The sequence below is a fragment of the Balaenoptera musculus genome, chromosome 13, assembly GCF_009873245.2.
Source record: "Balaenoptera musculus isolate JJ_BM4_2016_0621 chromosome 13, mBalMus1.pri.v3, whole genome shotgun sequence".
Lineage (NCBI taxonomy): Eukaryota > Metazoa > Chordata > Mammalia > Artiodactyla > Balaenopteridae > Balaenoptera > Balaenoptera musculus.
In genome coordinates this window covers 6637455-6781633 of record NC_045797.1, presented here as the reverse complement: position 1 = coordinate 6781633, position 144179 = coordinate 6637455, and the positions used below count along the sequence as shown (strand labels likewise).

General features: G+C 44.4%; 1 protein-coding gene across 1 annotated transcript; it reads right to left on the bottom strand.

The window, feature by feature from the left end:
- Positions 1–98845: 98845 nt before the first annotated feature.
- Positions 98846–132398, bottom strand: LONRF2 (LON peptidase N-terminal domain and ring finger 2). The gene is made up of 12 exons (XM_036872387.1): positions 131585–132398; positions 121228–121346; positions 114704–114826; positions 112114–112275; positions 111397–111598; positions 110292–110391; positions 109925–110039; positions 108744–108865; positions 107418–107576; positions 104012–104174; positions 102621–102770; positions 98846–100130 (listed from the first exon to the last, which is right to left on the bottom strand). The coding sequence occupies exons 1-12, from the start codon at positions 132258–132260 to the stop codon at positions 99933–99935; spliced, it is 2289 nt and encodes a 762-aa protein (XP_036728282.1). The 5' UTR covers positions 132261–132398; the 3' UTR covers positions 98846–99932.
- Between the last annotated feature and the right edge of the window lie 11781 nt (positions 132399–144179).

Below are 144179 nucleotides of genomic sequence, written 5' to 3'. Positions count from 1 at the left end.
GGGCATCACATTCATGCTTACTTCATGAGTTATTTACTATAAAGACCAAATAAGATCATGCATGTGCTTTATCAACTATAAAACTTTATCCAAGGATAAGGCATCTTCCTCTACTTTTGCTTCATTAGTAGAAGGGGGAAAGTCAACACTGAGAATCAAGAAAAGTTCTTTTTGGGACTTCCCTGGTGGTCCAGTGGTTAAGACCTTGCCTTCAATGCAGGGGTGCGGGTTCAATCCCTGGTCACGGAGCTAAGATCCCACATGTGCGCGGCCAAAAAAACAAAACATAAAACAGAAGCAATATTGTAACAAATTCAATGACGACTTAAAAAAAAAAAAAAGTAAAGTTCTTTTTTTTTTAATTTATTTTTTTATTATGATTGGCTTTCCAGTTTATCTTCTGGTCCTGAGAGGTATCCAATCTCTGTTTTTATCTCCACATATGGCATGAAATGGATTTTAATTCATTCATACTAAAGTGTAAATGTCTCTTGCAGGAACCAAGACTTTAATCTGAATGGCAAAGTTCTATGAGTGAGGAAGTGAGGGGCTGATTTGGGGATAGGGAGGTATATTGGATTCCCCAAATTCCACCAACAGGGAATCCTATTTGTCATTGGAAATACTGGCTTTGGGGACTCCACAACCTGTCTGCTTGCGGATAGTTAAGGACACCCCATGTGTGGCAGGGGTGTGCTCTAAAAGGAGTCGTTTTCCACAAGAACCCAAGGTAACTTTCACCAATCTCTGAACCTGCCCCTCCACAAACCTGTCAGGAATAATCACCTTCCTGGGCTCACTTGCAGCCATAGTCCTGACTCAGGCTCTTCACCTTGATGTTAATACCCAAACGCTGAGAATATGGTAGGAGGCTCTTCTTTCAGATGCTATTGTAAATGGTATTGTTTTCTGAATTTTGTTTTCCGGTTGTTCATTGCAAGTGTATAGAAATAACTGCTTTTTACATCTTGATCTTTTATCTGCAATCTTGCAGAACTCCTCCATTGGCTTTCCTGGGTCTTTGAGTGGATTCCTTAGGGTTTTCTATATACACCATCACGTCATCTGCAAAGAGACATGTTTTACTTCTTCCTTTCCAGTCTGATGCCTCTTATTTCTTTCTCTTGCCTAACTGCCCTGGCTAGAACCTCCAGGACAATGCTGAATAGAAGTGGTGAAAGTGACAGACTCGTCTTGTTCCCATCTTAGGGTGAGAGCATCCAGTCTTACTTGTAAGTGTGGTGTTCACTGAAGGTTTCTCGTGGACGCCCTTTACCAGGTTGAGGACGTTTCCTTCTAATTCTGGTTGAATGTTTTTATAATAGATGTGTTGAATTTTGTCAAATGTATTCCTCACATCTATTGACATGATCACGTGGGTTTTGTCTTTTATTCTATTAATACGGTGTATTACATTGATCACATTTTGGATGATAAGTCAACCTTGCATTCCTAGGTTGAGCCCCACTTGGTCATGGTGTGTAATCCATTTTATATGTTCCTGGATTTGATTTGCTAGTATTTTGTTGAGGATTTTTACGTCTGTATTCATAAGACATATTGGTCTATAGCTTTCTTTTCTTGTGATGTCTTTGATTTGTGGATTAGGGTTATACTGTCCTCATAGGATGAGTTGAGAAGTGTTCCCTCCTTTTCTGCTTTTTAAAAGAGCTTGTAATTCTTCAAATGTTTGGTAGAATTCACCAGTGAAGCCATTTGGGACTGGGCTTTTCCCAGTGTTTATTATTATTATTACTAATTCAATCTTTCTACTTGTTATAGGTCTATTCAGATTTTCTATTTTTTTTTTTCTCTCTCTCTCAACTGGGGAATGTGGTGTTCCAAGAACAAAGAACAAGATAAACTCAAAGGGCCAACATTGCCGGAACAAAGAGTTACAGGACTTCTATCACTCTGCGACCATTACAATGTCCCAGAGCCCTCCCAAGCAGCATGCCCTGTCCCTTTCCCGTCCCATACAAAGAAAGGTATTTGTCCCGTTCTTCTCACGCTCTGCACATTGCAAGTATACATACCCTGCCCAATCAGCAGATGACTCGCAGCTTCCTTTGTTCCCTGGCTATAAAAACAGACCAGTAACCCTTGCTCAGGGTCGACTCTCCCTGGCTATCAGGAAGTCGGCCCGCTGTTCTGGCAGCGACCCTTCCCTTTAATAAATTCTATCTTCTTTTCATTCTGCCTTGTGTCTGGAAATTCTTTTCCAACCCGCGTTCAGATCACGACAGGGAGCTCTTAACAGAATCAAGTCACCATAAAGTGAACAATCTCAGAAACGTTACAGAGTTGACACTTGTAGCTGAGTCCTTTTTCTTCTTCCAAGCAAGGAGATTGTGGCCGCAGCATCTAGAAACTTTTCTTGAGCCAGTTTAATTTCCGGAGCCATTTGGTCCAAAATGCAGGCTTGTGAGTGAGCAAAAGCATGATGGAAGTAAATCTCCATCATTCTGCGGTCCAGCACAAAATGTGGCAGGTGTTAACTGAGATGCCTGTAGCTCTAAAGCTAGAGAAGGCTGGCTGACATTACACGGCTTCTTAGAGTCCTCCCCCAGGAAATGCATCCAAAAAAAAAGAACCAACCGCTCTTGTTTTCTCTTCCTCTATCTCTTGGATAGCTCAGAGGCCTCTGGAGAGTTATTATCAACAACAACCTCCCTCACCCCATAGGACCAGAGTCCTTCAGAGTTGCCACTATGGACCCAGTTTCCTGTGATTTCTTTTCCACTTCCGCCTGGCTACAAGGAAGTTAGTTTCCCAGACTTCATTTCTTGCTGTATCTGAGAGGCATTTTCATTGTTATTGATGACCATTACCTAGAAATGGAATTAATGTGCAAAAGTAATACATATGGAGAACTGGATAGGCTCAAGAAATCCAACCGAGTTCTCACAGTCATTCTTGGACCACAGTTATTGGCTTCCTTCCTGCATGGAACCCATAGGCTCTTATTTTTCATTCGTTCTCTTATTCCTGAGAGGAGAGCTTGTCAAACTGCTCCCATTAATCAGACTCCCCTTGTCTCTAAGGTATATTCGAGGTCGCCTCCTCCACGGAGTCTGCAAGGGTTGAATGAGAACCCCACAAGGGGAGTGAACGGCTGTGGAGCTTCCTTCCTGGACCAGGCCACCATCACCTCGTGCCTAGGTGGCTCCAGGACCTCCAGCTGCTCTCCCAGCTTCCACCTCACCCACCATGGTCTACCCTCACCCCAGGGCCACAGTGCTCTTGTTAAAACATGAGTCAGATCATGTCACTCCTCTGCTAAAATTAGTCCAACAGCTTCCATTCTCACTCAGAATAGAAGCCAGTCTCTACTGTGACCTATAACGCCCTCCCTGATGTGGCTTCTCACCTGTCTTTCTGCTCTCATATCTGTACTCTGTCTGTCTGTCCACCTGCTTCTGTGTCAGTAGTCTCCTTAAACACACCTGTGCATTTGCTCTTCCCTCTGCCTGGAACAGTCTTCCCCTAGAGAGTCACAGGTTCACCCCTTTACTGTCTCCAGGTATTCACCCAAACATCACATTCAAAGTGAGGTTGCTTTTCAGCCTTGTGGTTGCCAAGGGGGAGGGTGGGTGGGGGAGGGATGGACGGGGAGTCTGGGATTAGCAGATGCAAACTAGTATATATGGGATGGATAAACAACAAGGTCCTACCGTAGAGCGCAGGGAACTCTATTCAATATCCTGTGATAAACCATAATGGAAAAGAATATGAAAAAGAATGTGTATATGTATAAGTGAATCACTTAGCTGTACAGCAGAAATTAACACATTATAAATCAACTACACTTCAGTTTAAAAAAAAGGAAAAAAAAACAAGCAGTGAGGTTGTTCTTGACTACTCTTTAAAATTTAATCTCCATCCTTACCCCCTAAAACCTCTATTTTCTTTGCATTTTATGTATGAATTCCGTTAGGGTCTTTCTCTCTGCTAGACTGTAAGCTACACAAAGGCAGAAGTTTTCTATTTGTTCACTGAAGGGATTGGGGTTGAGTAAGGACACCTTTCACACTGCTTGACATCCCATCACCCAAGCAGCTACCACTTGTACCTAAAGACCTGGTTGACCCTGTAACAGAGTTTCTTCTGGATCAATTTAACTGGCTGAGTGAAGCCAAGGCCACCATGTTGATTAGGCAGCTTCAAGGGAAACTTTTTCTCCTTCTTTTCCCCAGTAGAGAAATAAACAAAATTCAACGTCCGGAGAATGATTACCTTTCCTTTTAAAAAGATCAGTTCACTCCATCCTCAACTTCATTCTAACCACGCCACTGAGAGCTCTAGTTAAGGTCTCTGCTGACGTCCCCACACCAAACCCAGCTCTCAGTTCCCAGCCCTCATCTTACTCGCCTTGTCTTCCTTGAAACTCTTTCTTTACCTGGTTTCCAGGAACCATCCTCTCTCCTCCTACCTCAAGGCGCCTCTTCAGATTCTTTGGCTGGTTCCTCTTTACCAATCCAACCTGGAGTGCCCAGAGCTCAGTTCTCAGATCTCTGGCCCTCTCTCTCTCCACCCACTCCCTATGAGGTTTCACTACTCCTAATTGCTCATGACCGTGGAATTCACACCTCCAGCCCAGGCCTCTCCCAGGAGAGGCAGATTCATAGTCAACTGCCCACGTGACATCCACCTGCAGACTAAGCATCATCTCAAACTCACTACATCCAAACAGAACCCTGGGGCAGACAGACATTTTTCTATTCTAAATGAATGGTACTTTAAGCCAAACAACCTTTGAGTCATCCTTGGCTTCCTTTCTCTCACGTGCACACTCAACCCACCACCCAATTCTTCAGACTATGTCTAAAATCCAACCTTTTTTTTTTTTTTTACCACCTACACTATCACCTTACCAGGAATATTTCAATGGCCCAACTGGTCTCTCCCTGTTTCCCTTTGTGCCCCTCTATAATCTATTCTCTATGCAGTAGCCAGAGTGGTCCTTTAAAATATATATAAGCCATAATCATCTGTATCCTTCCACTTACATGCCCCAAGTCTTGCACTAACTTTCCATCTCACGTACAGTAATATCTGGTTGCTGGCAATCACTATGACCTCATATCCCCTCATTTCCTCCTAACTCGCTGCATATCAGCCATGCTGGCCTCCAGGTCCTTTCTCTAATACATGCCTCGGGGCCTTTGCACTTGCTCTACCCTCTGCCCAGAATACTTTCTGCCAGATATCTGCCTGGCTTGCTCCCTTACTTCTTCCTGGCCTTTTATTGGTCAGACCCTCTCTGAACACTCTCTGTCAAATAGCATAGACTCCAGCGACCCACCCCCTCTACTCCCCTCACCCTTCCCAGCACTTCAGTCCTACTGACATATCATATGCTTATCTGTTTAGAGTCTGTCTCCCCTACCTACAGGGGAAAGCAAATCCCTTTGGAAGCAAATTCCTTTGTCTGACTGGTTCACTGCTACATAAACAGTAATTGACACAAAGAACACATTTTAACATCTTCTATGTGAATAAAAGAATTAGTTTATAATAGTAGAATTCAGAAACAATGTGTCCAATAGCAAAAAAATGATTAAGTAAATTACAGTTTCACTTCTCAATGGAATTTGACATAGTCAGTAAAATTGATGGAATCACTCACAGGTATTACTCAAAGGACATGAACAATTTTCAAAAAGGACTTCAAATTGTTAACAGACCCACAGGGGAAAAGTATTACCACCTAGCAACCAAGAAAAAGCAATTTAAAAGAACTACGGGATACCATTTTCCCGTTATTAAATTAGCACATGTTTCTCTTTAAATGTACATCACCAGATTCTAGAAAGGCTTTCTGGTGGTGAACTCTCTTCTAGGGGATGTAAATTTACACAACACCTTTGGAAAAAAATTTTTTTGGACCAAAATGCATCATATTACATCAAGATGTTCATTCTTTTTCATCTGGTAATTCTGCTGGGAATATCACATAAGACAATAATAAATACCATGGAGATATGTGTATATATATATGTACCATGATGTGTGTGTGTATATATATATATCAGATAATTTACATGTCTCATGGTTAAGAAAATGATGATATATCTACCCCACTGAATATTATAAAGCTACTAAAATGATGTTAAGGGTTTTACTGTCTTGGAGAAATGTTTATAACATAACATGATACTAATTTTTTAAAAAAATCAGCCCTGGGGAAGACACCAGGTTATCTACATAAAGAGTGCAAGAGGTCCACAGAGTTCCTTTGGGAACTGGGAGAACTTTGACTTCTGCACAGAATTACTGTCTTGATATTTTCTATTTGTATTTCCAAAGGTTTAATTAAGCTTCTCATCAGGTAACGCTTTGGCTGAGCTCTTCTAAGTTACAAATAACAATACAGTAAGTCCCCTACATACAAATGAGTTCCGTTCCGAGAGCGCATCTGTAAGTCCTATTTGTTCCTAAGTCCAACAAAGTTAGCCTAGGTACCCAACTAACACAATCAGCTATGTAGTACTGTACTGTAATAGGTTTATAATACTTTTCACACAAATAATACATAAAAAGCAAACAAACACAAAAAATAAAGAAAACATCTTTAATCTGACAGTACAGCACCTTGAAAAGTACAGTAGTACCAGCTACCTCACTGCTGTTTTTATAGTTGCTTCTGGACATCCTGGGCTTGAAATAAAGATACTGTACTACTGTACTCTATACAGTACTGTACAGTAAAGTACACAAAAGCACAACCACTTGTAGAGGATGCACGCATGTGACAATGTACGCCAGACACGTGAACTAACTTACGTCGTGATTAGACACGCGAATGCACGTTCACATCTTTGAAAGCTCACAACTTGAAGGTTCGTATGTAGGGGACTTACCATAAAGATTTCACTATGCCTTCTCTACTGCTAACCTCCATTAGTACTACACACAATTATTCAAGTTTATCATGTTAGAGGTTTTATGCTTAATTTTTAACCATAAAGAATTGTTAGCATTTTTAATAAGTCCTAACATTTCATATCTATTAATGAATATTAATATATAAACTATTTTTTACCACAATGCATCTGTTTTTCTCATCAAAACAAACAACAACAGGGAAGTATTACCTATAGGAAAACCTCACCTTTAACAAGTTCTCTCTTTTTGGGAAAGTCTCACTAGCACCATAGCTGTGTGTGCGGAGATTTGGAATCAGTGGTACTTGGAGGAGGAGGAGTGACCAAGAGGGGCTGCATCTAGTGTGCTCACCACCTACCGCTCGGAACCCAGGAGGATTCAAGAGGGACAGCAGAGTTGCCGGTTAGGTGCATGGAACTCCCAAATCATAAACCCTAAACCAGAGGCTTTATCCTCTGTTGCGCACATGGGCTCCTGCACACGCAGAGCTGAGTTTCAGTTCATCCAAAGAAGTGAATGGCTCCCTGGCTTTTTTTAAAAACAATTTGAAACTTCTGAAATAGCTGTAGATTCAGAATAACTCAGAGAGACAGCTTCACCCAGTGTCCCCCGGCGGTAACGTTTTGCAGTACTATAGTACAACTCCACAACCGGCATAGCGACCGAGGTTGACACAATCCACTGATCTTATTCACATCACCCCAGTTTTACTTGCACTCGTGTGTGTGGGTGTGTGTGTTGAGTTCTATGCAATTTTATTGCCTGGGTAGGTTCATGCTTTCACCACTGCAATCAAGACACAGAAAGTTTCCCTCACCACAAGGATCCCTCTGTTCACCTTTTAGAGACACCCACTTCCTTCTCCTGACCCCGTCTGTCCCTAACCTCTAGCAACCACTAACCTGTTTTCCATTTCTATATTTTTTCATGTCAACAAAATTATATAAATGGAATTATATAGTGTGTAAGCTTTGGGGATTGGCTTTTTTTTCCACTCAGCATAATTCCCTCTAGACCCATCCACCCAAGGGATTCATCCAAATAGCTGCATGTGTCAATTCTTGGATCCTATTTATTGCTCGCTAGTATTCCAATGCCGTGGATGCACCACAGTTTGTTTAACCATTGAAGGACATTTGGGTTGTTTCCAGTTCTTGGCTATTACAAATAAAGCTGCTACAAACATCTATGCAGTTTCTTCTATGAACTTCAGTTTTCATTTATCTGGGACAAATGCCCAAGAGCACAACTGCTTGGTCGTATGGTAACTGCATGTTGAGTTTTATAAGAAACTGCCAAACGATGTTCCAGAATGGCTGGACCATTTTACATCCTCACCAGCAATGTGTGAGTGATCTAGTTTCTCCACATCCATACCAGCACTGGGTACTGTCACTATGTTTTCATTTTAGCGATTCTGATCAGTTTGTAATCATTTTAATTCGCATTTTCCTTAAAGTCAATAATGCTAAACATCTTTTCATGTGTTTATTTGCCATTTGTATACCTTTTGGTGAAATGTCTGTTTGTGTCTTTCACCCATTTTCTGATTGAGTTGTTGCTATTGTTTTACTGTCGAGGTTTTTCTCAAAATAGGCTTTATTTTCAGAGCAGTTTTAGGTTCACAGCAAAACTGAGCAGAAAGTACATGTCCCCACATATGCACAGCCTCCCCACTATCAACACGCCCCGCCACGGTGGTACATTTACTACCACCCATGAACCTACACTGATGCATCACCAGCCAAAGCCCATAGTTCACATTAGGGTTCACTCTCGGTGTTGTATATTCTATAGGTTTGGGCACATGTATAATGACATGTACCCACCATTGTAGTATAATAGAGAATAATTTTACTGCCCTAAAAATTCTCTGTGTTCTGTTTATTCATCCTTATCTCCCCCTTAACCCCTGGCAACCACTAATCATTTTAGTGTCTCCACAGTTTTACCTTTTCCAGAATGTCATGTAATTGGAATCATACATGTAGCCTTTTCAGATTGGTTTCTTTCACTTAGTAATATGCATTAAGGATCCTTCATGTCTTTTCATGACTTGGTAGCTCATTTCTTTTTTGCACTGAATAACATTCCATTGTCTGGCTGTATCAGAGTTTATTTATCCATTCACCTATTGAAGTATATCTTGGTTGCTTCCAAGTCTGTGTGATTATGAATAAAGCTGCTGTAAACATCCACGTGCAGGTTTTTGTACAGATGTAAGTTTCCAATTCATTTGAGTAAATCCCAAGGAGCAAGATTGCTGGAATATAGAGTAAAATTATGTTTAGTTTTTTCAAACTGTCTTCCAAGGTGCCTGTACCATTTGCATTCCCACCAGCAATGAATGAATTCTGTCATCCCACCTTTTCACCAGAATTTGGTGTTGACAACGATTTGGATTTTGGCCATTCTAATAGGTATGTAGTGGTGTCTCATTGGTGTTTTAATTTGCAATTCCCAAATGACATACGATGTGGAGCATCTCTTAGTATGCTTTTGTGCCATCTGTATGTGTTCTTTGGTGAAGTGTCTGTTCAGGTCTTTGCCAATTTTTATTTGGGTTGTTTGTTGAGTTTTAAGAGTTATTTGTATATTTTGAATAACAGTCCTTTCTCAGATGTGACTTTTGCAAATGCTTTCTCCCAGGTTGTGGCTTGTCTTCTCACAATGTTGATACTATTGAGTTTTGAGATACTATTGCTTCATCAGATATGTGGTTTAGAATCTTACTTTTCTTACAGTCTGTAGCTTGCCTTTTCATCCTCTTCACAGGGTCTTTCATAGAACAAAAGCTTTTAATTTTGTTGAGGCCCGAATTACCAACTGGATTGTGTTTTTGGTGTCAAGTCTAAGAACTCTTTGTCTGGTACTAAGTCCCAAATATTTTTGCTTTAATGTAAGAGGCAACCAAGGAGAGCTCTGAGAGGTGGAAAGAGGAAAACAAAGAGGCTGAAACTGGAGAAACAACTAGGCATCATGGCTGTGTTGTTTTTTTCCAACCCTCCACCACGAGATGAAAGTGACACAGTCCCCTTATTTTCCAACCCCCAACTTTGCAATAGAAAATAGCCCAGGTAGGGCTTCCTGTGGCACAGTGGTTAAGAATCTGCCTGTCAATGAAGGGGACACGGGTTCGAGCCCTGGTTCCGGAAGGTCCCACATGCCATGGAGCAGCTAAGCCCGTGCGCCACAACTACTGAGCCTGCGCTCTAGAGCCCGCAAGCCACAACTACTGAAGCCTGCGTGCCTAGAGCCCGTGCTCCGCAACAAGAGAAGCCACCACAATGAGAGGCCCGCGCACCACAATGAAGAGCAGCCCCCGCTCGCCACAACTAGAGAAAACCTGCGTGCAGCAATGAAGACCCAATGCAGCCAAAAATAAATAAAATAAAATAAAAAATTTAAAAAATAGCCCAGGTAGGCTCATTCCTCCCCTGGATAGAACAGGAGTCCTGCCCCCAAAAGGGATGGATCAGGAACCCTGCCGAAAAAACATGGCAAAGGGAAGTGTTCTCCTTTCCTACTGGCTTGAGACCCTCCTCCCCCACTGAGAGACACCAGGAGACTGGACAGTCCAGGCAAGGGGGATCTTGCCATAGGAAGTCCCGAGCTCAGGAAGCCTCTTGTCTCCTGACAAAGGCTTAAGAGACAGCAGGTGGCAGGGTGGAATCAGCAAGAGGGAACCTGCCACAAAAAGCACCTGTCCCAGGAAGTGCTCTCTGCCCCCAAAGGCACGGGGGATCCTGCCCAAGAATCACTCTTTACTTCCAGGCCCTGCAGCGTCCCTTCCCTCATCTAGAGGCAGCAGCCTAGAGGAATTCCCTCCACCCGCTGTTGCAGCATGAGGAAGGACCGGTGGGAGCCTCAGCACCAGATAAAACAAGCAAATCAAAATAGCACCGTGAAGTCTGCGAAATGTAATTGTTTTTGTAACCATAGCTCACAAAAGTAGCCTGGGTGCTAAACCTAAAAAGACAGCCTGCTAACATTATAGCTAAAATGTCCAGGATACAATAAAAAATCACCAGTCATACCAAGAAGCAGAAAAACCACAACTCAAGTGAAAAAAGGCAATCCACTAATGCCAATACTGAAATGAATCAGACATAGGGATTATTTGACAAGGATTTTAAAGCAGTCATTATAGAAATGCTTCAACAATCAATTACAAATTCTGTTGACACAAATGAAAAAAAAATGTTAAATCTCAGCAAAGAAATACAAGTTATATATATATATATATATATATATATATATATATATATTAAAAAAAAGAACCAATGGGAAGCTGTAGAACTGAAAAACCCAATACCTGGAATTTTTTTAAAAAGTATTGGATGGGCTCAATAGTAGAGTGGAGATGGAAGAGGACAGAATTTGTAAACTTGAGGAATTATTAATAGATTTTACCCAGTCTGAAGAAGAGAAAGAAAATAAACTGAAGTAAAACAAAAGAAAACAAAAAATAGAGCTTCAAGGACCTGTGTGACAATAACAAAAGATCCAACATTTGTTATATCAGAGTCCCAGAGGACACAGAAAGAGACTGTGGCTGAAAGATGATTCAAAGAAATAATAGCTGAAAACTTCCCAAATGTGGCAAAGGACATGAACCTGCAAATTCAAGAAGCTTAATGAATCTCAAACATGATAAATCCAAAGAAATCCATGCCAAGACACATCATAATTAACTTCTGAAAATAAAGGAAAAGAACAAAATCTTGAAAGCAGTCAGAGGGAAATGATACATTACCTATAGGAGGACACCGATTTGTATGACAGTGGGTTTCTCATCACCTATAACCATAGATATCAGAAGGAAGTGGCATATTCTTCAAGAGCTGAAGGAAAAGAACTGCTAATCCACAAATTCTATATCTGGCAAAACTGTCCTTCAGGAATAAAGGGGAAATAAACATACTGTCAGACAACAAACACAAAATCTGCGGTTAGCAGACCTACCCTTAGCAAATGGCTAAAACAAGTTCTTCAGACAGAAAGGTAATAATGAAAGAAAGAATTTTGGAGCATCAGGAAGGAAGAAACAATGGAAAGAGAACATTTATGGGTACATACAATAGACTATCCTTTTCCTTATGAGTTTCATAAATCATATTTAACTACGGAAACAAAAATTACACCATCCGATACTTAAGTCAATGTGGGGAGATGAAGGGACTTCAGTGGAAGTAAGGTCCTTCAAGTGGTAAAATGCTGATAAGAGTAGACTGTGGTGAGTCACATCTACCAGAGCAATCACTAAAAAGGTTATTCAAAGAGATACACTCAAAAACACTAAAAGCAAATAAAAATTGCATTCTAAAATTTGGGTCTTTCCTGTAGGAAGACAAGGAAAAAGAAACAGACAAATGAGAAACACAGGAAAGAAATAAATAATAAAATGGCAGACTTAGCTCTAACATATCAATGTTTAAATATAAATAGTATAATTACATTAAATTTAAAAGGTTTTGTGCAGCAAAGGAAATTATCAACAAAACAAAACAAACAAACAAAAAAACTACTGAATGGGAGAAAATACTTGCAAATGATAGGATCAATAAGGGGCTAATACCCAAAACACGTAAACAGCTCATATAACTCAATATTAAAAAAAAAAATTAAAAAATGGGCAGAATCATTGACAGACAAATGGATAAAGAAGATGTGGCACATATATACGATGGAATATTACTCAGCCATAAAAAGGAACAAAACTGGGTCGTTTGTAGAGACGTGGCTGGACCTAGAGACTGTCATACAGAGTGAAATAAGTCAGAAAGAGAAAAACAAATATCATATATTAACGCATATATGTGGAATCTAGAAAAATGGTACAGACAAACCGGTCTGCACGGCAGAAAGAGAGACACAGATGTAGAGAACAAATGTATGGACACCAAGGGGGGAAAGTGGGGGTGGTGGGGTGGTGGTGGGATGAACTGGGAGAGATTGGGATGGACATACATACGCTAATATGTATAAAATAGATAACTAATAAGAACCTGCTGTATAAAAAAAAAAAATAGGGCTTCCCTGGTGGCGCAGTGGTTGGGAATCCACCTGCTAATGCAGGGGACACGGGTTCGATCCCTGGTCTGGGAAGATCCCACATGCCGCGGAGCAACTAAGCCCGTGCGCCACAACGACTAAGCTTGTGCTCTAGAGCCTGTGAGCCACAACTACTGAGCCCACGTGCCACAACTACTGAGCCCATGTGCCTAGAGCCCATGCTCCACTACAAGAGAAGCCACCACAAGGAGAAGCCCGTGCACTGCAACGAAGAGTAGTCCCCGCTTGTTGCAACGAGAGAAAGCCTGCACGCAGCAACGAAGATGTAGCACAGCCAAACATAAATAAATAAAATTAATTAATTAAAAAAATAAATAAAACCAAGGTTTTAAAAAATAAGTAAAAATAAATAAATAAAAATGTTCCCTGTTTAAAAAAAAAAAATGGGCAGAAGAGCTGAATAATTATTTTTCCAAATAAGACATACGGATGGCCAATAGGCACAGGAAAAGATGTTCAGCATCGCTAATCATCAGAGAAATGCAAATCAAAACCACAATGAGATATCACCTCACACCTGTCAGAATTGCTATCATCAAAAAGTCTGCAAATAACAAACGTTAGTGAGGATATGGAGAAAAAGAAACCCTAGTACACTGTTGGTGTGAATGGAAATTGGTACAACCGCTATTCTATTCCAAAAACAGTACTAAGTTTCCTCAAAAAACTAAAAATAGAACTATCATATGATCCAGCAATACCACCTCTGGGTACATATCTGAAGAAAACGAAAACACTAATTGAAAAAGATACATGGACTCCAATGTTCTTAGCAGCACTATTTACAACAGGCAAGATATAGAAGCAACCTAAGTGTCCATCAACAGACGAATGGATAAAAAAGATTGTGTGTGTGTGTGTGTGTATACACACACACACAGAATGGAATATTACTCAGCCATGAAAAAGAATTAAATTCTGCTATTTGCAACAACATGGATGGACCTAGAGGGTATTATGCTTAGTGAAATGTCAGAGAAAGACAAATACTGTATGTTATCACTTATATGTGGAATCTAAAAAGTAAAACAAATGAATGAATATAACAAAACAGAAACAGACAAAGAGAACACACTAACTAGTGGTCATCAGTGGGGAGAGGGAAGGGGGGATGGGCAGGACAGGGGTAGAGGATTAAGAGGTAAAAACTACTGTGTATAAAATAAATAAGCTACAAAGATATATTGTACAGCATAGGGAGTATAGCCAATATTTTATAATAACTTTAAATGGAGTATAATGTATGAAAATACTTAATCACTATGTTGTACACCTAAAATCTAACATTGTAAGTCAAATATACTTCAATTTTTAAAAAGGCAGAGATTGCTTTAGGGGATTAAAAAAAGTTTCAACTCACAGGCAACTATATTTAATATCTTGTGATAAACCATAATGGAAAAGAATTTTTAAAAAAATCAATGTATGTATACATAACTGAATCACTTTGCTGTACAGCAGAAATTAACAGAACACTGTAAATCAACCATACTTCAATTTTAAAAAAATTTCAACTATATGCTACTTACAAGAAACTCACTAAATTCAGTGACATAGGTAGGTTGGAAGCAAAAGTATTGAGAGAGATATAACATGCAAACATTAATAATACATAAGCAGAAGTAGCTATATTAATATCTGATAAAGTAGATTTTAGAGCAAAGAAATTCACCAGGGGTCAAGAGGGAATTACATAATAATAAAAGGATCAATCCACCAGGAAAAAATAATGTTCCTAAGTAGGTACACACCAAATAACAGCCTAAAAATCCATGAAACAAAACAATAGAGTTGGAAGGGAAAATAGACAAATCCACAGTTATAGCTGGGGACTTCAACAACCTCCTCTCAGCACCTGAGATAATTTCTAGAAAAAAAATCAGCAAGAATAGATAAGATCTAAACAATGCAGTCCACCAACAGGATCTAATTGACACATACAGATTACTTCACCCCACAAGGGCAGAATACATTTTTTTGTAAGTGCTCATGACACATTCATCAAGACCTACCATATCCTAGGCCATAAAACAATCTCAAAAAATGTAAAGGCATTGAAATCATAAAGATTATGTTCTCTGACCATAATGGAATCAATTTTTAGACCTCAGTAAGATGAAGAATGCAGGAGGGACTTCCCTGGTGGTGCTGTGGTTGAGAGTCCGCCTGCCAAAGCAGGGGACACAGGTTAGATCCCTGGTCTGGGAAGATCCCACATGCCGCGGAGCAACTAAGCCTGCGCACCACAACTACTGAACCGGCGCTCTAGAGCCCGCGAGCCACAACTACTGAGCCCACGTGCCACAACTACTGAAGCCCGCGTGCCTAGAGTCCGTGCTCCACAACAAGAGCAGCTACCGCAATGAGAAGCCCGCACACCGTAACTAGAGAAAGCCCGTGCGCAGCAACGAAGACCCAACGCAGCAAAAATAAATAAATTTTTTTAAATGGTTAACTTTATAAAAAAAAAAAAGAATGCAGGAAAATCTCTAAACACTTGGAAATTAAACAATATATTTCTAAAAAATCCATTGGTCAAAAAGGAAGTTTCAAAGGGAAATTTAAAATATACATAGAACTGCATGGAAATGCTCACCGATTTTTGAAAGTTTGAAAGGTTTACAATGAGGAGAACTTAGCTCTCTTTTTCTAAGTCACTCATCAGTGTCTTTCTTTCCCAGGCTGAGTTATTCCAGCGTGCCTGACCATTCCATTTCCTGACCCCTCAATCATTTTTTGGTCCTTTGTAACGCAATCTCTCCTCCCAGATCACAGCCCTCTGCAAGTTTTCATTCATATTATATCCACCATATTCTTCTGCAGGTAGGAAAATTTAAGGAAAGGAATTCTTCCTTTCATAGAAGGTGTCAGAGAGCAAATGTGTCCAAAAGTGTTAATAAAGTCTAGATTTTAGGAATGGCTCCTAAAGAGAGCTGAAAAGGCTCTAATGGGGTATAAAATCTGGCAATTAATTCCTGAAAGAATGCCTGAGAACCTCTAATGAGCTTTGCATGTTTCCTCTTTTTATAAGTGGGGTTGAATGAGTTATATTATTCACACTTGGGAGGTGTGAAGCTTACCTAAAGCAAGCTTGATTACGTTTAGGCCAAGTACTGTGAAAGCAACATGGTACTCAAACACTAATCTTCAGAAATTAAAGAAATACACATAGTGCTGCAAATGGAAGTATTTTTCTCTTTTAAAAAATCAGCTATGGGTACACGAGTAGGTATAGTTTTGCCTTCCATCAGTCAGGGACCCTGTTGAGGATGGTGGTGACAAGTTAATTGCAGAAGCGTGTGTCTGAGAGGAGAAACATAGCACATGTTTTATGAGAAGTTTCACTTGGGGACAGAGGTCCAGGCTGGCTTTGGGGGTGGTCTGAGGGCCACCTGGACAAGTCAGGTTTCTGGCTACTTCTGGAACTGGCTCATTTCCAGGCCTCATTAGGTGAGGTTAAATTGGAGCCAGGGCGGGGAGGAGGGGTAAGGGGCGTGGTCAAACCCCCTGGGGAATCTGGACAGTGCTCACCGGAGCCCTTCAAACCCAGGGCAGCACCAGACACATCCACGCCCACCACGGGTGAGTGTTGTTGGAGTTGGGTGGGCAGCAAAGGAGGATAAGATCTGGTCTCTGTCCCCAAGAATTTTACAATCTTAGTGGGGAGGTAAGCGACAAAGGAAACAATCAACCAGCACATGCCTTGTGCTGAGATGAGAAATCGCTGGAAACAGGGGAAACAGATTGGAAAGGATGGAGGTGGCAGCAGGTAGCAGGGCTGAGACTCCATGGCCACACCTTTGTCCCCAAAAGCTGACTTTCAGTGGGACATCACCCTCTGAAAGCTTGTCGAGAAGGTTGCCAGACTGGCTGGAGAAAAGCCACCTTCCTATGAAACAGAACCACCCTTGAGTGCTGGCATCCCCCTTGCCATCATTCTGTTATATCAAGACAGCCAGAAAGTGTCTTGGTGATGAGATTTGACAACGGTGCACTGACTCTTTGCTGGAATCGTGTGCTGGTACCTCAGGTCTAAACGTCACAATCTCTGCTCTGAACTTAGGGCATGAATTTTTTTTTTTAACATCTTTATTGGAGTATAATTGCTTTACAATGGTGTGTTAGTTTCTGCTTTATAACAAAGTGAATCAGTTATACATATACATATGTTCCCATATCTCTTCCCTCTTGCATCTCCCTCCCTCCCACCCTCCCTATCCCACCCCTCTAGGTGGTCACAAAGCACCGAGCTGATCTCCCTCTGCTATGCAGCTGCTTCCCACTAGCTATCTGTTTTACGTTTGGTAGTGTATATATGCCCATGCCACTTTGAAGCTGGTTTGTCTTTCTGGTTAGGCTCTGCTGAGGTGCCCACTAAAATTCGTGGGCATTTCCCAATCACATAAACGTGAAGGGGTGAGAAAAGAGTCGAGAAGCAGACTGGCCAGGAGGAGGAACCAGCCCAAGTCTGGGAAGCCACTGGCACAGCTTTCCTCAGGAGATAAAACATGCACGTTAAACTACAATGATATATTGTTTCATTGATCAGATTGGTGAAGCCAAAAATGGGCCACTGAGAATCAGCATTGGTGAGGGTGTAAGAAATAAACGGATGCTCAGGTCCGTGGCTGGTGAGCATGTAAATCAGTACACCTTTTTGACTTGCAATATCTACTGAAATGTTTCAAGGTCATACCTTTTGAGCTGGTGTTTCTACTTTTAAGATTTAAGGCTCCAAAACCCTTCTATAAGTGCTCAAAGACTCAAGAATGTTCCCTGTGGCTCTGTAACATAGAAGTAACCCAGATGAACTCTGAGGAAGATTAAATAAACGTTGGGACCTTCACACGGTGGAATACTATACATGTCTTAAGAATGAGTTAGACCTCTTTGTCCTGATGTGGAAAGTGAAAAATGCAAGCTCAGAGCAGCTTTGATGGTATGAGTCCACATCCAAAATAATCAATAGCAACAATAGTAGAGTTAATATCAGTGCAAAAAAAGAAGGTGGAGAATTAGGCACCAATATTTGGCCGTGCATCTCTAGAAGTGAAATGATGTACATTCCTGGAAAGTTTGGAATTTTAAGTAACTTTGTATCATTTAATCAGAAAAAAAAAAAGATAAACAACAAGGTCCTACTGTATAGCACAGGGAACTATATTCGATATCCTGTGATAAACCATAATGGAAAAGAATATGAAGAAGAATATATATGTATAATTGACATGCTTTGCTGTACAGCAGAAATTAACACAACACTGTAGTAAATCAACTATACTTCAATAAAATTTTTTAAAAAAGAAAAGAAAACAAAGGTAGGACCCATCCTAGTGTAGTTCTGAAACACATTTCCATCCAGTGAATATTCGCAGGAGTTATTCATGACATTCGTAAACACCTGAGCGTATGAAGAGATACTTCACAGAGGCGTCAGGATACGGATCTCCTGTGTGAATAAACAAGGGGAGGTACGGCCAAGGCCACGTGGCAGGTTCATTTCGAGCCTCACATCGCATCAAGAGTTGCAGTTGGCTGTGGGTTTCGAGCGAGGAATTTTTAAGTCTCTTGAAGTCTCGGTTTTCTTATCTGTAACTTGCAGTTGGGTGAGGTGTCCTTTTTAAGGACTGGTTGAGTTGGGCTCAGCGGGCAGGTAAGCGGAGTACAGGTGAGTGATTTCTGCTGGCCATGGCAGGTACCATCACATCTGCTGGGACCGGGGCAGTGAGAGCTAGCCACCCAACACTGAGTTAGCCTAGAATAACCTAGGTAGCCTTTCCCACTCCAGTAATTTCATTCATCCCAGGCCTCCGCTTCCCCATCTATACTTGACTGAAGAAGATCAGAAAAAGAGAGAGAGACAGACAGACAGGGAGAAATGTATTAGGAAGAAAACACAGTGGTGACGGGGATTGTCAGGAGGGAGGGCAGTTACAGATGAGTTACTGGAGGTGCAGATCACATGAACAAGTGTTTGAAAAACAAACCAGGGCCCCAACAGGCGATGACGGACACCCAGCCCCAGAGCCCCGGGGGGCCTGCTCCACAACGTGGCCATTGACCCAGCCCAGGTGTGCGCAGCTGTGGCCACCCTCATTTCCCCTTCCTGCCCGAGGCCTCCCCGCTGCTCAGGAAGCTGCGCCGTCCCGGCTGTGCGTGCAGAACTCAGCAGCTGGTCAGGAGCCCAGGGAGCAAAGGGGGGGCAGGTGGGGGACAGTTGCAGGCCCATTCTCACCCTGAGAGCAGCTTTTGTGGCAAAGACGAGCCATCGCGTTAACTTGAGACAGTCTTTCAGGGCTTATGCCTTTCCTGCCGGGCAGGGCTGGGCCCAGGGAGAAAGATGAAGTCACCAACGATACCGGAGCCATTACAATGCATTCTGTGGGCACCCTGACCCTCATGAGAGCTCCCCGAGGCAGGCACTGTGATGTACATTGAACAGATGAGGGGTCAGCAGGTGGTCAGAAAGGTCAGACAGCTTGTTCAAAGTCACCCAGCCAGAAAGAGACGGGGGCAGGGTTCAAACCCAGCTCTGCCCAACTCCCCTCCCTCTGATATATTGCTGCCTTTCATTTTTGCCTTTGGTTCTTTCCAGGGATGTCTCCTGCCCCTTCCAGATAGAAAGCATGACATGCCAAAAGCAGGCTGTCTTCTGTCTCTGTTTGTGATGCCCTTTTGAATACATTAGAAGGTTAACCTCAAAAGATATTCCAAAATCAATAAGAAACCTCAGCGATAATTGCAAAGCCATCACGCCTACAATGTCACGTTGCCTAAAAGAGCATCTGCGGTCATTCAGGTCTCGGCCCTGCATCCCCTGTGTGAGTGGGACCGTCCCTGCTCCAAGCTCCGACTGTTGTTGTCACGCGCTCGGCAGTGGAGCGTGCCAGCCTGGCCCGACACCCTGCCTCGTGTCTCTGACTCGCTGCAAGGTACACCAGCTCTCACCCCATCTGTGGTCCCACATGTCCAACGTCTCTGAGCACGGGAGGGTGACAGGCTGAAGGCCTGTAACAATTCATGCACTGATCGGAATTTGGCAGAGCAGATTTGTGGCGCACAGGTGGAGGTCCACGGTGCTAGAGAGTTAACTGAAATCGGTATGTCACTACCCCTCCTGGGCATGACTGCAATCAGCTGAGACCCCTGAAGACCAAGTCATCTCCGAGATGCAAAAGGACAGGTCTCTAAGGGTGTTTCAGTCCCCCTTGGGGACAGGCTTGGGAAGAGGCAGAGGGGGGAACAGGGAGAAGGAGGATGGGGGGGGCAGACCCCTCCATAGCTGTTACAGGTTGAAGTGTGTCCCCCTCAAATTTACAGGTGAAAGTCCTAACCACCAGTACCCCAGAGTATGAGCTCATTTGGAAATATGATCATTGCTGATGTAATTCATTAAGATGTCATAGCAGAATAGAGTGTGCCTTAATCCAAGATGACTGGTGTCCTTATAAAAAGGGGAAATTTGGACACAGACACAGGTACAAGGGGAAGGCCATGTGAACATGAAGATGGCCATCTTCAAGCCAAGTAGAGAGGCCTGGAGCAGACCCTTCCCTCACACCCTCCAGAAGGAAGCAACCCTGCCAACACCTTGATCTCGGACCTCCAGCCTCCAGACTGGGAGATAACACATTTCTGTTGTTTAAGCCACCCTGTTTGTGGTACTCTGTTCCGGCAGTCCTAGCAAACAAACACAACAGCTCATTTTCAACATTCTACAAAGAGAAACCTGGACTGTTTACCACAGTTCTCAGTGTAAGGCTACACATTAAAATACAGCAAAGTCAGAGTTACATGCTTTCAGCCTAAAATAGGATGACGGACTTTCCGTGATATTTCCCTCACTTCTCAGGAAACCTTCCAAGACCCATCTACATATCGAGGGCAGTGTTGTGTCACCTGCAGGAGATATTTGTGTCTTAATTGACAGATTGTAAATATGCACACACACAAAAAAACAGAGAGCGGATACCCTAAGCACAAAGTCCTAAATATTAGATGAGAATTGGATTATATGCATGTTGATTACGTGTTTTAGTCCTCTGTATAATTGTCGACTGGAAATCTGTGCATCTGAAAAATGATCTAAGTTTTCACTTACTATCCTTAGATATTTATAACACACTGAAGAAAAAATCCGTACAATATGGGCTTCAAAACAAATGGAATCAAACCAAGATGTTCTTTGTTTAAGGAACGTGTTCTGAATTAGGGCCATTAGAACATTCACAATTTTGTGGCAATTTTGCAAAATAGGATTTACCTTGATGACTTTATAAAACTTTGCACTGTAATTTTACCTACAGACATTCTGATTTTTCTGTCATCTGATATGCATTTTGCTGGGTGAAAGCATAAACATGAATTCCATTTTGGGTTTTTTTCTCATCACTGGTAACTGTCACCCAACACCCACAGACAGTCAGGACACGAGCTCACCAGAGGGAGAGGTGGTTTTCAATTTGCCTCATGCAACATGGCACAGTGTCACACGCATGGACTCTGCATATTCATTCATTCATTCAACAAACACACACACTTCCCCCGTTACTGTGTCCAGCATCCTGGAGGGTGAGGAATCCCGCAGGATAGGATAACACATCCTAGAAGGAAAGCAGTGCAGAGCTATTTTTTTCTATCTACACAGACGTAGTCTATACACATGTAGATTCACCACCTTGTTTAAGATTATTTGGGTCAAACCCAGCAGGCCAGTTTTCTATTTGTTCTCTGAGGGCCCTGGAAGGTCTGGGTTGGTGGCAACAGGACATAGGTCTCGTTGGCTCTTTCCTAAGGATCCTAGCCCTAGGACGGGGAGGAAAGCTGTAATACAGAATGTCTTCTCTAGTTTACCGCTTTTGACTAAAATAACAACATTCACTCTGACATAATGACTGCACCAATTAGACTTAAGCAAAGAAAAAACTCTGATGGAATAAATTTAGCTGTGGCAATGGAAACCTCTCCAGCAACTATCTGTGTCCTCCCAGGGGTTGGGTGACAGGCATGGTGCAGGCTGGACGTCCACAGGGAGGCCCGAGCTTCTGAGTTGGGGACAGGGCGACCTACCCGCTACCAGCTCCTCACTGGGCATTGCACCTTCTCTCCTGCCTTGCATCCCCAGCACAACCTGGAGTGGGGGTTGCAGAGGCAACAGGGAGGGCTGAACAGCGGGGTCTGGGCAGCAGGAACGACGCAAACAATCCTTGGGCTGAAGCTTCCAGACTCTTGCCTTGGATGGAAGCCCCCAAGGGCAGGACCTCAGTCCACCCAACCGTGCACAGAGCAAGTAAATACCGAATGAAAGAATGGCTGGATCCAATTTCAAGAACATTAAAAGAAAACCATTCTTATGACAGCCCACGTCCTTTCTCTGGGTGCCTGCACACGTAGGGGGCTCATCCAACGCAACCCCATTTGCGTATAGAAGACTCGAGTGGGGTATAGGGCTGTGGTCATGATTTCTTGGGGGTACCGAATGGCAAATCAAGAGACTTGAAACATTTAGACTTTAAAAACAAACAAAATAAAATGGAGGTTCCATTAGAAAGTACTTTGGAGTAATTGTTTGAAAGTACAAACGTCACTCTACCGTGGCCAACAGAAACAAGTGTTTACTCTATTTTGCTTTTTAAATGAAACCGTCAGCCAAGCTGAAAAATCCTTTTCATCCCCGGCTGCCGCCTATGAGGGCGCGTGCGGCTGTGCGTCGCTGCAGACGCTCACTCGGCAAGGCTGCGGCCCCTCCCCGCGGAGGCTGTTAGTGTCCTGGCTTCTCGGAAAGACAGGGAGACACGAGAAGCTGATTACTATTCAGATCGGCAACCAGGCCCAGGCTGTCTGGAACTGGCATCGCCAGGTAAATATAAGGGCATTCACTACAGACGGAGCACGTTGTCACATCCCGCTGTGGAAAGGGGACACACCTGCACCCATGGCATTTGTGGCCCCTGTGTGGAAATGCCTCCAGCCCCCCCAAATGCAGGGACCGTGCATTGTGCACAATGTAATTTCTTATTCGGTGTCGCTTAGCACTCCGTCATCCCCGACATCCTTAGCCGGCAAGTACCTGGACCACTGGGACGTAGCATCAGGTGGGAATGGATCACAGCCCGGGGTCTGATTCTCGGTCCCTCCACTCATTTCCTGGGTGGTGGCCTCTCTGCAGGGGACACTGGCCACTCGTCAATTATGCCCTGTATCAAACAACAACAGCAAAGCCGTTGGCTCCGTGGCTTAAATGGATTAAGGAAATGACCTCGTGATAATAGCTAACCTGTATTGACCTCTTTCTCTGTGCCCGGGACTGTGCTTCATAATCATTATCTCACAACAACCCTGTGAGGCTGTTGTCACCCTCCTTTTCCAGGTAAGGAAGCTGTGCACAGAGAGGCTAAGTAACCGGCCCCAAGTCACACAGCCAGCAAAGGAGGTAGCCCGGACTCCAATCTGGTTTGTTTCTGACTCCAAGCCCATGCCTGCCCCTGCACACAGCCTGGGGGTAGACAAAGCACCCCTCTCCCCGCTCCTCTCCCTCGAAAGGGTTAGCACAATCCATCGAGTTGTGGAAGGTGGTTTCTCAATCACATGCAAATTCGATTTGCCTTAAGTATCAATCCCACTTTATCTAAAAACCCATCTTAACGTGAACTTGCAGGGAGCTGAATGGGGCCGTCGTGATGCAGGAGCTCAGGGCCTCTCCTGGGAATGTCTGTGGTAAGACTACACTCTGCCTTATAAATCTTGTCCAGGAAAAGAAAAGAAGCTGGATTGTGCAGGGGTAGAGTTACTCCAGCTGCCGGGACCCCCGCCTCCCAGACTTGGGGAGGTCAGGGGGGAGCCAAGCCCATCTGATGCCTGGCCCAGAGGGCCACGTTTGAAGCAAACGTTCTCAGGTTTCCAAGGAGCGAAGGTTCGCTGGGGAGCTGGGACTGAAGGATGAATCCGTGCTGTGTGTTTCCTTAGATAAGTTGAGGGTGGCAGACAGCATAATGAGCCTGACTCCTTTCGGGCTCAGATAAGATTGAGGCCCGTCTCTGAACGTGTTATTAATACTCAGTTTGGTCTGCTGCCTGCCCGGGCGGAAAGGAGAGAGAGCTGTTCTTTTCCTGCAGAGTCAGAAGACGCAGGGGCTTCCCCAAGGCAGGGTGACCCCGAGGTTACAAACCCAAGAGGGCAACTATTGACAGAGCCAGGCCAACCACATTGGGTCCCATCCTTGCATCTTGGACACTCAGCTCCAGCTTGGTCACTGAGGCTGCGGCCACGACCTCTCTCTTCCTTGCAATGTAACCACGTTTACTAAAACATGGATATGGTACAATAAATACTGCGTTTTCATAAATCTGTTTGTGAGATCAAGCGGTATGCCAGAAACTATGAAATATGCATCAAAATCTATGACAGCCTCCTCTGAGCATTTTAGACAAATCTTTACCTGCGAGAACATTGCAGGGCTATCATCTAGACTCCAGGAAACACTCAAAGCTTCTTCTCCATTGCAGTGAGATATTAGCAACACACTTTTTTTTTTTTAATGCAAGTTCGTTCACCTTTGGGATCCCCATGTCCTGCACCTTCACCCTAGGAAACACGTGCTTCCGTTTGCATGAACCGTACCTACCCGTGCCCCCCGCCATCCCCACTCCGTGCTGGTTCCATCTGCCAGGCAGCTACCCAGCCCTCCTGGGTGCACGGCATCCCCTAGTGCAGTGCCGCAGCTGGTTCCCTCATGCTGCCCTGCTTCCTGCTGAGAAGACGGTCAGTATAAGGCACGTGCCTCCCCCCACTCCCGGCCTCCCGCCATGGTCCTTCTGTCTTCAAGTATCCAATACAGAAAGTCCCCTACATACGAACCTTCAAGTTGTGAGCTTTCAAAGATGCGAACATGCGTTCGCATGTCCAGTCACATAAGTTAGTTCACGTGTCTGGTGTACGCTGTCACGTGCATGCATCTTCTACAGGTGGTTGTGCTTTTGTGTACTTTACTGTACAGTACTGTATAGAGTACAGTAGTACAGTATCTTTATTTCAAGCCCAGGATGTCTGGAAGCAAGCGTGAAAGCAGCGGTGATGTAGCTGGTACTGTACTGTACTTTTCAAGGTACTGTACTGTAAGATTAAAAATGTTTTCTTTATTTTCTGTTTGTTTTTTATGTATTATTTGTGTGAAAAGTATTATCAACCTATTACAGTACAGTACTATATAGCCGATTGTGTTAGTTTGGTACCTAGGCTAACTTTGTTGGACTTAACGAACAAATTAGACTTACAAACGTGCTCTCGGAACAGAACTTGTTTGTATGCCGGGCACTTATGGTAAACATTTACGTGTAGAGAACGAGTTAATTCCACTAGAGACACTCTCTCTCACACGCCCACCCATATTCTCTCTAACCTCTTCCTCTTCCTTATTCTCTTGAAACTCATTGGAGTTTCTCCAGGAAACTCTGTACACACCTCCTAACCCTCTTTCCCTTCCATTTGGGAGCCAAATGTGAACCAGAATTAGGGATGAATGATGTAAAAGTGGTGCTGGGGGGCTTCCCTCATGGCGCAGTGGCTAAGAATCCACCTGCCAATGCAGGGGACACGGGTTCGAGCCCTGGTCCAGGAAGATCCCACATGCCGCGGAGCAACTAAGCCCATGCGCCACAACTACTGAGCCCACGCTCTAGAGCCCACAAGGCACAACTACTGAGCCCAGGTGCCGCAACTACTGAAGCCCACGTGACTAGAGCCCATGCTCCGCAACAAGAGAAGCCACCGCAATGAGAAGCCCGCGCACCACAACGAAGAATAGCCCCCGCTCGCCGCAACTAGAGAAAGCCCGTGCGCAGCAACAAAGACCCAACGCAGCCAAAAATAAGTAAATTAATTAATTAAAGAAAAAAAGTGGTGCTGGGGATGCAGGTCCACCTGGGAAGAGACATGCCCGCCTTTGCCGTGGAGATAGGTGCAATGACACTCCAATGCTCTATGTTTCGAAAGCTCTGGAAAGTACCCAGAAGTGCCCTTCAATCTCCATGAACCTCTAACTACTCATCCAATTTCTCCAAGGAAACCCGCTTTCCTCAAGCACTAGCTTTCAAGATGAACTTCCCAAACACGATTTTCCTCAATGTGATGGTTTTTCTGTCGTCCTCCGCGGAGAGCGCCTTGATGGTGTGGTTGTTTTCCCCTGAGCAGTGCATCCAGATGCGGCTTGAGTTGTTTGTGGACTGGTCTACAGGGTCATCTAGTTCCATTTACGTGCAACACGCTCTCTACGGAGAAGCGTGGTCTGAGTACCAACCATTGACCCCACGCTGCTTGGGCCCACGTCTGGGTGGGGGGCACCTTTGGTGCATCACCTCAGCTCCTGTCGGCCTCACCTCTTGTTTCAGCCACTGTCCTGGGGACCAGGTCCCTGCAGGCTGCAACCAGCTTCACACAGGTGTGAACAGCTGGATTCCTGTCTCACCACACCCGTTTCGGGTCTTCTGATGGTGAGATGCGATGCCCGGGGGAAATGTCTCACACACGCATCACCCGCAAGTGCAGAGTTAACACCTGTGAGGATGGCAGGGGAGTCAATGCTCCCCACTTCAATGCTCAGGTAGAGGGTTCTGCGTCTTTACTCCAGAAGATTCTTCAGAGCTCCAAGGAGCAACATCCAGTGACCCTCTGCGGTGTCCAGCTGGATAACACGTCTCTCCCCTGTCTGCTCCCTGGGACCACCCAGTTTATTTATTTATCTGTTTGTTTGTTTATTTATCCCTGAATAAACCAGTCACATCAGACCTTGTCTCAGGATGTCCTTTGTGAGGAAACCAATGGAGACAGGCTGTTTCTCAACGCTTCCAACTACACATGTGGATTAGCTGGAGAACCAGACAGGAAGGCAACTTCTTAACACAACTTCTGTAAGCATGACTGTGGCTCATTTTGGTGCTCTGGGCACCCGAACCAGAAATATATTTATGACAAACCCCAGAAGACCTTCCATGAACATGAAGGTCCATAAAGACAATCAAAGGAAGAGCTGGTCCTTGCTGTAGAATGAGGACAAAAGGCAATTTATCATACAGTTAACTTGAGCATAAACGCATCAAACTATCTCCAGGTAATAGAAACAGATTCTGACATTAATTTCAATTCTCCGCACCGCCAAAAGTGAGACCGTTTTTAATGGCACGTGGAGAAGAGACGGTCTCTGCTCTGTGCTGAGCCAGATCCCTCGGCTTCTATATTTTCTCTTCTCTGCATTTTGTCTGTTCTGCAAAGTTTGCACCTGGACATCATTTCTAGGATCGGGTTCAGAGCTGAGCCCCGGAGGTTTTATTGGGGGGACTGCAGAGAAGGCTTGGTTCCCCCCGGGACTCTGCAAAGTGCCTCCCCCCATGTGGAGTGCCCCGCAGTGGTGCCCCTGTAGCCTGCACAGCCTGGGCCACTGGGTCTCCTGGTCTCAGACCCCTTGCTCCCCAGCTGATCTGTTGCCAAGACTCCAGATTCATCCTCTGCCTCTTTGCAGAGAAGAGTGGCTTCCCAGCTGGGGTCTGAGCTAAGAGGGATTCCCCTCAGGGAGCAGGGACAATCTGTCCTCTCTCCTCTTGTCCTCAGATCACCCCCCTCCAGGCAGCACTGTGGACTCACTGTCTCAGTACTTCCTGCCCAAAGTCCTGTGAGCTACAAAGAGACAGAGGTAGCCCTCCTGGTGGCACGTGGGCCTCTGGGCCCCAGGAGAATGTGACCTGTTGGAAACAACTTGAGGTGGGATAAAAGGGAATCCAAAAGCTGGGGATCCGCCAGGCGGTCGGCCACTCCCCTCTGGCTCTGGAGACAGCCTTGTGCAGGTGTTAGAATATGGGACGGGCGGGGAGTGGAAAGCAAAGCTGGACAGGCCTGACACTTCTATAAATATTCTAGTTCTGTTGGCTAGGAAGAGCATAAGATGTGAATTATTTTACTTCAATAAGAGAAAAACCCAGTCAGGGACCTGGCCTGAAGGAGGCGGGATGCTTTCCTACCCCTGTCTCCCTCTCACTTCTAGAAAGCTCCACGTGGAGCTTCCTAACTGCCTGGCGAGGGAGGGTCGGCGGAGGGTGTCTCTGTAGGGGCTGACTCTCTGAAGGCCTGGGGGGTGGAGGGGACGGTCACCAGGCTCTTTCCAAGGTAGAAGAGGATGGTGGCTATAGAGCGCCAGCTGGAGACCAAGGGGGCTGAGTACTCAGAGGGCCTCAGTCCAAAACCCACCTTCATTCATTTGCTCCAGGGAGGCTTGGGGGCCTCAACCTCACCCCCCAGGCCCCGGACAGGCTCATGCACAGCCAGGGCCTTTTAATGCACTCTGGACCCAGGGAGAGGCCAGCGACCCCAGAGTTCTCTCAGCTTCCTCTGGATTTGGGGGTTGGTTGGTTGGTTTGTTTTTTTGGCCACACCATGCGGCCACTTGCAGGATCTTAGTTCCCCAACCAGGGAATGAACCTGTGCCCCCTGCAGTGGAAGGACAGAGTCCTAACCACTGGACTGCCAGGGAATTCCTAGGTGTTGGTTTTTATTTCACATTTAGTCTTACCAAATGCATTTCAACCCTACAGACTCTTAGAACTCAAGCGGGAGATGCTTATTTTTACAAACTAAGTCAACATAGAAGAAGGGGAAAATCCACACTTCTTAAACCAAATGCTATTGTTTCCCTTGATTCTTTTAAAGAATCTACTTTATACCCAACTAGGGGTGTGTCTTTTTAGTTCTCAGCATAATTATGGTCGGCTTAGAAAACACCATTTCAAAAATCTAAAACACTACCCCAGTTCTTAGAAAGAGTTCTCAGACTCCTTTTAAATCCCAGGAGAAATGTAATGCACCCAAACCCAAGCTAACTTAGCTACAGTCTCAAGGGGTGTATGAATCACCCCTCTCCCCAGTCCGTTCATGGATGGATTCAATATCCCTCTATATCTGTCCAGTGTGTGAGGCCAAGTACTACACCTGATCCAAAGGGCTGGTTCTAAGCTGTTTCTAGAAGCCTCATTCTCTAAAGAAAGTCTAAGGAAACAGTCTTGGACTTTGCACATGCTGTTCCTCTGCCTGGAACTCTCTGCCACTCCCTGTACCCAGTTATTTTTCAGAATTCTGTGGGCTGACTGGGCTCATACAGGTGGGTCTCACTTAGAGTTTCTCATTCAGTTACAGTCAGATAGTGGCTGGAGCTGGAACCATCAGGAGGAGTCTTTAATCACATGTCTGCAATCTGCTGGGCTGGCCAGAACAGCGGGGGGCTGACTGCAACTCTAATCCACGAGGCTCGCTTGGGCTTCCTCACAGCATGGTGGTCTTGGGGAGGCTGGACTTCTTACTTGGCATCTGTCCTCCTCCTGAACAAGTGTTCTGGAAGGTCTGGGCGAAAATTCAAGGCTTCTGAGGACCTAGGCTCAGAAGACCCAGAGAGTCACTTCTGCCACATTCTATAGGTCAAATGAGGCCAGCTCAGATTCAAGGGGAGAAGAATTAAATTCCATATTTCAGTGGAAGAGCAAAGAATGTGTGGCCCAGGATCCCACCTATGACACCATGTTATCTTTAGTCATCATGTCTCCTTAGGTTTCTCTAGACTGCCACAGTTTCTCAGACTTTCCTTGTTTTTGCTGACTTTGGCAGGTCTGAGGATTACTGTTCAGGTATTTTTTGGACTGTCTTTCAATTTGGGTTTGTTTGATATTTTTCTCGTGGTTAAACTGGGGTAATGGGTTTTGGGGAGGAAGACCCCAGAAGTGGTTACCAATCAAGGGTACATGACTTATTACTGTTGCTATTGACCTCGACCACCTGGCTGAGGCTGGATTTGTCAGCTTTCTCCACTGTAAAGTTACTCTTTTCCCCCTCTTTTCATACCATACTCTTTGGAAGTCATTATGTGTAGCCCACACTTAAGGACTGGGGAGTTATGTTCTGCCTCCTTGAGAGAGAAGTATCCACATAAATTATTTGGAATTCTTCTGTATGAGACACTTGTCTGTAATCCCCCATTTATTTATTTATCATTTATTCATGTCAGAATGGACTCATGGATATTTATTTTATACACTGCTTATAGTCCAATATTTTATTGCTCAAATTGTTCCAGCTTTGGCCACCAGAAAGTGCTTGCATTTGGCTTCTCTGTCCCTTTGACCTGCCCCCATCACTGTGTTCTTTGAGCACTCCCTTATTCTCTGACACTGTAAGATGCTCCAGTCTCACCTTGTACCTTTCCTGCCCCAGCCCTGGAATCAACCACTTCTTCAACAAGCCCTGGTTCCTTTTAGTTGAGGTTGGTATTAGAACCCAAGATCTGGGTGCCTGGTTGGGCAGCAGGATCTGTAATTCTGGATCTAAACTCACAGTGGTTTCCAACACTGAGCGCACACGAGAAGCACCTTGTACACTGACGGCAGCAGGGCATGTGGTTCCTCACAGGTTTCTGAGGCTCCACACCGCACAGCACCCTCTGCACATCACACATTATTTACCGGATAAGATATGCATTCACTTGACATTTTTTTCTTTGCAGTCATTTGCAAGTACTGTTTCCACCAACATTTACTGAAGTTGAAGTATCTTAGCAGAATTTACTAAGCCAGGCACTGCTAACGTTCTCTCTGTCGCCCCCTGGAGGTTGGTCCTCCTCTCAAAGCCCAGAGAACGTGGAGGGTGAGGACTTTCTTCTCTCAAGGTAATAAGGGGGGTCAGGATCTAAGCCAAGGCCATCTGAGCCCAAGACACTAACGTGACTACCTTCTTTCTGGAACCAAGAAGAGAGCTCTAATTGGGATTAAAGTGCATTTGTGCGTGTTTGTGTGTGTGTTGTGTGTGTATACAGGAGTGTGTGTGAACATGTGAGAGCTGTGTGTGTGTGGATTGTGAGAGTGTGCGTGAGACCAGGCGTATGTGTGTCATTGAGAGTGAGTGTGTGTCTGTGAATGTGGTGTGTAAACTTGGTATTATGTATGGGTGTGTGCACGAGGATAATATGTGAGCATGAGTGTGTGTGCGAGTGTGTGTGTGTACATCTGCAAGTGTGTGAGAGTGTGTGAGCTTGGGGTGGGAACAGGCAACACCCAGTCCCTGGGGCAGTCGGCCCGGTGACACGAGCCCCCACGGCCGTCCTGGGTCCTCACGCCGCCTTGAACTTGCCAGCCCACCCCGCACTCGCAGGAGGGAGCAGCGTCCCGGGTCCGGGGCTCGAAGCCTGGCTCAGGGCCAAGCCTCACCTCCCATCTCCTCCAGAGAACCTGAGTGCAGCACCAAACAGCCAAATATTTGCCTTCTCTGCCATCACTAACTATAGCTCCACAAGTTCCCACATGGCTACATTCGCCATCGCCATAACTCGCAATTCTCTGATATCATACGAACACTAGTTAATTATTCCCTTGGAGGCAAAGCAAATTCGTGGGACGCCACTGGTAAGTGGGTAGTTTCTGCTCCGGAGAGAAGCTTGGCACTTGTCCGTTAGCCACACCGCAGCGTGGTCCCCGCAAGGCCTGGGTGACACGGGGTGGAGCCGGGGGCGAGGACGCAGGGGGAGGCCTGGGTCGTCACTGCAGGGTCCCTGGTCTTGCTCCTCCTCCACCTCGCAAACCCTGCAGCTGTGGGACGCTGCCCGCCTGCAGTCCTTCGCCGAGGCAGCGGCCGGTTCCACAGCCTCCCTGGCCAGGGCCCCGGCGGGGAGTGGGGACGTTCGTCCTCATTCCCCTTGTTGCCCCTCCCGAGCTGCCTGTGCAGCCTGGCAGCAACCCCTCCCTGTGTTCCAGCCCAATTAACCTGTCTTCACCCCGTATCCTTAGGGCCCTGCTTTGTGTCTGCTTCTCCCCTCAGGGACCAGGTGAGTCGTAATCCCCTCCTGCAGGCAGGGCCTCCCGCAGGGGCGGGACAAGGAGGGGGGGGGGTCTGGGCATGGGCCCCCATCTCCCCCCAGGGCCCCTCCGCTCCCCGGGGAGAATAAGAAGGGGGACTGAGAGTTCTAGGACACGTGGTTACGTGGGACACACCACAAACCTTCTCAAAGGCTGGCTTGGGGAAAAGAAGAAAAACCACCCTCGAGGCTATTTTTGCCCGGGTAATTCTAGTGACTGGAGCAGACGCTGTGTTTTCTTGCCCAAGTTACTCAAATAACAACCCCAGTGGTGTCTTCCTTTCATGAGCGAGAAAGTCCCTTCTGGGTGGGAAGTTTAAGCTTCTTCTCTGTTCCCAGAATGCAGCGGGGGCTGCAGGGTGTGTGGTCCAGGTGCGTCCAGGCAAGTGAGATGTTTCCGTCTCTAGCTGGCTCCTCCCCCCCCCATCCCCCTTCCCCCCGGGGCTTCGAGAGATGGTCCTGCCTTTCACGTTCTGTTTGGTCAGGACGCCTTTACCTGAGCCCTACCACCCAAACCCGCCCTGAACGCCGTCAGGGACCGTGTTGGGCTGGTTGCATGTGTCCTGAAGGCCCAGGCAGCTGGCTGCTCAGTGACAGCGTGACTGCATGACCCAGTTTGCTGGGACAGCCCTGGCTGACACCTCCTGTCCTGGATGAATGGTTAACAACACCCTAGAGTGTAACGATTTGGACCAGAACTACTGTCACCCTACCTGGGGAAGAAGACTCGAAGGTCAGCAGCGTTTCCTCGGCCCCTGAAGTCCGGCCAGCCTGCAGCGTCTCCGCCCCTGCTGGAGAGGGGCCGGCTGCCCTTCCCGAAGCTCTGGACGAGCCGCTGTGAGGTGAGGAGAGCAGGCCGCCCCCCTGGGCAGACACCTGAGAAGCCCACGTCTGTTCAAATCCAGCGCAACCCTTTCAGTACCACCGGCGTCCTGGAGCCCTTCTGCGTGTTTCCAGCCGTAGGTGCCCTCTCTCTGAACCTGCAAATCCACCCTGAACTCCTTTCCCTTGCCTTGGTACATCCCTTCTGAAAATCTGGGGAGGCAGCATCAAGGCTCTGGAAGATTCTCACCCCAGCAAACCCCAGCTCTGGCGTGGAGGGCTCTGCGACCTCGGGCAGGTCATTCCCCTGCACTAAACCTCCCTTTGCCCATCTGCGAAATGAGAGTGGTAACAGCGCATGCCCCGTAGGGTCGTTAAGAAGATGAAATGAGTAAATACACGTGAGGCGCTTGGAGCCGGGTCTCACACACGTGTTAGCTGTTACTTTAAGTTCTGTGTCTCCCCTTCCTTTACTAGATTGTAAGCACCTTTCCTTTAAAAGGCAAAGCTCAAAGTTATGTGTTGAGTAGGAACCACGTGCCAGGTGCTTTCACAACCAACTTTTCGCCAATCCTCAAGCCAGCTCTGAGCGCTGGGGGTCATCGACCCATTTCATAGGTGGAGAAGAAGAGTTTCAGAGAGGTTAGCTAAGTGGCCCAGGTCACACAGCTTAATAGTTAAAAGATCAGGGATTATTTCGAACACAGCCCCTTCCTCCAGCTTGTCACACACCCGCCCCATCTCCCTCCACAAAAACCTCACAATGACAAATAAACCTTTGTTCTGAAGTATACTGCAGGTTAGCCAGGGAGGCTTGCAGCAGGCGACATTTAAGATCAGTTGTGCTCCTTAAGAAAAATCATATGGAGTCCAGGCGTCAATGTAAGAAAAGGACAGTCATTTACGCAAGCCAAGAAGCATTAAGAGCTTCAGCCAAAATCAAAAGGTTACTGCTACCTATATTCTGCCCTGAATAAGTACCATTGAGTCTGCTCATGGCCATGACTTCTGGATTGAAGAGAAGACATTCAAACAAGGTTTGCTGTTTGCAGAAAGGGTGAGGGGATGTTGTCTCTAGGTACAAGGATTTGTGTCTGAGGAGAGGAAGTCTCGCCAGTCTATCTTGGGCTTTGCCACTTCCCCTCTGGGCCTCAGTATTCTCCTCTGTGCAATGGGCCTGGATGAGGTCTGCTCCAGGACCCCTAGGGACCTTCCTCTGCAGGGGTCTCTGAGCCACACATCTTAGATGCTCAAGGTTTCATGTGCTTTCTAGAAGGTTTGCCTGAGCAAGTAGTAGAGTGCCCCCCCCCACCGCCAAGGATATGTCCACATTGTAATCCCCAGAACCTGTGAATGTGACCTTATTTAGAAAAAGGTTCTTTGCAGATAAATTAATTTCAGGACCTTAAGATGAGATCATCCTGGTTTACCTAAGGGGGCCCTAAATCCAATGTCAAGTGTCTTATAAGAGACACACAGAGGAGAAGGCCCCGTGAAGATGGAGGTACAGCCACGGATCAAGAAACTCCGACAACCCCACCAGAAGCTGGAAGAGGCAAAGAAGAGATTTCCTCCTACGGCCTCCAGCTGGACCCCGGCCCCGTGACACCTTAGTTTTGGACTTCTGGTTTCCAGAATTATGAGAGAATAAATTCCCATTGTTTCAGGCCACCCATTTCAGGGTGATTGGTTATGGGAGCCATTCAGGAAATGAATACCAGGAATTTGATATGAACACAAACTGAGGATATACCTTTTCACTTTCAAAACACAACTATTCAGTGGAATTACTGTGACTAAAATCAAGATTAGCCATGGCCTGTTAGAACACCTGAAGATGATTTCCAGTAAAAGGACTGGGTGACTGAACAAATCCCTCTGGCTACTGAGTTAGTTCACACCTTCACCGAAGGTTCCCTTTGCTGGGGTCATTCTGCCAGTGAGACGTTGCCACTTGAAGATTCTTGAACATCTCTAGACCATGTCAGGGGCGGAGATGCACCTCAGAGCCTAAAACCACCCCACCCAGGTGGTGGTCACATCCTCGGCTGTTCTGTGTCAGAGCCAGTAGCCCCCGGATCAACCACCCCCATCCAGGGCAGCTGGCACGTGCTCCAGGAGTGCTCGACGGCCAAGGGCTGGTCCAGGCAAACCCTCCACAGGCCCTTCAAAGCCACCTGATGGGTCTCTTACACGGTCTGGTTACTTGTTCCCCAGAGCGTCGTTCTCCAGGCCCACGGCCTCCCTCACGTGCCTGCCACCACCCCAATGGGGAAAACAAAGGCCCTGCGGCATGAGCTTCCTCGACATTCCATCAGCCGCCTCTACCTGATGAATGGTCAGTCCTTCTTCCCTTCCTGTCAGGGGACCTGTCCCCTCTCCAATCTGAGACTAATCATCCCTGTGTCTGGGTCCCATCCCCTCTTGCTTCCCCAGGTCCTTTGCATCACCCTCAGCCAGTGTCTTTAATCTCTCCTTCCCAGTGGTGGGAATATAAACATGGTCCACAGACACTGTCTCACATGAAGAAACGACCCTATCAAGAAAGCAGAAAGACCAATGACATAAGAAAGATCCTCAGCCTCGCCAGAAGCAGGGGATGCAAATTAAAACCACAACGAGGCATATATGTATATATACATGTATAACTGAATCGCTTTACCGTAAACCTGAAACTAACAACATTGTAAATCAACTATATTTCAATAAAAATTTTTAAAAACTCCAGGATCGATGGCCAAAAAGCCCTCGAAAAGATGGCTCAACATCACTAATCATTAGAGAAATGCAAATCAAAACTACAGTGAGGTATCACCTCACACCTGTCAGATGGCCATCATCAAAAAATCTACAAACAATAAATGCTGGAGAGGGTGTGGAGAAAAGGGAACCCTCTTGCACTGTTGGTGGGAATGTAAATTGGTGCAGCCACTATGGAGAACACTATGCAGGTTCCTTAAAAAACTAAAAACAGAGCTACCATATAATCCAGCAATCCCACTCCTGGGCATACATCCAGAGAAAACTCTAATTCAAAAAGATACATACACCCCAATGTTCATAGCAACACTATTTACAATAGCCAAGACATGGAAGCAACCTAAATGTCCATCAACAGAGGAATGGATAAAGAAGATGTGGTATGTGTATATATATATATATATATATATATATATATATATATATATATACAATGGAATATTACTCAGCCATAAAAAAGAATGAAATAATGCCATTTGCAGCAACATGGATGGACCTAGAGGTTGTCATGCTGAGTGAAGTAAGTCAGAGAAGGACAAACGTCGTATGATACAGCTTACGTGTGGAATCTAAAAAAATGATACAAATGAACTTATTTACAAAACAGAAACAGAGTCACAGATGTAGAAAACAATCTATGGTTACCAGGGGAGAAAAGGGGGCGAGTGATAAACTGGGAGACTGGGTTTGACATATACACACTACTATATATAAAATAGATAATAATGACCTACTGTATAGTACAGGGAACTCTACTCAGTACTCTGTAATGACCTATATGGGAAAAGAATCTAAAAAAGAGTGAGTATATGTATATGTATAACTGGTTCACCTTGCTGTACACCTGAAACTAACACAACATTGTAAATCAACTGTGCTCCAATAAAAATTTTTAAAAATAAAGTAACATAAGTTAAAATGAAAAAACTCCAGGACAGAGTTGAAAAAAACCCACAATGAGGCACCATATTTCAATCAATTTCAACTGATGTGTTTCAATCACATCCAACTGCCTGACATGGAAAATGTCCCACAACGCCCAGTGCTGGTAAACGATGTGAACTGGAGCTTTCATTTAGGAAAGAACCTAAATGGACATCAGAGGGGGACAGATCTGTAGACCAAGGCACAGTCACGCAATACAGAGCATCTGTAGAGTGAGCACAGCAGCTCAGCATGGACAGGACAGTGGGAAGGGTGGCCCGGGTAAGATGACTTTGATGACTCGGTTAAGATGACTTTGTTTTACTGAGATGACTTTGTTTTACTGAGGAACAGGAAACAGTGCAAAGGATGTTCCCAAGTTCAAGGATGAAGTGAGTGACTGAGATTCTTTTTTAGTTGTTTAGTTCCTCCAAGGAGCCCCGCATTCAATGGTCCTGGGAGCCTGCACGGTGGGGATTCTGCCAGGCGAGAGGAGTTGAGATCCCAGCGCTCGCTGTCTTGTGTGTGTGTGCGTGTGCGTGTGCATCTGTGTTTGTATGCACGTGTGCACACACAGGCTTTGGAGGGAGGATATACCAGCACTTAAAAGTCTACTCTATCTCTTACCACTTCCCATTTCTTAAAAATAAATATGAAAAAAAAAGAAAAGAAAAAAGAATTAAAAAAAAAAGATAAATAAATATGAATCACACATGGAAACCTGTTAGAATTTGAGACAGTTGCCAGTGGGGTCAATGGTGTGGAATATATTCTAGATACTTTTCTGTGTTGTGCAACATTTCATTTCAAAAGCCTGGCCCTAGGTCCTGTCACCTTTCCACCTGCCATCCCCAGAAGCAGTTAGGAACTACAAGAACCTGCAAAAATTAGGAATCTTTGCAAAGTGCCCACGTTTGTGCTTTCTGTAACCCTGACTCTTGTCACAGGGATTCTCACAGCAGTTTCGGAAGCAGAAGAGACCTGCATACATGTTTTGGGGTCAGCAGAAGGGAGAGAGTGCCCGGGGGCCCACACCCCACTCCGCAGCCAGGCCTGGAGAAGACAGATCCCCGAGGTGATGGAGGAAAACTGAGTCCCCAAGACCTGCAGAAAGGGGAGACCCACACCCATCGTAGCCGGGGAGCCGGGCCCCAGGCTCACCTCCGATGGATGCACGGTGATGGAACCAGCCTCTGCCTTGCCTCTCCCGCCTTCACGGCTGGCCTGTGCAACGTCCACCCGCTGACCCCCTCCGCATCCTCGGTCCAGCTTCCATCCGCCGCAGCCGGCCCGCCCACCACTCCACAAAGGCTGCTCTGACCCAGGTCTTCAGTGACCTTCTGAGGGCGAGAGCCCAGGGTCCTCTGCAGCCCTGCCTGACCCAGGTTCCCTGACACAGCTGAGCCTCCCTCCTTTCTGAACCCCCCAAGGTTCTGAGGATGCGACCCTTCCCTGGCTTTCAGCTGGCCTGTCCTCAAACTCCTTCCCGGTTTCTATCTTCCCTGCTCCCGGCGTGGTCCTCTCAGGCCTGCCCGGCCTCAGCCCACCTCACCTGGGGTAGGTGAGGGATGATTTTATGCCAGCCTGCCTGGGCCATGGGGTGTCCAGACATTTAGTCAAAATTCCTGATACAGGAGAACCCTGATACAGGGAGTCATTACAATGCAGATTCCCGGGCCCTGCCCCAGACCTAGTGAATCTAAGCTTTTGGAGGTGCCCTGGAATCTGCATCTTGCAGGCACCACAGCAGGTTCTTACTCTCCTGTGAATGAAAACACCTGCTCTTCTCTCTGAGCTTCGTGGCCAGCAGAGAGCTTTCAGGGATTGGCAGCCTCTCTTTTTCTCAGTCAGCAGGTTCAAAAGTCCCCTGTTCCCCCTGCCTTCCTTCACCCAAAGAGAGCAGGATGGGGTCTCCAGGAAAGCAGCTTCCGGGTCTAGTCCGGGCGGGGCAGCCCCAGCCTGGGGTCTGCAGGGTTGGCTCTCCATTCAAGCGGGGCCTCCCAGTGGAAGGTAATAGACGGCTTATCTCTGAAAATAAGGTATCGCGGCAACTTTCAGAAGGATTGCTTCCTTCCTATCGACTAGAGTCTGCAGTAATCAAAACCAGCCTTCCAGGAACGCTTGACCAAGTGGGAACACCTCCAAACATGAAGACCCTCCTTCCCTGTTGGCTCTTAGCGTCTGGTTCACTGAAGCCAAATGCTGTCATCCCGCTGACTGATTTCACAGGCACACAGGTGAGACCACCACCCACAGGTTTATGACGTCCACACCTGGACCAACAGGCCAGGTTCCCCCCTAATGTCCAGGACCATGTTTCTTTTTCTTAAAATTTATTTTATTGAAGCATAGTTGATTGGAAACAATATTGTGTTAGTTTCTAGTGTACGGCAAAGTGATTCAGTTATACATATATATATTCTGTTTCATATTCTTTCCCATTATGGTTTATCCCAGGATATTGAAGAGTTCCCTGTGCTCTACGGTAGGACCTTGTTGTTTACCCATCCTATATGTAAAAGTTTGCATCTGCTAACCCCAAACTCCCACTCCAATCCTCCCCCATCCCCCCTCCCCCTTGGCAACCACAAGTAGGGCCGTGTCTCTGAGGCCTCCTAGAATTCTCCACCTGGATGCCTCAGCCTGCCTTCCACTTGGCATATCCAAACCCACTTTGTCCAAACCCCTCCTTCTAGTCTATTCCTTGCCTTGGTTAATGGCAACAACAATCACTCAACTGTTCACGTTAAAAGTTCCATTGACATATTTCCTCCCCTTCCTCACCTCCCACACCCAGCTGGTTACGGGATCTTGTCCCAGTCTCCACTTTACCGCTTCCCTCCTCTCTCTCGCCCCACATAGCCAGCCTTGGCTCAGGCCTTGTCACTTTCTGTCTGGATTTCCATAAGAAAGGAGAGCCCTTTAAGAGGCTGTAGGTAGAGTTCTGGCGTCAGACTAATCTAGGTTCAAATCCCAGCTCTACCATTTACTGTGTGACTTTAGGTACATCATTCAACTGCTCTAAGCCATACAGTTTCCTAATGTGTAAAAGGGGGTAATACAAAGTCCTATTTCATAGGATTCTGAGGAGGATGAAATGAGATGATGCCTAGCTCAGAGACAGGCACAGTGTGTTCATTCAACGAATATCAGCTCTCATTACTATCAATTCTCCTGGGTAGACAAAGTCTTCCACAGTCTCACGTGGTCCTTCAGGCTCCACTGGAGCCCCCATGCATTTTCTCATGCTTTTCTCTCTGCCTGGAACATCCCCTCCTTTGGACATCCAGTTCACCCAGACTTGACCTTCAAAAATGAGCCTAGGTGTCACTTCTTTATGACGACATGTCAGTAGCTTGAAATAGACTGTGCCGGGAGTATTTACACAAAGGAAATTGGCAAATACTGCACACCAGGGCTTGACTTATTGTTTGGACGCTTGTCTAGACTTGAGAACATACCGGCGAACATGTTAATAATGCAGATTAAATTTAAGAGGGCTATGCCTGTAACAGTTACACTGCAAATAGCTCAAAAACTGAGCAAATGTTCTTCCAGTATTTGTAAACTATTATCTAACTTAGCAAAGAACTTGCTTACATCATTGACAGATGAGTGACTCACATCTTCGTTGGTTCACTCTGTCTTATGAACAATAGACGTTTATGGTGAAGCTTTCGTCATTTACAATATGATGCGACTGAGTTCTCTGCCAAACGAGAGAGTGTCGCGCCGTTTCTTTGTGGTCTGGTTTTGCGACCCTGTTGTTGGGGATAAGATTATAAAGACTGAGAGTACCGACAACAGATTTTGCAAGAAATAGCAAATCGCACTGAAGTTATAGGTATAAACTGAAAAATAAGGTATTTAATTTAAAATCTATGTCATTTCTAAACTTAAATAACAAAATCACGGACAGAAAGTTTTGTTAATCCTCAAGTGGTCTCATGAATTTCACTAACAATGTAGATTTGTTTTTCAGATCCTAATCCCCCAAATATCAAATGACAGAGTAATCAGTTAAGCTTTGTAAATGCAAGCAAGATGAAAACAGACACAGAAAATAGCAAGAACAAGAATCATGCAAAGCACTGAAACCACTCCATTTCTCAAATCATTGTTGAGATGTGACCATAGGATGGCTAAGGGTACAAGACTTCTAGAAAAACATTTTTAAAAGTCTGTGTGAGGGCTTCCCTGGTGGCACAGGGGTTGAGAATCTGCCTGCCGATGCAGGGGACACGGGTTTGAGCCCTGGTCTGGGAGGATCCCACATGCCACGGAGCAACTAAGCTCATGCGCCACAACTACTGAGCCTACACTCTAGAGCCCGCGAGCCACAACTACTGAGCCCACGTGCCACAAGTACTGAAGCCCCTGTGCCTAGAGCCCGTGCTCCACAAGAGAAGCCACCACAATAAGAAGCCCGCGCGCTGCAACGAAGAGTAGCCCCCGCTCGATGCAACTAGAGAAAGCCCACGCGCAGCAATGAACACCCAACGCAGCCAAAAATAAAAACAAAGAAATAAATTAATTAATTAAAAAAAAAGTCTGTGCGTATCAATTGGCTATATAGGTTTTACAGTAAAGAGTGGTGTGAGAACTCATTTCAGCTGTGTGCAGCTGCCAGACTTCGTACAGGGTGGTACACATTCCTGGGGTGCATTTTAAAACTTTTTACACTGAAGGAAAACACAAATACAGTAATTACACAAAGTACATTGATATTAAGTATATTCCTCAATGCATATATATATATACATTCATACAATGGAATACCACCAGCAACTGAAAGGGCAGGAAGCCCTGGGCACAGAACGACATGAATGAATCGCAGATTGTAGTGAGTGGAAGAACCAGGCACAGAGGCATGTATCCTGTGTGATTACCTGATCGGGTGATCATCTGAACCTCACCTGCCTCTTTCCTCAAGAATATAACACCCTCGCCCAGGTCCAGGGTTCCGGGCAGTTTGCAGCTGCTTCCAGGGCTGCCATGAAGTGACGATGTCCAGACGTAAGGAGCGGGCATCGCGGTGGCAGAGGGTCCATGGAGAAGCAATCAGCAGAGTCGGCTGAGTGGGAGCTCAGGCTTCGTTCACCTGCCCGCAGAGGCTACCTGGGTGAGGGTGTGCTACCCGGACGCTTGGGGGAGAAGTCCAGCTGGGACCCTCAGGATTCCACCTCCACTCCCGCCCTCCATCCACATCTCAGAAGGAGATTCCCAGGCCAGGGTTTGGGGGGCACAAAGTGGCCAGGAAAATGATTACTGGACACTCTTGTGTCCCCCTTTTCATATTTCACCTGGGCAGGAGGGTAGAGAACCATGGGGAGGACTCTGGCCACGTGGTTCCACGGCTGACCTCGTCTGTCCTCCCAGAGTCAGGGCAGGTCCTCAGATGGGAGGGTCCGCCAGGTGGGAGGGCTGAGCAAGCAGAGCCCTTGCTCTCCAGAATGTGGGTCTTGGGGGGCAAGGGGGCGGTTGTCCCACGAGGTCGGATCTCACCTCTAGCTACGAAGGAGACCTGAGGTCATGTGTCACGGCTGCCCAGAGGCTCAGCTGGCTTGGACCCATCTTGGGAAAGCGCTGCTCATCCCTGTAGAACCTCAGCCCCAAGGATCTATTAAAGCCCTCGTTCCAGTGCTGACCTTAAGGCCAGTTCCTTTAGCAGAATGAAGCGGTGTGTGCTTGAAAATTGAACGGTGCAACCACAGACGTAGAAAAGCCGAGAGGCACCTGCCAGCGGCCGAGCCCTTGGTGAGGAAGGCCAGCTCCATAAGACCACCTCCACCGGCCTCCCCCTCTTCCCTCCCCTCCCGCTCATGCTACTGTGCTGGGAGCAAAATCCTGCCTTTTGATTACGGACGTCGAGATACAGTAGAGAAAGCTCCCCTTCTCTCAACACTTATTACTCCACCTTAGGAGGCCAGAGTTCCGTTTGTGCTTTTGAAATAAGGAGAATTTGCTCCCCTGGGGAAAACGGCCACGTGTTATCAACATTTAGAGCTAAATGGCACATCCATGCATCCTATTAAAAAACAAAACCAAGCAAACAGAACATCTAGTGCTAAGGTGTTCTGAGTGGCCACCAGCTTGATGGAGATTCATTTTACCGACGGGTCAAGGCTATAGGGCTTGTCTCGTTAGAAGCCACACCGCACACGTGGCTATTGAGCCCGGGGAGGGTGGCGGGTCCCAACGGAGATGGGTGCTGCGTTTAAAATCCACACTGGATTTCAAAGACACACACACACAAACACACACAGACAAAAGTGAAATAACTTATTCGTAATTTTCTACAGATTACATATTGAATTAACCTATTAGGTTAAATAAAGTATTTTGTTAACATTTATTTTGCTTGTTTCTTTCTACTTTTTAAAAATATGACCACTGGACTACACAGGACCTGCACTGGGGCTGACATTCTATTTCAGTCGTTCTAAGGGAACATTTCCCTACAGCCAAGGGAATCCAGGCTTTAAAAATAACCAAAATAATAACAACCAAACTAAACACTTTGCTTCAATGATCCTGATAGTTTAAGGGTTTCCCGCCAAGGGTAGTGGGAGTGGCGGCCCTGGTGCCAGCCATAAAAGGTACATTGTCTGCGGAGAATTTAAAAACAATAACAAAATCCAAACAAAGATCAGTCTGCTGTTTATTATCACCTAAGTCGCTACTTCTGTGATGAACGGCTCCTACAGCCCCAGCCCCCTCCCCCAGGTGCACGCTGGGACTTACCTTTGGGACACCCAGGTCTGCTGCTTCCCCCGGGTCCCACGCCACGCAGCCGGCCCTCTGCTTTGGCCAACAGCGACAAGGATTGGCATCCAGTCTAGGGCCCACTGGGGGGCCACAGGCTGACATTCTCTCTGCTTTGACCTGACACTGGTCAATCACTCTTGTCCTGCAGTCCTGGCTCTGCTCACCCCACCACCCTGCCCACTCGCTGGGCCTATACCTCCTCCCACAGCCCCGCAGGGGTCAGAGAGGAGCGAATGCCCTTCTCGGGGGTGAGGGTCCATTACACAGGGACCCCTGGCTTCAAAAATGCTTTTGTTGCCCCCAGGGGTTGGGTGCTACACTGAGTGCCCTGGGCTGCCCAAAGCATAGCATCTACGAAAGGCTCCTCTATTAGTCAGGGCTCTCCAGAGAAACAGAACGAATAGGATGTGTATCTATATAAAGAGAAAGAGATTTATTATGAAGAACTGGCTCACGTGATCATGGAGGTGGGCACGACTAAAATCTGCAGACCCACTGTCCCAGGCCAAGTCCAAAGGCTGGAAGCTGCATGGAACCAGGAGGAGCGCATGTTCTCATCTGAAGACCTCAGGTGAGAGGCGTCTCTTTTACTGCGGGAGGGTCGTCTTTTGTTCTATTCGGGCCAGCAGCTGATTGGATGAGGCCCCCGCACAGGATGGAGGGCCACCTGCTCTACTCACCGTCCACCAATCAAATGTTAATCTTGTCCAGAAACACCCTCACTGACTCACCCAGAATAATGTTTGGACACCATGACCCAGCCAAAGTGACACATGAAATTAACCCTCACAGCTCCTGACAGGCAAACGCCAGGGAAGAGATGAGAAAAGGAAAAGGCAGCCGTACGGGCTCAGATCCTGAGCTGAGCCACTCCCGTTGCACAACCTCTCAGGGCTGGTGCCCCCTCCTACCGACCACACCCACCTGTGGGGAAGCACCTGCAAAGTGCTCAGGCCCATCCTCGGCACCCTAGATGTGGCCACTGTGAGCTTAGAGTGTGGCTGGGACTGTGGCCCGAGGGGCTGAGGAGCTGGGAGCAAGGAAGGACTGGGGGTAAACCAGGGAAGGCTTCTCGGGGGAGGGGGGCATTCTGAATAAGTTCAAAATCACTTCCTGTGGCGTTGGGGCTTATTTTCTCTTATTGCATCTTGGGTTTTAGATTTAGGGCCTTTTGAAGGTAGAAATTCATCAGATCACAAAAATGTGTGCAAAACCTGCTTTTCCTGGATGAACTACACTCCTATGGGTCAGATACCCAGGAGGCTGGTGCCACTTCTTCCACCAGGCACAGGCATTCCTTCTGCTCCCACACCTCCTGGGGCCCAGGTCCTTCCAAACCTGTGTCTACACCGGGGCTGCTGAGCCCGCTTCCTCTCCCGGCTCTAACCTGAGCTCTTCCCGGCCGAGCATCTGAGGAGACCCGACTGAGGAGAGCTGCTGCACACACACACTGACGCTAAAGGCAGGGACCTTTTCACGGCCAGAGGAAGCAGAGTCCTGAGAAACCACACAGCAGGAAAAGCTGACCCAGGCCCCGGGGGCCATGGGTAGGGGAGCAGTGTGGGTCCAGTGTGTATGGGGCACCTACTGCACACAGGGTACTCCGGTGGGGGGCTCTCTCCTTTCTCTAGGCTCAGGGGAGGAAGGAATCTCCCATCCTCTCCCCGGCTCCTCATCGGACCGGTTAGAACTTGGCATCCACTGGGTCCTGTCCACCGGTGGATGGGGCTGGCAAGAGCAAAGAAAAACAGGTATCTCCAGATACTGTTGATGGGGTTATATTTGTATAATTTTTCTATATTCAATTTGACAATGTATATTAAAATATAAAATATGCATATCCTCTGACTCAAAAATTCCACTTCAGGGGCTTCCCTGGTGGCGCAGTGGTTAAGAATCCGCCTGCCAAGGCAGGGGACACGGGTTCGAGCCCTGGTCCGGGAAGATCCCACATGCCGCGGAGCAACTAAGCCCGTGGGTCACAACTACTGAGCCTGCACTCTAGAGCCTGCGAGCCACAACTACTGAAGCCCACGGGCCTAGATCCCATGCTCCGCAACAAGAGAAGCCACCGCAGTGAGAAGCCGGCGCACCGCAACGAAGACTCAATGCAGCCAAAAATAAATACATAAAAATAAATACATTTATAAAAAAATAATTACCCTCATCTATGTGAAGCACTTCAAATAGTAAATGCATTAAATCCCTATCACCCTACAAAATATGAGCTATTTAAAAAAAATCCACTTCAAAAAATTTTATTTTATCAACAAATATATACTGAGATTGTGTTATATGCCAGTTACTATAGACACTGAAGATAAAAAGATGACCAAGATTTTTAAGGCTCTCTCTTCTTCACATGGGGTTTCCATTTTAATGGGAATTTATCCTAAGTAGGTGATTGGACAAATATACAAAGGTATAGGTATGGGGTATTTTTTCATGTAGTTGATGATAGCTAAGAATTAGAACTCGAATGCCACCAATATAGATTAGATAAATTAACTATTGCACATTCCAGAAAAGCACACCCTGCACCCTCCTCCAGGAGCTCTGGCTGTGCTCCCGCCCCCTCCTCTACCCCTGGACCCATGCTGACTGTGCCTGCAGGGGCCCAGGGCCAGTTCCCCTGCGGGGAGAGAGGCTGCCCGTCCTTCTCACACGTCCTTCCACCCACGTGGCCGTGAGGCTGGGGAAACCGGGCAGACAACCAGGACGGCTCTGGTGCAGAGGCGGGGCTAACACCCTCTTCCTTGCTGCCTGCGTGGCCTTTCTCTGGCTCTGGGGTGACTGTTGGCACCCCACATTGTTCTGGTGAGGCACCACTCTGGGCCCCGGGGATGAAAGAGACAGATCCAGAGGGGCAAACAGAGGCCCAGTGGCCTCCACTCCACGTGGGCGGTGCAAACAAAACCAGAGCTTTGTTTCCAGAGTGGAGCTGAGACATTCTGCCCCCGCTAGAAGCTCTGCACTGGACCAGCTGATTGGATGTCCCCTGCAGTGTCACCAGGTCAAGGACGTGGCTGGCAGGGAGGGTGCCACACCCGAGGCTGCACAGGCTGGAGCTCAGCAGCCAGGGATGGCCTTTTGGGGATCCCAGATGTCACTGATTTTCACCCACTCTTTCCCCTGGATTGCTGGCAGAATGACATGAAATTGTGGATGGAGGCACCTGGAGTGTCTCCCTCCCCAAGGCCTGGGATCACGCCAGGTGGTCAGGGCCCGCCCTGCACAGAACCGTGACTCAACTCCCCCCGCCCTCGGCTGCCACTCCCCTCCCCCCTCATCCAGGCTTCCCGGCCCTGAGATCCCAGGACACGAAGCCAGAAGGATGGCTGTCACTGGACAGAGTCCACATGAGGTGCCATGGCCAATGCCTGCTTCCTCCTGGGCTTCGCCAAGTAAGGTGACGCTGAGCTGTGAGCGGCGGCCCAGCCCCACATGCCCAGGGACCCACTGCCCACTCGAGCTCAGCCGCAGGGAGACAAGGGTGGGCTCCAGAAGGGTCCACTCCAAGGCCTGCAGAGGCTGGAAACATCCACCCACTACGACTTGCTCGGGGGAGCGGAGGGGCTTTCCTCCCTTGGCTTCTGCTCACAGACAAGGACCCCAAGGGGTGATGAGACTCCGAGCTCTGCCTGGGCTGGGGGCACCCACGGCCCCGAGTGGGGTGCCCGCACGAGGCTGTCCAGGAAGGATGGATGCTCTGGCTCCCTGGTTTCCATGGTAATAGCAGGACGCCTGGTTCTGTGCTGAGTGCTTTATCTGGAAGGCAGGTACTGCTCTCATCCCTATTTCACAGAAGAAACCAAGAAGCCGTCTGATGCCAAGAGAAACAGCCAAGCCCCTGATCTGACTCGCCACAGCTTCTGCCTCCTGAAGCAACAGGGAAAATCAGAACTTACATGGTTGGACTCCTTCCTCAGTCTGAGAATCTGGGGAGGATGTCCACTCGATAGGAGTGTCTCGACAATTCAAGGGGTGTAGACCTGCTCAGTTCAAACAAGCTGTCCTATTGGCCCTGTCTCCTAGGGACCCAGCAGCCTGGTGGGAAGAGAGCTGGGGGGTGGGGGGGGCAGTGTGGGGCAGGGGTCACCCTGGCTGTGTGCAAAGGCTGCTACTGTAATAGGGAAGAACAAATCTGACCCCATATTGGATGTGTTTCTTTTACGTTGACCTTTGTATTTTATTGCTTTTGCTAGAAGTTAATCACTAAAGCGATGTTGCTTATAAGCTTAAATTATACATAATGGCCCATCTCTGGGAACTCTGCCTCCCAAGTAATGAGCATTAAGCTAAAAATACCTTTGTTTAGCTCACAGGAAACATCCGGATCAGGCCCACCTGTGAATGACTGCAGGATGGAAGAAAGTAATAGGTCCCCTGTGGAGTCTGACCAGACCCAGGAAATGTTTGACTTTACTGTCTCCCCGTTTAGTATAAAAGACGACTGAATTCTAACTCAGGCAAGATGGTTCTTAGGGGTAGGAGTTCACCATCTTCTCAGCATGCCAGCTTTCCGAATAAAGTCGCTATTCTTTGCCCCAGCAACTCATCTCTTGATTTATCGGCCTGTTGTGCGGCAAGCAGTACAAGCTCGGACTCAGTAACACTATTATACTCTCTCAGCCAGTGGTGACCGTCATCATTAGCCATCTGAGGGGTGCCCAAAGCCCACAAAATATCCCAGCATCCCCATCTGGCCCTGGGATTCTTACTTTCTCTTTTTCTTAAGGAAGCATGCATTTTTGCAAGTGGAAATCTGGGCAGAAACTTCATTACTCCCTTTATGGGACCGGTAGAAGTTAGTGCACTTGGTGAGCCCTTCACTATCTACTGCAAGGTGCCAGCTCAGGGAGCAGAGAGAGGGGCGAGCATCTTTAGACACCTGGAGTCTGATGAGGGGAGGTGGGAAAGGTAGGGGATGGGGATACCAAAGAGGACAGGGCCGCTAAGGAGAAGGATGCTAGGAGCAAATGTGCCAACGGGAGAATGGCCGGCGCCCAAGCACGGGGCCCACGCTTCCTTTAGACCAGCGCTCTCAGGTTTTCAATCACATCAGGATCACCTGCGGGGCTTGTTAAACCCCAGCTTGCTGGTTCCCACCCAAGTTTCTGATCCGCAGGTCGGGGGTGGGGCCCAAGACACTGGCTATGTGACAAGTTCCCAGGTGACGCTGATGTCACAGATCCGGGGAATGTACTTTGAGAACCATTGGTTTAGACCAATGATATTCCAATGTTTTAAAGCCAGGGAACCCTTTGGTCAAATGAAATCTTTTGGGGGCACAAATAAAGGAACAGGAAGATGGTGTGCCAGACACTTCCTAAGGCACAATTCCAAACCGACCAGAAATTCTGAAGTTCATCCCTGCCTTCAGACCAACCACTGAAAAGCAGCGAGTCCAGGCACCCTGCTGGGGATCCTGAAAGAGCTGGTTACAAGTGCACGGTATTCAGGGTCCGCCGACCCAGCGATCTGTGTTTCAATGGCCTTCAGTGCTTTTGAGCTTATTAAAGTTTGAGAGCCACTGGTCTACACCCCGTGCATCTGCACCACCCAGAGAACTCTCCACCTGCCTCTCCCGGCCAAGCGCAAACACATCCAAGCTCACACTGAAACGGAGCAGGGCCCTGTGGTCCTTGCCCACGTCCTCCGCCTGCCTTCTGTCTGTGGAAAAACTTTAGCCAAAGAATAAGTTTAACTAGAGAAGTGAGACAGTGCAGAAACAAAGGCAAACAGTCCAACGAGAAAAAAATAATAGTTGAGTCATTAAGCAAAGTCAAGGACCTTTAGTTCCTCCTTAGAAGCTATGGATAATATTCTGAGCCATATCCTGTGAGCTGTCTTATAGATACTAAAACCCTTTCCAGGTGGAAGAAGTGAACTACATGATGACCAGACTGTAGCCATGACACAAGCTGCCGCAATTCTGAGAACCAGCCTCAAAGAAATGGGAACAAACCGACCCTGGAACTGAAGACTAACTGTACCTAAAACAATCAAGATGACGACGCTGATCAGACCACCGATGACCAATTTCAAGATGACGGTCAGAGCTGGCTGTGCCGTTTCTGCGTGTAGCACCCTCCCTCCGCCTATAAAAGCTCTTGCTCGCTGATTATCAGTGTGGGGAGTCGGCCTTTGGACACGAGTCTGCCTTCCCCCCCAACTCCTCCACACCCCATCCCCAGTTGCCGGGCCTCCGCAATAAAGCAAACTTTCCTTTCCACCAACCTTGCCACCTTATTGGCTTTTGCGCGTCGAGCCGCTGGACCCCACTTTTGGTAACAACGTCCCAGCCCACTGGCTTCTCCCCAGGCCTCTCCTTCCTGTGCTTCCAACCTGGGAGGCACATGGCCACCTGCTGACGGGCCTCCGTGTGCTGTATCCACATTAACTCCCGACCAAGGCGGAACTCAGAGATCCCATTTTATAAGTAAGCAAAGCAAGTGCCCAATAAGTAAAGCAGGTCACCCCACCAGAGTGGGATTCAAACCTGTGACTAGGGCGGCCCTGAAGTTCTCTTACCACCCACCCAGCAAGGGGAGCTAGACGCTTAACTTACCACCAGGACCCTCCGGGCCCCAGGCTTTGGCCTTGATTTATCGTAGTGGGTGTTTGACCTTTTTAGAGAGAGGATCTATAGCTTTCATCAGCTGTGAGCCAGAAAAGATTACCTGAGAATTCCAAAATCCTATAACGATGAAAACAATAACAGTAATATTCTGCAAGCCTGGTTTCGGGGTCAAAGACAACACTAAGGCTCTTCCCTCTTGGCTGCAGTGGGGGACTCAGCTGTGCAGAAAGGAGCATCTTCCATCCTTTCCACGGGCAGCTCCTTCCTCAAATCCAAACCCTCCTAGACAGTCTCCCCTTCCCCACCGGCTGGCGTCCATCCCTTCATTACTGAGCACGCAGCGACCCCTTGTGGCCATTTCCCAATACGGCTGCTTGCTGCTCTAGTTCCTCATTTTAAAAAATCACGAGATTGATGTCTTTTGTTAGAGGTTTTGCTTTCATCCCGCTGAGAGGCAACCGAAGCAGCTCTGACTGGGAAGAGGTCGGCTGAGCTTGTGGGAACAAATATTCTCCTGGTATGCTGACCATGACAACACTTGAGCTCAGGAAGTGGGCTGAGGGCGCCCCCCTGTAGGCAGTGTTGGGGGGACAGCAACACGCTGATGAGGACCTCAAGGTCTTAATCTAATCTTGAGCTAACCTCAGGTCTACTGCTACCTTCTACTGGCCCCTCCACCTGCCCCATTCCTCCCCATCCCCCGCCCCACCCCCAAACCAGGCTGCTGCAACTAAGCAAAAAGATCAAGGCAAACAGGTGAAGCCAAGGAAACTCTGCTTTAGTGTAACCCCCAGACTCAGGAGGTCGAAATAGGAGCCTGTTATGTGAGACGGGCAAGTCCAGAGGGGTTATCTGAGCCCCTCCTTTATTTTAGAAATGAAAGTGAGGGCCAGAAGTTTTAGGAGGTCTCTCCTTAAAGCCACCCGGCAAGGAATTGCATATGGCTGCTACTAACATGTGTCAAGTCATGATGGCTTAAACAAGGTAGGGGGTGTTTTCTCTCATACAACCTAATGTCCCTCAGAAGTAGGTGGCCCAGGACTGCTATGATCCAGGGCTCCACGATGTCATCTGAGACCCCAACTCTTCTGCCTTCTGCTTCAACAGTCCTGAAGCATGACTTCTATTCACAAAGTTACATCATGATCCCAATGGGGTTGCTAGAGCTCCACCCATCGCTTCTGAGTTCCAGGCAGAAAAAAGAAAGAAGCCTCATCTGTAACTAGTGGTGATGATAATAGCTTCTATTTCTTCAGTGCTTGCTGTGTTTACATGCACTGTCTCATCCATTCTCGTAATAATCCTGCCAGATAAGAGTTTCTTATTCCCATTTCACAGGTGAGAAAAATGAAGCTTAGTGAGGTTGTTACCTGCCCTACAACTAGTGAGTGATGGAAACAAAATCTGAACCTAGATCTGACTCCAAATTCCATGGTCTTAACACTCTAGCACCACTCGAAGGGGAAGAAGCACAGGACTCAGCCATGTATTTTGCCCCAAGGGTTACCTTTCAAACCTGCTCCCTTGGCATAGTTATTAATGATTCTTGATTGTAAATAGAGAGAAACAACACTAAACACTTTTTGAGGAGGAGGAGACTGCTGCTGCCGTTTCCACCGTGGGGAAACATTAAATAGAATGGTCTGTTTCAAAATAAGCAAGTTTGCCAGGTGCATTTCATGGAGACCCTTCATCCTTTCTCTGACCTGCTGCTGACTTTATAGCCACGGGTGAAACTTCCACGTGACTCTGGGCTGTTTCGGTTTAACATCCCATCAAAGCGTCATCCTGTATTATTTGTACAGTTGGGTCAGAATTTTTAAAAAATCATTTAAACGTGTAAAACAGAAAAATCCTTTTGCTTTGTAAAAAGGCTCTTGGCTTCATAAAAGAACTCACTCCAGGGTTCCTTTGACTGGAGCTCTCAAGTATTTTTAAGCATAAGATACTTTCAAGTATTAACTAGTTGGCAAAATGGCTCAAGGAGAGAGGAATTTAAAACTAGACTGTGTGACAGGCTGCCCATCGAAGATCAACCAAAAATTATGGCATACATGATATAGATCAGTGGGAAGAGGGAGCTGCATTTATAGCCAGAATTATCCCGCTTGCCTCTCCCATAAATGGAAGTCCACCTCTGCCTAGCATTTCGGATGAGGAGGCGAAATGCCGAGAGTGGGCCTATGGAAGTGCTCTGCTCCACCACTAATGCCTGTGCAAGGGCGATTGTGCTTTGTTCTCCTGAAGGCACTTGTCCTGGGATCTCAGCTAAGACCTGCTGAGCCCCTGATGGGGCGCCCTGCCCACGGCTCACACCCCTGAGCCTCAGTCCTTTGCAGTACCGCAGATGGCACCAAACACCCCGTCCTTTAGAAGGAACTTCTCCAAAATACTTGCCCCTCCCACATTCTCCCCATCCTGTCCTCCCCTCCCTTTCCTGTTCTTCTCTTTCTTCCTTTATTCATTGAGACACCAAATATCTAGGAAAGCCTAAAGCGGAGCTCTGTGCACATACTGGGGAGATGAATTAGGACTGGGTCCCTGCCTTTGAAGAGCCCGGGGCAGGGAAATAAAAAGTATAGACAATTGAAATCCAGGAGGCTGACACAGGTTGCTGAGACAGCAGCACCATTCAGGAGCTCCATCATCTCAGCCTATGGGTTTTGGCGTTAGACCTGCCTTGTCTGTCTTCAGGTCCCAGTTCTGTTACCCAACCAGGTTCATCCTGCTCCACAGGCAGCCAGCCCAAATGGTGAGACCCGGAGGTTTGCAACAAAGAGAGGGTTTATTCACGAGGCAGCCAAGGGAGGAGAAGGGAGAACAGGCCCCGAAAGCAAGGGGTGCTTATGGGATAAAGTATAAAGCAGTAGGGCAGGTCTGAGACATGAGGGGCGTTGGGGGTATGGGGAAAGGCGACTGGGAAAAGGTGCAGTAACCATCCTTCTGCCCAGGTGTGACTACGCTACAGGCCTCTGGACGTTTAGAAAATTGAGGTGTTTAGCACATCTGAGGGTGGAATTTGGGGCCCTCTGACACCTAAAGGTCACTGAGTGGACACTCGCACACATCCAGTTGGAGGCTTGGTGGTCCATTCCGGTCTCAACCAGCTCAGCTCAAACTAGACACAGCTGACTCCGAGTTCCTGTAAAACAACTTGGGCAAACATCTTATTGTTTAGGCTACATGCCAGTGAGAGTATACGCAAGGTGTTTTAGGCGGCAAAATTGAGTTTATTCCGCAATAGCAGAGGAATTGCAATTCAGGCCGTGCACACTATGGTGAACCATGGGCAAGGCTGGGGGACATAGGAGAGGAGCATTCTTTTATAGAAGAGAAGGGGGAAGTTGGGAGCAGCTGTTTTGAATGAAAGTTCATTGGAGGAGAGCGAGAGTTAGGCGTTGCTGTGGTTTCTCATTGGCTAGGCTGTTGCTGGGCGAGGAGAAAACCTTCCCTCTTCCTGCTGGGGGACGTAAATTAAGCTGAGATGAGTGACGCTCCCAGATGGCAGTGTGAAGCTGCTGGTCCAGGCCCACACCTTGAGAACCACTGAATTAGAGAAGGTCCTTGCTAGAGTCCAACCCTCCCCCATCCCTGCCTTCCACAAGCATCCCCTCACTAACTTGCTCAGATACGGCTCAAAATGCCACACGTTTGAGTTAAAAACAGTCCTGTAATATAACAGCTTACTTGGGTGCTACATTTTGCTTTGATGTAGCTTTATTCTCATGTTGGTTTCAGTCTCGGCAGGGGCCTGGGGGCCTCCCAGAGCCTCCTCTCATGTGAATGGCAGCTGGAGTTGAGGGTGTGCCCAGCTGTGTCCACAGGTGGGCAGCCAGAAAGCACAGGAAAGCACCATACAATCAGCTCTGGTGCAAACTGGGTGTCCCCCCCCCGCCCCCTCGTCCCCCTCCCTTCCTCTGGCTCCAAGGCCCTGGCTGCAGCCACAACATCCATCTGGTGGCCCTCAGTTGTAAGCTGAGCTTATAAGGGTCCTGCTACTTACTGCTACTTATTGCCAGGGCTGTGTTTATGCCAATCGCTAATTGCTTGTCTTTGCTCCTCAGAGTTTTACTGGATATAAGACCTTTCCTCAAAGTGCATTTCTGAAACTGTCTTGAAGTGGTGAAGAAACAGAGGAGGAGGGATCTGGACACACAGCTCGACCTGCTCTCCTGTGCTGCTGCCCGTGTTGTGGGCATCCTAGGGAAGCCACGGCCCAGGCACTCAGCATCTGACCTACAGCTTCACAGTCTGGTCTGATGTTACTGCTGCAAGAGGAATAAATCTATTACTTGCTACTGTTTCCTATGCTGCCTCTCAGTTTCTTCTTCTTTCTGAAACAATGGCCAGTCACTTGCTGTGTTTTCCAAAGTCGGCTTCTGAGGTTTCACGTGAAACAGGGACCCCTGACAGTGTCAAGTCTACTGTGCATCTCCATGGCAACGTTTGGTTTGAAGAACCGGGGGCGGGGGGGAGTTCCTCTCTTTCTCATGACAGAGCTGTCACTGCCCCCTCCCGCTGAAGAGGATTGGCAAGGGGGTGGTCCAGGTCCTAGAAAAACAGCCCTTCTGGAGTGTACAAGTTTCCTATTGTTCTGTCACAAATTACCACAAATTATCTTTCAGTTCTGAGGTTGTTGATGGAAATAATCAATAAACCGATCTGTGCCTCTTGGACACACTTCTTCATATACGTTCCGGAAGCAGCTCCTTCAAGATTCCCGGGGGCCTCCTCCTCTTCCTGGGGGACACTTAAGAGGAGGTTAATAGGATGCCTCTGTTGCTGGTCTCAAGGCCACAGCTGATAACATTATCTCCCTTCTGGACCATCCGTTCCAGGCTCCCCTCGCCTCAGCTAGCACCTTTGCTGGTCTCAGTGGCTTAATCCATGTGATGACTCAGAACCTCAGCTCTGAGAAGTATGAACGCCGGTCTACATGCCCTTCTTAGGCTGGAGTCGTTGCTTGTTCCCTTACCATCAACACTGAGCGAGAGGACCAACTGGCAGCCGTGCGCATCACCTGGGTTTCACACATGTGCCCCTCCTCCCAGTGTGCAGCAGCCCTGCCTCGTCCTTCGGGGCCAATACCCCCATCAGGATGGTGACTCTTCCCGCTTGCTGGTGACTCTGACACGCCCAGATGAAGATGGCAGCTTGTAATTCAATGAGTCTCACGTGTTCCCAGGCACAAGTCTACCTTTGGGAACCAAGACGTCTCAACCTGCAGAGCTTAGATTTAAGAGTGTGATGTTTTGCCTTGTTACCGTTTCAGGACCACCCCTGATTGCGGGTGTATACAGCTGCCATCTATTTTCAGCTTCCACGTAGGTACCAAGCCCACCTGACCATGAACTAGAGTTGGACTTTTTCTTCCTCCCTCGTCTGGTCATACACAACTTCCCAGTCACAGGAAGGAACTGATGAGCTGCGCTGGAGTAAGAACAGTGGATGATAGAGATTCGGGCCACGAGTTGTGTAGTTTGCTGCCCCTCTGCTCTGGCTTATGAGAGACTGTAGACATACCACTTCCATCTTAAAATGGACCCTGTGGGCCCACCCAGCCTTGTCGTGGGGGTGTGTGTCAGAATCCAACTCATCATGGGCATCTGTGGCTGCATAGCCCCTTTACGTCCCATGGTCAAGGGTCCTGTCTCTACCAGGGCCCCGTAGGGTACCAGGAGTGTTTTATAAAAGTGGAAGAGGCGGGCTTCCCTGATGGCACAGTGGTTGAGAATCTGCCTGCCAGTGCAGGGGACACGGGTTCGAGCCCTGGTCTGGGAAGATCCCACATGCCGCGGAGCAACTGGGCCCGTGAGCCACAACGACTGAGCCTGCACGTCTGGAGCCTGTGCTCCGCAACAAGAGAGGCCGCGATAGTGAGAGGCCTGCGCACCGTGATGAAGAGTGGCCCCCGCTTGCCACAACTAGAGAAAGCCCTCGCACAGAAACGAAGACCCAACACAGCCAAAAATAAGTAAATAAAAATTAAAAAAAAAAAGTGGAAGAGGCATAGTCTTGCTCTGCAGAGGCAAAGGGGTATGTGCTGTGATTGCCCATAGAAGCACACAGCTCCTTTCCCACCAACGATACATCTGCCAGGTTACATGCTCCAAATGTCAGGGGTCCTTGTACCACAGCCTGGGCTGCCGCCAGTCAGCAGTTTTTTGTTTTATCTCATATGTGGGTTGGAGCAGGATCCCCAGACATGTAACATGCTGCCTCCCAAATCTGAAGAGGCTTACGAGATGCTGTGCTTCTTTCTTCATGGTGGGAGGTGCAAGATGCAATCATCTGTCCTTTCCTTCAGGTGGAATATCCTTCTCCTGCATGCCTCTCACCACTGGACCCTGAAAAACTTCACTGAGGTGGCAGGCCCTAAATCTTCGTAGGGTTTATCTCTCACCCTCTGCAATGCATGTTTTACCACCCGGGCCTTCCATGCACTAGCCACTTCTTGCTAATCCAGGTTGGTTAGGATGGTATCAAGTGGTGCAGTGGATTAATCAGATGCTCTGCAGAACTTCCAGATGATCCAGATCTCTTCAGACTATATTACGACGGTGGGCAGAAGGGTCAACATTAGTCCTGGGACAAAACTATAAGTGTATGTATTTATTTCATGTGAATGCAAACTGCCTCTTTTCTCATAGGAAATGCATTTGCTAAATCTATGTCTGTACACCCTTTGCCTCAAGTAAGTTAATATATCCTGGCAAAGACATAACATCTGGTATGGCAGACTGAGACCCGGGTGAATGCTCAGTTGAATTTAGGAGAATCTACTCTCATTTTCCAGGATCCACTGGGATTTTGCAAGGGCTAGACTAGTAAATTAAATGGGGAAATGGTGGGACCACTACCGCTGCATCCTTTTGATACTTAACACTAACTTCTGCCATCCCACTGGGACGCGGTATTGTTTCAATTCACCATCTGGCTGAGGAAGGGGGGGAATAGTTCCAGAGGCTTCTGCTTGCCCCTCCCCACTATGCCAGCTCTTACCGCTCAGGCCAAAGACCCTAAAGTAGGCCTATTCTGATTACACATTCAGGGACCAGCGAAATGACCACCAGGGCTGGTGAGTCTGTGAACCAATGGACCCAGAGGCAGCTAGATCCTGACCAGGACTGCACACACCCCACTCTAACGGGGGCGCCAGGATGATGTTTCATGTGCCTGGATAACAATAGAGACCTGGACCCTATGTCCAAGAGTCTTTGAAATGTGAAATATTCCTCTTCCCCTGGTGCGCTGTTAGCTGAACGACTGGCTGAAGGGACATTTGCAGAAGGCCCAAGAGACACTTACCATGGTGTGACCGTCCCCTTCCTCCTGGGGAGCTGGTCTCTTCTTCAGGCAGTGGGTTCTGAGTCTGAAACTGACTCAGATATGGAAACTGGGCAAAGGAATGTGAATTTTCTATTGGAGTTAACTCCCCTTGACCTCTTGGTCACAGCTCCTTGATTTCTTTGAGTGGTACAGACTGAGCAGCTCCCTTGGCGGCAGTGCATCTATTCTGCCCAGGGACACTTTGCTGTAATAACCATCCTTGTAACCATGTGTGGGTCAGCAGCGTCCCTCCCTCCACTGTGACGGCTCACCTGCTTCTGGCGGTTATGTCTGTCACGTGGCCTCTCTTGCTCTGGAATTCTCCAATCCTGAGGGCCATGAGTGGGCTGGGTTCTGTAATGCACTTTCTCACATCAGCTCTGGACTGGATTTTAGGGTTTCTGGTACCGCTTTCACCAGGGCACTCTCCCATCTCCTGGAGTCCTCCCAGTGTGTTAACTAGATCTGGAGTCCCAAGAGACTGCACCCACAACAACCAGCTCTCTCTTACTCAACTTTACGTTCCAATCCCTTTGATGAAGCACCTACAGAATCCCACCCTAGGCACAGTCTTCTGCCTTCTGCTGGTACACATGGGCGAGGTCTTGTCGTTCCTTTGGGATACAGCACTCTCCCCTACCCCTGATCAGGCTCAGAACGTCTATGCGTGGGTTTTATTGTGATTTAACCCCAGTTATAAGCTTAGTGACCAGGAGGGTAGGTGGGGGTAGATTCTGAGGGGCCCATGGTGTTCGCCCTGGCATCATCTCTAAGCTTCAGAAGGTTCAGGGGAACCTGGGTATTCAAAACTTCCCAGGGCTTTTGATTGGTGATAAATTGTTCATAGCTTTTTATCTTTTTCTAGAGCATCGATCAGTCTTAGCAACAGCTACCCAATTCCACTGTCCTTATAACTATTTACACGCGTTTCTCAAAGGCCTGACACACTGCATGAACCAGTGCATTTCCTTCTGCTAGTACACCATACCAGTTCACCACCAGTGCAAGTTTTAACCATTAGACAGTGACTTCATGCAAGAGGCCCTCTGGCCAGTGATGGGGAAGTTACTGCCAGAAAGTGGTGAGTAATCCAGCTCCAAAACCCCACTTTATCACTTGATTTCTTGGCCCACTCCTGGTATTAAACCACTGCAGGTTGGCTCTAGGGAAGCAGATTCTAAGACAAGCGTTCAGCCTGCAGGATATTTATTAAAGCGTGCCCTTAGGAATAACACCTGTGAGATTCACACCTCAGGCAGGAAGGGGGAATGCGCTACGGGGGAAGTCCAGCCAGACTGTAGGTGCAACAGCAGCCTCAGCTGGGCTCACAGGCAGCTCAGGAGCTAAAAGGACCCTTCGGAGTTGTCCTATGTTGGGCTGAAATGACCATACCCTTTACGGTATCACTTTGATCAACCACTGAATGTGAGTTTCTCTGGGAAGGGATGAGACTTGGTGTAAGGTGTCATCCGAAGGGGCTGACAGCAAAACACTCTTCCAGCAGAAGGCCACCAGTCCCGCACTGAAGGGGATCTGGGCCATGCATCCCTGGTGCCCACCATGCATAGATATGTCATGTAAGTAAAAAATTAAACCTTTACCATCTGAAAACCAAGAGATTTGGGGGTGTGCTTGTTACTGTAGCATCGTGGTCTATCCTGACTGACACATGGGACCTCATGCTGAAAGAAGCCTCGAGAACATAAAAATGAACGTGTTCCAGAACCACACGCCTTTCCCTTCTTAAACATGCTGATTCGACAGTCATTCTGAGCTCACGCAGGTGAGTGAGGGAGACAGATTTTTTTCATACCTCCACATCCTTAGATGGTTTCACCAAGTTCACTGGCTCAGGCTCTAGTCTGCTGACACAGTCACTGGGCCTGAAGGGGGGCCCACAAGAGGGCACTGAGGTTGGCCCCAGGGCTGGGAGTGGGCAGGTTTCTGGGTGAAAAGCCAAGGGTTAAAATGGAATTAAATAAAAAATTCCGTTTCCTAGCCACACTCATCACACTTTAAGCGCTCAATAACCACCTGTGGTTAGCGGCTACCATATTAGCTCCAATATACAATATTTGCATCAGCACAGAAAATTCTACTGGACAGTGATGAAGGATTTAAGATTAGTCACCACTATATGAGACATCTTGGAAAATGCCTGAATTTTATAGCTCATATATAAAAGAATCTCAGTTTAGGCTTTCCCAAATTTAGACAACAATCCTAACAATTTAAATGACATTACCAATAACAACTGGTGAAAACTGAAACTTCGAAATCATAATTTTTTTCAACAACCACGCTAGAGACAGAATTTAAATATCATTATCTCTTAAGAAACTAATACAGTACAGAATTGTCATAGGAGGAGGTGATCAAAGCATATGCAACCAAACAAAAAAAAAAAAGGAAGGAAAAGTATCATAAAGGTGTCAGACAGTTAATAAAAATAGCTTTCAGTATTCTGTGATGAGTGTGGTATGCCAGCTTTAAAACTTTTTAATTTACTTCTTTAAAAATTCTAAATAAATATGCATTTTCAAACCTAACTCTGTATTTGGAATTTTACATTCCTTTTCTTAAGAAGCATTACCCCCACCCCTAAAAAAAAAAAACCACTATACAAGCTTCAGCTCCTATAAAATCTTATCTGCCTTGGACAGAACTGATTTTAAGAAGTAATTTTTGTTTTTAAGGCAAAGCCGCTGACTTCCCTTATTTTTCTACTCCTGAATTAAGGTCGAGTAATTCCACATCTGTACTGGGTTGGATAGTGTTCCTCCAAAATTCATGTCCAACCAGAACCTGTGAATGTGACCTTCTTTGGAAACTGGGTCTTTGCAGATGTAATCAAGTTAAGATGAGGTCACCCTGGATTAGGGTTGGCCCTAAATCCAACGATTGGTGCCCTTATACAAGAAGAGGGAGATTTGGACACACAGATACATGCAGTGAAGGCAGTCACATGATGACAAAGATGGAATTATGCTGCCACAAGCCAAGGACTGCTGGCTACCACCAGGAGCTAGAAGAGGCAGGAAAGAACTCTTCCATAGGGCCTTTGGAGAAAAGCACAGCCCTGCTGACACCTTGATCTCAGACTTCTAACCCCAAGAACTTCAAAATAATAAATTTCTATTGTTTAACACCACCAAGTTTGTGGTAACTGGTTGGAGAACAGCCACAGAAAATTAATACAATATCCTACACAATGATTTGATCTAATTTCCAGTCATTCTACCCTATTACTTGCGTGAAATTATTTATTAAAGAACATTTACAACACTTTTATTTACTCCAAATACCAAACGTCAGATATACAATTCCAAGGAAAGAAAGCAAACAGTACAAGAATACACGAAGTAAACATCACAACATTGAAGTTTTGGCCTCACTTAAGCAACAAGAAATGCCAAATCTTGTTATTATGCCTTTAATCCTGACTTGAACTTAGGAAATAAAAGGAAGGCCAGAGGAATCAACTACATTCTACATACTACATGTGATGACACACTGCCTATCTCTAAATAGGAAAAAGCATGATTTTTAAGTTTATCTCCATTGACTTATGTCCACACCTGCCCTTCTAATTAAATAGAAAAAAAATACACATCAAATTCTTAACTAGTAAAATCATTTCCCAACTATAAAATTAAGATGCTATAATGACACCACCCTCTACAAGCATGAAAGAGCAATATACAAAAATAGAACTCTCTGGCCTGTTTTTTCTCCAGAGTTCCGTGGACAATTGTGTGTATGGGGTGGAGGGGTGGGTAAAGCAGTGTGAGAGAGAATATACACCAGCGAAAAACTTGACCAAACCATTCAAATTAGAAGAGTATATGAAATAACGAAGGTCCCAATGCAAGGTTTTAAAATGATCCCTGGAAGTAAAAGGTTAGAGATAATCCAAGTCGCAAACTCCCTTTTTGTCCTGAAGGCCAACTTAGCCTGACATCCCAGGCCAACTTCCTCAGTGTCTTCTGCTGTGATTAGGCTCGATCTTCCTACCTGGGGACTGTCACAGGCCTGGGAGCCCCCTGCTCTGCGGAGCTGTGCCTTTGCTGCCTGACTGCAGCAGTGGGTCTGCAGCCACAGAGCGCGGGGCGCCTGCAGGCCCACCCCCTGCAGAAAACACCTACTCATTTCCAGAGTACACACCTCTTACAGAGGCTGTAGCCAGAATGCTACAATGAGCTTGCTTAATGATGTTTTTTCGTATTTTGGGACATTTTGACATCGTGGGGACCACCCAGACTGGGGAGAGACGGCCCCTCCTGGGGTAGCAGCCAGTTCTCCGAGACAGCAAAGGGCCCCCCAGGGAGCATGACTTTCACATGAAAACCAACCAATCCAGAGCCCACGCTCTGAGCACCTCCTCTGATGGCTCTTGCCCTCCAAGAGGCAATATTCCTCTGCCCGAATCACCCAGGGCCGGTACCAGACAACTAGAGACCACCCTGCAGCCCAGAGCCCACTGACATTATCCAAACTAGCCAGTCCTTCGCTGCATCCCCTGGCTTTACAATAGAGGCTCTGCCCCACGCTCTCCCCTCACTCCAGCCTCCTGACTGGGTCTGGTGTTTCTCCCTGCGGCCCAGGGTGGCATGGCACCAGCATCTCCCTGTCACTCAGTCACCTCCATAAATTAAAATCCTGTGGGTATATTTTAGCACAGCTGGTACAGCAAGCAGGGTGATTGCTCTTGACTTACTAAACAGATTCACCAAATAGCCCATACGCTGCCTCTGAAGGCCCAGCTGGCTGTTGGCACCTCCATGGCCACAACTCAGCTGTGTCTGCCATATGCTGCCATGGTTTTCCAGCCTGAATTATAAGTAGACCTCAAAGGCCTGCACCCTCTGTGGTCCTCACTTACTTTTTTTTTTTTTTTTTTCCTCTCCACCAAAATTATTTTAATTCTCCACATGTGAGGCTTTGGGACAAGACAGTCAATACACTGTGTTTGGGGCAGAAGTGGGACACCAGAAAATCTAGATTGTATGCAGTTTATTTCCTGTCCACTCAGCACAGAAACATACTTCTCATTACTCTGTCCTGGGGTATTCTGTTGGTCTGTTTGCTTTAGAAAGTAAACAAGCTGCATTTCTTAGCCCTTCGAGCCCGCTGCAGGGGTTTCAGCCGGCCAGAGCAGCGGTTCTCAAGCTTGAGCCTCCTCCAAGCTCTGCGCTGGGGCCCCTCCCAGACTTGGCCCTGTGGGTCTCTTCTTTCGACTGGTCCCACTTCATATCCTGTAGCGTAAACTCTGACCCTAAGTAGAGAGCTTTCCTGAGTTCCCTGAGTTGTTCTAGCATATGGTCGAACCTGAGGAGGTCATGAGAACCCCCCAGTTTGTAGACAGTCGGTCAGAAGTGCAGTGTGGCTGGTGTCTGAAGTGGGGGCAGTCTTGTGTGGTCCTCCCTTAACTCTTAGGTGCTGTAGCCCAGGATGATGTTAATTGTAATCCCTCACTGGCACCTTCTGGATTATGTAGTAAGATGTACGCGTCCTGTTTGATTCCCCACCCCGAAAGCCTAGTCTCCGGGCTGGTGACCCTGAGGGCGACCAGGATAACTGGCTAACAAGGCAGAGCCTCCTCCCAAAACGGAGTGAGGAATGACCTCCTCCGACAGTCTGTGCTGGAATCTGAGCTTGATCGACCGAGCCAACAGCCCACCCGAGTCACCCTCGCCACCGTCCTGTGAGCGACGGGCCCTACTGGCCTGCCCTTTCAGAGGGTGTCCCCGGCAGAGGGTCCAGGTGTTGGTCCCCCGTGTGCTAAAGGGTGACACAGTGACGGGTGGCCTCCTGAAGTAAACTGTGGCACCTAAAGGCTTCAGTGTTGCCTCCAGGGCAAAGCTCTTTGCTGATGCCTGCCTTGCAGCCGTCGCGACTTGTCCCTGACCCCGCGGGATGTAAGAGACCCCTTCCGCCGAGACCGGCAGCTCAAGGTCCAGTGTTCTATGTAAATTATAACTCAATTTAAAACAAGAAAGAAAGAAAGAAAAGGATACGGGGAAGAAGTACTTTGCCCCCAATCCCCCAAGGCCCAAGGAAGTTTCTCAGCTCACAGGGGATGGTAAATCTCCTGGCCGATGTGTCTGGGCATTGTGGGTGTCGCTACCTGTGAACGTGCTACAAGCATCCTCCCAAATCAGGATGCTGTCACCACTGCTTTCCTGGATCAAGACCACGCCCTGTGAGGCTGACTGGGACACCCCAGGAAGGAGGTCACTCAAGGCCACCAGGAGCTGACCAGGCTATAACACCAAAGGAGAAAAGAAAAGAAAGGGGCTTCCCTGGTGGCGCAGTGGTTGAGAATCTGCCTGCCAATGTGCCAATTCAGGGAACACGGGTTTGAGCCCTGGTCTGGGAAGATCCCACATGCCGCGGAGCAACTAGGCCCGTGAGCCACAATTACTGAGCCTGCGCGTCTGGAGCCTGTGCTCCACAACAAGAGAGGCCGCGATAGTGAGAGGCCCGCGCACCGCGATGAAGAGTGGCCCCCGCTTGCCACAGCTGGGGAAGGCCCTCGCACAGAAACGAAGACCCAACACAGCCATAAATGAATAAATAAATAAATAAAATTAAAAAAAAAAAAAAAGAAATCTCCAGCACAAAACTTCACAAACCACTTAAAAAAAAAAAAAGAAAGAAAAGAAAGGGTCATGGACAGACAAGGGACAAAGAAAGAAAAAATAAGGAACATTTTTAGCAGCCCAGAGATACAAGCCATTCTGAAAAAATTTAAAAGAAGAAGGGGTAAAGGGGACAGATGATGCTACAGTCAGCGGCCGTCCTAGGGAGAGGCTTCTGCCTAAGGCACCAGGCTCCTTCTCCACCCCGCTCTCCCTCCAATCAGACAGAAACTAAAAACCTCAGCTTCAGGAGGCTAAAAGGTTGAAACAAAAAAATTTTTAAAAGGAAAAAAAAAATCCCTGTAGACACAGGGGAGAAAATAAAAGGTAACTAAATAGATCTATCTATATGTGTGTGTATATATATGTGTGTACATAGATATATATAATTTTAATGCAAATATAATAAAAATAGATTTAGTGAAAATTTAAAAAGTAAAACCTCACTAAAATGGAGTCGGGAGGCCAGAAGGGCTGCTCATGCAGTACTACTCCAACATCAATTACAGGAAGCACTGTCAATTACAGACCTCAAAAGAAGAATCATCAAGGAGAAAGAACCATCAACTACAGGCCCCAACAGGGAAAGATGCACACTGCATCTCCTACCAGAAATCAACTACTGAATAAACCCATCTTGGCTGATAAAAATCACTGACTATTTTATTTTGAATGTCACCAATACATATACACGTGTAACTACACTAAAACAAAGGTGCACAACTTGATCCAATTGGAAATCCAAAATTTACATACTAAAAGTTTATATCACAAATTATATGATTAGTGGATATTTGGTCCTGTCCAAAACATCCATTGAGACAACTGGTCCCCACCAAATGGTCCTTGATATTTGGCCCTGTCAAAAAACATCCAGGCTTATTAGGAAACGTCCTGGGGTTCAAACAGCCAGTAACATTTCTTTATCCTTTTGGTTTACAAGATTAATACATAAAAATACTGTTGTGTTTTATTGGTCCAATAATGTGTGTTGCTGTATTGCCAATAATAACCCTTCTTGCCCTGGTAGCCTAGCTGGTAACAGCACATGGGGTCAGGACTCGAGTCTTGCAGAAGAGCGGGACCACCAAGGCCCAGTCCTACAGCTAGAGAAATGCACAGAGGACAAAAAGCGGAGGCTGGGATCTCGTGATACATGAGTCAATAAGTTAGGAAGTCACCGGGCATGTGGGTGGATGTGGCTGGGTCACTCCGTAACGGTGGAGCTTGAAAGGAGGAGCTTGGTCAAAGTACTACGTAAAATAGGCAGCAAACGCACTGACATGAACGCTTTATAGAGCATCTCACCTGTTTGGGAGAAGTGAGAGCAGGTGTGGCTCTCCTACTACCAAGGGTTTGGGTGTAATAGCCATCATGGGGGCGGATACCAGGCATCTAATTAACCTCCCTACAACCATCTTGTCCCCGGGGTTAATGGATAATGTTCCCCTTGAATCGATGTGCTACAGAGATACAATCACGGCAGACCCACGAGCAGCATCCGCCTCTATTTGAAGAGGTGACTCCCAGACTTATCTGCCAATTGGCATGGACCACCACACCCTTGGCTGGTACCTATCGACTGGCTGATCCAGCCTGGCTGAACCCAGATGTCAAATCCCTAAGACATTAGTGAGGCTTCCCCCTACCAGTAAACCAATGACCACTGGTCAGACAGCTATAAAAGGGGGGGAAAAAAAACCTTCTTCTATTGCTTAGTAATATGACATATTTCTCAGCAGAATATGACAGAAATAGTATACTCGCAAAAAGAAAAGCCAAGGCTACATTGTCAACATCTTTGCTATCGTTTCCATTCCTTGAACAGAGATGGGAGTAAAAGGTACCAGCGCTGTGAAGAGAGGAAAATCTGCAATGTCTGTACAACTCCTCAGGATTCAGAAAACACTACAATCATTCAAGATGGGACAGGAAAACACCAGCACAACGTCGGTGTTGAGGGGAAGTAAGGAAAACCCCGAATAGGTTAAAATGACACGCAGAAGAAGAACCAAGGGCAACACTATTGCAGGTTCTTAGAAGAACTCCCATGACATTCATGATGGAGAGGACCTGTTAGAACAGAACTCATTACCGAGGTAAGTAAACAGAATTCAAAACAGACATCGACTTCCAAACCCAACTTCGTGGCATGGAATTGAATTTCTAGAGGAGTATAACACAACCAGACGTGGAAAACAATTTTTTATGCACAATTCCAGGGCTCAAGATGATGGAAGAATTCTTATACAATTTATGACAATATTCAATATTGAAGTACCAGTACCACATTATTCAGTGATGGCACTGAAACCACACCCTGTATCTTAGAAGGCCCATAAAATGGAAACAGAACGATTTACTGAGCCCCCCAAGCTTGTCCGGCAGAGTACCAGGGAAACTGCAGGAATGGAAACAACTTGCTAAGGGTCCCTTCAACTGAGCATTGCCCGGGTGAGCAGACGCCCTGAGGAACTAGAATGACCGACAGTGAACGTTAGATGTCACTGGCTGAAAATTCACCACAGGTAACATATGGACCCCCCCCCCAAATTGCACACGTGACCCATGAACAGGCATGAAGGACAGTTGTGCCTGTGTCGAGAACTCGCGACACTTACACCTTACTTCCTGCCAATCATTTTCCGAGCCCCCTCCCCCTCTCGCTCTCTACGTCCACAATAGATACCCCACTCAAAACCTGATCGAGGAGACAGATCTGAGCTTTGCCTCCTGTCTCCTTGCTTGGATGCCCTGCAGTAAAGCCTGCTCTCTCTGCAAAAGACTGTTCCCTCAGTATCTGGTCTTTCTGTTGTGCAGCGGGCAAGGAGCCCACGTACTCGGATACAAATTTTGGCACCCCAGATGGGACCCTAAATCCTGTCTGGACAATGGCTCATGGCTTCTTGGCCCTGCGTCGGGAATGGGGTCCAGACAACCTGTCTCAGCAGCTGCCTAGGCGACTTTGCCTAGAAGACGCATCCTCAGAACCTCTGCCCTGGCACAGCGTCTACAACCTTTGGCACACTATAGGTTCACTTCTGCAGAAATAAAGGCCCGGGAACAAGATCTCTTCTGGGTGTCTCAGTACAGGGGTCTGAAACCTGTTTTCTCTCCTCATTATGTTAGCAGAGTTGCCATCAGACCCTTGCTCAAAACCCACCAACCCCTCCCTTGAAGAGGAACCCACTAACCCCTCCCTTGAACAGGAACTAACATATCTTTAAGTCACAGGGTCTGGGCACAAAGAAAGGAAGCTATAGGAAGAGAGAAACAAAACCAGATAGAACCAGCTGAAACCAAGATGGCAACGAATCTGACCTCCAACAGACCCTGAGTCTCATTCTATGCTGATTTTACTCTTGATACATTAGTGTACTAAATGATACACCTACCGGTGGCCAAGACCAGAAGCCACAGACCAGAAAAGAACAATAAAGGGGTGGCACCCCATTTCCGGGAGAGCTCTGCCTCTTTCCTAGGAAACTAACACAGTGCTCCCCAGCACTGGTCTCACTCCTCCCCCGACTGCCCTTCCTCCTTGAAAGCAAATCCCACTCACCATTAAAGTGAGAAGTTGACTTGTGAACTAAGTTCCTGCTTCTCCAGTCTCTGGCCATTGAATAAAGCTTGTGCTGCTTCAACCTCACCTTGGGTTTCATTTTTGGCTGCACGAACCCAAATGGAAAAAGAACCTTCCCCGCCAAGGCAGAGGGCCTCGATCAGGCTAGGGCCCGAGCAGGGGTCCGTACGACTTGATTCGGTAACAGTGAGAGGGCGCTGGTATTGACCCTTGCTGGAGGGCCCTGGTATTAGGGGGAGACCCCACTGGCAGGAGAGAAAGGAAGTGAAAGGATCATTCTCAGAGATGCTCTTGATACTTGGAAACTTGAATGTGGTCTAGAAACTCCTGGAAACTGTTAGCTTAAATTTGGTCTCAAATCTGACTCAGAGCAAATTCGTCTAGAAGTGAGGTTTGTGAATGTGAGTGAGTGATGTGTATTATCGTCAGCTACTGTTACTTGTTTAAACTGAATTGGCTATTTGGGGACTGAGTTTCTCAGTGATCATGACAAACTGTTAGTGAGGCAGCAGTAGGGAAAGGATGGGGTTAAACCAAAGTGTGTTTTGTTTTGCAGAAACTAACCATTAAGTTGCAGAAAGTTCCAGGCACCAGATGTTCCAAAAATGTTACAGTGCATTCCAGTCAACAAGATACCACAGTGCAAACAAACAACCAAAAAACAACCAACCACCTACTTGCTCACAGTTTTTGGCAACCTGGAGTAACCTTTGCCTCATTACAATGATCACATCTACGCTTTCATGAATATGCATGCTCCCCAGACTTGAAACTCCCCTGGTCCAGCTCTTTGGGGCGTCAGCACTTTGAGAGCTATCTCCCTGTCTCCTGAGTTGTCACAAGTAATTAACTGCTTCTGCTTTAATCAAAAACACTTGCTGTGTTCACTGGCTACGCGCCCCATGCGACGGACTCATCGCATCCGGTAACAAAACTCCCTCTACGAATTCACCTCATGAGGGTTTTCTGATTCCAAGAAAAGAGGCACCATTCCCTCTGATCCTTTGGGATGTTCCCAAGTGACTAAGAAATTTACAGGGGTATTGGAGCATCTGCTCATGACATGTAATGGCTTCACGGGGGCCCCCTTTTAAAGGAGCAACATCTTTTCAGACCTTCATTTTCGTGGTGAAGCAGTCACCTTGTTTCAAGCCGATATTTGCCTGAACCCAGGCACTGGTGAGGCATAGTTCCTGCAAACACCACACAGTCAGGGTTCTTAGAGAGCCTCTGTTTGCTGTGGCCAGATGGAAAAAGCCCCTAAAACAGGAAATGCAAACAGTACACCGAAATGCAGCCCATTGAGATGCATTCTCCAAAACTGGGGCACTTTCAGTTATGAGCCTATGAAAAGGAAAAAGACGATATTCTTTTGTAACACTGCCTGGCTGCAATACTCTAGAACTGGGGGAGCAGTGGCCTGAGAACGGATCTCTGAACTACAATGCCATCTTGTAGTTAGACTTATTTTGTAAAAAAGAAGAAAAATGGCATCAGTTTCCTTATGTATAATCTTTCATGTTATATCAAGATAAGGTAATTCAAAAGAAATGTACGGTCATGGTGCAATGGGAGAAACCCTAAAAGAACCCCGTGCTGCTGGAGCGAGACAAGGAAAAAGAGAGGCTTCCCTGGTGGTGCTGTGGTTAAGAATCCTCCTGCCAATGCAGGGGACATGGGTTCGAGTCCTGGTCCGGGAAGATCCCACATGCTGCGGAGCAACTAAGCCTGTGTGCCACAACTACTGAGCCTGTGCTCTAGAGCCCGTGAGCCACAACTACTGAGGCCACATGCTACAACTACTGAGGCCACGTGCCACAACTAGTGAAGCCCACGTGCCTAGAGCCCGTGCTCCACAACAAGAGAAGCCACCGCAATGAGAAGCCCGCGCACCGCAACCAAGAGTAGCCCCCGCTCGCCGCAACTAGAGAAAGCCCGCGTGCAGCAATGAAGACCCAATGCAGCCAAAAGTAAATAAATAAATAAATTTTAAAAAAGAAAAAGAAAAAAATAATAATCACTAACTCACAGGGTCACTGAAGAGATTTAAAAAAAAGCAAGTGCCCATAGGAGGAACTGACACAGCAGGCCAGCCTCAAGGCCTGGTACACCTCCACACCCCGCTGTCAATATCTGACCTGCGTAACCGGAAGAATAATATGCCTGCACACCAGGACGATGCCAAGAAAATGGAACATCTTTTCCCCCCAGTTTTGCTACCTATAAGCCAACCTGGGGAGATATTCAGACCCTCCTTAACACGCTCCACTTCTGAGGAAGGCAGAATGGTCATGGGAAAGGCAAGACAGGAGGCCGACAGGATGCACAAGGCCACTCCAGGCAAGCCGGTGAGGGCAGGAGCTGCTCTTGCTGTCCCCCTCGCTGAACCAGGATGGGATCCAATCAAGCCTGGAGACAGAAATAAGCTTGACCGCTACACAGACCTCATTATCTTAGAGGACTGCAGACAGGGGTTTCCAAGCAGGGGTGCCTTAACAAAGTTCAGGAACTGAGGCACAAACCCGACAAAAACCCTTCAGAATTCCTGGGGAGAATCTTTGAGACATACAGGCAGTTGACTGATATAGATCCACAAGATCCTAGCAAAGGTAATAAAATATGACTTTTATTAGCCAGAGTGCTCCAGACATCCAGAAAAAACTGCAGAAAGTGGATGGCGTGGGACTTCCCTGGTAATCCAGGGGTTAAGAATACGCTTTCCAATGCAGGCGATGCGGGTTTGATCCCTGGCTGGGGAATTAAGATCCCACATGCCGCAACTACTGAGCCCACGCACTCTGGAGCCCGAGTGCCACAACTAGAGAGAAGGCCATGTGCTGCAACGAAGAGCCCACACACCGCAACTAAGATCCAACACAGCCAAATAAATAAATAAATAAATAGATAGAGAGATAAATAAATTTTTAAAAAAGGGTGGATGGCGTACTCGGAATGCCGATGTCAGCTTTAGTTGAGATTGCTTTTGAGGTTTTTAACAGCCGAGATGAGGCCCAAGAAAAGAAGGAGAACGGAAGATGAAACAACAGGCCACCCTCCTGGCTGAAGCACCGGCCCAGGAACGACCTGAGGACAAGCAAGGGCCACCTCGAGAAGGAGCCCGTCCTAAGGTCAGGCCCACGGGGCTTCAGCATCAAAACAAGAGAGTCACCCCACTGTGGGGCCCCGTCAATGCGCCTACCGTAAACAGGAAAAAGAACGTCCTCACAGAACTGGAGAAATAAGGGACCCCCAGGCCTTCAGACAGCCCAGATGATGGGGCCCAGGGGCTCCCTGAGGAACCTCTGGCTCCAGTGGTATTTCCCATGTGGAGCCCGTAAAAATGGCAGTGGGAAGTAGGTTTGTTGATTTTTTGGTTGATACCAGAGCTACCTGCTCAGTGCTAAACTCTGAACTGGCCAAAGCCTCCTCAGAGACAGTGCCTGTCGCTGGTGTCTTTGGAGAACCTCTCCAAAAGCCTAGAAAACACTGCAATGTCAGATGGGAAAAACCTGTTTGAAGCATAGTTTCCTATACATGCCTGAGTGTGCAATACACCTCTGCTGGGATGGGACCTCCTGACTACACTAAATGCCAGAGTCCCTTTCTCCCAAGAAAGGATGGAAAGTAAGGTACCCCTGGAACAAGCTTGCACACTTCAAGCGGCGTTACTACACCTGGGAAAGATGGAGGCTCTGGGAACACCTGAAGAGACCCCGCAGAAGGGTAAGATCAATCGGATGTTTGGGCGGATGGGCAGCCAGGAAGAGTAAAGACGGCAACACCTGTACAGGTGAAACTCCGCCCAGGGTCTAAGATCCCAAACTTAAGACAACATCCCTTAAGGGAACAGGACAGAAAGGGAATCCAACCAGTAATATCTGCCTTCCTTGAATATAACCTCATCTGCCCTTGCCAGTCACCATACAACACCCCCTTCCTACGGGCCCGGAAGCCGGGGACCCAATAATATCACTTTGTACAGGATCTGAGAGCAGTAAGTCAGGTGCTCAAGGACATTCACCCAGTGGTACCCAATCCCTACACCTTGCTTACCATTTTACCTGGGCACTTTTGCTAGTTACAGTTTTGGACCTAAAAGATGCCTTTTATTGCACACCCTTAAATTCTGAATCTCGGGAATTATTTGCTTTTGAATGGGAGGGATGACTTAGAGAACCAAATTGAAATGGCAGTATTGCTGGACTGTGGCTTCCCCCAGGATTCAAGGATGCCGCCACCGTTTTGGGGGAAGCCTTAGCCAAGACCTAAGGGATCTACAGTTACAGGGGGAACCTTACTCCAGTATGTAGGTAACATTTTGATTACCAGTAAAACCAAAGAAGCCTCAGACAAAAACACAATTTGGTCTCTTAATTTCCTGGCTGATCGAGGATACAAAATATCAAAGAAAAGGGCCCAAATCTCTCAATCCAATGCTAAATATTTCAGATTTGAATTATCTCAAGGACAGAGGATCTTGCTCCTGGACCAAAGGGAAGCCTTGGAGAGGGTGGTAATACCAACAACTCAGAGACAATTACAGGGGTTCCTGGGTATGGCAGGATTCTTCTGTGACTGGATTCCTATTGCCAAACCTTTGTATGAGACCCTTAAAGGGAGAGAGAGTGATCCTCTAGATTGGGCTGGAGAATGCCAAAAGGCGTACTTCACCATCAGAGAAAGATTGTTAATGGTTCCAGATGGGTCTCCTAGAGCTCAGAAAACCCTTCGGCCTCCTTTACAGAAGTAAAAGGATGTTTGTTTCACTTTCACAATCACAGCGGTGAAAAATATCTTCTTTGGGTCTAACACAGGAATATAGGACAACAGAAAGCCACACCTGCGTTTGGAGACTTCCATTTATGACTTTGGAAGATGTAAACGAACTTTTGAGTACACCGTGGAGAATGCAGAAGAAAATGACCGAATGGATTATGTTGAAAGAGTATGTGTCTGTGGAAGGTGTGACAGAGGCAGAAGACCACAGCTCCAGGATTTCCACCAGAAACCTGGAATGTTTATACATCAGGACTGAACGGTGATCAAAGGATGAACAATGCAGTGGAAGGCTGGCAAAGCACATTTCAAAAGCTGATGGTAGTACATCATCCTTCAATTTGGAGATTTACTGATGTTTAAAAGATGAACAGCAAAGCAATGAACAAGTCATCACCCAGCTTCTTGGTGGTCACACTCAAATATGGCCACCAACTTCATAATGATACCAACAAAATCAAATTCATATAATCAAAACTGTTCACATATATAACTAATATAAAGCCAACAATCAGGTTGATGTATACATGAGAGCAGCAAGTGCTCATCCACTTAAGAATAACCCCGCTGAACTTCATGGCGAGGAAGAACAAGAATAAATATGAAATCCAAAATTCATCAGGAATTACAGTAAAAATAAATAAAATTTTAACAAAGTTTAAGTTTTGTATTATTTAACAAATCATGGACCAAATGTCTCAAGGGATGTTTTGAACAGGACCAAATGTCCTCCAAGGGGTCTCTGTCATTACTGTGAAAAGCCAGGACCTTGGAAAAAACACTGCTCCAAGCTTAAGCACTCCAGGTACCTTCAGCCCTCCCGCCAGCCTTTCCAATGTCCTCCTATCCCCAGTGACAGGACTCCCAAGAGACTACAGGGGCTTTTCCCAATCCTTCGTGGGAGGGATTGACTTGGAGAAACCACTCTCCAGGCTGGGAATGAATCTTCCTGTCCTTACTGACACCAGAGCTACACTCTCAGTGCTCAACTCCATCACCATTGAACAGCTCCTGCTTTAGAGTTCTAAAAAGTTCAATTAGTGGGTGTCTCTATAGATCTCAACAAGTTCCTAGCTCTAAATTCCCTTCTCTTAGTCCCCTCTATGAGATACCCATTCTTTTCTCCTTAGCTCCTCTGCTCTTATCATTTATTGGACCAAGACTTCTTAGAAAAATATCCTGCTGGAATATCCTTCTCTCAAAAGGTGGAAATAATTCTAGAAACTTGACAAGAAGCAACCAAAAAGCCAACTAGGTGAATCAAATACCCCTTCAACATCATTTATTTGCTCTGTCTCTGATGGCACTAGAGCTAATTCCAAGGACACTAATCATATATCCCTATTGGATCAGCTACCACCCTCCTTATGGGCAAAATCCTCAACTGATACTGGTAGAATCCACAGTGCAGCTCCTATTAATATCCAAATAGATCCCTCAAAACCTCTCCCCAGAATTAATCAGTATCCTGTGAATAAGGCATTAATCCAATAATATGAGACTAAGGCCCAGGGCCTTGTTATCCCCTGCACCAGTCCCTGCAACACTCCTACTTTACCTGTGAAGAAACCAAATGGCCACGGACGGAGGCTTGTCCAGGACCTCTGAGCCATAAACAGTACTGTCATCCCTTGCCACACTGTTGTCCCCAGTTCCCACACGTTATTAGCCACCATCCCTACTAACAGCAATTTTTTTTCTGTGATTGATTCATATAGTGCTTGCTTTATTTTTCTTTAGTATCCCAGTAGATAAAGCTAGTCAGAGGGCTTCCCTGGTGGCGCAGTGATTAAGATTCTGCCTGCCAATGCAGGGGATGCGGGTTTGAGCCCTGGTCTGGGATGATCCCACATGCCACGGAGCAAATAAGCCCATGTGCCACAACTACTGAGCCCGCATGCCACAACTACTGAAGCCCACGTGCCTAGAGCCCACACTCCACAACAAGAGAAGCCACCGCAATGAGAAGCCTGTGCACCGCAACAAAAGAGTAGCCCCATGCCGCTTGCCGCAACTAGAGAAAGCCCACGCGCAGCAACAAAGACCCAACGCAGCCAAAAATAAATAAATAAGTAATTAAAAACAAAAAGCTAGTCAATAGCTTTTCACTTTTACTTGGGAGGGACAGCAGTACACCTGGATAGTAATGTCCCGGAGTTTCACTGAAAGTCCTTCTGATTTCTCACAAACTTTAAAGGCTGATCTAGATGATATCAAGTTCCCTGGAGGCTTCACTTTAATACAACATGTGGATGACTGATCTCTCTGCTCCCCTTCACAAGCCTCCTCACAAGAAGACACAGCATCTATTGGCTAAACTCCTAGCCTAAAAGTGACAAAGTCTCTAAGGAAAAACTACAATTTGTTCACACAAGTTCAAAATTTAGGACATTTAATCTCAGAGCAAGGACTGCATTTAGATCCAGACAGGCTTTATGGCATCCTGAACGTCCTAACGCTCAAAACCAAACTCCAACTGCAAGGTTTTCCTGGATTGGCAAGCTATTGTCGCAACTGGATCCCAAACTTTTCCCTTATGGCCCAACCTTCATATGCCTTGTTAAAAACTACTAAACCCAACCCTATCTTCTGGGAAGATTCAGATGGCATGACTTTTCAAATCTTAAAGTTTAATAACCGCCCCTGCCCTTGGACATCCCAATGATCAACTCCCTTTCTTCCTTTTTGTATGAAAAAGAAGGGACTGTCCTTGGGGTACTCACCCAAAAGCAAGGGGATCACCACAAACCCACAGGATATTACAGCCAACAACTAGATCCCATAGCCTGGGATACCTCCCCTCCCCTGCCTCAGGGCTATACCTGCTATTGCCCTTCTTGCAAAGGCCACTGAGGAAACAGGCATGAGATCGCCCTTCACCATGTTGGGCCACATGCTGTCAAAGCTCTTAACTCTCATCATACTCAACATCTTTCAGTACACCATCTCACTTCCTAGGAAATTCTCCTGTTAACTGTCCCTTGTATATCACTCTTACCTGCTGTAATAACTTTAACTCTGCTTCTTTTCTCCCCACCTCTACTGAAAAAACCCTCATGATTGCTTAATATTGACAGATCAGCTTCTCACCCCCCATGATGACTTATAGAAAACTCTTTTGGATAATGTTGACTTTTCATGGTTCACTGATAGTTCTCATTGGAAAGATGAAAATGGTAGATGTTGTGCAAGATATGCAATATCAACTCCTTTTGAAGTAACTGAAGCAGCACCTTTGCCTTTGGCTGTTTCGGCCAAACAAGCCAAACCGTACACACTCACAGGGGCCTGTATCCTAGCCAAGCGCAAAACTTTCAAAGTTTATTCCAATAGTAGATATAACTTTGGAGTGGCTCACGATTTCGGAATGTTATGGAGACAACATGGCTTCCCTACTTCCAGCGGAGATCAAATTTAAGAAGGCCCTTACGTTCAGGAATTATTAGATGCCATACTCTTATCTGCTGCTTTGGCTATTATTAAGGTCCCCAGGCATTCTAAGCTTGACTATGGAAGCTAAAGGAAATCACCTTGCTGACATTTACACACACACACACACACACACACACAAATGCTGTCTTCAAAGAGTCCAAAAGTCAAACCTCTGTCACAGTCCAAGGGAACGCATCTCCTGATGACAGTCTGGAGAAAATGACAAGAGACACCCAACAGTCAGGACCAGAGAAGGAAAAACATTACTGGCAGTCAAATGACTGTTGGTACGATAAGAAGAAAAACCTCTGGTTTGGACCAAATAAAAACCTGGTCCCACCAGAAATTCTAAAATCCCCACTACTGATCGCTGTACATGCATTAAACCACTGGTCTAGAGATAAAATGATGGCGTTTATGAATCAATACTGGTGGGGAACTATTAACAAGGCTGCAGAAAGTGCCCACTTTGCCTGCCCCACCTGCACAAAATACAATCCAGGGAAACCTGTCCTCACTGCTTCTGGGCACTTTAAATTGCCTATTGGGCCATTCGGGGTTTGACAAATGGACTTCATTCAGATACCCTTACTTCATGATACAAATGTGTCTTGGTGACGATTTTTATGTTTTCCCACTGGATTGAAGCTTTTCCATTTAGACAAGCTACTGCCTCTTCAGTAGCTAAAATCTTATTGGGAACACTCCTCTCTATCCCGGAGAAACAATGCCCTCATTCCCATTACCCAACCCCTAGCAAAAGGGGGAAACCTTTCTGCCTGTTGGGTCTATCATCAGAAACCTAAATCTGCCCATGATGGCCGTGACCCTTTAGTCTTCCCCGTAGCAAACTTTTTCTTCATCTCCAATGCGATCGTTAACTATACCCACAGCCCTTTGGGTATTTCTTACCAAGTCAAACCTCTACAGCCAGGTTTGTACCTTGCTTTGACCCCTCCTCTGCCGTAACATTCAATGCAATTAATTGTATCTATACCACTTATAGTTCCCTGTTCTCACTACTACCTTAGGTCTGCTTGCCATAGCAAAACAATCCCCCTCTGTAGGGCCTTCGAGAACAAAGTCCACAGGACAGGACAGTTTCTCCCTAACTGTTCCCCAAACACCACCGACCCTTGGCTCGAAAGGGCCAACCAAATAATCCCAATTAATGGCACTATTAATAATCAAACCCTAGCAGGGGTCTTGTGTGCACCACCAGGTTCTATCTTTGTCTGCGGCAAATAAGCCTTAAAGGGCCCTATGGGTATTCAGACAGTTGGCGGACTGGATGCTGATGTTTACTAGAATTTCTAAGTCTCGCCATGAGCATCACAATACATGAGAAGCCTCTCGTTGATCTTCCCAATTAAAACTTCATCGCCGCCGCCTTAAGCAGGAAACCCCAGTAGGTCTACATGCTGCTGGATTTGCCTCCATCAAAGGGCACCTATCCCTTTGTGGGCTTTCACGTCTAGGAACAAATCGTTAGAAATCTCTCTCTGGAATTGGGAAAATTTGCCGATTTCACTGCTAATGCAATAGCAACTCAACAACGATCACTTCACTCATTGGCTAAAGTAGTTTTGTCAATCACATAGCCCTTGTTTCCTGCTTGTCGAACGAGAAGGTGTGTGTGGGATAGCAAACACCACCTGCTGCACACAGACAAATTCCTCTGGAGCAGGAGAAACCCAACGACATAAAATTAGAGAACGAGCACTTTGGCTAAGACAAATTTCACCTGACAATCCATGGTCCTTTTATCTCTTCAGCTGGTTACCTTCAGGTTTGGGCTCCTAGTTTAGCACTATTATATAACCTGGGGTCACTATTCTGCTCCTCATCTTATTTTGTATAATCCCTTTTTTGTTTTTTTTTTAAAGAAATTCACGTTCTTTTATTTATTTATTTATGTATTTATGACTGTGTTGAGTCTTCGCCTCTGCGCGAGGGCTCTCTCCAGTTGCGGCAAGTGGGGACCACTCTTCATCGCGGTGCGCGGGCCTCTCACCATCGCGGCCCCTCCTGCTGTGGAGCACAGGCTCCAGACGTGCAGGCTCAGCAATTGTGGCTCACGGGCCCAGTTGCTCCGCGGCATGTGGGATCCTCCCAGACCAGGGCTCGAACCCGTGTCCCCTGCACCAGCAGGCAGATTCTCAACCACTGCGCCACCAGGGAAGCCCTATAATCCCTTTTAAGCTTTGTACCTGATGCCTGCCAAACCTCTGTAGAAAGGATGTACCCAATAAGGTGATGCTGACTCAGTACTTCAAGGTGATCTCCAAAGCTTACAACTCTAGTAAGATAGAGACTTTAGGTGGGAAATGCCTCAGTTCTTCCTCTTCCCCTTCCCTGTTACTTAAATGTGGCCTCAACGGTTTCCAATCTGTGTACCTCCTCTGATGTGGGACTTGGCACCCAGGTGTGAAATTGACAAGGGAAACCTTAACTAAAACTGGTGTTGAGAAGGCCTGCAGAGGGAGCTCTTACACCCGACCATAGATGGCGGCGGTGGTGGGATTGAAGTGAGCTTCTGACAGCATTTGCGGACAACTAGACACACAAGCTTGGCATCCATGGACGCTTTGAGCTTACTGTCTATCTCACTGTTTCTGGGGACCACTGGTAAGTTCCTCTTGGTTGAGCTCGGTTCTTCTTGCATTCAAGCTCCTGATCTAATTGGCTTTCCTTTACAGGGCGGGTCCGCTTGAACTGGCAGAGGATTCTGCCTGCAGCCACTTGAGTTGGCAGATGGTTCTGCTCAGGGCCAAGCCCCCAGCCCTTCAGACCACAAAACCTTCAGCGCTGTCCCCAGATTCCACATCGGGAAGTGCTGGTGGCAGCTACAGGTCCCTGTCCCCATTCTTCGGGGCCTGCAAGTTCAGTCCTTTTCCCACTTCCCAGATTTGCGTGGCTCCAGGAAACCCAAAGGCCTGGCTAAAAAAAGGGAGGGGGGATCCTTTATATCTAGAGAGTTGAGTATACTACCACCTGATTATTTTATGTTTAACAACCATAATCCTGGAAGTTGCAATTATCTAACAAGCTGGCAAAATTTTACTAGAAACAACCTAGAATGACAATGGCCATTATGGGGAATGCTCCAATTAGACAAGATTGTTCAAAGAAGTACATTGGAGAGCAAAGGATCCCAAACTGGACAGACAGAATGGGATACCTATTTTAATTGCTATGCATAAGATTACAAAACACTTCAAGATTCCAAAATAGCTTCATTAACAGACTCATTACAAAAGGCTAAAGGGGACCTCCCTGGTGGTCCAGTGGTAAAGAATCCGTCCTACAATGCGGGGGACAGGGGTTCGATCCCTGGTCGGGAAATTAGGATCCCACATGCCACCGGGCAACTGAGCCCACACGCCTCAACTAAAGAGCCCACATGATGCAAACTACAGAGCCCATGCGCCCTGGAGCCCACGCGCCACAACTAGAGAAGAGAAAACCCGCACGCCACAACTAGAGAGAAGCCCATGCACCTCAGTGAAAGATCCCACATGCCGCAATGAAGATCCCACATGCCATAATGAAGACCCGACGCAGCCAAAAAAAAAAGGCTAAGGAAAAATTAAAGACAAAAAAGGTAGCTAACACAAAAGATGCTAGGACAGACGTGACGACTGATGTGACTCTTACTGCCCCCCCCATCCTTTTTCACCTGAGTACTCACGTTTTACTAACTTTCCGTCTAAGATACCTTTTCACTACAGAGAGACTATCAGACAATTACCATTTAAAATAAAACTACCCAAGGTTGCAGGTGAGCCCCCTCAGGTGTCCTTTACCCCTTGGTCAAAGACTGAACTGAGAGCTATAAAGAATTCTCTAAACCTAGGGAGGAACCCCAAAAGTTTTTTTGAAGAATTTAGAGTCACTGTCTGGGCCTGTGACCTTGGACTGCCAGATCTTTATCAGTTTGTACACGTGTGGTAGGACCTGGGGCAGCCCCCAAAATGGAGGCAAGAAACAAAACAGCAGGACATCCCTAGTGGTCCAGTTGTTAAGAATCCTCCTTCCAATGCAGGGGATGTGGATTCGATCCCTAGTTGGGGAACTAAGATCCCACATGCTGTGGGGCAACTAAGCCCATGCGCCACAACTACTGAATCCGTGAGCCACAACTACTGAGCCTGCGTGCCACAACTAGAGAAGCCCGCATGCCACAACTAGAGAGCCCGCGTGCCACAACTAGAGACGCCCGCATGCCACAACTAGAGAGCCCGTGTGCCACAACTAGAGAAGCCCACACACCACAACAAAGAGCCCGCGAGCCTCTACAAGAGCCCGCACACAACAAAGACCCAGCACAGCAAAAAAAAAAAAAAAAAGAAAAGAAACAAAATGGCAAAACCCCAAGGATGATATTCGAGATCCTTAACCAGAAAGGGCTCACAGAACAGCAACTGCCCGTTAACAAGCCATTCCTAGAATTTCCCTGCCTGCACCGATTTTGTCTATTATCCAGTCATGCAAACAAAGGAAAGATAAATCTGTGGCAGACTTTATAGCCCATCTGGAAGCTCTCCTTTTCTGGCATTCAGGGTTCCATACAATAAATAACCCAGACAGCCTGCTCTAGGTGCCCTCTTTGTAAATGGATTATCTCATGAGATTAATGGATTGACAAGAAGGCAGGAAATAGGATGGGAGGCCACAGGCTTGTCTAAACTCGTGACTACAGCTGAGCACTTTGGAAGGACCCTGGAGCAACAATGCAAACAGAAATCCACCAAACTAACAGCCTTACAGATACAACAGCTCCAGGGCCAGAGACACAAAACAACACCTGCACTGCAGTCCCCTAAGGGTCCAATTTTTGAAAAATGTTGGTCCAAAGACTGGTGTCACAGCTGTAATCAACTGGGACACTAAAAAAACAGATTGCCCTCAAACTATTACCAGTAGTTCCCATAAACCTCCAAGGGGAAACTAAAATTAAAATTAATGGGAAAACGTGCCAAATTTTAGTTGATACCAGAGCTGCATTTTCTACTTTAAATCCCACCCTCACAGGACAACAAATTCCTCAGAGTAAAAAGGAGGTTTCCATAGTGAGGTCATCTAATAAAGTTCAGAGAATTTTTATCTCAACTGGTACAAATGACCCTGGGACCTTTTACTGAAAAAACTTCCTTTGTGCTATGCGACCCAGCCCCCGTCATTCTATCAGCTGGAAATCTCCTTTCCAAATCAGAAGGTCTAATATGTTTTGCTTCCAGTGGAAATCTCACCTTAGAATTTCCTGACCAACCTGAACCTGATCTTTCATGTTCCTTGTAGTGTTTCCGAGACAGAGAAGAGAAAGAAGTTCAACAAAAGTCCCCTAATTTAACTGACATACCCAAACATTTGTGGGCTGCTTGTAGTACTGACGTTGGAAGAATAAAAAGTGTGGAACCTAATATAAAGGTTCAGATAGATGTAGCTAAACCTCTCCCTAGGTTACCTCAATATCCATCGAAGCCTGAGACCATACAAGGCCATACAGCCAAAGCAGAAGACTTAAGCAACCAGGAGCTAACCATTCCCTGCACCAGACCTGCAACACGCCCATCTTACTGGTCTGGAAACTTAATGGACGGGGATGGCGATTTGTCCATGCCCTGAGAGCTACTAGTAAGATACAGGTGACCCTTGAACAACGTGGGCATTAGGGGCGCCAACCCCTGTGCAGTTGAAATGTGCATATAACTTCACAGTCTGCCCTCCGCATCCGTGGTTTCACTTCCCCAGATGCAACCAACCAGAGCGTGTAGCACTGTAGTACTATTTACTGAAAGAAAATCCACACAAAAGTGAACCCACGCAGTTCAGACCATGAAGTTCAAAGGTCAACTGCAGGTAACCCCTTTTCCAGTTGTCCTGAATCCAAAACCCTCTGTCACAGGTTCCACCTGATTTGAAATGCTTCACTGCCGTAGACCTCTGTTCAGCCTTCTTCAACATCCCTTAGACCCCAAAAGCCAATATCTACCTGCCCTTACTTGGAACAATCAGCAATATACCTGGACACTCACGCCTCGAGGACTCACTGGGGCCCCTTCTTATTTCTCCCAAATGCTCCACCAAGACATAAGCGCCCTATAGTTCCCGGGAAATCAACCCTTTCACGGTATGTAGAAGATCCCCTGCTGTGCTCAGCTACCCAAGAGGCATTCACAAAAGACTCCTTGTATTTGCTTCAACCGTGAGCTAAAAAGGACACAAAGTCTCTAAGGAAAAATTACAATTATCTCCAGACACTGTTCATTACTTAGGTCACTGTCTAAGCGCTGAAGGATTCAGCTATCGCCAAAAAGAATTCAGCTAACACAGGATTTCCTAGACCCACTACTAAGCAACAGCTCGGTGAATTCCTAAGTTTGGCTGGTTATTGCAGACCTTGGGTTCTTAAATTTTCTCTATTGGCTTCCCCACTCTATGAACTAACTAAAGGTTCAGTCCCTGAACTCCAAATAGTGGGGATCTCTAACATCAATAGGGTCCTGTCTCTGAACCTAATCCCTTTTGTTTAGGCTCTCTGAGAGACACTCATCCTTTTCGCCTTAGCCCCTCTGCCCCTATTCATTTATTAAGCCTAGACTTCTTAGAAAAGGATCATCCTGAAACTTCTTTCTCCCAAAAGGGGAAAATAATTGTAGAACTTGACACGGTTGAAATCAAAATAGCCAATCCGGTGAATTAAATGACCCTTAGGCATCTTTTATTTGCTCTGTCTCTGAGGGCACTGAAGCTGATTCTGAAGACTGATTATCTGCATCAGCTACCACCTTACTTACAGGGAAAATCTCCAACTCATACTGACAAAATCCACAGTGTACCTCCCATCAAGATTCAGACAGATCCCTCAGGACTTTTCCCTAGGGAATTGGTCAATACCTTGTAAGTAAAGAAGCCCTTCAAAGTACAAAGCCCATAATAGAAGATTACAAAGCTCAGGGCCTCATTATCCTTTGCATTGATCCCTATAACGCTCCTATTTTGCCTGTGAGAAAACCCAAGGGCCAAGGAGAGAGGTTTATTCAGGTTCTCCAAGCAATACACTGTTATCCCTCGAACCCTGTTGTTCTGAACCCTCACACACAACTGACATCCATTTCCACTGGAAGCAAACTTTTTCACTGTAACTGAGTTATGCAGTGTGTACCTTGGTATTTCAGTTGACAAAACTAGCCAATATCTTTCTGCCTTCACCTAGGAAGGACAATAATACACGTGAATAGTAATGCTCCAGGGTTTCACAGAAAGTCTCTCTTACTTTTCACAAATCTTGAAACCTGATTTGGGTGAAATAAAGTTTTCTGCAGGCTCTACTCTGTTACAATATACAGTTGACCCTTGAATAACGCGGGGGCTAGGGATGCCGACGCCCCAATGCAGTTGAAAATCTGAGCATAACTTTACAGTCAGCCCTTCATATCCATGGTTCCATATCAATGGATCCAACCACCTGCAGGTTATGTAGCACTGTAGTGCGTATTTACTGAAAAAAAAAAAAAATCCACATATAAGTGGACTCGGGCACTTCAAACCCATGCTGTTCAAGGGTCAACTGTATAGATGATTTGTTTCTATGCTCTCCTTCTCAAACCTCTTCATAGGAGGAGAGCATCCACCTGTGGAAACTTTTGGCTTAAGGGACATAAAGTCTCCAAAGAAAACTTGCAGTCTGCCCAAACTCAAGTTCAATATTTTGGGCACCCAATCTCAGAACAAGGACTACATTTGTATCCAGGTAGGCGTCATGGCATCCTGAACTTCCCAAAGCCTAAAACTCTGCACCAATTACAAGGTATTCTTGGGCTAGCTGGCTGCTATCAAAATTGGATTTCAAATTTCTCTCTTGTGGCCTAGCCTCTATACGCTTTATTGAAAAGCAGCAAACCTGATCCCACCATTAGAGGAGATCAACATGACATAGCTTTGAAGTCTTTAAGAAAAGTTTAATGAGACCACCTACCCTTGGACATCCTCAATATCAGCTTCCTTTTCCCTCTTTGTAGGTGAGAAAGAAGAGAACAGCCTTGAAGTACTCACCCAAAAACATGGGGACTGTCATCAACCCATAGAGTATTATAGCCGACAGCTGTAATTTACGGCACTGGGATATTCCCTTTTCCTCAGAGCCATTCCTGCCACTGCCCTTCTGGTTAAGGACACCAAAGAAAGAATCATGGGATCCCCTTTAACCATCTCTGTACCCATGCAGTGAAGCCCTCCTGAATTCTCACTACACCTATGAAATCCTTTTGCTAACTGCTCCTCACATAACTCTTTCATGTTGTGATAACCTCAATCCTGTTTTTCTTCTCCCCTCTTCACTGATGAAACTCCTCATGACTGTTTAACACTGACAGACCACCTTTTGACTCTCCATATTAACTTACAGGAGACTCCTCTGACCAGTGTAGGTTTTTCATGGTTTACTGATGGCTCCTATTTAAAAGATGAACATGTTGAATATCATGCTGTATTTGCTATTGCAACTTCTCTTGAAGTCATTGAGACAGCACCTTTACCTTTGGCTACTTTGGCCCAACAGGCTGAATTATACACTCTCACTCTTTAGTCAAAGGCAAAACCACAAACATTTTGATCTATAGCCGATAAGCCTTCCTTGCCACTGTACATGCGTTAAACCATTGGTCCAGTGACAAAGCACTCATGAACTAACATTGGTGGGAAAATAATAAAGCTAGAAGACATACCAACCTTGCTTGTCCCACATGTCCAAAATACAATCCAGGGAAACGTGTTCACGTTACTCCTGGACATTCTGAATTGCCTGATGGACCATTCAAGGTTTGTCAAATGGATTTCATACAGCTTCCCCATCCCATAGATATAAATGTTTTAATCATGGTCTGTATGTTTTCTCACTGGAGTGAAGCTTTCCCTTGTAGATATACAACTGCTTCTAAGGCTAAAGTTTTGTTATAAAAGATTATCCCTTCCTGGGGACCCCTTCTCGAGCTTCATTATAGAAGGAACTCATTTTACAGGTCAAGTGCTACAACAAGTCTGTGCTGTTTGGCCAGTTTTACAACATTTTCACTGGGCTCACCATTCTCAATCCTCAGGGTTAGTTGAAAGCGCTAACAGCACTATTAAAACTCATTTGGCAAAATTTGTAGAGACCATCCAAATACCTTGGCCAAAAGCATCGCCTTTGGTCCTTCTGAATCTCAGATCCACCGCCTTGGCAACTCATAAACTCTCACCCTTTGAGAGAGTCACAGGACACCCAATGCACTGGCCCGTGCCTCTTCTGATCCACAGCTGTTAAAAGAACATATATGTCAATATTGTAAAGGCCTAATTTCTTCTATTAAAAAAAATATCATGCTGGCAGAAATGCTGAAACTGGGCCATTCCTAAATGACTGGGGGCAGGAGTTTGTGCTTTCCAAAATTTCTCAGTGCCTTAAACAGAGTAGGTGACATAAGGAACTTGGAAAATTAAGAGAAGTTAACGTTCTATCCTGACCTAAGCCGTGTGGCTGACAGGGTCTTGGTGCTCTAGCCGGGTGTCAGGGCTGTGCCTCTGAGGTGGGAGAGCCGAGTTCAGGACATTGGTCCACCAGAGACCTCCCGGCTCCATGTAATATCAAACGGCGAAAGCTCTCCCAGAGATCTCCATCTCAACGCTAAGATCCAGCTCCACTCAACGACTAGCAAGCTACAGTGCTGGACACCTTACGCCAAACAACTAGCAAGATGGGAACACAACCCCACCCATTAGCAGAGAGGCTGCCTAAAATCATACTAAGTTCACGGACACCCCAAAACACACCACCGGATGCGGTCCTGCCCACCAGAAAGACAAGATCCAACCTCATCCACCAGAACAAAGGCACCAGTTCCCTCCACCAGGAAGCCTACACAACCCACTTAACAAACCTTAGCCACTGGGGGCAGACACCAAAAACAATGGGAACTACAAACCTGCAGCCTGCGAAAAGGAGACCCCAAGCACAGTAAGTTAAGCAAAATGAAAAGACAGAGAAACACACAGCAGATGAAGGAGCAGGGTCAAAACACACCAGACCTAACAAATGAAGAGGAAATAGGCAGTCTACCTGAAAAAGAATTCAGAATAATGATAGTAAAGATGATCCAAAATCTTGGAAATAGAATAGACAAAATGCAAGAAACATTTAACAAGGATGTAGAAGAACTAAAGAGGAACCAAACAACGATGAAAGACACAATAAATGAAATTAAAAATACTCTAGACGGGATCAATAGCAGAATAACTGAGGCAGAAGAACGGATAAGTGACCTGGAAGATAAAATAGTGGAAATAACTACTGCAGAGCAGAATAAAGAAAAAGGAATGAAAAGAACTGAGGACAGTCTCAGAGACCTCTGGGACAACATTAAACACACCAACATTCGAATTATAGGGGTCCCAGAAGAAGAAGAGAAAAAGAAAGGGACTGAGAAAATATTTGAAGAGATTATAGTTGAAAACTTCCCTAATATGGGAAAGGAAATAGTTAATCAAGTCCTGGAAGCACAGAGAGTACCATACAGGATAAATCCAAGGAGAAACTCGCCAAGACACATATTACTCAAACTATCAAAAATTAAATATAAAGAAAACATATTAAAAGCAGCAAGGGAAAAACAACAAATAACACACAAGGGAATCCCCATAAGGTTAACAGCTGATCTTTCAGCAGAAACTCTGCAAGCCAGAAGGGAGTGGCAGGATATACTTAAAGTGATGAAGGAGAAAAACCTACAACCAAGGTTACTCTACCCAGCAAGGATCTCATTCAGATTTGATGGAGAAATTAAAACCTTTACAGACAAGCAAAAGCTGAGAGAGTTCAGCACCACCAAACCAGCTTTACAACAAATGCTAAAGGAACTTCTCTAGGCAAGAAACACAAGAGAAGGAAAACACCTGCAATAACAAACCCAAAACATTTAAGAAAATGGGAATAGGAACATACATATTGATAATTACCTTAAATGTAAATGGATTAAATGCTCCCACCAAAAGACACAGACTGGCTGAATGGATACAAAAACAAGACCCATATATATACTGTCTACAAGAGACCCACTTCAGACCTAGAGACACATACAGACTGAAAGTGAGAGGATGGAAAAAGGTATTCCATGCAAATGGAAATCAAAAGAAAGCTGGAGTAGCAATTCTCATATCAGACAAAATAGACGTTAAAATAAAGACTATTACAAGAGACAAAGAAGGACACTATATAATGATCAAGGGATTGATCCAAGAGGAAGGTATAACAATTGTAAATATTTATGCACCCAACACAGGAGCACCTCAATACATAAGGCAAATACTAACAGCCATAAAAGGGAAAATCGACAGTAACACAATCATAGTAGGGGACTTTAACACCCCACTTTCACCAATGGACAGATCATCCAAAATGAAAATAAATAAGGAAACACAAGCTTTAAATGATACATTAAACAAGATGGACTTAATTGATATTTATAGGACATTCCACCCAAAAACAACAGAATACACATTTTTCTCAAGTGCTCATGGAACATTCTCAAGGATAGATCACATCTTGGGTCACAAATCAAGCCTTGGGAAATTTAAGAAAATTAAAATCATATCAAGTACCTTTTCCAACCAAAAGGTTATGAGACTAGATATCAATTACAGGAAAAAAAACTGTAAAAAATACAAACACATGGAGACTAAACCATACACTACTAAATAACCAAGAGACCACTGAAGAAATCAAAGAGGAAATAAAAAAATACCTAGAAACAAATGACAATGATAACACGACAACCCAAAACCTATGGGATGCAGCAAAAGCAGTTCTAAGAGGGAAGTTTATAGCAATACAATCCTACCTCAAGAAACAAGAAACATCTCAAATAAACAACCTAACCATACACCTAAAGCAATTAGAGAAAGAAGAACAAAATACCCCAAAGTTAGCAGAAGGAAAGAAATCATAAAGATCAGATCAGAAATAAATGAAAAAGAAATGAAGGAAATGAGAGCAAAGATCAATAAAACTAAAAGCTGGTTCTTTGAGAAGATAAACAAAATTGATAAACCATTAGCCAGACTCATCAGGGAAAAAAGGGAAAAGACTCAAATCCACAGAATTAGAAATGAAAAAGGAGAAGTAACAACTGACACTGCAGAAATACAAAGCATCATGAGAGATTACTACAAGCAACTATATGCCAATAAAATGAACAACCTGGAAGAAACAGACAAATTTTTAGAAAAGCTCAACCTTCTGAGACTGAACCAGGAAGAAACAGAAAATATAAACAGACCAATCACAAGCAATGAAATTGAGACTGTGATTAAAAATCTTCCAACAAACAAAAGCCCAGGACCAGATGGCTTCACAGGCAAATTCTGTCAAACATTTACAGAAGAGCTAACACCTATCCTTCTCAAACTCTTCCAAAATATAGCAGAGGGAGGAACACTCCCAAACCCATTCTACGAGGCCACCATCACCCTGATACCAAAACCAGACAAAGATGTCACAAAGAAAGAAAACTACAGGCCACTATCACTGAGGAACACAGATGCAAAAATTCCAACAAAATACGAGCAAACAGAATCCAATAGCACATTAAAAGGATCATATACCATGAGCAAGTGGGGTTTGTCCCAGTAATGCAAGGATTCTTCAATATACACAAATCAATCAATGTGATAAAGCATATTAACAAATTGAAGGAGAAAAACCATATGATCATCTCAACAGATGCAGAAAAAGCTTTTGACAAAATTCAACACCCATTTATGATAAAAACCCTCCAGAAAGTAGGCACAGAAGGAAATTACCTCAAGATAATAAAGGCCATATATGACAAACCCACAGCCAACATCGTTCTCAATGGCAAAAAACTGAAACCATTTCCTCTAAGATAAGGAACAAGACAAGATTGTCCACTCTCACCATTATTCAACATAGTTTTGGAAGTTTTAGCCACAGCAATCAGAGAAGAAAAAGAAATAAAAGGAATCCAAATCAAAAAAGAGGAAGTAAAGCTGTCACTATGTGCAGATGACATGATACTATACATAGAGAATCCTAAAGATGCTACCAGAAAACTACTAGAGCTAATCAGTGAATCTGGTAAAGTAGCAGGATACAAAATTAATGCACAGAAATCTCTTGCATTCCTATACACAAATGATGAAAAATCTGAAAGAGAAATTAAGGAAACACTCCCATTTACCATTGCAACAAAAAGAATAAAACACCTAGGAATAAACCTACCTAAGGAGACAAAAGACCTGTATGCAGAAAACTATAAGACACTGATGAAAGAAATTAAAGATAATACAAACAGATGGAGAGATATACTATGTTCTTGGATTGGAATAATCAGCATTGTAAAAATGACTATATTACTCAAAGCAATCTACAGATTCAATGCAATCCCAATGTCAAATACCAATGGCATTTTTCACAGAACTGGAACAAAAAATTTCACTATTTGTATGGAAAGACAAAAGACCCTGAATAGCCAAAGCAATCTTGAGAAAGAAAAACGGAGCTGGAGGAATCAGGCTCCCGGACTTCAGACTATACTAAAAAGCTACAGTAATCAAGACAGTATGGTACTGGCACAAAAACAGAAATACAGATCAATGGAACAGGAGAGAAAGCCCAGAGATAAACCCACGCATATATGGTCACCTTATTTTTGATAAAGGAGGCAAGATTATACAATGGAGAAAAGACAGCCTCTTCAATAAGTGGTGCTGGGAAAACTGGACAGCTACATGTAAAAAAAGAAATTATAACACTCCCTAACACCATACACAAAAATAAACTCAAAATGGATTAAAGACCTAAATGTAAGGCCAGACACTATAAAACTCTTAGAGGAAAACATAGGCAGAACACTCTATGACGTAAATCACAGCAAGATCCTTTTTGACCTTCCTCCTAGAGAAATGGAAATAAAAACAAAAATTAACAAGTGGGACCTAATGAAACTTAAAAGCTTTTGCACAGCAAAGGAAACCATAAACAAGACGAAAAGACAACCATCAGAATGGGAGAAAATATTTGCAAATGAAGCAACTGACAAAGGATTAATCTCCAAAATTTACAAGCAGCTCATGCAGCTCAGTATCAAAAAAACAAACAACCCAATCCAAAAATGGGCAGAAGATCTAAATAGACATTTCTCCAAAGAAGATATACAGATTACCAACAAACACATAAAAGGATGCTCAACATCACTAATCATTAGAGAAATGCAAATCAAAACTACAATGAAGTATCACCTCACACCAGTCAGAATGGCCATCATCAAAAATCTACAAACAATAAACACTGGAGAGAGTGTGGAGAAAAGGGAACCCTCTTGCAGTGTTGGTGGGAATGTAAATTGATACAGCCACTATGGAGAACAGTATGGAGGTTCCTTAAAAAACCTAAAATAGAACTACTATACGACCCAGCAATCCCACTACTGGGCATATACCCTGAGAAAACCATAATTCAAAAAGAGACATGCACCACAATGTTCAATGCAGCACTGTTTACAATAGCCAGGTCATGGAACCAACCTAAATGTCCATCGACAGATGAATGGATAAAGAAGATGTGGCACATATATACAGTGGAATATTACTCAGCCATAAAAAGAAATGAAATTGAGTTATTTGTATTGAGTTGGATGGATCTACAGTCTGTCATACAGAGTGAAGTAAGTCAGACAGAGTAAAACCAATACTGTATGCTAACACATATATATGGAATCTAAAAAAAGAAAAATAAAACTGGTTCTGAAGAACCTAGGGGCAGGACAGGAATAAAGATGCAGATGTAGAGAATGGACTTGAGGATACGGGGAGGGGGAAGGGTAAGCTGGGATGAAGTGAGAGAGTGGCATGGACATATATACACTACCAAATGTAAAATAGATAGCTAGTGGGAAGCAGCCACAAAGCACAGGGAAATCAGCTTGGTGCTGTGTGACCACCTAGAGGGGTGGGATAGGGAGGGTGGGCGGGAAACGCAAGAAGGAGGAGATATGGGGATATATGTATATGTATAGCTAATTCACTTTGTTATACAGCAGAAACTAACACACCATTGTAAAGCAATTATACTCCAATAGCCAATAAAGATGTTCAAAAAAAAAACAACCATGTTCTGATAGAGCAATCTTTTCATAATGTGCTCCAGGGAGACAAGGACCTTTAGCGTAACACCTTGCAACCTGGAGATTTCGTCTACTGAAAAAGACACCTCTGGAAAAGCTCTCTTCAACTTCGCTGGAAACGCCTGTATCAGGTACCACTAACCAACCCTGGTACTGCCAAAACTCCAGAAAACAGACTCTTGGATTCAAATGACACATCTAAAAAAAGAACCAAACCCTGGCTGGACCTGCACACCACCTGGTGACTTGAAGGTAAAGATTCCCCAGAATTGAAACAGATGACATCTGATAAGACAGCTTTCCCAAGATGTCCAGACTAGCCCCATCAGAAAGTTCAGGATTCATAGTCTCTCTCTTTCATCTGGACTATTAACTGAGCCTAGTTTCTTATTCAAATTCATGGTCTCTGAATTTGCAACCTACAGGCTGTATTACTGATAAAACACTTGGTTCCAAACAGTTCTCCTGAGATAACAACAAAAAAAGTCTTTGAAGTTTTGCTATTTTTGCAAAAAGTTCATTAGCTATTGCTTCATGTTTATTCCTGCACTGTGTCTTCCCAAAGAGCTTGTTTAATTCTTTCAGTTTTGAGGGCGCACTTGTATCACTATTCTAAGATACAAATTTTAGATGGGAAATGCCCAAGAGATCTCCTTCTTACCTCTCCTTGTTACTTGAATATGACCTTGATAGGTTTCTAATCTGTGTACTTTTCCTCTGACATGGGTCACAACACCCAGGAAAGGTCCTTCCTGACATCGAGGGACAAAAGGACACTAAATCTGAAAAAACCTGAGTCTTGATCAGTGACACTTTCAGAGAAAGATCTTGATCAAAAGGGGGAAATGTGAAAATTAATAAACAGAAACCTCATTTAAAATGGAGTAGTGACACCAGAAGGGGGCGCTCTCATGTCCTACCACTTGACATCAATTGCACACCCAACAGAAAGAGACATGCCTTGCATCTCCAACAGGAAGGTGACTACTTTACTACCCAACAGGAGGAAGGAAGAATTTCTCCTTCCTTGGCAATAACCCAGCTAATGAGACACTGTCATGACTGAGCCAATGAAAAGCCATTACACTTCGAACTCCAGGTTCCTCCAGTGGATTCTTTGTTTATAACAGCCCCTCCCAACTCCCCCTTCTCCTCTATAAAAGAATGTTCCGCCCCTTTGTTCACCAGACTTGCCTGTGGTTCACCACAGACTGCATGTCCCAAATTGCAATTCTTTGTTGATCCCCGATAAACCCATTTTGCTGGTAAAATAACTGGCTGTTTTATTGTTTTAGGTCAACAAGGTAGACTGCCGCTGCCCCAAAAATATGGATCAATATTTCACACTTTAACTGAACATGAGACCCTCTTTATCTTCTTACTCTGACAATGGCCTGGAAAGATAAAGTCCTTTCTTCACCTTCATGGTCATATGGTTATCTACATCATATTTGTCCCTACTCACTAAGAAATCTCACCAGCAGCATCCATCTTTGCAAGGCATTTAGAATAATTCTTTAAACTAGGAGATTCTCTCCCCACAGGCACTAAAAAACTGACTTACTCCTGGCTTAACAAGTAAAGGCAGCAGTCCCTAAAAATGACATACCTAATAAGGTGTTGCTAGCTCAGCACTTCAAGATGATCTCCAATGCTTATGACCTTGACAAAATATAGTCTTTGGAAAAGAAACACCCGAGAGTTCTCCCTACTACCTTTCCTTGTTACTCAAACGGGCCTGAAGTGGTTTCCAGTCCACACACTGTCCATCTAACATGGGACATGACACTCAGGAAAGGTCCTTCCTGGCATCAGGGGATGAAGGCTACTGAACTCAGAAAACCTGACTTTTCATTAGCAATGCTTCTGGACAAAGATCTTGTTAAAAAGGGGAAAACGTGAAAATTAATAAAGAAAATGTCAACCAACATCGGAAGTTGGGGAGGCCTGCAGAGGAAGCTCTCACACCCTACCACTCATTGTCAATTACCTCAAGCAGGAAGATACTTACCTTGCATCTCCACTACCCCAGCAGGAAGAGATTTTCTCCTTGCCTAGCAACAAGCCTGGCCAATGGAAAATACTGCAACTTAGCCAATGAGAAGCCGTCAACACCCTGAACCCTTACTTTTCTCCAATGAACTTTCATTTTTCTTTTGCTAATGTATTCCTCATCCCACCCTCTTTTTTTATAAAAGCCTTCCATTTTGTATAACTCCCCAGGGTATCACTCTGCTTGCTAGAGGAGATGCTGTCTGATCCATGAATCATTTAATAAAGCCAATTAGGTCTTCAAATTTACTCAGTTGAATTTTATTTTTTAATAGGGCCCATTAATCACAGACATTCCCACATGCTAGGCAGCCACTCATATGATATGGGACCCAACCAAACATAAACTTCCACCAAAAAACAAAAACAAAAACAAAAACTCTGCCAGGTACAGCTGCACACCATTCTGCTCACTGTCAATCTTATTACTACTGAATTGGGAGCTTTCACTGGTTTGCAAACTCTTTAAGTAAGCCATTGTTTCAACCAAACATAGCAAGTGCTGAAACCCACATCAACCCAACTGGGTATCCATTTAAAACTGATACCAAATCCCACATCCTAGACATCACCCTGGCCCAGAATCTCACTGCTCAGATGACATCTCAGACCACAAGTCTGCCACTGGAGACAACTTTACACCCTGGACACTAAGACCTCCACCCACGGACTGCCTTTCCTAAGGTACAAATTGGACACAAGACATTTTTGCTTTTCTTCCTTCAAAATTATGCATTCTATTATGTTTCTCAGCTTGCTGTCTGCTTAGCCCATAATCCTGGTATATATATTCCTTACTCTCTGCAACACATATAGCCCCCTACACTCCCATGCCTAAAGGGAAATCTGGCAGATGTTACTATCAATACCATTTGTACACCATTCCAAAAATTAATGGCGATTATTACTTTCCCCAGGAAGCATCTGCTGTCTTACCAAAGTCAACCCTTCAAGCCCCTAGGCGAGGACCGCTCACTCCCCACTGCCTTCTCCTACTACTGCCCTCCAGCTTTCCACCAGAACCTCCTGCCCTGTGTCTCTCCCCATAACTACTCCTTTCCCTCAGTTACACACACATACCACTGTGAAAATGCTTTAACGAACCCTAACTCAGAATTGGAATTAGGAATCCACAAGATCACATCTTGAACAGCACTGCAGGAAGAAGGAAGACTGCCCCCTTGGCCTGGCAACAGCAAGCTGCCCTCCCTTGCAGTCAATGAAAAGGTGCCACCACTGCAAACTTTCATTTTCCACTGATGAACTTTTGCTCAAAGCAACCTCTCCTGGGACTCCCCTCGTGGTCCAGTGGGTAAGACTCCATACTCCCAATGCAGGGGGCCCGGGTTCGATCCCTGGTCAGGGAACTAGATCCCGCATGCATGCCGCAACTAAGAGTTCACATGCCGCAACTAAGAGTCTGCATGCCACAATTAAGAAGTCCGCATGCCTCAACTAAGAAGTCCACATGCTGCAGTTAAAGATCCCGCATGCCTCTACTAAGACCTAGCACAGCCATAAATAGATAAATAGAACAGAATAGAATACTTCAAAAAAAAAAATCCCTCCCAACTTCCTCCTTTCCTCTATGAAGGAACATTCTCTGCCTTTGCTCTCCAAACTTGCCTGTGGTTCACCATAGTTTGCTTGTCCCAAATTGCAATCTGCTATTTATGAATAAGCTCAATTTTGCTGGCTGAACTTATTATCTTTTTTTTTCCAAAAATGTTGATACCACTAATCGCTAATATACTTTACTAAATTACCAGATCATACCCTCCAATAGCACAACTGCTCGACCTGCCATCTTAACCCAAGAAATACACCAAGATATTATCAGACTAATACTTTTTTTTTAAATTATTATTTATTTATTTATTTATTTTTGGCTGTGTTGGGTCTTCGTTTCTGTGCGAGGGCTTTCTCCAGTTGCGGCAAGCGGGGGCCACTCTTCATCGCAGTGCACGGGCCTCTCACTATGGTGGCCTCTCTTGTTGCGGAGCACAGGTTCCAGACACGCAGGCTCAGTAGTTGTGGCTCACAGGCCTAGTTGCTCCGCGGCATGTGGGATCGTCCCAGACCAGGGCTCAAACCCGTGTCCCCTGCATTGGCAGGCAGATTCTCAACCATTGCGCCACCAGGGAAGCCCCAGACTAATACTTTTAACACACTTTACAACTCTTGCAAAATATTATTAAAGAACACCCCCCCCAAAAAATTCCAGATCTGTGATCTTGGCTAATGTCATATAAATGGGAAACTTAATTATGAGCCAGCCTCAAGGACTCCTTATACCTTCACCAGTGTTCCTCTGTGTTTTATTTTACTCTCATAAAAAATGCTTTCTATGCTGTTTAAGGTAACTTATGCCCTATTCTCTAAATGTCTCCATTGTCTCTGTTATCACCCCAAGTTTCCTTAATGTGATATCAAAACATGAGGACTAATTGTATTAATCATGTTTTTAAAAAATATTTTTATGATATTTTGACTTCTTGGGGGCCCCCCTGACAGGGGAGAGGTGGCCCCTCCTGGAGTAGCCAATACTTAAGAGACAGCAAAGGGCTCACAAGGGAGCACGACTTTCATACAAAAACCAACAATCCAGCGCTCACACTCTGAGCCACCTCCTCTGATGGTTCTTACCCTCCAAGAGGCAATATTCCTCTGCCCGAATCACCCAGGGCCGGTACCAGACAACTAGAGACCACCCTGCAGCCCACAGCCCACCGACATTATACAAACTAGCCGTGCTGTTTCCCCTTTCTTGCCAAAATACAATGCCCCATGCCTTCCCTTCATTCCTGTCTCTGCCTCCGGACGCTGGGTGCTTCCCCAAGTGGCCCCAAGTGCCATGCCTCTCATTTCTAACAGAACTGTGAATAACAGTAAACTCTTCTTTCAATGGCATGGACCTCTCTGTATTGTTACTCAGTCACGGTTACAAATTAAGACCCAGGCGCAAATCAGAGATACGGTTCCCAACGTGGCCAAGTACAATGGTGGCACTGTAATTTCTTCTTTATTTTATGCTGCTGAAATATCCTAATATTCCAATGTGCACTACTAGAATATACACCTAAGATCCACTACTAAAAGCTACTTTATAGGATCCAGCAGATGTTGGTAATTTTTTTTAGCAGTGGGTAAGTGATAGGTGAAGTTAACGTGAGCAATTGTAAGGGTGAAAAGACCTTCTTCCAGGAGACTGAAGTCAATGGCTTAGACTTAAGCATCTAGGCCTAGTAGAGAGGAGGTGATACTTGGCAACATTCAGGGTTCAATTCTTCCCCTGTGTGGCTGGCACAGACACCCCCCTACCCATTCAAATCTAGCTTCCTTGGGAATTAGGTTTTGGTGAACCACAGAATCAGAACAGGGCCTTTTAGTAGGGATGGTGCTAAAGACAAAGAGCTTCTTTCTGCAAGTTGCCACTGCTACCCACGTTAAAATGGGAGACAGGGACCTCCCTACTTGACTCCACAGGCATATCTGGGAAAAATAAAACCTCGTGCTTTACACAGAAAGAAACCACCCACATTTATTTTCCTCCTAATGAGCTACTATCTTTCTTCCTCATATCTTTGATATTTCTTTTTTTTTATTATTTGAAAGACAGCATCGAAATTTTAAAACAGTAATTTAAGTGGTGGGGGAAAACATAAAAAAAGAAAGGAAGGAGAAGAAACAGATGAATACTTTTTAAAAGCAGCTTACAGATCCTAATGACTATACAGCTAGGTCAGGCAATGGAGTATTCTGATTGTATCAACTGCCAACTTTCAAATAATTTTATGACAAAATGATAATATGGGTCACAGCAATTTTACCATCTATAAGTTTGTTCCTTGATGATTTGAAAGTCCCATGGTAAGACCTGACGTATGTTAAGAGTTGAGATATCACTTATTAAACATTCGGGGTTTCTTGGTTTGGGTGGGAGGAGCAGTTTAAGAGAAGACATTATTTTGGTTATAAAAATGAGATCACACTCCAAAACTTGGCACGTGAATTGGTTAGAACTTATGGTGGTTGCATGGATAAACCTGAAAAATTTTAACTGTTTTAATTTGGAACTTCAAAAATATCCTTTCAATTCAGAAGACAGGGACTCACAGGGAACAAGATACCCCCAAAATCTACCTGGCTTTCAGAATACTGCCTGTCAGGATGTCAGCTGCATTTCAAAGACACAGGCAGGGATGGAATTCGGAGTCAAGCCACTTAGGAGAGTGAACGGAAAAATACCTAACAGAGTGTACTGTACTTCCAGTGCTAAATTTAAAGAAGAAAAATGACTCCCCTACACTGTTATTACTCTAAATAGATTGTTTTTATTCTGATGTAACTAGAGCATTAGGGTCAGAACACTTTCAGTAAAATTAAACTGGAATACTCTGACTTTGCACGAGAGATTACATTATTTCCTGAGAAATTCTTAGAAATGACATCTCTATCACAGAAAAAAGGTAGGAAGGGGGAGGGGAAAGGGGACTGTTCTGCTTTAGCTAGATTTACAGCAAACCGGAGTTGGGATTTCTTTTTTTTTTTTTAACTTTCTAAAAGGAAGCTTCCTTCCTAATATGACTTGGGATATTGTTTCCTTCGTTTGACTTCATGAAAAATAATGTAATCTAAATGCTCAGGAAGTACCAACCTCTCCTGTTTTGCAGGATGCGGACGTGTGATGCGGGGCAGAGCATGGCGTGAGCACGGTCCATTCCCTCTGGTGTCAGAAAACAGAAACAATAAAAACTTTTGCTGCTCTAGTCCGCATCACCACTGTTGAACAGGCTTTTACGCGAGAACACTCAGGATGAGGAGATGACTCAGAAAGGGGCAGACAGCATCAGGAAGAGATAACTTAATGATTCAAGAACTATGCAAGTTATGATATTTAAAGAGTGAGGTTTAGAAAGCAATAGCATCCAATTGTTATGGGGAAGCCCTAACACTCTGAGCACAGAAACTTAATTTCAGGAAGGCTCCCGGAGAAATTATGATCACACTGTGGTGATTTGGACACCCTCACATGGAAACAGCAATTATACGGTTTTAAGGTAGAAAAAGATTTTTCTAAAAGAGAAAGACAGAGCATGGTCAACGCATAACCACTGTCACTAACCATTTCTAACAAAGGTCTCTGGCACACTAGATGCAGTTTTGCTTCCTTTCAGATGATCAGGTTAGGATGTAATGAATACTATTGTCAATGCATGAATTAATCAAATATTTTAGAAGTCACCTGGCCAAACTGCCTTTATACCATAATGAGATTTGAGATTCACAATATGAGAGGCACTGGAAAATACATTCAAATTTTCTGACTGGAAAATACATTCAAATTTTCTCTTTATGACTTTAAGTTACACAAGAATAGTGTTTGCTCATTCCCACGATGAAACTGAGTTTTGGCTACTGAAAACTCCTACAATGTAAAAACAAACACAATTATAAAGTCTTTCTATTAAAATGCTTGATGGATTGATAAACCAACATTCAGTATCATTAAATATATTTAAAAAAACTAAAACATCACATACCTTGAATAAGTAAAGCAAAACTTAAAGCTGCAATTTATTCTCTAGTCTGGTTCTCATCATCTCTTCATTAAGAACATCCACCTCGGGCTTCCCTGGTGGCGCAGCGGTTGAGAATCTGCCTGCCAATGCAGGGGACACGGGTTCGAGCCCTGGTCTGGGAAGATCCCACATGCCGTGGAGCAACTGGGCCCGTGAGCCACGACTACTGAGCCTGCGCGTCTGGAGCCTGTGCTCCGCAACGGGAGAGGCCGCGATAGTGAGAGGCCCGCGCACCGCGATGAAGAGTGGCCCCCGCTCGCTGCAACTAGAGAAAGCCCTCGCACAGAAACGAAGACCCAAAAATAAATAAATTAATTAATTAAAAAAAAATACACAAGATGTGGGGGAGGGGAGGAAAAATGAAGATCTTAAAAAAAAAAAAAAAAAAAAGAACACCCACCTCACAGACCAAGAAGCCAACTAAATGCACCAGCTGTTAGGCCAGCAAGAACAATTCGGTATCTCAGGTTCAAATGGTTATTCCAATTAACATCACCAATATGCACTAGAGGTTGGGATTTATACCACCGCTTTTTAATAGACAACATCTGGTCTGATCATTGTAAAACTTATTTAAAAAAACCAAAGAAAGATAATTTTCAGGTTGGGGTTGGAGAAAAACTTGCTAAATGTTTACATCCCATACCTGCCTCCCTCTCCTTGTATACTGTCCCGATGTGTTTTCCTGGAATAGACAGATACCCATTTCATAGCAGCTTTTTAATGTCTTCATATATTAGTGGATGGATGGTGAACTCAAATTTACTGATGGGCCTAGTTTCTAATGCCAATCTGAGTAGAAAGATGACATTTCCTAAATGCTTCACATCCACTGAATTAATGGGACAGGGTTATGTTTTCAAGGGGTTCTTTGCACTACTTTGGTTGTATTCTGAACATCCCAATGCATGTACAGTTTTAGCTCCCTTTATTCATTCTTTGTTTTGTGTGTGTGTGTGTGTAAGTACATATCCTCAAATCAACTATACTGTTTTCAGATTTTTCTACATCCAAGGTACCCTTCTTGTATTTTGATATTCATTTAATTAAAACATGCAATTTACAACACCTGATCTACTGCAGGACACAAAACACAGTTCTAACCGGTTCTATACTACTCCTTGGGTAAGGACTCACTTCAGCCCTGCCACTAGACAACTGTTTGATTCCTCCACCTCACAGACAACTTCACAGTGACACACAAAGCCTAAGCACGTTTTTGGTTAGCCTGTACTCTGAGAAATATGCTTCCAGATAAAAATGTGATTTCCCTCCAAAGCATGCTGTTCTCATCTGGACGAGCAAGACACTTTACTGGGAAGGGAGTCTTCTTTCTTGCAAAACCTAAACCACTTGTCAATCATCTGGGCTGTCCCCTGTTGTCAGTGAGCTACACACCAAAAGCATCTGGTTCAGAGAGATTTTCTTAGGTTGTTTTCCAACCGTGGGATCCATTCAAATTTCAGGCTAACCTCGTACAGAGTCAGATTCCACCAGGCACAGACTTGCAACTTTTGAGTAGGGCTCAACGTGTGCTAAGTGTTCCATTCTGTAACCGTATCAACAAGCATTTTACAAAGCACGATGGATGGATGTCACTCGTCCGTGCCTGGAACTCCTCATAAAAAGACAAGGGCTTGCAGAAACCCTGAGAGAGGAAATCAATTATTTCTCTCCCGGCTATTATTAACCAGCTCTTGCCGACTGCTCATCTTACGCGTGATGATGGCTAGTATTCGCCGAATGGCGAGCAGACGCTCCTTCAGCGAGATCATGCTGAGCATGGCCAGCTGAGCCTTCCGCTCCAACGGCAGCACTGCCAGGGTCCACCAGGACCAGGCAGGACCACGAAGGTTACTCTGCAAAACAAAGGGCAACACAAAATTAGCGCCTACAGTACAAGCCTGTTCCCCCCAAATTGTCTTTTGTTTACCCACAGGCACGTGGGCAAGAATTAAATGCCGTCTTCTCTTTGAGGTCTACTGCACAATTCATTCAGCCCTCAAAACACAAAGCTTCCTTTCATGTTACACACTTAAACGTGAGGAAACTCACAAAAGTAAGAATGTGTCAAGAGAAGCATCTTCCACAGGGAAACGCTATGGATTAGTCACCCCTGTTCTCTCAAAGCTCTAGTTCAGAACATAGGACCAGCCAGAAAAGGAGACTAACATTTTTACCTCTACTTTCCAATGTTCTGTTACTGTTCTTTAAGTTTTAAATATGTTATATGCAGCACAATGTTTATAAAGCAAACAGTATGTGTACAAGTTTGAGTGTTATAGTAAGATAAACCTTATAATACAGTGACAAATGTACCTCTATATGAAACATCTATATATATGAGTTATTGTTAAATATATATATAAGGAATTGCTATCAATTATATATTATTAATTGTTACTATTAATTATACATATACGTATATATGAACTAGTAAGCTACCTGATAGCCTTTATTTCACATAACCAAACGGGCACTTCTGGAATGAGCTCTAAGCAAAAGTTGATCACAAAGTTGTTCTCAATAGTCCCGGTACTGGAACCAAGACATCCAAGGCGCCCTGCTGCTAACATCTTGACTTCAGAATCCAAACTGGGAACCAGGGAGGGCGGCTCTAGACTCACCATAGCTCAGGGTGAGAGATTAGGAGTAACATGGAGGCCAAAGTACACGGGGCAGCCCATGTCACTGTGCGGAAGGCACCCGTCTCCTCTCCAAGGGAAGAAGGCACAAGTGTTGGACAAAACAACCTTCTGTATGATTCACACCCTCCCTTTCCCTACTCATCTTACAGAGTGGGGAGAAACTGAGTAGCATGATTAATGGGAAGGGCCTTGGCATAAAAATATCTCCCACAAAGGACCTAAAATCCTCTGTGGTAGGAAGACTAATGGTCTCCCAAAGGCGTTCACCCCCCAGTTCCTGAAGCCCGTGGCTATGGCAGCTTACACGGCAGAAGGGACACTGCAGGTGTGAGTGAGTCAGGGACCTGGAGATGGAGAGCTTAGGCTGGATCTCCCCCACCTCGGTGGGCTCAGCCTCATCGCAAGGGTCCTTCCAGCAGGGAGCTGTTCTGGGCTGTGGTCAGGGGCAGGTGAGACTATGGAAGAGGGGTCAGAGGTGCAAGCTGCCGGCCTGGAAGACGGACAAACGGGTGAGAGGCAAGGAACGCTGCAGCCTTTTGAGGCCAGAAAAGGTCAGGAAATGGATTCTCCTTTAGAGCCTCCAGGAAGGAATAAAGTCTTGCCATCACCTTGGTCATAGCCTGGTGAGACCTGTGTCGGATTTCTGACCTCCAGAACTGTACAATAAAAAATTTCTGTTGTTTTTAAGCCACTCCCATCATGCAATGTGTTACAATTAGAGATTAATTTGGGTTAATAAGCAAAAACTCCTAGAAAAAAAGAATGATTCATACCTCAATCAAGTTAGTCTAATCACCTTGCTTTCTGAATCCAGGCTACAGAACAGAGGAGGAGGAGGGGTTATAACAGAGTGGAGGGAGAGGAAGGACTCAGAGGTGATTTGAGGCTGAAAGTACTGTCTTGGGTTTGGAAAAGACAGAACTCAAGTGGGGGTAAAAGACAGAAGCTCCCAAGAGACAGAAAAAGAACATAAAAATGGATGGAAAAGATACAAAAGATATTTCATCTGACCCTAAACCTGCTGAGACCTGGCCCTGCCCCCCTTTCTCCAGGACAGGTGAGCGGGCACAGCAGGAGGCACCATACACTCTCAGTCACAAGCCCACACCATGCCCACCTGGCTGTGCCACCCAAATGTGGAGGAGTGGAGTCACCTGCACTCAGAAGTGCTTCACAGACCTGAAGCCCGTTCATCACTTAAAGAACCAGGGTCACTGAGAGCACTCCTGAGAGCAGGGAGAAAGCCCACGATGATGGGATCGAGGGCTAGAAGAGCTTCCGATCTAATAAGAGTTAGGGGATTTTCTCTTCATTTATCCAACGCCTGTTCATTGGGTGCAGGGCAATCTTACACGCAAAACATAAAGTGTTCCTGCCAATACACTAAAATCACTACTAAATCTTCCCATGTTGGTGGGAGAAGTACAAAAGCTGACAGCCGATCAGAATAAACTGATTTCTGAGAGAAAAGAGATTATCTTCATGTAGTATTAAGCAGAAAGCATTTATCGCTTTGCTCCAAAAGGCACATGCTACTATACCAGGTGCTTCTTTGGGCTGCTGATAAATGAACTGGTTCATAAGCGACCATAATGGAGTAAATAGCATAGCGGGTACTGCCAAGTTTTCCCTCAGCATAATGTGTCTCAGCACATTACGGCAGGAAATAACAGCATGATAAAAGAAGAAAAGACAGTATACCTGAGGCTCAGGTTCTCTGTCGGGCATTAACCCAAAATGGCTTAAAATCTGTTCTTTCATGTGATCCTGAAGTGAAGCAAACCAGGACACAGACTGCTGATAAACTGAATCGTGCAGTGCGGTGAGTTCTTCATACTCTGGACCTTCCACCTGATCAAGGAGAACAGACAACCTTTTCAACAATTCATTATCACACGCGTGTCCATCACACAGTGACTGCGGCCACGTCTGCTGAGCGGATTCCCGGCATTTAACACTTCAGTAATTCATTAGTGTTTTATAAACACGATATATGCTCAACATAGAAATCTTCACTTTTTTTACACAGTGGAGCTCTACCTACCCTGTCTGTCTGTCCGTCTGTAACATCCAGATGTTTCTCTTAATATAAGCACATACCCGATGTTATCATGAATCATTTTTAATGAATACATGCAATCCTATATCGGAGATGTGCCATAATTTACTCATCCATTCACGTAAGATATATTTTAAAATAATACAAGTAATATAAGTATTTACGCAAAAGTGGTTTTGCGCGTGTGTGTGAGAGAAGGGGCTGTCATTTCCTCAGGATAGTTTCCCAGAAGTAGGATTACCAAGTCAAAGAGTTATAACATTTTAAAAATTATATTCCATGTCACCACATTATATTCCAATAGATATGTTACAGCGACAGTGCATTCACGGCCTGAGCCTGATGCCAGGGGGAGGCCCTTAGGCTTCAGACGGATGCGCCCTGCTGCCCGGGGCCCCTCTCACTGCCCAGCAAGGCTCAGTCCTAGGTAGGGACACCGAGCAGGAGAAGCTCTGGGCTGAGGCCCAGGGGACCCGGGTTTGTTCTGGCTCCATCATTGCCTCTTGTGTGCAAGTTTCGGCCAGTTGCTCAGCCGCCTTAGGAGAGAATTTTCTCATCTGTAAAATGGGAATAAAGCACTAAGGTCCTTCCTGGTTATAAAACAACAGCATTTATGAAAATTGGGGTAAACTGAGGAATCAGATTATAACACACGTGACCATTCTCAATTTGATTTATATAATACAAATCAAATATTCATATGTAGTGGAGAGTTTTCTTTTAAAAAATACTAAAATTATTTCATGTTGTAGCTATTTAAGCTACCATTTTAAAATATATACGTACACCCCCAGAAGTCATCATCCACAATGACAGTCAATAAACCCTCTCATCAGATGTGTTACCAGCATAGAAGAGGGACCCTGAGAGCCACCGCACTCGGTCTTCTTCACACTCAGCTCCCTGGGCCCAAGACCTCAGAGCTCACCTCGCTGCACTCTGCCCTCTGCCCCACGAGGCCCGGTGCCCACAGATGACCAGAAACAGCAGCTGGCAAGGGGACAGAGCTGGCACCGTGGGTGTGACTACTCACCTTTTCATCCTCCAGATACTCAATGTCCGCCGTGTTGTAGCCGTCTCTGTGACGGTGGCTCAAAACCCGGAAGCGGCTAATCCCAATGGCATCCACGACGGAGCTGCCATTGGGGAACGTCCTGACGTCCTTGATCTCCAGCATGCAGCCGTACTCTGAGATCCTGGCGGGACAGGCGGGAGAAACGACCCTGACTTTAAAAATGCAGGAGGGTCTTCACTTCTCCCCAGATGCAGTCCTGGGTCTTAAAGGAATAACAAGCCAAACGAAACAAAGAGCGTCTCCACGCCGGAGCAGCAAGGTCATTTCCTCCAAGAGACCAGCAGCCGATGAGAAACACACTGATGTGTGACATGGCAAGAGAAGGGCCGGCGGGGACGGGGCACCTGTGCCTCAGCCCTTCTAACCAGTGGGGTGGGGACAGGTGGACCTGAAATGTGGCCCCTCGGCCCCGTTGGCCAGGGCACTAGTGCACTGTCCCCACGCCCCGCCCCTCAGACTCTGCTCCCCTCCCCCATGCTGCTTCCCTCCCCAAAAAACTGCCTCGGAAAGGCATCTACGAGCACCGTCTTCAGGACTTCCCTGGTGGCTCAGTGGTCGAGAATCCGCCTGCCAATGCAGGGGACACAGGTTCGAGCCCTGGTCCGGGTAGATCCCACATGCCGCAGAGCAAATAAGCCTGTGTGCCACAACTACTGAGCCTGTGCTCTAGAGCCCGCGAGCCACAACTACCAAGCCCACGTACCACAACTACTGAAGCCCACGCGCCTAGAGCCCATGCTCCACAGGAGAAGCCACCGCAATGAGAAGCCCGTGCACCGCAATGAAGAGTGGCCCCCGCTCTCTGCAACTAGAGAAAGCCCGCGCGCAGAAACGAAGACCCAATGCAGCCAAAAATAAATAAATTAATTAATTTAAAAAAAAAAAAAAAACTGTCTTCATCTCCCTGTCTCCCCATCACACCTCAAGACCCCGCCGTTCTACTGACATGAGGCCAGTGGAGTCACACGCCCCAGCTGACCTGTCGCTGACCCAGCACTCTCGCCCTCCCTGACCAGTCCCTCCCTTCACCACATGCGTCCTCCACGTGTCCCCAACACACTGGGGCTGCCCGGGACACTGTATCCTCACTCCAAAGCCTCCCGCGTGACCCTACCCCCAGTCACGGTTCTAACCGTCCTCCACGTCCTGATGGTATCGAGCATGCCTACGATGTGTCAAGCATTACACAGAGCAATTTATCATACGTATTCATCCAAGCCTCACAGAAGCATGGAGGCTCAGAAAAATTAAACTGATCTAGGGCCACAGGAAGATTCAGAGTCGAGTTCTGAACCCAAGGGTATCTGATGCTAAAGTGAATGAACAACTGCACTACACACCTCCGAACTAATGCTGAGGGAGGACTCCCAAGTTACACACCTGTGTAGAGTTATAACACCTCTGCCTGGACCGCCAATAAAGCGCCCTCCTTCCTAAGGGTCTGTCTTATCCACAGCTGCAGTGCGCACGGAGCCCCCTGAGGAGCCCCTTCAAAGGAGGCCTCGGTGCCCCAGCTCACATGTCAGCTCCTCCAAAGTCGGTCTCAGCCACAAAACCTGTTCCTGCGATAAACATCTCGCCTGGTCTGTGGCCAGGAACTCGGCTGCCAACCCTGCAGCATCCAGGGGACCGAGGCTCTCACGTTTGTCCACACGAGGCCATTAGAAATTTGTCCAAAAGATCGGCTGAACTCTCCCCCTCTCCTGGGCTTGGCCATGGGTGAGCCAGGGCTCCTGTCTGCTCTCTCCCTGGAGGACGTGTCTCTCCTCGGTTACCCTGAGCAACCTGCACTTTGACGGGTTCAGGAAACTTAGGTTCAGTAGCTTATCTGTAGTAAATCTCTTCTGAATGTTCCACATTCCCAGTGGAAGTGGAACTTATGAAACTGTTTTTTCACTTTGCTTATGCTGATTGTGATGAATCAAATCTTAATAATTCAAATTTATTCATCTCTTCCTCTATGCTAATGCTCTCAGCATCTTGTGTAAGAAAAGAATCTCTCCCTGTTCCCAGTTGTAAAGATAGTCCCCAATATTCTCTCTTAAATGTTTTAATATTTTGTTTTTCACATTTCGCATTGGGAATGTAAATGTGTTATTTTTTGTGTATAGTATAGGGCAGAGAAAAGATTTTTTTTTTCCCATTCGGACTACCCACTAATTGTCTGAGTACCTTTTATTGAGGAGTTTTGCCTTTTCTCACAAAATTACATATAAATTTGGAGTCCAAATATGAATGGATCTGCTTATCTCTATAGTCTGTTTCAATGGTCTACTTACTTGGACTTGTAAGTTTATTGCAGGGATGTTGTCCCATCTTGCTCAGCTGGTTTTTCAAAACTACCATGGTCTTGGTCTTTCACATAATGATTCTAAAATCAGCTTGAGCAATTCCATGAAAAACCCTCTTGTGATGCTGACCGGATCTACTTTGGATTTACAGACCAACTGGGGTAAAAAGAACATCTCTCTATGATACTGAGTCTATGTACCCATGAACACAGTATCTCTGTCCATTCTTGAATATCTTTCAATAAAGTTGTAGAATTTTCTCCATAAATGTTCTACATACATCTTTAGAAAGATATGTTCCTAGGTATATACGGTGGAAACTAGCGGATGGCCTTAAACATCCATTCTCCCCTTCCTCCTGGGCACCTGGATGGACTACATTTCCCAGCCTCCTCTGCTGGAGGTGTGAGCAGCAGTGACTGATATGGGCCCCTTTTCTCCAGGATCCCCTACAAGCACCAGGGCCTCTTCCACCAGCTAGAACTTGGATGTAATGACCTCATCAGGACCATGCGGTAATGACAAAGCCCTAGAGGATCAGGAAGCCAGGACGTGGGCAGGACCCGGGGTCCCCAGAGCAGTCTTTAGAGGGGAGCTGCCTGCTGATTTGGAACATCTTCCCTAGAAAAATGATGCGAAACAAAAAGAGATAAAAAACCAAGCACCATGGGTTCTTATAAGACTGAAAGTTTTCTGGCTGTGTGGATAAAGGTTTCATGGAGGATGTAAGTTTTTTTAGACCTAAAAAGTTGGACCAGATTTCTTTGTATAATGGTGAGCTAGAAGAGAATTACAGGCAGAGGGAAGCATGGAGGCATGAAAACATGAACTTTTTTTAGAGAAGGGCGAATAATGTGGCAATGGACCAGGAGGTATGATGTTCCAAAGGAAGGAGTAGGAGATGAGGCTAGAACCCAAGGGTGGGACCACATCACGGATGGCCCTGAACTTATACTTTGTTACATAACAGGAGCCACTAGAGGTTTTCAACATCACCTTAAGTTGTTCTTCAAGAAAAATGACAAACGATACATTTAATTAGAACCCCTTCTTTGAACACTGGTAATTCTTACCCTGCGTGCTCAGCAGATAAACACATGCCAAACCGTTTGGTGCCAGTTTCCATGCATCTTCTTATCATAAGCCGATAGCGGGGCTCAAAGACGTGGAGCGGACAGGGCACGGTGGGGAAGGCCATGGCACACACGAAGATGGGCACGTCCCTGGTCAGACTGCGGGGTGAGGGAAATGTTAACTTAGAGGTGGAGCTGTTAGAAACAGAAGGGAGTGAGAGTCACTGTGAAACAGCAAAAGCTAGCCAACCTCAGCTCTCTCATTTACAAAACCCTCAGGTTGGCCTCAGGCTTAGGTGGGAAAAGAAAGCCAAGGGCCACAGCTTGAGAAAGTTCTCAGCTGACCCAGGTTCCCTGCCAAGCCCTCTTATTTAATCTGATGAGACCACTCTTATGATCACTATAAAAACATTCTGATGACCTTGAGGGCACTGTGCTAAGTGAAATAAGTCAGACAGAGAAAGACAAATACCACCATAGGGCCTCATTGATATGTGGAATCTAAAAATAAACAAAACCAAGCTCACAGATACAGAGAACAGACAGGGCTACCAGAGAAGGGGGCAGGTGAAGTGGGTGAAGGGGGTCAAACAGCACAAGGTTCCAGTTATGAAATAAATAAGTCCTAGGGATGTAAGGTGCAGCATGGTGACTATCGTTAATAATACTGTGCTGCATATTTAAAAGTTGCCAAGAGAGTAGATCTTCAAAAGCTCTCATCACAAGAAAAAAATTTTTGTAACTATGTCTGGAGACAGAGGTTAACTAGACTTACTGTGGTGATCATATCACAATATACACAAATATCAACTCATTATGTTGTACACCTGAAACTAATACAATGTGAGATGTCACTTATATTTCAAGAAAAATAAGTAAGAAAAACTCCTGATGAAAGCAGTCAAAGGTAATGAGTTCTAAATAAAAAAAGAGTAGAAGAATGATAAGGTCTCAATACTTACAGGTCACTACAACACAACATTTTAACCACTTTAAAAGAGAAAAAATAACTGTCAAGCCTATTTTGAGTGGTAATCCCTTTTTCCCTTCTGTTTCTATGTCCTGTGCCTTTTCAATTCTGAAAAATTCAGCATTGCTTATTTAGATACAAAAAGCAACCATATAATATTGTCAAAACACACTTTTGAAATATTTCTTACAAACATTTTCAATTAAATTCACATAAACTCTTTGCAATTAATTTTTTTGGAGGCTAATTTCTCTGCCAAAGGCAGGGGAAAAGAATGAGATAAAGCCGTGAGATTAACAAGGATTTTCTTCTTTAGCCTGAACTCAACACCAAGTACCTGGAGCACGGGGACTTACTTTGAAAGCTCCGTCATTTCTTCATCATAAATTCTCTTTCTGTCGGACAGTTCGTCTGACAAATATCGAAATATTAATTCTTCAGCCAGAGTAGTTATATGAAAATTTCTGCTTGCCAACAACTGGAACAAAAGAAAAAGTTAAATAATACCACACGGTAATTAATTCTTAAGGACAAAGAGCTCTCTTCCTAGTCAAGGGTCAACAAGGAGGTGGGGGGAAGGGAGTGGTCTCAGAAGACAAAAGGGACTGAGGTGAGAGCAGGGGGGTCAGCCCTGAGAGGGAGGGGAAGGGAGGGGAGGGGGAGGGGGAAGGGAGGGGAAGGGGGAGGGGAGGGGAGGGGGAGGGGAGGGGAGTCCCTGGCCCGCCTTCCCGCCCCCCCCCCCCACCATGAGAGAAGCGCAAAAGAAAGGGTTCCCTTGGAGGAAGGAAGAGGCAATTCCCATTTTGCTGGCGTATATGCTTTCCATGAGTATCATAATGTCAGGGAGGGTGAGTAGCAGGTGGTGGGAGAGAAGAGCGATATCAAAGAACCACCTTGGAGAGTGAAAAGCTGAAGCTACCAGAAAAGCACAGTAAGAATGACTAATGAGGACTTCTCTGGTGGCGCAATGGCTAAGAATCCACCTGTCAGTATGGGTTCGAGTCCTGGTCCGGGAAGATCCCACATGAATTGGAGCAACTAAGCCCGTGCACCACAACTACTGAGCCCGTGAGCCACAACTACTGAAGCCCACACGCCTAGAGCCCGTGCTCTGCAACAAGAGAAGCCACCACAATGAGAAGCCCGCACACCGCAATGAAGAGTAGCCCCCGCTCGCCGCCATTAGAGAAACCCTGCGCTCAGCAACAAAGACCCAACACAGCCAAAAACAAATAAATGAATAAGTAAATTTATTAAAAAAAAAAAAAAGAATGACTAATAAGGTTTTGGGTCTTATTATGAATTTAAGATTTAAGATTATGAATTTGAAGTGAAATTTAATCTTCCCTATTTTGTGGGTTTACTCTAGCATTGCGATGTTACTTATACAGACGCACACAGAAGGCAAAGAGTTGACTTGATCTGGACTGGGAAAGGGCATTGACGGACTGAGGAATTAAAGCTGGATGTGAAGGGGAAGTAGGTGGAGACCGAATAAAAAAGTGCTAGGAATTGTCAGTTTCCAAGAAATACTTACTTCTGAGAGTTTTTCTTTGCACAAAGGACAATGCGGGGCATGGTCCAGGCAGCGCTCGAGGCATTTTAGGCAAAACGTGTGTCCACAGGGCGTAGTGACAGGCTCAAAGAGCAACCTGGAGAAAACATCTGGGTTTTCAGCAAGAAATGTCCAGAAGACATTTTTAAATAACCTTTTTATAAGAATTCTAGAAATCACTTATATCCATTTTCCATTTATAACTTCCTTAATCATATTTTTGGAATAGAAATCAATTGTTATTGAGATATATGTAATTTCTCTGACAATAAAAAGCCCATTACGTTTAGGATACAAAATTCAGAAAGGCTGAATTCTTCACAGTTGCGTAGATTCTATGTCATCCTACCTCATGCAAAGGGCACACTCAAAATCAGCCACGTCTATCAGGAGCTCTGCACTTTCTCCTACGTTAGAGCTCACGTTCCTTTGGGGTGAGGAATCAGCCTCTGAAAAAGTTAAATGCTATAATTAACACTTGCACATCTGGGTAAGAGCATGCGGTAACTGTATTTCCTCTGGATAAAGTATGTTACACCAATGTAACAAACCATGCTGGATGGAATTAGCGGTACAGCTGTCCTTCCGTATCCCCGTAGGGACTGGCTCCAGGATCCCCACAGATATCAAGACCCCTGATGCTGGAGTCCCATACGTAAAATGGTGTGGTATTTGCGTATAACCTAAGCACATCTTCCCACATACAGGCATCGCCCAGAGATATTGCAGGGTCAGTTCCAGTACACTGCAATTAAGTGAATATTGCAATAAACTGCATCACACAAATTTTTTTTTTGGTTTCTCAGTGCATATAAAAGTTATGTTTATGCTATACTGTAGTCCATTAAGTGTGCACTAGCATTATGTCTAAAAAACAATGTACATGTGTTAATTGAAAATAATTTATTGCCAAATGTGCTAACCATCTTCTGACAACACAGGTTTGCCACAAACCTTCAATTTGTAAAAAAAAAAAAAAAAAAAAAAATCTGAAAAGCACAATAAAATGAGGTGTACCTGTACATTAAATCATCTCTAGGTTACTTATAATACTTATAATAATATATGTAAATGCTATGTATTGATAAATCGTTCCTACACAGGGCAAAAGCAAGTTTTGCTTTTTGGCACTTTCTGGAATTTTTTTTTCTGAATATTTTTGATCCGTGGTTGGTTGAATCCGTGGATACTGAGGGCTGACTGTATACAGCCATAAGTTATCTGTAAAGCATGAATAAAAGTGAAAGTTATACCTAAATTTTCTCTGCTATTTTTGACTATGAAGTCCTTGTAGGGGTAAACATTTAAACTGTCCTACAATCTTGAAGGTGGTATGTTCATTTCATTATTAATTTTAAACCACCTATATAAAAATTTTCTAAAGTATATTGAGTATCAGCCAACATTCTATCACTCTAGGGTCACACACTCCGTGACAAAATAGCCTCACTGACCTTTCTTGGGAATTTTTCCAGGGGCGTTCACATCGTGTGCATCCTCCAAATCATTCGGAAACTGTCTCTTTAAACCAGTGCTCAGCGCCGCTGGAAGAAAACTTTCTAACACTTCCTTATCCTCTTCACAGTGTAGGCCCAGTATAAAATATAACACCGAAGAATTGGTATTTCTAAACACATCCTGTTTCTCAGATGGATTCTGGTTAAGTAGGAAAAAAGAATCCTGAATATTAAAGAAATCATAGCATCAGAGAAAAAAAAATCATGCAGTAGCCTTTCTTAGAAATCTCTGGAAAAAAAGAGAGCATATACTCTTCCCTCATAATTGGTTTCATCTATTAACTTCTAAGATGAACTTTACACTTTTCATGGTAAAATATAAGGATAATTTCTTCCTGAAACAGATCAACTTAACACCAATCTTCATATATTCAAACCATCCCTCTGCTATCTTTTCTCCAAGACAAAATAATATCATGTCTCCTGATGTTGTGGGTTGTTTGGAGATGTTCTAAAAGTGTCTTTCAATCTTCAGTGATTTTCATTACTTCCATCAAATTCCTTTAAAACTGTCAATTCTCAGGTTGAGAAGCCAGAACTGGTCTTAAGAAGTACTTGTAGCTAACGTAATGCAACCGTGTGAGTAACTTGTAAATGTTCAAAATTACATAAAGCTTAATCAAGATAAGATTGACAAACACGCGCACTTCCCACCTTAGAACTCCCTGCACTGCCACCTCCCTCCACAGGAGGCTGGCTGTTTACGTGGTTCTGACACTGAGCCGTTAATCTTGTGTTCAACATTCTGCTTTGGACGGAAGATGTTAAACGCTGAGGCACGTTTTCTGAAGCAGGGAAAAACACCTCACACATTACCTGTAAAATTGCCAAGAAGAAAAATATGTATTTTAAGACACTTTTGAAAAATACATCATATACCTGAAAGACTCAGAGGAAACTTTGAGGCCAAACAGGCCTAAAACATTGACAAGAATAATTACCCTATTCCAACCGCCAATGTTTTAAAATTCAAGTGTTTCTGAAACCACAGTCAACATCTTAAGCATTTTAGTCCCCAGTCCGTGTCCATCTTTCTCTTACCAATTACAAAATATGAGCATTACAGTTTCTTTCAGTTTGGTCCTTACACATCTGCTACAGAAAATCTCCCCTAAATGTCTCAGGGATGAGAGAGAAACACGGGGTGTATTGGTTGCAGGGGGTGCCAGACTGAACCTAAGCTGTGATGACCCACAGGATTAAGATAGTTCTAGAGGGCTGCTTAACTTACAAGAGCACCAGAAGAGTCAACTAGTAAGAACTTCAGAGGAAGAGAAGGTGAAGGGGCACAATTCTGGTTCACCAGCTTTCGGTGGTGGTGGGAAGTGCTGGCCAGTCCCTCGATGGTCCTGCCCAACTGCATGGACTCAGCTGAATCCAAGGGCTTAAGAGAGGTGTAAAGGATTCGGGTTCGAGCCCTGGTCTGGCGGGTTCGAGCCCTGGTCTGGGAGGATCCCACATGCCGCGGAGCAACTGGGCCCGTGAGCCACAACTACTGAGCCTGCGCCTCTGGAGCCTGTGCTCCGCAACGGGAGGGGCCGCGATAGTGAGAGGCCCGCGCACCGCGATGAAGAGTGGCCCCCGCTCGCCACAACTAGAGAAAGCCCTCGCGCAGAAACGAAGACCCAACACAGCCAAAAATAAATAAATAAATAAAACAAAAAAGAGAGAGGTGTAAAGGATTCACTGAAACCTCAACAAAGAATCCACCCACTGCGCTGCAGGTGACAGATGAGTGCACCAGAACCCACGACCTCTGCGGCGGTGAGGACCAGCATCCCAGCAGGGACGTCAGTGTCCTCGGCAGTGGCCCTGAGGGGTCAGCAGAGCTGCAGGAGGCTGCCAGGGAGGGTACCACATCTCACGGGCATCAGGAGGCTGGCACTGTTTGGCGCTGTCTGTGACAGAAGATACCTAGCACCCGTAAAATGCTGGAGGGAAAACATCATGTCTGCATGCAAAAGCACCAGACAGGCAAGAATCCACAAAACCTAAATCCCGGTCCTGGGACCTTCGAGAATCTGCTTCATCTCTCTGAGCTCGGGCTGAACTTCTCATGATGCTGTTGTAAGCATCAGTTGGGGTAACATATGTTTTACGATTCTTGTGAAAGTTGCAGGTGAGACAAAGCAGGCAGGAATCGTTAAAAATAGCCAGCTCAAGATTCAATATTATTTTGACAAGTTGAAACAGTGATCAAAACCAATGAGTGACAATTTAACAGGATTAACAAAGACCAGTCAACTACACAAGAAAAGGATAAAAAATATTGCTAGAAAGTTCTCATTTAAAAAAAAAAATCTGGCTATTCTGGCTAACTACAGTTCTAATAGAAGCCAACAGTGTGATGGTATCAGGCTAAAAATCAACTCCCAGTGAACACAGGGAAGATGAAAGTTCACCACCTGCAGCCACTGGATGTAGGGGCTAAAGTTCGGAGTATACAGCAAGGCAGCCACAGGAGGAAACCTGACAACCCTGTTCTGTGGGGAGAGGATGTTAGGTTCAAAGAACTAGTCAAGGCAAAGATGATAGCTCTTCTCTAATATCTAAGGCGGTTTAAATTAAGGAGGAAAAACTTTTCTCTTGCTCCAGAGACTAAAACTCAACTGTAGAGTGGAAATTACAGGGTAAGTGTACCCTACAAGTTGAAAATAAACAGTGTTAAAATATGGAAATGTTGATGTAAAAACAAGGACTCCTTGTCATCGGAAATGCTAAGACTGTGTACCTACCGTACAGGCTTTTTTATAGGGCAGGTCCCTACGTCAAGTGTGACTCGATGACCTCCAATAAGACTGGGTTAAAGATCTGCATAAAAGAGCAGGTGTTTCTGCTCCGTGTTGGTGAAGCTTCACTGAAAATTTCAAGTCAACCTATGTAGGTGAATTGATATCTTTTGCATATATCATGATGTCTCTTACAGGGTTTCTGCACAAACTACAGTCCTTGAATTACAAACTCTAGGATAAATCACTTTGCCTCCCCAGCTGCACACACCTACCCTGCCTCACGAATGCATGTCATTATTTCAGCAGAATTGAGGTATGTGTACATGGTCTCATGAAACACGCTGCATTATCAAATGCATGAACTCATCATTACCACTGTGTGTTTTAAATCACACTGTCATGAATATTCAGAACTACATTTCTTGTTCATTTTCCATGTAGCAGTTACTCAGCATGGACACAAAGGCTGAAAATAAGACTTCAAGAAGAAAGTCATTGAAAGGAAATCACACCTTCTGCACTTCTTTCTTCACTGAGTTACATTCAGGATTCAAAGCAAGGCAGTAGAGAAACTCCTTCAACACTTCCTTACTTCTTCCCAGTCCGGAAAGAGCCAGAGCTTTCACGTGATGTCCCTGGATTCATCCAAAGATATACATTTGAAAAAACAGTGTGATGATATACTTTTGTACAAACAACCCTGAAATAAAAAAAAATCACTGGAACTGTTTTATTTGCACATTAAGTAGAATAAACACAAGCTCACCGAGGATGGCTCTAGCTCTACTGCCTTCGAAACTGGGCAAACCTGAATGTCCCACAAGTGCAACACACAATCAGAACACAGGAGTCCATACCTGGAATGTGAGCCCAAAGCAGTTCCAAGGGACATGCTAAGAGAGAACTGACTGTCTACCACCCTTCACTCACCCAGTAATCACAGGTCACTACCATGTTCCTGTCTTCAAGGAGCATACAGTCTTGTGGGAGCACACAGACAGGACAGACACAAAGTGTAATATACAAAGTCCCACAACAGAAATGAACAAAATGCAATATGGGTCAATATTTTCCAACAGCATTTTGTTTTTGCTTTATGGATGCAATGTGGCAACGAAGACCCAATGCAGCCAAAAATAAAAATAAATTAATTTAAAAAAAGAGAGGGCATACTTGTCTTGCTCCTGACCACAGAGAAAAAGCTTTTAACTTTTCACCACTGAACATGATTTTGGCTGTGAGCTTGTCATATATAGCCTTTATTATGCTGAGGTTCATTCCTTCTATACTTAATTTGTTGAGAGTTTATATCATAAAAGTGGGCTGAATTCTGTCAGATGCCTTTTCTGCATCTATTAAGATGACCATATAATTTTTATCCTCCATTCTGTTAATGTGGGGTATCACATTGACTGATTTGCATATGTTGAACCATCCTTGCATCCTAAGGATAAATCCCACTTGATCATGTTGTAGTGATCCTTTAGTGCGCTCTTTAATTTGGTTTGCTGGCATTTTGTTGAGAATTTGTGCATCTACATTCATTAGAGATAATTGGCCTATACTTTTCTTCTCTTGCAGTGGCCTTGTCTAGCTTCAGTATCAGGGTAATGCTAACCTCATAAAACGACTTTGGAAGTGTTCCATCCTCCTCAATTTTTGGAAGAGTTTGGTAAGGATTGGCATTAATTCTTCTTTAAATGATTGATAGAATTCATCAGTGAAGCCACCTGGTTCTGGGATTTTCTGTTCTGGCAGATTTTTCATTACTGGTTCAATCCCCTTGATTGTTATTGGTCTGTCCAGATTTTCTAATTACTTCTTGGTTCAAGACTTGGTAGGCTGTATGTTTCTAGGAATTTACCTATTTCTTCTAAATTATCTAATTTGTTGGTTTATAAATGTTCAAAGTAGTCACTTTGAACCTTTGTATTTTTGTGGTATCAAATGTCTTCTCTTTTACTCATAATTTTATTTATTTGACTCATCTCTTTTTTCCCTAGTCTAGCTAAGGGTTTGTCAATTTTAACTTTTCAAGAAACCAAATCTTAGTTTTGTTAATCTTTTATGTTGTCTTTCTCATCTCAATTTCATTTATTCCTGCTCTAATCTTTATTACTTCCTTCTGCTAACTTAGTTTGTTCTTTAGGTTCTTGAGATTTAAGGTTGTTTATTTTTTTTAAAATTTGTTTAAAGCATTAGTATCTTTATTTATTTATTTATATTTATTTATTTTTGGCTGTGTTGGGTCTTCATTGCTGTATTCAGGCTTTCTCTAGTTGCAGTGAGCGGGGGCTACTCTTCATTGCAGTGGCTTCTCATGTTGAGAAGCATGGGCTCTAGGCACGCAGGTTTCAGTAGTTGTGGCACGCAGGCTCAGTAGTTGTGGCTCTCAGGCTCTAGAGCGCAGGCTCAGTAGTTGTGGTGCATGGGCTTAGTTGCTCTTTGGCACGTGGGATCTTCCCAGACAAGGGCTCAAACCCGTGTCCTGTGCACTGGCAGGCAGATTCTTAACCACTGCGCCACCAAGGAAGTCCCTGAGGTTGTTTATTTTAGATCTTACTTTTTTCTTAATGTAAAAGTTTATTGCTAAAACTTCCTTGTTAGAACTGCTTTTGCTGCATCCCATACATTTTGGTATGCTGTGCTTCCACTTTGGTTCGTCTCTGGATATTTTTTTATTTTCCTTTTGATTTCTTCTTTGACTCAGCGGTTGTTCACAAGCCTGTTGTTTAATTCCTATGTATTTGTGACTTTTCTAGCTTTTCTCCTATTATGTATTTCTAGTCTCATACCATTGTGTCTGGAAAGGATACTGGATAAAATTCCAATCATCTTAAAATTATTAAGACTTGCTTTGTGACCTAGCATATGATCTATCATGGAGAATGTTGTGTGCCCTTGAGAACATATATTTTGCTGCTGTTTGATGGAATATTCTGTATATGTCTACTAGACTCATTTGACCCAGGAGTCCATTATTCCTTATTCAAGTTCAAGTCCATCATTTCCTTATTGATTTTCCATCTGCATGACCTGGCTTCAGTGGATCATCTAAACTCACTTTCACCTGAAGTTGGCTGTGAGGGCACCAACTGGGTAGGGGTGCGGTGCCACCATCTCCATGCAGATCTGCCAGCTGAGTTCAGCACTGGCAAAGACCATGGGGACACTCAGCAGCCGAGACTGCCAGCCTCCCATGGGTATCTGCAATGGCAGTGGCAGCTAGGGCTGCTGGGGTCCTCCTCTTCTTCTTTTCTATATGTGGGGGGATGTTCTAGCTGAGGGGATCCCTCTGTGGTACCAGGCCTGAGGCACTTGCATTCAGAGCAGCAGCAGAGCAGGAGTCACGAGCTCAGTGGCAGGCAGAACTACTGTGGCCCCTGTGGCCTGGGACACAGGCTCACTTGCTGTGATGATGGAGTCAGTATCTGAGGTGCAAGTGTGTGTACATCACCCATGGAACCGGGGTCTGGGTCTCCCTGCAGTGATTTGTATTTAAGGGGGTCAAGAGGGGGCAAGATGCAGCAGCAGCAAAGCCCAGGGATAACAGGGCACAGAGGTGTCCCAATTGAGGAGGAAGGGATGGAGCACAGAGCAACAGCTGCACAGTCTGGTGACAGAGAGTCAAAGTCCCAACTGCGGACCCAGGGGGCGGGGCACAGAGCAACAGCTTCATGGTCCCGTGATGGCAGAGGCATAGTCCCTAACTCACTTAGGCCCCAGGGGGAAGGGCACAGCACAGAGGCAGCTCTGATTCCCACAGGTGGTGAGGCCCTGTGGCACCCTAATCCTCGTGAGTTGGGCACAGCAGCAACCTGGGTTCCTGAAAGCAGGTCTCACCACAGTGAGAGCTCCAGCACTGGGAAGGAGACCCTGGGGAAGGATCCTGGGCAGCTCCATCATCTGGGTTCAGGATTGGTGAAGACTGTAAACGTCCTTAGAAGCAAAGGCTGCAGAGGTCCATGGTGGTGACAAGGATTGTTGAGGTCCTCCTGTTCTCCTTTCCCCATGGGGTGAAATCCCTCTGAGGGTATATTTCTACAGACTTTTAAGTCTGTATCTTTGCATTTAAAATTGATTCCTGTAGGTAGACACCATGTAGTTAGCTGGTTCTTGCTTTGGTCTATTTGTGGTGCACTTCATCACTTCCTTTATATTTGAGTTACAATTTACTGTTTTCCTTCAGACTTGAAAAATTCCTTTAGCATTTCTTGTAGTACACATCTGCTGGCAACAAAGACATGTTTCCTAAAAATGTTTTTATTTCAGCTTCATTTTAAAAATATATTTTTACTGGATATAGACTTCTTGGTTGAAAGTTTCTTCTTTTGGCACTTTGAATATGCTATTCCAATGTTAACTGGCTTCCACAGTTTCTGATGATATGTCATTAATAATCTTATTATTTTCCTGTATGTCGTTTTTCTCACTTCATGTCATTTTTCTCTTAGTGCTTTCAAGAATTTCTTTTTATCTTTGGATTACTGAGCAGCAGTCATTATGATGTGTCAGGGAGTGTATTTATTTGTATTTATTTTGCTTTGGGGTCATTAAGCTTCTAGATCTGAAATTAATATTTTCTATTAAATTTGGAAAGCTTTCAGCCCTTATTTCTTCAAAATTTTTTCTGCCATTTTCTAGCTTCTCCTTCTGGGATTCCAATTACACATATATTGTACCATATGTTTCGAAGATTCATTTTTCTTTAAACTTTTGTGTTTCTGTTCTTTGGGTTGTGTAATTTCTATCACTCTATCCTCAATTTCACAGATTCTTTTGCCGTGTGTAATGTGCTATTGAGCTTATATAGCAATTTTTTATTTCAGCATTTGTATTTTTCAGCTCTAGTATTTCCATTTTTTATAGTTTCAATTTCCCCCTTGGGACTGTCTATTAATTCAAAGACACCATACTTTCCTTCAATTCTTTGGACATAATTTCATTTAATTCTCTAAACTTACTTATAATAGCTGCTTTGAAGTCTTTTTCTGTGAAATGCAACTTCCGGGCCCACAGGAAGACAGTTTTTATTGACTATCTTTTATCTTGAGTAAAAGTCAACAATTCCTCTTTCTTCGCATGTCTAGTATTTTTGGTTAACACTGGACATTTTACATAACATGTTGTATCAACTTTGCATTTTGTTGTATTCTTCTGAGGATTACTGGGTTTTGTTTTAGTAGGCAGTTAACTTTCCTGGATTCAGCTGCATCAACTTATCATTTGCTGGGTTATATTTCTGAATATGGGCAAATCATTTGCTAGTACTGGCCCATCTCTATTTGCACCAAAAGCTTGGACTCAATATCAGCCACAACTGCTTGCTTGAAAGGATGGTTTTGCTTGGGTAAAACACCTGCTGCACCAGCCACAACTGAAGCTTCCATCTCATCTTAACCACAGTTGGCCAACTTCATCCTCCCTTCAGTCCTCTGAATTCACCTTCCAATAGCACTTCCTTTAGTTGCAATAGTAACCTGGAAATAAACTTTTGTCCTTTACTATCTTAAAGTGATTATCAAGGTTGCACTTCTGCTGGAGCTGTTCTTCACTAGACATATATCAAGAACTGAGATTCACAGATTTACAATAAACCCTGAAAATAAAAGCAAAATCCCAAAGGCTAGAGATACATTAGCTGCCTCCCTGACATGTAACTTTGTAGTAATTAAGTTTGTCTTTTGTCAGAGACACACTGCCAGGTTGTTAGCACAAAGATCAATACCATGGAGAAGAATCTAGCTTCAAAGGGCAACGTAGGTCTACTGTCAATCAGAAATACTAGACTTGTAATTCACAGTCCTTAAGGCTCAATCACTACTGATAGAAATTACCTCAGAAGAATAAAAGATCAAAGGATCAGAGAAAAAGCATCAGAAATATGAGTAGGAAAAGTATTTAGTGAAGCAAACAAGCAACAAAATAAATTTCTGGGCTTGGTCCAACAAACGTTGGCTTCCCATTCTTGGACTCATCCCCACACCCATCTTAATACTCAATCTAATATGAAAACATTTTGTTTTAAAAGATGACTGGTTGGATAAATGGATGGATGGAAGGAAGAAAGGAAGGGCAAGCTACATCCATCCTATTAACCTGGGTTAATTTCTTCAGTGTTTCTGAAACAAAGATGATTAAAAAAGCAATACAGCAGGAGAAAAAAATAGTTTTATTAGATAATAGAGAATGCCATAGGCATTAATCTCATCACAAGTTCTTTAAAACTTTAAAATCTCTTAAGGGGTTTAAAATTCAAAAATTCATGAAAAAAGTTACAACTTTTATTCTTTGGCTCCTTAATCTTCTTCAAGGACAACTTAAGCTACTCTTATTAGGTTAGCAAACCTTATTTCGTGTCACTAGAGGAAGTAATATTAGACCTTTCCAACCAAGACACAGAGATTAAAATTGTTACAAAATAAATACATACAAAACATTCACCCTTTTACTAACACCATTTATATGCACCATGCATATTAGGGCCCAACTGCTAATCACTATTATTATGATTATAATAATAATATAGTATCTTCCTACTTAAACTGTAATTTTAAACATTTCCTCTTTATTCACCAATTCATAAAATTCTATTAGTTTGTTTATATATTTGTTCAGTGCCTAAGGCATATTATTCAGCTAATCATCTACTAATAGTAATCTAAATTAGTGTTTCCTATCCAGATCCAGTTGGAAACTTGGTCTTTTAAACTGAGTTGGTTTATTATGAAGTGGATTGCTACATTTAGACTATCTACAATTTGAGGGAAATGTACTCTGTCCGTAGGTACTAATCACAATGATCTTACTTTATTCTTCAGAAAATCCCAAACACAGGTAACTATGTTCAATAACCTGTGACAAACCATAATGGAAAAGAATATGAAAAAGAATGTATATACGTATAACTGAATCACTTGGCTGGATGGCAGAAATTACCACAACACTGTAAATCAACTATACTTCAATAGAATTTTTAAAAAATCCCATAAATTTACATTTATTATCTCCAAAGCCAACCTATACAAACAAATACCTTAGGCAGGAGAGGTTCATTCTGACAAACCGCACTGGCATCCTGCAGAGCCTGTTCATAGTTCTTCATGGATAAATACAACTCTGCCCGCAGCAGCAATAACGAATTATCACCAGGAGCTGAAAGGCATGAGGAATGGGAATAAATAAAACTGACTGCATTTTTTAAAAATGATCTTTAAGTCATTAAAAATATTAAATTAGAAAACAAACATAAAGGTAAAATAAATAACACCTCCTCTAATCATATGTAGAGTTTAGTAGTTTGATAAGTATATTTTGCATAGCTTTTCTCAGGAAATCAGAAAGGGAATGAGTAAGATTTCAAAATGCACCAGGAAAAAACAGACTGCTACACACACACTAGCTACAACATAATCTCCATTGAGTAGATGCTGAATCATCTTCATGTTATAACTAGGTATTTAAAAAGAAAAGATTTCAAATAATTTTCTTGAAAGTACACAAGGAAATTCACGCTTAAAAACAGAAAAGTAAAACATAATTTGTTTTTCTATGCAACTGAGCGGGTGCAGATTCGTACCCATAATATGTTCAGGTAAGTGGGAAAAAAAGGGAAAAAAAATCTTCCTTTTCCCTAGATTCTTCAAACGGAAGAGATCTTGAGAATTACAGTACTCATATGCTACTAAGAACCTAAGTACAGCTTACACAGAAGCTAACAGTGCTCTCGCTATGAACTGATGACAGTGTATGAAGTTGTTGACTAGGCAGGGTACCACGGAAACGTGACAAAGCCAGAGCTCAAGAAAGCAGAACCATCATGGCCATGTTTTTAGGCCGCTGGACAGAGTTCACTCTACCCATACTCACTGTGGGGTCTTTGAAATAGGGCTGAAGTGTGCATTTTAGTTCATCAATAAAATGCTGGGCGCCTAAAATGTGTTCTCATCTCTCCACTTAAGACGCATTTTTGGCCTGCTCCAAATCCTTGATCTTGACCTTTTTCTCAAAGTAACCACTTAGTACTTTCCAAAGGCTACCACATCTCCTCTTTGTTTACAGAGTTAACTGGTCAAAGGTGCAGGCAAGGCATGGGGAGCAGGTATTAATTATGTTATTGCTGCAAATGTATAATATAGAGAAGGTATGACAAGGAAAACAGTGGGAGAAGGGAAAAGTAACAGCAGGAATGGAGGAGCTAAACAAAAAAAGCTGAATTTTTAAAAAAGACACTGACTGGCTAGAGCAGAGATTAGCAACTTTTTCTGTAAAAGGCCAGACATTAAATATTTTAGGCTTTGCAGGGAAAGAGGTCAACTTGAGGATATTATGCAGGTATTTATATAACGAGAGAAAACAAATTTTTACACCTTTTTTATTGACAAACTTCAAAATATAATAATTTAGTTCTTTTTTTGTAGTATAGGTCTACTAATTAGAAAAATGGAATTCTCTTAGAGAAGACAACATTTTCCTCAATTCAGGTTCAAAGTTAGTGTTCCCTGTCATCAAAATTGATTGAAAATGTTCACCTTTATTGATCTATAATGAGATTTTACATATTCACCTTTGAAAAGGCACACAGGTACTATGGAATACTGATGTCAATCCACACGCATATAATTTTAAACTGAGCATTGCATTGCCTGGAAAGTGTTTATAGAATTCTTTTAGATTCTTCTCATGATATTTGCCCCTTTAGTATGTCAATATACACTAAATATAACTGCAGATTAATCATTTTCAACTGAATATTAGATGAAAGCGCCTCAATTGCATGGTTGAATGCATTTTGAAATACAGACATCTTCTTTGGAGACTTTTGGAAATCTAAGACAAACAAAACAAAACCGCTGCTGGAAGTACAGTTTGAGCTTGGGAAACATACCTACGAAGGCATTAAAACAAGCGGGTATTAAATTTCATAGAATGCTCTTTAAGCATCTATTACATGTAAGTATATCTCCTCCCTGTTATTACAGTGAACCACATTGAAACATCTGTCTAATGTTGAATTATCCTTACATTCCTTGGATAAGCCTTCCTTCTTGACCTTAACTCTTATTACACTGCTGGATTCAAAATATTACTAAGAAATTTAATTAAGGTTTGGGCATCTATGTACATAGGTAAGGCCAGCCTATACATTTTTTCCCTGTGCAAGCTTTACCTGATTACAGTATCAAGATTATACTAACCCTACAAAATGAGATGGAAATCTTTCCAAATTTTTTTATGAGCTATAGATAAAACAAGATGGGAGTTAAACTTCCTTGAAAGTTTGTTAGAACTTGCTTGACAGTAGTGCCTTTGTTCAGAAGAAAATCCCTGAGTTCAATTTCTTTTATGGTTTTTGGTCCATATCAGTCTTTTACTTCTTCCTGGATCAAGTCTGATAATTTATAGTTTCCTTAAAATTGTTCTTTTCATATTGATTTTAAAATCTGTTGTATTTATATCTGCAGTTATACTTTTCTTCATTCTTGATGCTACTTGTGCTTTGCATTTGTCTTCATCACACTTGCCAAATGTGTCTGTTTTACCAGTTTTATAATAAACCAGCTTGACTTGTTATCCAGCTCAATTTTTCCTGTTTCACTAATTTTTCTGTTTTTTCACTATTTTGTTGCTTATACTTTGTGTTAGCTCAATTGATGTTGAGTTTCCTGAGTGAAAAACACATTTCATTACATTTATTTTTAATCCTTTTCTAATGCATTTAAGCCTCCGCTCCTCAGATTCTAAAGGCTGCTTTTACAGAAGTCCAAGGGCAATAAAATTCACTTCCCATCCAGACGTTGAATGAATCAAACTATTTTCTTTGCTGGCTTCTAGCATTTGACAACCCATTTATGAAGCCAGCACTTCATAATTTAACCTATTAAAACATTTAAAATAGATCTCAACACATTTTCTAAGCATCAAGCCTTAAGCTTAATAAAACTGAGAACTTATTGAGGAATTGCTCAAAAATAAATGGAAGAAGAGAAGCAATAAATAAATAAATAAAGCTGACACATTCTTGCATGTGTCTTCTGGTGGACATGACATTCATTTCTATTCGGTATATACTCAGAAGTGGAAACACTGTGTCAGAGGTTGTATATATGCTTAGCTTTAGTAGGTACTCCCAAACATATTTAACTTCTACCAAGTGACATTTCCACCAGCAACATAAGAGTTCCAATTCCTTCAAATACTTGCCCAAACTATGTAAATGTTTAACCATGTAAATGGTTAAACTTTCATTTTAACCATTCTGGCGGGTATACAGTAAGATCTTATTTTACTTTCAATTTGCATTTGATCACTAATTATGTTGGGCACCCTTTCATATGTTTATTGCCCTTTTGAGATCTACTTTTATAAAGCATCTGTTGAAGTCTTTGCCTATTATTTGGACAGACTTTGTTTTTGAACCATAGGCATTCCTTCAATATTCTGGATTTGCATTCTCAGTAAGATACATATTACATATACACACCACCTTTTCACTCTTTTAGGGGGTCTCTAAGGAACAAAAAGTTCTTCATTTTAATCAAATCAAATTTATATTTTCTTTTATCATCCTTTTAGTGTCTTATTTAAGAAATAATTGCCTGTCCCAAGTTCATATTCTCCTATGATTTCTTTTAGAAATCTAATTGTAATTTCAATGTATGAGGTGAGATAAGTGTCCAGGTTCATTTTTTTTCCATATGAATAAGCAACTGACTCAGACTATTTAAAATACTTTTCTCCCCAGTGAATTCCACTGGCATCTTTGTAGTAAATCAAGTGTCAGTTTCTGTGTGTCTATCCTTGGGCCAATACAACTCTTAATCACTGCAACATTATGGTAAGTCTTGATACTTTATAGCGTAAACTCTCCAGCTCTGTTATCTTTCTTCAATACTGCCTTGGTCATTCACTAATTTCCACCAAAACTATTGGCTGAGACTTTGAAATTGCATTGAGTCTACAGTTCAATCTGTAGAGAACAGACATCTTACTGATACCGAGACTTGCAAGTCATGAAAATAAAATCTTTCCATTTATTTAAGTCCACTTTAATTTCTCCCAGAAATGTTTTGTATTTTCAGTGTAGAGGTTGTGAACATCCTTCAGATATTTCAGGATTTATTCCAAGAAATTTTTTGTTCAATAAATGGGTTGTTTTCAAATTCTGTTTTCTATTTGTTTTTTACTAAGTATTTATAATTATCATTGGTCTTTCTATACTGACCCAATATTCAACACTCTTGGTAATTCACTTATAATTTATAATAGTCCAAATATTATTCTGGAGTCTCTATGTACTCCCACACACGATCTACAAATAGTAACTGTTTTATTTTTCCAGTTTTGATGCTCTTTTATTTTCTCCTCACTACACGCACTAGAATCCTCAGTACAATGTTGAGTGGCAGTGATGACAGTGAACCCTGTCACCTAGCGAATGGGGAAACATTCAATATTTAATTAGGATGGTTTCTATAGACATTCTTTAACATATTAACAATGTTGCCTTTTATTCCTAGTTTCCTGATTTTAACATAGATCACATGATTTTTCTCCTTTATTCTGTACGTGTGGTTGATTTACAATGAATAAACAAAGTAACATTCTGCTTGATCATGATGTATTGTTCTTTAAGTCTATCACTAGATTCAATTTGCTAATATTTTGTTTAGGATTTTTGTACCAATGCTCATAAGAAATATTGGACTGTATTTTTCCTTTCTTACAACTGACGTTTGCTCTCACCTTTATTTCCTCCTTTCTACTTCCTTGGGATTCGATTTGCTTTTCTTCCTCTAGTATCTTGAAATAGAAGCCTGGAGATCACTGATTTTCAACTTTCCTTTTGTAGTAGAGACATTTAAAGCAATAAATTTCCCTCTAAGCACTGTTGCAATGACATCCCATAGTTTTTCATACAGGCATACATCAGCGAGGTTGTGGGTTCAGTTCCAGACCATCACAATAAAGCAAGTCACACATTTTTTTTGGTTTCCAGAGCACATAAGAGTTTAGTTTACACTATATTATAGTCTATCAAGTGTGCAATAGCAGTATGTCTAAAAAAACAATGTGTATACCTTAATTTAAAAATACTTTATTGTTAAAAAAAAATGCTAACCATCATCTGAGCCTTAAGCAAGTCATCATCTTTTTGCTGGTGGAGGGTCTTGCCTTGATGTTGGGGGCTGCTGACTGATGAGGGTGGTGGCTGCTCAAAGTTGGGGTGCCCGTGGCCATTTCTTAAAATAAAACGATGAAGTATGCTACAATGATTGACTCCTCCTTTCATAAACAATTTCTCGGTAGCATGCCATGCTGTTTGACAGCATTTTACCCACAGCAGAATGTCTTTCAAAATTGGCAACAATCTTCTCAAACCCTGCTGCTGCTTCATAAACTAAGTTTACATAATAGTCTAAGGCCTTTGTTATCAACAATCTTCACAGCATCTTCACCAGGAGTAGATTCCATATCAAGAAATCACCTTCTTTGCTCATCCTTAAAAAGCAACTCATCTACTAGTTTTATCCTGAGATGGCAGCAATTCAGTCACATCTTCTGGTTCCACTTCTAATTCTAGTTCTCTTGCTGTCTCCACACCTGCAGTTACTTCCTCCATGAAGTCTTGAACCCCTCAAAGTCATCCATGAGGGTTGGAGTCAACTTCTTCCAAACTCCTGTGAATGTTGACATTTGTACCTCTTCTCGTGAATCGCGAATGTTCTCAACGGCACCTAGAATCGTGAGTCCTTCCCAGAAAATTTTCAATTTCCTTTGCCCAGATCCATCAGAGGAGTCACTTTATCTGGCAGCTATAGCCTTAACGAAATGTATTTCTTAAATAGTAAGACCTGAAAGTTGAAATTACTCCTTGATCCTTGGGCTGCAGAATGGGTATTGTGTTAGCTGTCATGAAAACAACATTAATCTCTTTGTACATCTCCATCAGAGCTCTTGGGTGACCAGGTACATTGTCAATGAGCAGTAATATTTTGAAAGGAATCTTTTTTCTGAGCAGTAGGTACCCACAGTGGGCTTAAAATATTCAGTAAACCATGTTGTAAACAGATGTGCTGTCATCCAGAGTCTGTTGTTTCACTTATAGACCACAGGCAGAGTAAATGTAGCATAATTCTTAAGGGCCCTAGGATTTTCAGAATGGTAAAGGAGCACTGGATTCAACTTAAAATCACCAGCTGCCTTAGCCCTTAACAAGAGAGGCAGCCAGTCCTTTAAAGCTTTGAAGACAGGCACTGACTTCTCCTCTCTAGCTATGAAAGTCCTAAATGGCACCTTCTTCTAATAGAAGGGTACCTTCGTCTACATTGAAAATCTGTTGTTTAGTGTAGCCACCTTCACTAACGACCTTGGCTAGACCTTCTGGATAACTTGCTGCAGCTTCTACATCAACACTTCACCTTGCACTTTTATGTTATGGAGACAGCTTTTCCTTAAACCTCATGAACCAAGCTCTGCTAGCTTCAGAGTTTTCTTCTGCAGCTTCCTCACCTCTCTCAGTCTTCAAAGAATTAAAGAGAGTTAGGGCCTTGCTCTGGATTAGGCTTTGGCTTTAGGCAACGTCGTGGCTGGTTTGTTCTATCCAGACCACTCTAACGCTCTGCCTATCAGCAATAAGGCTGTTTCGCTTTTTTATCATTCATGTGTTCACTGAAGTAGCTCTTTTAATATCCTTCAAGAACTTTTCCTTTGCATTCACACTTAGCTAGGTGTTTGGCACAAGAGGCCAAGCTTTTGGCCTGTCTCAGCTTTCAACATGCTTTCCTCATTAAGCTTAAATATTTCTAGCTTCTGATTTAAAGTGAGATGCATGACTCTTCCTTTCACTTGAACACTTAGAGGCCATTTTAGGGTTCTTAATTGGCCTAATTTCAATATTGTTATGTGTCAGAGAACAGGAAGTCCCGAGAAGAGGGAAAGAGTTTGAAATAATCAATATTCTCTTATATTTATTCATGTATTTACTCTGTACAGTGATCTTCATTCCTTCCTTTAGTTCCATGCTACCATCCGCATCATTTTCCTTTAACCTGAAGAAGTCCCCTCAGTACTTCATGCAACTGTGATGGCAATAAAAATCTTTCCTATTATTTACCCAGATTAAAGCATCTTAATTTTGCCTTCATTTCTGACAGATATTTTTCATCTGGGTAAAGAATGCCAGGTAGGGTTTTTCTCCCCCCTTTCATCACTTTCAAGATGTTACTCCATTATCTTCTAGTTTTAATAATTTTGTTGAAAAGTCAGCTATCAGTCTTATTCTGGCTCCTGTGAAGGAAATATATCCTGCCTTCTCTAAGTGCTTTTAAATTTCTCTTTATGTTTGATTTTCAGTAACTGGACTGTAATATACTTAGATACGTTTTGTTTGTTGTGTGAATGCTTGTGTTTATCCTGTTGGGCTTACTGAGCCTCTTGGTTCAGTGACTTAAAGTTTCCCATCAGATCTAGAAAATTCTCAGCCATTTTTCCTTCAAATATTTCACTTGCCCCTTCTCCCTCTCTCCTCTTCGGGGGCTCGTATTCCACAAATTTTAGAACTTTTCTCTGTGTCCCACATTTCTCTTATGCTCTGTTTTTTTCCTCTGTGATTCAGCTTGGATATTGTCTATTGACTTGCTCCTGAGTGTTCCCATCCTGATTTCTGATGTGTCCAGCCTGTTTTCGAATCCGTCTAATTCTCAACTTCAGATACCGTATTTTCCAGGTCTAGAATACCCATTTGGTTCTTTTTAATAGACAGTTATCTATTGAGTTATCTTTTCACATGTTTATTTCTGTTTTAACATAGTTATTTTGAATTCCACTCGCAACTTATTGGCCAAAATTAGTCACACGGCTCTACGCAACCACAAGCAGGCAAGGAATGCAATCGTACTTGTTTGGAGAGGGTATAAAGATACAAACATTTGGGGAACAGCACTAATGATTACCACCCTTGGCTAGGGTCACAAAAGAACTAAGTGTCACCCTGGGTCTAAACACAGGCATTTCCAAATCCAAATATTTGTAACCTTTTTACTATAACAAAACCTCTCTTGGGAGCTAATTTATTACTAAGTTAAATGTTTTCTATAAATTTTTAAACTAGGGAAACTTGGCTTTCTTTTCCAATCTTTGAGTGGAAAATGGATACTGAATATACTGAATGAAGTTCTCATGATGAACTGACTGCAATAATCCATGTTCTTAAAACTTTTAAATTGAGGTCTAATATATAAACGGAAAATACAATGAATTGTCACAAAGTGAACACACCTGTGCATCCATCTTCTAGGTCAAGGAACAGAACATTACCACTACCACTCAGGTCCCTCCCACACTTACTCACAATAACATTCCCCTTTTTCTTCCCCAAGGTAATCACTGCCCTTACTTGCTTCTAACATGCCACAGTAATTTTGCCTGTTTGGACTTACAGATAAATATAATCATGTATTAAAAATGCTTTTGAGTCCGGCTTTCACTTAACATTATGTATGTGATTCAACCACACTGTGGTACGTAACTGAAGTTGGCTTATTTTCTTTCTATGTAGTATTCCATAAAGACATCATAATATATTTACTTATTCATTCTGTTCTTTTTGGACTTTTGAGTTCCACTTTAGGGCTATCTCTAATGATGTATATACACTCTTGTACACCCTTGTAAACATTTTTTCAGTGCACATATGCTTGTACCTCATTGAAGCTGCTTGGCCAAAGGTCATAATTAACATTTTCAGATACTGTCAAACAACGTACCAGGGGTATAATTATGCAGACCCATCAGCAGCATACAATAGTTCTCATTTTCTAAATCTTCTCCAAGAGTTGGTATTGTGATCTGTTATATTTCCAGCAATTGTTTTTTAAGGTTCTGTACTTGTGCTGTCTACAACAGTAGCCATTGGACACATGTGGCTAGTGAAAACAAGAGAGAGGTCTAGGGCAACAAAGGAACTGAGTTATTTTTTATTTTAATTAATAGAATTTTAAAAAATGGATACTCTTCAGTTAGAGGATAACTTTTAAGTTACTTTGGAACGACACCAACATGAGAATCCACTTTTTCAACTCTAAATTTTATGACATCTAAACATAGAGGAAGTACTTCTCATGAAAATTTAGTATCCAAATCGGGGTGGGCAGCAAATGTAAAATACACAATGAATTTCGAAGATTTACTGAGAAAGTAAAATCTGGATTTTTTTACATTAAATATATGTTGAAATAACATTTTAAAGGTATAGGGTTAAAAATATTTTTAAAATGAATTTCACCTGCTACTTTTCACCTTTTTTAAATGGGTTAACAGAAAAAGTAAAGTTACATATGAGGCTTACACAATATTTCTACTGAATAGTGTGGCTCTACACCATATATACTGATACATAAATAATTGAAAACTAAAAACTACACAGCCTGTTAAAGTACGGATATGTTGTTTCAAATATGGTACCAATTATTTGTTACATAAAGCAATTTAACTGCTCTATTCCAGCAGAGAATCTCCCAATTTGGATACAGGCGTGCCTTCTAAAAGAGAAAACCTTAACCCTAGTTTACAATAAAATGCATAATGACTAGAGCACACAAGAAGACTCTTAGTAACAAAACATTAAAGCAAGTCTTCTTGACTAGAGGTTTAAGTCATGCACACACAACCCTGTTTCAAAACCAGCGAATTCAGAAAACAGATCACCCTCCATCCACACATTCTCCACCCCAAACAACTGTCAATACGGCATACTCATTCAGAGTCAAACGCAATGACCAGGACCGAAGTTTGGGCTTCCTTTAAATTATATATTCTTAACAGGTGGTGGTTGGGCGGGAAGCGGCTGGTGCTGGTCACAGACTCTAGTTTAAAAGATAACATAAAATAAACCAGACTACTAGTTAGTATACAACCATCTAAAAAGCTAATCACACCATTATAACATCTAATGGCCTTTGAGAGAGAAGGGAGGTCAGAGCCAAACAGTGGAGTGTAAGAGCATCCTTCCTGGATGCACCAGCAGAATCCCCAAAGCAAACCCTGCCCCATCACAAGGCTATCTTCTTGTGATAGCCCGGGAGTGTTACCTTCTTGTCACACGAGGGTGTTAGCTATTTGCATTTCCCTACAAGACGAATGAAAACCCTTGGCCACCCTCCCACTCCTGTACGGCTGAGATAGGGTGAAAAGCAGTCCTGGCCTCACAGGGCGGCTCAGGAAGGCCACGGAGGTCCTGGAAAAGACAGCCCGCAGGTGCAACTGGCCCCTACTCTTCGCCTCACCACCTCCAGACAGCAAAAGAGCCCCGCCGGCCGAACCCAGCTCTCCCGTCCCGGCCCTGCCCCTCAACAGGCGAGCGTGTAGGCGGCCCAGCCCCCGCGCCCGCTTACCGAGGTCCAGGGCCTGGTGGCACCTGAGCAGCGCGGCCTCGGGCTGCTGCTGGCGCTGCAGGCTCCGCACCTGGCCCGCCAGCCTGCGCGCCCGGCACTCGGCCGGGAAGCACTTCTCCAGCAGGCCGCTCAGCACCACGTTGACGCGGCGCGCCGGCGGCCGGCCCGGCCCCGGCTCAGCGCAGCGCCTGCACACCGTGAGCCCGCACGGCAGCGTCACCGGCTTGTGCAGCAGCCGCTGGCAGCGCGGGCAGTCCAGCAGGTCCCGAGGCGCCGCGGGCACCGAGGCCGACGGCCCCCCGCTCGGCGCCTCCCCGGGGGCGCGGCCCGGCTTCCCCACCGGCGGCCGCCGCTCGCGCGGGCCCGGGACGCACGCCAGGCCGCTCGCCAGCTCCCCCAGCTCGTCGGGCCGCAGCGCCCCGAGCCGCGCGGCGCCGCGAAACGCGCCCAGGGCCTCGGGGAGGCGGCCGGCGCGGGCCAGCGCGTCCCCCAGCCGCAGGCACAGGCCGCGGTCGGGCCGCGCCAGGCCGGCCAGCGCGGAGCGGAAGAGCTCGGCCGCCGTCTCGTACTCGCCCGCGCGGAAGGCCTCGTCGCCCTTCTCCACCCGCTGGGCGAGCGGCTCCCCGCAGTCGCAGCCGCGACAGGGGGGCGGCGGCGGGACCGGCTCGGGGCTCATCACCGCGGGGCTGCGGCGACTAGGGCCGGAGGGAGGAACGGAGAAGGGAGGATGCTCGCTGCCCGGGCCCGGCGGCCGCAGCGCGGGCGCCGCCTCCGCCGAGAGCCACGCGCGTCTGTGGGTGGGCGGTGCGCGGCGGGCTGCTCGACCACCGCCGGGGGCGGGCGCAGGGTGGGGCCGCGTCTCCCACGCGGAGTGGGCGGCCGGCGGCGGGGCGGGCACGGTGGGCGCGGCCGAGCCCCGGCCCGCGGGGAACGCCCTCCTCGCTCCCCTGGCTTAGGCAGCCGGGCCGCAGGCGGGAAGGCGGTGACCTCTGCCCGTTCGGCGTCTCCGCAAACCCTCTCCCTCCTCGCCCCGGGCGGCCCCGCGCGCGCGTCTGCGTGCGCGCTCGTCTCCACGCGCCCTCGTCCCGCGCGTTCTCTGCCCGCCCCGCGCAGCTCCTCGGCCGTCCGCTGCCGCCCCCGCGCCTGGAGCAGGTGTCTTCGGCCAGCCGTGCCCCCTTGTCCCCGCACCGAATGCCAGCCTGGCTCCAACGCCTGGCCAAGCCCACCTGCGGTTGTGGTTAAAAAGAGAACCGATAAATAAGTACCAGGGATGTAAGGTGCAGCATGATGACTATAGCTAACACTGCGGTACCATATACGGGAAAGTTGTCAAGAGAGCAAATCCTAAGAGTTCTCATCCAAGGAGAAAATTTGTTTTTTCTTTTTTTCCTTTCTTTCTTGCATCTATATGAAAAGATGGAAGGTAGCTGAACCTATTGTAAACATTTCAACAATATATGTAAATCAAACCATCATGCTGTATGCCTTAAACCTATATAATGATGTATGTCCATTATTTTTTAATATAACTGGAGAAAGAGAAAGAGACAGAGAGAACTGAGGGAACGTTACCCAGCACATCACTGTAACCCTGCTTTGACTTAGGAAATTGTGTTAAATGACCAGGAAGCCTGAAGTGAGCGCTGATCGGATCCCATTATCAGTAAGCTGCTCTTAACGGAACTCTAGATGTTAGAGACGTTTTAGAGCTCTAATTTAGACAGAACTCTAACACAGCATGTGAGGAAATACCAGACTAAGTACTGGAAAGGATCTGAGACATGGAAAATTGTATTGTGTCCTTGATAGGAAAGTAGAGATAGAATTTCTAAAACTGTCTCCTACCGTGCAGTACTACAGAGAGAAGTTGCTGGAAGGAGGGAGTTAAAAACTACACATAACCTGCGCTTCTCTCCCTAGTGCTCCGCCATCTGTTTCATGCTATGTATTTGAATGCAATAAAATGCATTATAGTATTCCAGAATCTGTACTGTTCATTATTTCAAGTCGAAATGTCTTCATTCTAAATTTGTGAAGTTTTTCTACATCTAAAACTGGCTAAAGAAAATATAAAATACTCCCATCAAATCTGGCTTGGAAGAAGGGAAATGCCTCATCAAGTGAGGTGAGAAAATTTTAGATGAGTTCGTAAAACGGAAACGGAGACAACTTTGGCCAGCCTCCTAGTCCCATGATAAAGAAACATGCAGAGGAAATCCCCCTGCCACCCCCTCCATCCGCCACCTCCCACCTTTCCATGAATGATTTTTCTCCTCAGCTTTCTATTTTGACTGATAACGATTGTAGTCAAACTAGGTTTTGATCTGTTCCTCATTACTGAATGGGTCCAAACTCTCTTTTTCATCACTCTTTGGGTTTTCATCTACTCTCTTTATGTAGTAACAATTCACTTGGATTTGAAGGTTGCTTATCCAACAAATTCACCACCAACAACCGGGAAGCTGCTGGGGGTTGGGGGGCAGCTTTTGAATACTTAAAATTGTTGCAACAGACTCTACACTAAGGACTATGAAACCTTATGATCTCAGATCTTATTTGTTCTTTTAGACAAATTTCTAGCAAGAGAACAGAAAGGAGACGCTAATCGGAGGTATGCCTGCTGAGAGCAAGAAGTGTGTGAAGTAAAAATATCAATGTATTGTGAGATGTATAACATGCAGAAATAAAGTGCATAACAGCACAAAGCACAAAGGCCAGTAGAGGAAAAACAGAGGGCTACAAAGTTCTAATACTGCATGTGAGATAGTGTAGTCACTTGAAGGAATATTGTAGTGAGCTAAAGATACATACTCCAAACCCTAAGGCAGCCACCTAGATAACACAATATTTGTAGTTGAACGTCCAACAAAGGAGATAAATGAAATTATTCTACAAAAATAGTCTATTAACCCAAAAGAATGAAGAAAAAGAGGAGAAGGGGGAATAAAAACAGAGGAGATGAATAGAAAACAAATAGCAAGATGGTAGATTGAAACTCAACCATATCAATCAATGTTAATTAAATATTAATGGTCTAACCACTATAATTAAAAGGCAAAATTGTCAAATTGTATATAAAAGGAAGGTCCAAATATACGCTGCTTCCAAAACAAAAATAAGATACATATAAGTAAAAGGTAAAAGTTAAATAAGAAGATACAAATAAGTTAAAGGTAAAAGGATACAAAAAGTTGTTTCATCTTAACCGTTATCAAAATAAGGTGATAGTGACTACACTGATATCTGACCAAGGAGATTTCATAGCCAAGAATATTACTAGGAGAAAAGATGGCCATTTCATAATGATAAAGGGGTCAATTGGTCAAGAGGCCATAACAATCCTAAACAAGCATGTACCTAATAATGGAGCTTCAAAATGTATGGGGAAAAATAACAATAGAACAGTAAAAGGAAATAGGTAAGCTCAAAAACTGATAGAACAGTAAGGGGGAATAGGTAAATTCACAATTACACTTAGAGATTTTAATACCCTTCTCCCAACAATCAATAGAACACATATACTGAAAGTCAATAAGGATATAGAAGACTTGAATAATACTACCAACCAGCTTGAGCTATTTGACACTTGTAGAACATTCCACCCAATACCAGCAGAATATGCATTCTTTTCAAGTGCATGCGGAACAGTTATCAATATTACAATACATATTTGAGCCACAAAACAAGTCTCAATAAATTTAAAAGGATTCAAGAAATCAAGTCATACAAACAATGTTCTCTGACCACAGTGGATTGACAATAGGAATCAATAATAGAAAACTATTTAGAAAATCCTCAGTTATTTAGAAATTAAATAACATATCTCTAATTAGCCCATGGAACGAATAATTGGATTTCTGTATAGTAGCCAAAGTGGAAATTGAAATTTTAGAAACTATACCATTTATAATATCATAAAAATGTGTAAAACATGTACACTAAAAACTATAAAACGCCACTGAGAGAAATCAAAGGAGACCTAAACAAATGAAGAGATATACTGTGTTCAAGGATTGAAAGACTCAATGTTAAGATGCCAATTCTCCCCAAATTGATCTACGGATTCAACTCCATGTCAATCAAAATCCCAGAATGGCTTTTTGTAGAAATTCACAAGCTGATTTAAAAATTCACATGAAAATACACAGGATCTAAAATATCCAAAAACAACTTTGAAAAAAGAACAAAGTCTTTAAGACTCATTATAAAGCTACAGCCTTCAAGACAGTGTGGGTTTTGTGTCAGACAAGTAGATCAATGGAATAGGATAAAGATTCCAAAAATCGACCCACACATATCTATGGGCAGTTGATTTTCTACAAAGGCTATTCAGAGAAAGGATAATATTTACTTTCAGCAAACAATGCTGGAATAATTGGATATCTATATACAAAAGAAAAAGAAGGAGGAGGAGGAAGAGAAAATCTTTGATCTATATCTGGCATCATATTGAAAATTAACTCAAAAAGGACTTATAAGTAAAACCACAGAACTTCTAGGGGGAAAATGCATGGGAGAGAACCTTTATTACATAGGTCTCAAATATAACAACAAAATCATGACCCATAAGAGAAAAAACAAGAAAGAAAAAAGGAGTGCCTTACCTCCAGGAACTGGTCTGACACTCTTGGGGAGACCTAAGTATTATTACAAAGCTGGCCTGATGCTCACAATTAGTTAATGTTGTTAATGTTGTTCTCCTGTTGGAATAAACAATCTCATAGAATACCAACATCAGACAAAGTCATCTTGAGCCCACAATAAAGTGAAACAAAAACAAGGTCACTGTGCAACCCACAAAATATCAACCATCTTCCTCTCTCAGCTAATCCTAAGCCTAAGCCTAAGCCTAACCCTCTCCCAGTAAAACAAAAGACTACTACTTCTTTAACAAGTACAGCTTTATCTTCTGATTTGCCCTCCTTATAAATAAGGTTTACTGGGATATCCAATCATAGAATTGCACCTGCTTTCTGATAGGATCCAATCTAGAGTGAATTCCCACTTCCTTAGATCTTTTCCAAAATTACCCAACTAAAGCCCAAATCCATGTTTGGGCATACAAATACTCAAAAACTGCATTTATGTCTAAATATTTGGAATTCTTTAATTTTGTACCTTAAAAAAAATCAACAGATTTTTGCTTATAAATTATGTTTTGTTATTAAACAACTAGGTAGGACCATTTCAGACAGCTTTTTATTAGAACCTTAATCTGAAAAACAATGTTACAGATGTAGCTAGTTTCCCCCTTCCCATTCCCCCAGTAAATGAAAAGCCAATTAGAGATAACTGGCACTCTATTTTGTCTTTTTTAACATTGATTTTTGAAATACTAGACCTCTTGATTTTCTTTATTAGAATTTTGGTGAGAATACGGCTTACTGATCTGATGAAGCTCCTCTTGAAACAAATTTTAAAGCTCCTTATTACTTTTTTGTACTTCAACATCACTTTAAAAAAAAAAAAAAACCCAATAGTCCCCTATGGGAATGGACTAAATAATACATTCCTAAGAGTAAATAGAATTTTACTGTGTGTAACAGTCAAAACCCCCAGAGGACATGGATGCTTGGAAACACTGAGTCAGGAGGACCCCTCTGTGTGCTCCCTCCCCCCACTGAGCATGCTCAGTAGTCCCCTCGGAAACACAGAGGCTCCTCTGCAAATCTATGCAGCCATAATCCTGGGCATCCTAGACCACCATGCTTTTCTGGTAGTTACCTCCATGCGGTATTTTCTGGAAACGAAGGGCCACAAACTGCTGTCCATTCACCCTCCCTGGACCTGGCTGTACAGTGTGCAACAGTAGAGCAGGGTGTCCCAGCACAGCTGCCCAAAGTGCCAGAGCAGAAAATGCTGGTCCTCCAACGGTTTGTTACCAGCCAATGATGAGGTGAGTCTACAGACTGAAGTAAGTACAATTTGACATGTCTGGGCTTTCCGAGCCGTGGGTCTCTCAGGGAACAGCGTACAGACGGGAGGGGTTGTGGTCAAGGTCACCCAGTGAGCTGCCTGTGGCTCCTGCAGTGTGTGAATAAAAGCACAACGTGTGATATCTGCCACATGTGTCCTAAAAGTGTACAAAACTCTAAGAAAATGTATGTTATTTTATAATTTGCCAGTTTCACAATCATTACAAGAAGTCAATTTTTTAAATCTATGATTGACCATTGTTAGGTAAAAGAGAGAAGTAAAATCTCTATTATTTATTTTAAACCTTGATGTACAGATGGGAAAAAAACTTCACTGGCCTTTTTTTTTTTTCCTAGTAAAGACTCACATTTTCTGAATGCAGCTGCAGAGGTAAACCTAATGATGATGGTCTAAGTGATGTTAAGAAGTGAAGACCAAAATTGTTAGTGTTCCTTGGAAGCGTGATTTCTCCCATGCCGAGTTTGGGTTTGCAGCCATGACGGATGGTAAAAGGCTAAGGCCGCTTTGTTGTTTGTGAAGTGCTGGGTTACGGACCAAGAAAGTCATCAAAACCTAACTGGCATTTATGAGTAAACTAGAGAGAAGTAAGAGTCAAACTAAAATAACTCTTTGAAAGAATGGGTATGGAATTAAAAAGTTAACAGAAGAAATGTTTAATATGTTACATATAACATTAGTGCTTCAAGTGTATCTTATAAAGTAACACTTGGAAATAGTAAAGTATATAAGTGTGTATCAGAGATATTTGTTTAAAACAGAAGAATCTTAGATAAACAACAAAGTCCTACTGTATATTTAATATATGTGAACTATATTTAATATATGTGATAAACCACAATGGAAAAGAATATATATATATAGTATAACTGAATCACTTTGCTGTACAGCAGAAGTTAACACAACATTGTAAATAAACCATACTTCAATTTTTTTAAATGCCAAAAAATAAAATTAAAAAAAATAAAGTAGGTGAATGACATGCAGCTCAAAGTATTCAGGAAGTAGCAAATGTTATGGAAAACTAACTCAGAATAAATAAAACTAGCAAAGCACTGCTCATTGCAACTTGATGAATACACAAATATCAGCAACAAGGCAATTCTTTTAGTATAATTTGAACGTGATGGTCAATGAAGGAGGATGCCTTATTTCAGCATTGTTGCTGACAAACACAGCTAGCTCCAAACAGTGTAACACAGGGAAGGATTTCATAGGAAAGATTCTTGAAAAAGTGTGATCTGAAAGTTAAGGTGCAATGACAGGAAAATACCCTGAAATTGTCACCCAGATTAAGAAGCATGTGCCAGGATATAAAATAACGCACTGCTTCTTTCATCGAGAAACTCTTGCTATGAAAAAAACTAAAGTGTCATTAGTGACGTCACAAAAGTTGTAAAATGCGTAAACGCAAATGTGTTAATTCAAGATTATTCTCTTTATTTTTTTTAAATAAATTTGTTTGGTTTGTTTGGTTGGTTGCACCGGGTCTTAGTTGCGGCAGGTGGGCTCCTTAGTTGTGGCTTGCAAACTCTTCGTTGCGGCATGCTTGTGGGATCTAGTTCCCTGACCAGGGATCGAACCCTGGCCCCCAGCATTGGGAGCGTGGAGTCTTAACCACTGTGCCACCAGGGAAGTCCCTAAGATTATTCTCTTTATTATGTGAAAATACAAATGCTAATCACAAAGAACTATTATTGGCTATGGAGGTATGTCAAGGGGAAAAGTTCTACTGAAGATGTTTGAACTACAGAATGAACGCTTAGAGCTTTTGCAGTATAGTTGTCCCTCTGTATCCCGTATCAGTGGAGGATTGGTTCCAGGACACCCCTCAGATGCCAAAATCTGCAGATGCTCAAGTCACTTATATAAAACGTTATGGTATTTGCATATAACCTATGCACATCTTCCATATATTTTAGATCATCGCTAGATTACTTATAATACCTATTATAATGTAAATACTATGTAAATAGTTGGTAAAAAACGATGTAAATGCTATGTAAATAGTTGCCAGTGTGCGAAGCAAATTCAAGTTTTGCTTTTTGGAACTTTCTAGAATTTCTTTTTTTTCTTTTTTTTTAATTGAAGTATAGTTGATTTACAATGTTGTAGAATTTATTTTTTTTGAATATCTTCCATCCACAGTTGGTTGAGGAATCTGCAGATGCAGAGGGCTAAAACTCTTTAAGAAGCCAGTTGGATTCCAGTTTTTAGATATGTAAATTGTGCTTATTTGTCTGATACTTTTGTATTTTTAATGACCTTAATACTTCCACTCGAGCAATCTTATCAATTTCAGATAAGATTGAGGGCAGAGCGGAGAAAGCCTGGAGGAAGAGTGTCTACAGATTGTTGGGATGTGTTCCATGCCTTAACCACAATTATCAATTATTTAGGAAATGTTCTTGATGTTGCACATCTGTAAAAAGCTACCATTACACATTTTACACATTGGATATAATGCTTTGAATGTAATTTTTCATCAAAAGAACTTATAAGATATTAAAAAAGCGGGAATAATTACTTTCATCAAAAGGTAATTTAAATTCAACTATAGGGGCTTCCCTGGTGGCGCAGTGGTTAAGAATCCATCTTCCAATGAAGGGGACATGGGTTCAGGCCCTGGTCTGGGAAGATCCCACATGCTGTGGAGCAACTAAGCCAGTGCGCCACAACTACTGAGCCTGCGCTCTAGAGCCCGCGAGCCACAGCTACTGAGCCCGAGTGCCACAACTACTGAAGCCCACGCACCCTAGAGCCTGTGCTGTGCAACAAGAAAACCACCACAATGAGAAGCCCGCGCACCGCAACAAAGGGTAGCCCCGGCTCACCGCAACTAGAGAAAGCCGCGCACAGCAACGAAGACCCAACGCAGGCAAAAATAAATAAATAAATAAATTTATAAACAAAAAAATTCAACTATAACTTTACTGGGCAAATTGTTGGAACTGGCTACCAATGAAGGATTGAAGATTAATTTTGAAAATATAGTGCAACACCACTTGCTTCATTCTGGATTCATGGAAAGTTTTTAAAAATGTAATTTTGTTTGTTTGTTTGTTTTTTGCTGCGTTGGGTCTTCGTTGCAGCACGCGGGCTTTCTCTAGTTGCAGTGAGCAGGGCCTACTCTTCGTTGCGGTGCACGGGCTTCTCATTGCGGTGGCTTCTCTTGTTGCAGAGCACAGCCTCTAGGTGCATGGGCTTCAGTAGCTGCACCACATGGGCTCAGTAGTTGTGGCATGCAGGCCCTAGAGCGTGTAGGCTTTAGTAGTTGTGGCACAAGGGCTTAGTTGCTCCGCAGCATGTGGGATCTTCCTGGACCAGGGCTTGAACCCGTGTCCCCTGCATTGGCAGGCAGATTCTTAACCACTGCGCCACCAGGGAAGCCTGCTAAAATGTAAATTTTTAAAGTTAAAAATTTTATCAACATTCCTCTGTGAGATGGTTTCTCTACTGTTAGTGTTATTAAAACAAAATGTAAAACAGAACAGAAAAATTATCTCCTGCAAATAGCATTATTGGCAATCTAATTTAGATTAGATTAATTAACAAGCAGGAAGCAAGCTCATCTGTCACCCTAAAAAGTTTATGTATTAATACACATGGTATTTATTCAAAGGGTGAATATAGGCATTTCATAAGGGGAATCATCATTTCAATCATGAGTTTTATCTAGTTAGAATTGTGGAAACACCAAAAGTTACAAGTGTATAGATTAATTACATACACACATGCATACTTTCAATGAATGTGTACAGGTTTATAAATTTTTTCTCTTCCTAATTGAATTATTTGTAGTGAGGTGGGTCATACAGAGTGAAATAAGTCGGAAAGAGAAAAACAAATACCGTATGCTAACACATATATATGGAATCTAAAAAAAAAAGGTTCTGATGAACCTGGGGGCAGGACAGGAATAAAGATGCCGATATAGAGAATGGACTTGAGGACACGGGGAGGGGGAAGGGTAAGCTGGGACGAAGTGAGAGAGTGGCATGGACATATATACACTACCAAATGTAAAATAGATAGCTAGTGGGAAGCAGCCGCATAGCACAGGGAGATCAGCTCGGGGCTTTGTGACCACCTAGAGGGGTGGGATAGGGAGGGTGGGAGGGAGACGCAAGAGGGAGGGGATATGGGGATATAAGTATACATATAGCTAATTCACTTTATTATAAAGCAGAAACTAACAGAACATTGTAAAGCAACTGTACTCCAATAAAGATGTTAAAAAAAAAAAAGGAGCACGCCCCTCCCTGCTAATAATAGTCAGTAGTTCCCCAACCTCCCCCTTTCTTCTCCTATTTTATGGTAAAAATAAAAATGAGGAAACTGAGGCAGAGAGAGTTTTGGCCCAGGAAAGGTCAGTGCTGAGATCTGAATCCAGGCCAACTGGTACTGTTGTTCTCGGCTCTTAACCCCATGCATGCCCTGCTGCCTTCTCTACTCAACTCTAGGACTTGGGCATTGGCAGCCCTCTTTGTAGTGGGGGCCTGTGGTCCTCCAGGTGTTGGAATGTTCCTTGACCCTGATCTCCCTCCATTCAACTTTATGGCCTGAAATGTACCTCCTATGAAATTATTTTTATGGTGCTTTTGTCATCTGCATTATTTGGGTGCTCTACTAAACTACTACCAAACTACTAAAGCAAACAGCGTTTCTTCCCCCAGGCATTTCAAAAGAAAAGAAAAGAAACTGGTATTTTAAGTTTTCCTCAGGAGCTTCGTTCAGCAAGGTCAGTTGAAGACTCTTCCAGTGCCCTGCAGGGGACAGCAGGAGCTGTGGACCACCCATGCAACATGGTGGGCAGTGACTGGCCTGGGAATGAGGAGACGTGGATTCTAGTCTCGATTGTGGCTGTTACTATGTGAACTGGGGCTTTAGTTCCCTCATCTGTAAATGAGGCAATGACCAGTAAAATACCCAATCTCCAAAGCTGTTCTCAGAATCAAACAAGCTAGTGTACGTGGAAGTGCTATATAGAGTATAAAGGGCCAGATAAAAGGATTAGCAATGTTAGACCGACCAAGATCCCATCCCGTTTGAGAGGGACTTAAGGCATCATAGTGGATGCTCCCAATTAGGAGAAGCCACTCAGTTTACACAGTGTGACCATAGGAGGGGTCAGTGGGCCTGATCCCTGCAGAGGGTGAGCACCCCAGGGCCAGATGGCAGGAGCTCTTATTTTGTCACCATGGGTCCCTCAGAAGCCCACCTTCAAGATCATTCTATTGAGTTTCATCATCTCTGCATTGTTTGGGGACCACATGTTGTAGATTATCTCTTGTCGAGGCTGAGAAGGACCTGGTAAGTTCTGTCCTTCCTGGTTAGTGCTCCCTCTGAGAGCTGCCTGGGCTAGCTGGGCTTCAGGTCTCGCCCCGCCCACCCCATCCCTCTGCTGCGGAGAAGTGCCATTCGCTGGGCTGCACACCCAGCCAGCTGGCTTGCTTCTTCCAGACCGTGATGTCGGAAACCCATTCTAATGAACTGCTGCCTAATTATCAACCTAATTAGGGGCACCTGCTGGGGAAACCGGCCCCTCTGATCCAGGTTCCTGCCGGACCTGTCACAGTTAATTTGTCCCTGGATAAGCAAGGGCTGACTCGGGTCTCGTTTTCACATGACGTTTGGTTAGCTGTCCTCCACTTAGTCACTCGGATAATTGGGAGTAGGCTCTGCTGTGTGGCGGGTGGGCAGGACACAGCTCCCAGACCTTGCTGCTCTGACGGCCGGCGGTACTGGCATCACCCAGAGCTGATTAGGAAGGAAAGATCTCAGGCCCCACCCAGAACATGCATTTTAACCAGAGCAGAAGAGTTGCCAGAGGCACCTGAGGGCATTCAGGGACAACATCTCCTCTGGAGTGAAAAGGAGACCGAATGAGCAAGACCGAATTGGAGGAGTGAAGGGAATATAGTTATACCACCTGCAAGGAGGGGAAGGCACTGGATCGCCCTCGAGGCCAGGGGTTCTGACTCGACATGCGCAAGTCCCTCTTAGCGGTGGGGTGGCCCACCTAACCCAAGTAAGCCCTAGAGACGGATTAAATAAGCCTAAATCCTGGTCTCTGGATAATCCTAACTTCAAAACAGCAACACTCATCTGAACACACCTAAAACAAGGTCAAACTGAACAAGAATGAACAGAGTGAACCAAGGATTTATGCAAAAAAGCCAAAAGCCAGAAACAAAACCCTAAACCCAGGCAACATCTCGGGACAAGAGCAAGTTAAAATAAATGATACTTATAAGACTTACATAGTTGTATAAATTACTATGGGGTTAACTCTTTGTCCCAGGGAGGATGGATGAGAAGATGCCATCACAGAGGAATCATGAAAAGAGTCTGAGATAAGGAATTAGAAGGCCTGAGTTTGAACTCTGGTTCCACCTTAAACCTTAACAGTTTCAAACCTTTAACTTTGTTGACAGTATGCAATAAAACGAGGCTCACAGTATGTGTCTCCAGGAGTATTGTGGGAATCAGCAGGATGGTTGGAAAGCACCTGTCTTATCTGGCACCTGAGTCAGTGCAGTGTATCATTCATTCCCTCATTCCTCAACCCCAGATGACATTGGCCTTGGCAGGGCCTGGGGTTGGCTGCACCTTGGATTAAGGGGCTGCACTCCTGGACGTGGGGAGGCTGCAGGGCGAA

Coding starts and splice junctions, on each gene's coding strand:
- LONRF2 (XM_036872387.1), bottom strand. CDS start 132,260: ATGAGCCCCGAGCCGGTCCCGCCGCCGCCCCCCTGTCGCGGCTGCGAC. Junction 110,040..110,291: donor GAGTGTGCCCTTTGCATGAG/GTAGGATGACAT, acceptor TGTTTTCTCCAG/GTTGCTCTTTGAGCCTGTCA. Junction 100,131..102,620: donor ACAGAGAACCTGAGCCTCAG/GTATACTGTCTT, acceptor TTTGTTTTGCAG/AGTAACCTTCGTGGTCCTGC.